This window comes from Dasypus novemcinctus, chromosome 7, assembly GCF_030445035.2.
Source record: "Dasypus novemcinctus isolate mDasNov1 chromosome 7, mDasNov1.1.hap2, whole genome shotgun sequence".
Taxonomy (NCBI): Eukaryota; Metazoa; Chordata; class Mammalia; order Cingulata; family Dasypodidae; genus Dasypus; species Dasypus novemcinctus.
Window position 1 is genome coordinate 1,969,598 of NC_080679.1, and position 121,896 is coordinate 2,091,493.

Genomic DNA, 121,896 nt, shown 5'->3' on the forward strand with positions numbered 1-121,896 from the left:
AGGAAGGACGCCTGGAGGAGGGCCCTACAGGGGCAGGGCCGAGGGGCTCAGCTGGGCTCAGCAAGCTGGAGGTGGGCAGTGGGGGGCATGCTGGGAGCGGGAATGGAGCTCGGGGTGCCCAGGGCCCCCCGCCCGCACCAGCTGGTCAAGCCTCCATCCTCCCCGTGCGCAGGTGCGGACCGACGCCCAGCAACGGGGAGCAGGAGGAGCCGGCAGAGGCCGAGGACGACCCGGACACCCAAGCCCCTTCCTCAGGGGCCCAGGAGAGCACCCCGCAGTCAGAGCCTGCCTCCACCCCCCACGGAGGGCCCCCGGGGAAGCCCCCAGCTGACCCGCTTGAGCAGCTCAGCATGTGTGGGCAGAGCAGTGACCAGCACTCGCCCCTGGCTGGCCTGACCCTGAAGGACACGTAAGTGACCGCGGCCCTGCACAGAATCCTGGCCATGGCAGCTGTGGGCTCAGTCCGGCGCCCCCCTGGGCATTGCTGTCCACCATTTCCTCATCCGCTCTGGGCTGAGGCCTGCGCTTCGGGCCTCGGGAGGAGCTGGGCCTGGGGCTGGAGCCCCTGGAGCCCACAGTACGGTCCAGGTGCGGCCGGAGCAGAAGGAGGGGACAGGGGGAGGGCTGGGGGACCCCAGGCTGTCAGGGCGGGGCTGACTAGACACAGGGAGGGCTGGACACGGGGAGGGGGCTGGACATGGGGAGGGGGCTGGACATGGGGAGGGGGCTGACAGGCGTGGGTGCTGAGCTGCCCGTCCTCTCTGGGCTCAGGCCGGGGGTCGAGGCCGATGTGGGGCACCCGGTGGGGGCTGGAGCCGAGGACCCAGATGCAGACGGGCTGGAGGAGACGCGGGGCGCGCGGCCAGCGCCTGAGCCTGTGCAGGGCCCTGCTCAGCTGCTCGGCGCCCGAGGACCCTGCCCTGCCCTGCCCAGCTCTGGGCCAGGGGCACCCCACGAGGCCTGGTAAGTGTCCGGGCCCTGTGCTCCTCAGCGGGGTCCCCCAGAGGCCCCCGCTCCTCGTCCTCCTCGCCCCAGTACGTCCCGGCCCTGCATCGTGGCCCCTCTGTTGAGAAATAAAAAGCATAACCTTGCAGAAAATTTTCTAACAAGTCACTCCTGCCCCTTGCTTCTATAAACCAGCCCATGTGCACATCACCTTGCAGGAGACTATCAAACGAACCTCTCCTGCCCCCCACTTCTGTAATCTAAGGGACCCACCTACCCCCTCTTCTGTAATCTAAGGGACCACTCCTGCCCCCCGCTTCTGTAATCTAAGGGACCTGCCTGCCCCTGCTTCTGTGAATCAGCCTGCCCTCGAGCGCATGTCCTTGCACCTGCCTGCTGCTTCTGTAACCCCACTTGCAAAACGTCACCTAGCAACGCTGTAGCCAGTGAGCGAGAGCCACGCTAGTCCTGCATAAAGTCCTGTGTAAACCTATGAGAACTGAGAAACGGGGCTCAGGATTTGGAGACAGACTCTCCTCCAGGCCTGCGTGTAATAAATCTGTTCCTCCTCCTCTCCGAGCCTGTTTGGGGTTCTCTGCCATTCAGATCCCCTGGCTTGGCTGCAACACGTCCACTGCAGGGGACCCCACCAGGGACAGGCCTGTCCTGCCCCGTGCGGCTTCACCTTTGGGGGGCTCTCTGCTGGACAGGACCAGGACGGGATCCTATGAAGACCACCGTCCTGCAGGCTGGGGCGCGCATGGCCCTGGTCTCTCCCACACTCAGAGCCCAGCAGCAGGCGCCCGCAGCAGCCCTGGCCGGTGCCCTCTGTGGGTCTGCTCTGCTCCCCCCTCATCGCTGGTACCCTGGGAAGTCATCTGTCCGCAGCCTGTGTCCTTGGCCCGGGGGCCTCCCTTGAACCGGGTGGGCACCCTGGCACGTGCTGAGCTGCTCTGGCCCCCGCCTCTGAAGCGAGGCCCTCGTCCTCCACCCAGGGCGAGAGGTGCCGGCTCCACGCTCAGCTCCCCCAGACCGCAGGGCTCGGGCCGGCCCGGGCAGGGCTTCTCCTGGGCTCAGCTGCTCCTTCCAGAGCAGTGACACTGACCCTCCCTCCAGGGCTCCGGCTCTCAAAGGAAGCAGCGGCCCCACCCTGCAGCCGAGGCCCAACAGGGAAGCCCCCAGCCTGAGCCGGCCCCTCCCCGGGCAGCACCTGCTCCAGCTGCAGGCACCAGGGCCTCCTGAGCACCCGAGGGCGTCCTGGCCCTGCCTGCACGGCCCTTCCCCTGTGGTCCCCGAAGCCCTGCCCCACAGGCCCACCTCCCCCTCAGTCTTGCTCTCCTGCGCAGCCCACCCCCCACAGCGTCACCCCCGACAGCCCCTCCCCCTCCTACGCTGTCACCCCTACCCTGGCCGCATGGCACCGCCACCTCCAGGCCACCACTGCACCCCGTTGTCCCCTTCAGGGCTCCTCATGAATCCCCTCCTGGCCTCCCCACTGTCCAGTGCAGGGGAGCAGGCCCACGAGGGCCGGGGCCCAGGGCTCCACGCGGCCACTGACCTGCTGGCCACAGGGTCATGCAGTCACCCCACGGGCACCAGGGCAGAATGGAAACTGGCACAAGCAGAGGGACAACATCAGCTGGGAGACAGAGCCAAAGGCTTGGGCTCTGGGGCTCAGGAGGTCTAGGGACCCCGCTACAGCCGAGTCACGGGGGGAGGACAGCGCCAGCAGGCCCGGATGGAGGAGAGTGGACAGAAACGCCCTCGGGGACCTGCCCACCTGCACAGGGGCAGCGCCTGCAGAGCACACCTGGGGCAGGACTGGGAATGTCCATGTATGGAGAGCTGACCTGCAGGTCCGCCGTCCCCAAGTGTCCCCTCCCTCTGGGACCCTTGCTGGCCATGCGGCCACCTTCACTCTGCCCTGTGGACATTCACTGGTGTCCTCCTCACTGTTATCTCTTCAGCCCAAAGGTGAACCCAAGAGCCGACGCCCCCTGGGCTGGAGCACCCAGGGGAACCCCAGCCGGGCTCAGCGAGGGATGGGAGCAGCTGGAGCCCCGCCCGGCCAGCACCCCACCTGCACCTGCACAGGGAGGCACCTGGGTGTAGGGGACAGAGGACGGAACCTACCGGCCCCCAGGGAAGGCTGATCAGCCCCACTCCCACCCGGGAAGCTCCTGCTCAATGTCCGGGATTCTTTGGGACACTTACAGACAACCGTTATGAAATGTGAAAGTACAGCCTTACAATTCCACAAAGCACGTCAGACACCAGGTGGACGTGCTCCGCACTTGCCCCCTCAGTGGCCCCTGCCTCTCCCTGTGGCCTCTGCTCGGGGGTGACGGCGCTCCCGCGTCCACCTGCTGGAAGTGCCTCCCTGCCCGTCTCTTCCCAGTGCCGTATTCCGGGCATGAAGTCGGAAGCTGGGAATCCCAACAGGCTCCTGTGAGACCTTGCTTTATTGCTTTGTTCGTTGTCTATAGTTCAGGGAGTGATGGAGAAAAGCTAATACGGCAGAATAAAAATAAAAATGTATCATGAGCTTTTGGTTAACTTGGTTATTTAAGTGTAAATGCTGTGCCTTGGGTGGGCTTGAAGGGTGGAAGCTTAAACAGCTCGCAGATCTGTGGCAAGAGGAAGTCCAGCCCGAGTGTTGTGAAGGCAGCGCCTGCTCCCGGAGCACCTGCCTGAGCTGGCGGCCGGCGCTCCTTGGCCTGGGCCCCTGTGTCACGGGCAGGGCACGTGGCGGCCTCCTGGCCTTGCCTGCTCAGGGGCCCTTGACCTCCAGTTTCTTCTTCCTGTGGCTTCTCTCCACACCAGTGTTTTCTTCTGCTAGTAAAGGACCCAATAGCAAAGAAAAAATAATAAATGAATAAAAGAGCAAACCGAAAAAGGCAAAAAATAAAATAAATAAAACAAAGGGCTCCTGTACTAGAGAAGACCTGCTCTGATGGACGAGGGCCACACCTCACTGAAGTGGACTCACCCAACTGCCCACAGGGGGTCCCTCCCATGGGATGGAGTGAGTGGGAGCACCTGCCCTCCAGGGCGCAAACAGCTCCAAACCCCGCACAGGTGCGCGGCTCTTACAGTGTGAACAGGACCAGAGGAACTGAGGAAATAGGCTCCCAGTCTCCACAACTGTCATCTAATTCGGGAAGTGGCTCAGGCAACTGACTTCCTTCTTTGTTCCCCCCTCCCATGCCCAGTGGGGCCAACTGGTCTACCCTGACTTTAGCCCACCAGAGACAGAGGCTGAGCTCCCAACCCTCACACCAACAGCGGCACATAATCCCCTTCCCTTAGGCCACCAGAGTAAAGTCCACACACTGAAAAGGGCCCTGTGGTCTACCCTTCCAACAGGCCAACAAGAAAAGGCCCAGGGTCACACCTGCATTCTGACTGGGGTCATTAGCACTCGCCTTCCCTTAGGCCGCAAGAGACCATGGCCATGCCAACCGGGGCCATCTGGTCTACCTTTCCATTAGGCTGCCAGACACAAGTTCCACACTTGCCCCCCACGCCCACTGGGGCCATCCTGTCTGCACATCCACTCGGCTGCGAGAGGCAGAGTCTGTGCTCCTCCCCCACACTGACTGGTGCCATCTGGGTCAAGTTCAGAAAAACAACCTTAGTGAAAAGAAAGCCAGCCACGGAACCACAGTCGTTCCTCCAGGACGGAGCCACCGCTCTGCGGAGCCAGCTCTTCTCCTCGCCTTCTCTGGGGTCTGATGTTGACCTGCAGCTGGGGTTGCCTACGGATTCCAGAGCTGGGAAAGAAGCACGGATTCTACGAGAATCAACAGGTTATTGGGAATTCCCAATGAAGGGTATTGTATGGATTATTACAGTTGGTAAAATGTGCTACCCATCCTTTTGTCAGTACATTTATGATACACTTAGGTGCTTAAATATATATAAATATGCATTTCTGTATACATGTACTTGTTTGGTCATTTTAAGAACTCTCAGTTAACTGTGACCCGGCGCCCAGCGCTGCCCCTGGCCTTGGGTTTGCTTGATTCCCTCTCCAGACGCTTCCCCTGGGCTGACTGGAGGCAGGAGCGCTGCCACCTGCCCCTGGGCGCTCCACTGTGCCAGGCAGGAGGCCCAGCCCCAGGCCCTGCCCGGCCCCTCCTGCCTGGAGATGCGCGTCTGTGGCCCAGGAGGCCCTGCAGGACCCCCAGCCTCAGTGCCAGCCAGGCCACCCTGGACAGAGCGACCCGACGTTCCCCAGGGCCGTGTGTCAAGACCACCTCCTCTTCACCCCAGCACTGCACGAGGACCCCACCCCACCCAGCACGAGCTGCTTGAACAGGAGACCCCGGCCCTGGGAGGACTGATGGGCAGCAGGTCATGCCCACAGGCACTGGGGGAGGGGGCGCTGCAGCCTCGGGCCCCCGGCTGCCTGAGCAGGGGGAGCCAGTAGCGGCGTGGGGGGCAGGCTCTACCAGAGCCCTGCAGACCAGTTTCAGTTTTGTTTCTTTTGTGGGACTTTTCCAAGAACTCCCTGCCTGCAGGGCCGTGTGCGAGGACCTGGGTGGTAGGGGGAGTCCAAGGAGGGGCCTCAGCCTGATGGACAAGCCCAGAGCTGGGCGTCGTGGACGGTGGGAGGGAGCCCACCAGGCCATGGGCGGCAGCAACTGAAACACAGAAAACACAAAGCAAAACCTCTCAGGAAGGAAAGACCGGTAGAAGCTTCTGGCTTACTGGCTGCAGCGCCCACGTCCAGGATCCACCCGCGGGGGGGTCGCAGCCTGAGGAACGCCCCCTCCCCCAGGAGAAGAGCCGCTCAGGACCGCTGTCCCCACCAGCGGGGTCCGCGTCACCCCGACCCTGACCCACTTGACAAGGGGGGAGGCGGAAGGTCCGGGCCGCGGGCCGTTGCCAGGTCAGCGGCAGCGGGAGGGGGAGGGAACCGAGGACCCTGCTGGGGACCCCTGCAGAGCCGGCGGGGGCTGGAGGGAGCCGGGCGGGACCCCAGCTCCACCACGCGGGCTCAGCTTGGCCACGGGGCAGGGGAGAGAGGGCCAAGGTGGGGTGTGGGGCCAGGACGCGCCAGGACGGCAGAGGAAGGCAGGGGTGTGGGGTGTACCTAATCCCCAGGTCCTCTGAGCGGGGCGGCGCCCCATATCAACAGAGCAGGGCTGAGTGGGAGCGGGGCCTCGGGGACAGGGCGGAACCCCTGCCTGCCCCCTCAGCTCCCCATCACTGTCCCCTGCAGGAAAGGAGCCCTGAGGCCAGGGAGCCGGCGCCCCACAATGAGCCTCTCTAAGGGGGAGGAGGCCGAGCCCCCGCTCAAGTTCGTGAAGAGCAAAGACGAGATAACAGGTAGCACCTGGCCGGGGCGGGGAGGGGACAGGTGGGGCTCTTTGGAGCCAGGTCCTGGCGCCCCAGGACGTCCAAGCCCCTCCAGTCACAGGAGGGTTCCGTGGGGAGGGACAGGCTGCTGAGAGCTCCCGGGGGTCACTGCAGACTTTCCAGAACTTGACCAGAGCAGACCAAGGGGAGGCGGAGCTGGGGTGGGGTGGAAGGTGGGGTCCCCAAGGTGGGGGCTGGAGGGACGGCCCTAGAGAGCCCCCCGTGTTTCTATCCGCATGTGGGGAGGGCCCCTCCAGGAGAGCCTGGTGCCCCCTGGGGGCTGATGACAACCTGGGGGACCCACCTTGGCAGTGCCCCCTGCCGCCCACCTGCAGCTCAGAGCAGGGTGTCCGCGCCTGAGCCCTGCCCCCGCTACCCCCACCTGCTCCTGCTCTGGAGGGTCCAGACATGGCAGAGGCCCCCTCCTTCCCCAAACCCAGCTGTGGAGCCGGAGCCCCCCTGGCCGGAGCCGACACCTGTGACTGTGCCACCAACACCCAGGGCTCAGCTCGGCCCCCAGGGCCCGTCCTGCTGCCGCTCCTGTCCCCGCCCCTTTGTCCCCCTCCAGACCCCGGAGCAGCTGCCCCACCCTGCCCTGCCTCTGACCTGCCCCCAGGTCAGGAGGGTCCCCGATCCCTTGCAGGCACCCCTGAGCTGACCTCCTGGGCCCAGTCGCTCCCCCTCACACGTTGTACCCCAGGAACACGGCCCCAGGACCCGCCGGAGCGCTGCGCCCCTCCCAGCCTCAGCTCAGGCCCTGGCGCCCCCCCGCGCCCCTGACCAGGCCTGGTGAGGCCCTGCCTGGAACCCCAGCCCGCGGCCCTGGCTCGGTCCACCCTCGACCTTATAGGACAGTGATGGGGGTCCGGGGTCAAGGACCCTGGAAACAAGCACAAGACTCGTCCTGTGCCCAGGACTTAACCAGGCAGGGTCCCGGCAGGTTGTGCCAAGGAGGGAGGGGCAGGAGGGGCAGAGGGCACCGGGGCAGCCCCCCGGGCATGGCCTCAGGAGGGGCTGCTTCACTCGTGGAGCCTGCTGCGGTGTCCCCAGTGGGCAAGGACAGATTTTTGCGTGTCCTGGGGGTGACAGCCGCAGCTGGAGGCCTCCGGCATGTCCCACAGGGACTCCTGAGGCTGGGGGAAAGAGGCGGGTGTGGCCTCTGTGCCCAGCTCGCCCCCAAAGCCGCGTGTCCTGTGGGAGCCCCCAGACCCAGCCCGGCCGTGGGCACCAGATCCTGCCCCACTCTGAGCCCCCTCGTCCTACAGGGGACGAGTATGACGGGACCCAGAGGGTGCAGATGAGCTGTGGGCACGCTGTGGACCCCGGGAGCCTGACGGCCTGGTGCCGCAGCCTCATCGGCCAGGTAGGGGGGGCACTGCCAAAGCGGGGGGGAGGCACCAGGAGTCCAGGCTGCAAGGGTTGCGGCCAGTCCTGGCCTCAGATCTGGACAGAGCCCACGATGTGCCCGCCTTGCCCCCTTCAGGGCTGCTTGAGTCTCTACTGCCCTGCTGACGTCAACGGGGCCAAGTGCGGGGCCGAGTGGCCCTACCCCGAGGTGCGCTGCAGCGCCGCACTAGGGGAGGCAGAGCAGCGGGACTTTGAGCGGAAACTCGCCCTGTCTGCGGCGAGACGCTACTGTGACTATAAAGAGGTGGGTGTGGGCCCTGCCCGGGGGGCCTCGGCTTCAGTGCCCAGGACGCAGGCCAGGGGCGGTGCCCAGTGCCTGGACGTCAGTGCCAGGGCCCCAGTGCAGATCCTAGTCCCCTCATGGGGTCCCCCGTGCCTGCCCCTCCCCGCTGCCCCTGGCCCTGCCTGCTCTGAGCCCCCGCCCTTCCCCAGTGCCCGAGGTGCAGGAGCCTGGTGGAGAGGAAGGAGCTGACCCACCTGCGGGTGCTGTGCACCATCTGCTCCTCCTCGCTGGGGGGCCCCTACGAGTTCTGCTGGCAGTGCCTGTGGGCCTGGAAGGGGCAGGGGATGTCCTCGGACCACTGTGCCAACGAGGGCTGCCGGGACCCCAGCCTGCACGTCCTGGCCACCTGCGGCACCAAGGACCTCCCTCGCAGCAAGATCCGAGGCTGCCCCTCCATCCGGGCCTGCCCCACGTGCGGGCTGCTCATCGAGCACAAGGACAAGTGCAAGTACGTGCTGTGCTCCCGCTGCCACGTGGAGTTCTGCTTCGCCTGCCTGGACACGGCGCAGGCCTGCCGGGCTGCCAAGTTTGGGGCCTGGTTGCGGTCATGCGCCAAACCCGTGGCCCCGCGGCAGACGTGCGTCCCTGTGTGGAGCCGACAAAGAGAGGGACAGCCACCCCCAGAGGACCAGTGGTCCGGCCGGCTGTTGTGAGGGGCCTGCACCTGCCCCTTCCCAGCCCCAGTGCTCCTCCCTCCTGGTCCCAGTGACCCTTTGGAAACAGCTGTGAGACCGTTTCTTTCCTTTCCTGACGCCAACCACTCGCGCTCTCCTGACACCCCTCCTGGGAGCCGGGCCTGGGGGCGGGCGGGAGGGCACAGTCGTGGTTGTGGGGTGAACAGGGTCCCGGGGCTGCTCGCTCAGTGGACGGCAGTGCAGAGGCGCAGACTCTCCTGGCTGCAGGTGGAAGATGCTGCCGGGGGCTGGACAGGGGACGTCGAGGGACAGAGGGACCAATGGGCGGGTGGGAGGCCGGGTGGGCACACGGGCTCCTACATGGGTGGTGGGTGGTGATGAGACGATAGGGAGATGGGTTCATGGACACACAGATAAGTGGACAGATGGACACGTTGGCAGGTCTCGGCACACGTTTGTACAGATTTGCCTGGGGCAGGACAGACGTGCAGACGCAGGTCCGGGTTTTAACCCCCCAGAGGGTCGTGGGCTGGGCCGGGGCCATCTCCTCCGAAGTGGGGAGGGGCAGGTCGGGGTCCCTGCTCAGGGCCACTGTGGCCTCTGGCACCTGGTCCTGGCTCCTGACCCCTGGGGCAGCTCAGGTGGGAACCAGGGCCCTGCGGGTGCAGGGCGGGGCCTGGGAGGGGAAGGGGCGGAGCCAGAGCTGGGAGGAGCAGGCCCACCCTCCCCAGGGACTGCAGGGGTGCAGGTGGAGGGGCAGGTCCTGGCCAGCCCCCCTCGCCTCCAGCCTCCCTGCGCCCCTTGTCCTGCCAGCGCCCATCAGAATGGCCCCTGGGCAGGTGCACAGCTTCTTGTATGGGCCCTGTCCTGCCCCAGCTGTTCATTTCCATCTTTCTGTCTCCTTAGTTTCAGGCTTTCTCTTTTTTCCTAAATATCAATAGAGTTAGATAATGCTTTGCTTTCCAATCTGAAAATGGTGTTTTTAAGCAGGTAAATCAAGCCCATTTACATTTGTTGTCATGAATGATGTTTGGCCTCAGCTCTGCATGTTACATAATATTTACTGAGTTTATTTCGTTAATGGTCTTTGAGTTCTTGTTGAAATTTTGGGCAACTTATATTATTTTCAGGCCCTTCATTACTTTGCACCAAGAACATGGCCGTAACGTCCTTGGGCAGCCTTTTCTTAGTCCTTCATGGAAACGATTTTCTCTCACTGTCACCTGTGGCAGCAGTGGCTGAATCCACTTCACCCTTTTCTCTCTTCTTTCTCTTCCAGTCTTTGAACCTTGTCATTTCTCCTCTGTCAGAACACAAACCATTTCCTTCCTGCCCTCCCAAGTTTATACCCACACTTCTTACAGTCTTGCATCTGCAGCGAATACTGTCCTGTGCTCAAGATCCATCCTTTCGGTAGTTTTTTCAGTCTCATCCCGTGCGTGGACCATCTGGAGTTCCTGCATGTTTCATGTCCTTTTTTCCGTAGCCTTGTCTGTTGTCTATACATAAATTCTGGGTGCGTGACTTCTTCATAAATTTTCCTGAAAATGTCAATTCCCTTTTGTCTTGCTTTTGTATTGTGATAATAAAGTCTGGAGACTGCCTGATGTTCTTTCCTTCCCAAGTGCCTTGATGTTTTGCCTGGAGGCCTGAGGGTTGTGTCTTTATCTTTGCTTACTGGTTTCACCAGGACATGTTTTCTGTGTACCTGCTCCAGCATGTGCTCAGGGCAGCTCAGGGTCCAGAAGGGGCAGGAGGACAAGGCCCTCTGCAGAAACACTTCTGAGTCCCTCAGAGGAGCCTCCCGTTTGCTCCTGTCCTGTTCAAAATCAGCTGCAAATCTTTCATCAAATACTCTAAATGGAGTACCAAGACCTGCAGCTTTCGAGACTTTCAGGCCCTGGCTGGTGCCCCCTGTGGGTCAGTTCTGCCCCTCATCACTGGCACCCTGGGGGGGTCAGCTGTCCACAGTCTGTGTCCTTGGCCCGGGGGCCTCCCTTGAACCGGGTGGGCACCCTGGCACGTGCTGAGCTGCTCTGGCCCCCGCCTCTGAAGCGAGGCCCCCGTCCTCCACCCAGGGCGAGAGGTGCCGGCTCCACGCTCAGCTCCCCCAGACTGCAGGGCTCAGGCTGGCCCGGGCAGGGCTTCTCCTGGGCTCAGCTGCTCCTTCCAGAGCAGTGACACTGACCCTCCCTCCAGGGCTCCGGCTCTCAAAGGAAGCAGCGCCCCGCCCTGCAGCCAAGGCCCAGCAGGGAAGCCCCCAGCCTGAGCCGGCCCCTCCCCTGGCAGCACCTGCTCCAGCGGTGGCACCAGTGCCTCCTGAGCACCCGAGGGCGTCCTGGCCCTGCCTGTACGGCCCTTCTCCTGCGGTCAACTGAGCCCTGCCCCACAGGGCCACCTCCCCCTCAGTCTTGCTCCCCTGCGCTGCCCATCCCCCACAGCATCACCCCCGACAGCCCCTCTCCCTCCTACGCTGTCACCCCCTCCCTGGCCGCATGGCATGGCCACCTCCAGGCCACCACTGCACCCCGTTGTCCCCTTCAGGGCTCCTCATGAATCCCCTCCTGGCCTCCCCCCCCATCCAGTGCAGGGGAGCAGGCCCACGAGGGCCGGGGCCCAGGGCTCCATGCGGCCACTGACCTGCTGGCCACAGGGTCGTGCAGTCACCCCACGGGCACCAGGGCAGAATGGAAACTGGCACAAGCAGAGGGACAACATCAGCTGGGAGACAGAGCCAAAGGCTTGGGCTCTGGGGCTCAGGAGGTCTAGGGACCCCGCTACAGCCAATCACGGGGGGAGGACAGCGCCAGCAGGCCCGGATGGAGGAGAGTGGACACAAACGCCCTCGGGGACCTGCCCACCTACACAGGGGCAGCGCCTGCAGAGCACGCCTGGGGCAGGACTGGGAATGTCCATGTATGGAGAGCTGACCTGAAGGTCCGCCGTCCCCGTGTCCCCTCCCTCTGGGATCCTTGCTGGCCATGCGGCCACCTTCACTCTGCCCTGTGGACATTCACTGGTATCCTCCTCACTGTATCTCTTCACCCAAAGGTGAACCCAAGAGCCGACGCCCCCTGGGCTGGAGCACCCAGGGGAACCCCAGCCGGGCTCAGCGAGGGATGGGAGCAGCTGGAGCCCCACCTGGCCAGCACCCCACCTGCACCTGCACAGGTGGGCACTGAGTGTAGGGGACAGAGGACAGAACCTACCGGCCCCCAGGGAAGGCTGATCAGCCCCACACCCACCTGGGAAGCTCCTGCTCAATGTCCGGGATTCTTTGGGACACTTACAGACAACCGTTATGAAATGTGAAAGTACAGCCTTACAATTCCACAAAGCACGTCAGACACCAGGTGGACGTGCTCCGCACTCGTCCCTTCTCAGTGGTTTCCTGCCTCTCCCTGCAGCGTCTGCTCTGGGGGCGCCAACGTTCTCGCTTCTGCTCCTGCCCGTCTCTACTCAGTGCCGTATTCCAGGCATCATGTTGGAAGCTGGGAATCCCAACAGGGTCCTATGAGAACTTTCTTTATTGCTTTTTTCCTTGTCTAGAGGTCAGGGAGTGATGGAGAAAAGCTAATAAAGTGGAATGAACTTAAAAACGTATTATGAGATTTTGGGTACCTTGGTTACTTAATACTATGCAATGGGTGGGTTTAAAGGGTGGGAGTTTGGAAAGATTGCAGTTCTGTGACTACGAGCAAGTCCAGCCCAGGCGTTGTCAGTGTGAGGAAAGGGTCAAGTTCAGCTTTCGCCTGAAGGGAAACCTGAAGCCGGCTCTGCAGGCAGGAGGGAGGGACAGGGGATCTGGCGGCTGTGGCACCAAATTTTGAAAGTGGCGCCAAAGTGAAGGTGGCACCAAGTGTGGGCAGCGCCAGATTCAAAAGTGCTGCTGGAGTTGAAAGTGGCACCAAACCCCCAACATATAAGGAACAGAGGTGGCAACTGAGAGCAGGAACCCCATAAGTAGTGAGACCCTTTGGATAGGCTGTATCCCCTGAAGAAACCAATCAGTGGGACCAGCAGAGGGACCTGCCTGTTAGGTTTAGGGGATAAATGTCAGCGCTTCTTGTTGTTTGGAGCACCAGCCATTTCATCCAGGCTGTGCGCCCATTCTTGCAAGATCATTAAAAAAATTCTTATCTCCTCCACAATCGGGTGAACTTTTGTTCTCTTACAAGTACAGCTTTCTTTCTAATAGTCCATGGGGTGGGGGCTCGCCTAGGACCTGAAGCTTGGAGGGAGACCCCCTGGGTGGACAAAGGGAAGGTGCGCCCTGCTGACTGAGTGGTATTGGACTCCGTTGTGGCCTGCTGGAAAGACATGAGATCAGACATTTAGATCTGCTGATTTTGGACGAGGAAAGGGGAAGGGAAAATTGCCCCCCATTGACCAGGCAGCTGTGTGCATGGACCAAGGTAAGAAAAGAGACTATTAAGTGTTGCCTTGGTGGTGGCCAAGCTCTGATGAGTCTGGGGCTGATTGTGTGCAGGAGACATGAGACAAACTGTGCCAGTGAGTGTGGAGTCCCAATTTGCATTTCCCTTCTCGAGAAAGGGCTAGAGATGGAAGAAGCTAAAAGATTTCAGAGAAATTAACCCAGACAAGACTGAAAATGGGGAACAGGGCAGTCAGTTGGACAGGAAAAGAGGAAAGGGTGTATCTGTAGGGTCCCCTGGGGACATTCCTCCAGATAGTCCATTAGGGAGGGTGTTGAAACATTGGACCAATAATGATCACACTAAAGAAAGGACAAGGAGAAAATGATTAAATATTGCTGTTACATTTGGGTCAAGAAAAGCATTTTACCACCCGATGTATTTTGGCTAAAATACGGGGCAGATGAGGATTGGCTCTTGTACTTATGTTGAGGAAGAGAAACCCTTTTCCAAGGAGGAATCTGACTCTGCCACGTGCTGGTTGAAGGGGAGGGAGACCATACTGTATCCCGTGCAAACCAAGTCTCCAGACTCAGAAACTGAGTCTGTAAAAGCTGAAACCTGGGACCCCCATTGAGCCTTCTTCCCCTCTTTGTTTCTCCTCCCTCCCAGGGTAGAGACTAGTGGATTCAAAATGTCCAAAAGGACCCACCCAAACCCCCTAGGAGCCAGAGGGCCTATCAGTGCCCACCGTGCTACTGGATATGACTCATCAGCGTGAAGGAAGGAATTGGAACAATGTAGAAAGAATATATAGAACTTTCCCTTCTCCAAGGGGCTCGAAGAAAAGAGGATGAGGGACCATACCCCAATGACCCTCTTTACCCCTTGAGAGAAACACCAATTGGTCCAGGGAGATCAGTTATATAAATGCCACATTGGCAAGTCCAGAAGTCAGAACCTAAGAAGGAGATGAAGTCATTAATGCAAGATCCAGCGGGGCTGGTTGAGCAAGTGGATCAATTCCTAGGCCTGAGTCTATACACGTGGTCTGAACTTATGTCGATACTGTGTATCTCCTTTATGGAGGAAGAAAGTGGAATGGTGAGGAGGGCAGCTATGAAGGAGTGGAAAAGGCAGCACCCACCAGGACATGGGGTGATGGCAGTGGAGCAAAAGTTCCCTAATAGAGCCCCTCACTGTAATAATACTGGTCAGGATGATAGAGCACGAATGAAGGATCTTGGAAACCTCATTATACAGGGGATAAAATTGGCTGTGCCTAAATCTCAAAATTTAAATATGGCATTTGAGGTCAATCAAGGAAAAGATGATCCGGTTCTCCCAGCGACCCCGCCGCTGTCCCAGCAGCTCAGGCGGCGGGAGAAGCGGTAGCGGCCAACAGCCCGGCTTCGTGAAGGCCCTCGGCACGCCGAGTCCTGCAGCACCGCCAAGATGCCCAAGAGGAAGGTCAGCTCGGCCGAAGTGGCGGGGAAGGAGGAGCCCAAGAGGAGGTCGGCGAGGCTCTCCGCCAAACCCGCTCCTGTGAAAGTGGAAGCAAAGTCAGAAAAGGCAGTGGGAAAGGATAAACCTTCAGACAAAAAAGTGCAACCAAAAGGAAAAAGGGGAGCAAAGGGAAAACAAGCTGAAGTGGCTAACCAAGAAACTAAAGAAGGTTTACCTGCAGAAAATGGAGAAACTAAAAATGAGGAGAGTCCAGCCTCTGATGATGCAGGAGAGAAAGAAGCCAAGTCTGGTTAATACCACACACCATGGCTTATCGCTGGTCCCTGGTTCTCCCTTCTTGTACAATCCAGAGGAATATTTTTATCAGCTATTTTGTAAATGCAAGTTTTTTAGTAGATCTAAAAGAAACATTTTTAAGAAGGCGATTGGAATCCCACCTCGTCCCATTTTTTTTAGTGTAAATGCTTTTTTTAAGAGGGGAAATCATCTGCTCGTTGTTTATTTTTTGGTACAACCAGAAAATAGTGGGATATTGAATTATGGGAGGCTCTGACTGTCTCGGGCATCAACATTCCCCTGGGGGTGGCAGTTTTTATACCCTTTCATACAACACGTACTAAATGGTGATTTAGAAGCAAAGTTACGCATTTAACATGTGTTGAACATTTTAAATTACTTCTATTCCCATGTTTTTTAGTAGACATGTTTCTTAAAACCACTCCCTGATCTTGGCTCTCCCTGTCAGAACTCTGTAACATCCTTGGTCTTGGTCGTCCAGTATTTCTAATAACTTTGTTAATGTGTTGTAAAAGATTGGAAATGTGAGTATGTAGCGTGTATGGTATTGTGAATTTGTGGGACTTAAAGATGTAACATTATATCAAATTTGAAAATATTGGTACTTGATATTCTCTTAAGGAAAACTTGCCTCCAAATTTTAAGCTGGAAAGTCACTGGAATAACTTTAGAAAAGCAACTACATGGCTTTTTAGGATTTTGGTATGTACATTAAGAATTGTGTACAAATTGTTCATAATATCTGTGCTGATCTTCAAAACAACCAATAAAATCTCAATTATGAAAGAAAAAGAAAAAGAAAAAGATGAGACTCCCTCTGCTTACCTGCGAAGGTTGAGGGACCAGGTGAGGAAATACTAGGAATGGACCCTGATGACCCTGTGGCCCAGGGAATGCCAAAGGTCAGCGACATAAAGGGGTCTTGGCCTGACATACAGAAAAAGATCCAGAAAATGGATGGATGGATGGATGGATGGATGGATAAACCACTGGAAGAGTTGAGAGTCTTAGAAAGTGTTTGTGAGAAGGGAGGGGGTAAACAGCAGAAGAAAGCCAAGGTCATGATGAGCACAGTTGACCACAAGGTCCAGAAAAGATTAGAGGTGAGGCAGGGAGAAGGAAGGCAGAGACAAAATAGGGCAGCAGGCTGGGTAGCTTGGATAAAGGGGCTAAGAGAGTGCAGGAATCCACTGTGGGAAACCTGGTCATTTTAAGAGGATGTATTAGCCAAAGGGATGCTGATGCAAAATACCAGAAATCTGTTGGTTTTTATAAGGCGTATTTATTTGGGATAGAAGCTTACAGTTACCAGGCCATAAAGCATAAGTTACTTCCCTCACCCAAGTCTATGGCCATGTGTTGGGGCAAGATGGCTGCTGATGTCTGCCAAGAGTTCAGGCTTCTTGGGTTCCTGTCTTCCCAGGGCTGCATTTCTCTCCAGGCTCAGCTGCTGTGCTCACTGCACAAGGCCACCTGTAGGGTATCAGGCAAATAGGTCTGTCTCTCTCCACAGGGCTTCTGCCATGTGTAAGGAGCTATGTCTATTCCTTGTGTTCTTCTCCTGTGTGTTCGCTTCCTGGGCTCAGCTCAAAACTGCATATTCAAAAAGCTCCAACTCTGGGAAGCAGATGTGGATCAACTGATAGAGCGTCCACCTACCATATCGGAGGTCCAGGTTCAATCCCAGGGACTCCTGGCCCGTATGGAGAGCTGACCCACGTGCAGTGCTGCCATGGGCAAGGAGTACCATGACAAGCAGGGATACCCTCTGAAGGGGGAGCCCCACATGCAAGAAGTGCGCCCCACAAGGAGAGCCACCCCATGCAGAAAGCTCAGCCCACCCAGAGAGCTGACGCAGCAAGATGACCCAACGAAAAGAGATTCAGATTCCTGGTGCCATTAAGAATGCAAGTGGGGAAGTAGATTTGGCTCAATGGATATAGAGCATTTGCCTACCACATGGGAGGTCCAGGATTCAAACCCAGGGCCTCCTGAGGGGTGAGCTGGACCATGGACACTGCTGCCATGCGCAAGGAGTGCCCTGCCCTATAGAGCTATCCCCCACGTAGGGAAGCCCCATGCACAAGGAGGGCACCCCATAAGGAGAGATGCCCTGCATGAAAAAAGTGCAGCCTGCCCAGGAGTGGCACTGAACACTCGGAGAGCAGACGCAGCAAGATGACACAACAAAAAGAGACACAGATTCCTGGTGCCGCTGACAAGAATATCAGGGGACACAGAGGAACACACAGCGAATGATCACAGAGCACAGAAAACCGGAGGGGGGGTGGAGGGGAGAGAAACAAATAAAAAATCTTTAAAAAAAAGAATGCAAATGGACACAGAAGAACACACAGCGAATGGACACAAGAGAGCAGACAACGCGGGAAGAGGGGAAGGGGGGAGAAATATGTAAAATAAATCTTAAAAAAAAAAAAACTCCAACTCTGTCCATTGCCATGCCTTTTATCTGTGCGCCCCCACCCACCAAGGGGGGGAAGACTCAATGCCCTGCTGATGTGGCCCGATCAGAGCCCTAATCATAATTTAATCATGCCCAGGTGCAGACCAGTTCACAAACATAATCCAATATCTGTTTTTAGAGTTCATAACTAATCAAACTGCTACAGAGGGAGTGCCCAAATTTAAAGAAAGAAGTTCAGGTCATGCACCTGATGAATTTTGAGGAGTAGGGGAGTCAGAGGCTCCTAATCTCAAGAGCTCACCTGGAGCCTCCAGTAAATCTAAAGGTGGGCCCATATCAAGAAGAAATGACATTTTTGGTGAGAACCACCTCCCGATGGGGACGAAAGCCTTTGGTAGTTCCTTCACAGTCACGAGGGCAAAAGGGTAGGGATTTAAATTTCCCGTTCTTGAGCCTGCTGATATTCATTGGGAGGGTAGCCAACTTATAAGCTCTGTGTTATACATCCCAGAAGCTGGGAATAATTTCTTGGGAAGGGGCCTGATAATACCCCTGCAGCTGGAGTTGGAAGTAAGATAGATGTTTTATCCCTGTTCACCGAAGAAGACGGAAAGGACATCAAGGAGGAAGTATGGGTGAAGGAAGGGAATGGGGTGTGGGGGGGTTGCGGCTTCCCCCCTGTTAAAATCCAATTGAAGGAGGAAGGGGAAGTTGTTTGTCAGAAAGAATATCCCATTCCCTTAAAGGGGAGGCAGGGACGCCAACCCATCACTGAGGGTCTTAGTCGAGATGGACTCTTAGAAACCTGTATGTCCCCCTTTAATTCTCCTATTTTACCCATCAAAACATCGGATGGTAGTTGGAGGATGGTGCAGGACGTGAGAGCCATCAACCAAATTGTCCTGGTTCGGCACCCTGTAGTCCCTAACCCTTCAGCCTTACAGTAAGATCCCCATCATCATAACTGGCTTAGTGTGATAGAGCTGAAGGATGCCTTTGGGCCTGTCCCCTTGACCCAGAGAGTAGAGACTTGTTCATGTTTGAGTGGTTGCATCCCTTCACTGGAAGGAGGCAGCAGGACAGATGAACATTCCTACCCCAGGGCTTCACGGAATCCCCCAACCTGTTTGGGCAAGAACTAGAGAAAGAATTGGAGAAACTTTCAATTCCTTCTGAAGCAGTCCTTTTACAATAGTTGATGATCTGCTAGTACCAGGTGAAGAAAGGCAGGCAGTGGCCCAAACCACCAAGAACCTATTGAACTTCTTGGCAGATCAAGGGTTAAGGGTGTCAAAAGTCAACTACTACTCCTAGAAAGGGAAGTCAAGTACCTGGGCCATCTCAGCAGTGAGGAAAAGAGGAAGGTAAATCCAGAGAGAGCTCAGGCCGTAATAGAATTACCTCTGTCCTGGACAAAAAGAGAACTAAGGAAATCCTTGTGATTGGTGGGGTTATGGATAGACTCATGCATTCCAATCTAAGGGGATATATAAAAATCTGTTGGAGGAAGAGCCCAACAAGGTAAAATAGAATGATTGGGAATAGACGCCTTAGAGTGGCTCAAACAGACAGTTGCAGGCCCCTGTTCTGGCCCTCCCTTCCCTTGAGAAACCTTTCCACCTGTTTCTTACAGTAGATAAAAGACCAGCTTTGGGGGTTCTGACCCAAGTCTGCAGGGGTCAAAGGAGACCTGTGGCCTTCCTTTCCAAAATCCTGGATCCCGTCACCAGGGGATGGCCCGCATGTGTTCCAGCTGTGGCGGCCACCGCTCTCCTGGTAGAAGAGAGCAGGAAGCTGACCTTCAGGGGAGCCTTGGTCGTTAGCACCCCTCCTCAGGTCAGAACAATTCTGTCTCAGAAAGAGGGAAGGTGGTTCACTGACTCCGATTTCTGAAGTATGAGGCTATCCTAGTGGGAAAAATGACTTTGTATTGACAGTAGAGCACAGCCTGAACCCCGCCTCCTTCCTTTGTAAGGGACCTGACCCAAGGAAGGATCCTGAGCCTGATGGTTTAGATATGACTGAGTATCAGACCCGAGTCTGGTCTGACCTCAGGGACCCTCCCCTGCACTAGGGGAAAAAAATGTGCATAGATGGATCCTCCAGGGTCCTAGAAGGAAGGAGGCACAATGGCTATGCAATTGTGATGGACTAACTTGTGAGGTGAAAGAAACTGGCTGATTGCCCGATGACTGTTCAGCTCAAACTTGCAAATTGTATGCAATAATTCAAGCCCTCCAATTACTAGAGAAGAGGATGGTACAGTCTACACCAACTTTAAGTGTGCCTTTGGGAAAATTTGGGAAGAGAGGGGATTGATTAGCAGCAAAGGAGAAGGACTAGTACGTGGGCAAATAATAAAACAAGTATCTGGCCCAGGGAAATATGAGTGGTACATGTAAACAGACACCAGAAAGTTCATACATTTGAAGCAAAGGGCAGCAGGTTAGCAGATGAGGAGGCTAGGGAAAACTCCTTTATTTCCCCTTCGAAGTTGATGGTCCTGATACACCCCATTCCCAAAGAGCTTGGGGTCCCCACATTCTCTGAAAAGGAGGTGAAAGAGCTGGAGCAGTTAGGAGTGACCCTGGATGATCAAGGAAGGTGGCTAATCCTGGATGACAGGCAAATGTAGAATAAGCGAAAAATGAGAGGCATTCTAGCAGTCTTACACCAAGGGAGTCATTGCAGGGACAGGCCTTGTGTGACCTGGTTCTTAAGTATTTTGGATGGGTGGGTATTTATACCATAGCTAAACAATTAAATGAATGGTGTATAGTTTGCCAAAAGGTCGATAAGAAAGTCTTGAGGAAGCAAGAACAAGGGGGATGGGAGCCAGCCTCAGGCCACTCCAGAGCATTCAGGTTGTTTACACTGAAATGCCCCCAATGATTCCGCTAAAGTATGTTCTGGTTATTGCAGATCATCTGACAGGATGGGTGGAGGCACATTCTCTGGCCTCAGTTACAGCATCAGGACTTCTAAAATTATCCTTGAACAAATAATTAGTCACTATGGTTACGAGTTAGTGGAGAATATAGACTCAGACAGTGGTAGGCAATTTACTGCCCATGTACTCCAGAATATTATGGGAAGCCTGGGTGTCACATGGAGCTTCCATACACCTTGGCACCCGCCATCCTCAGGGAGAGTGGAGAGAATGAATCCAACCTTGAAAAAGCATCTTTCTAAGCTGGTCCTAGAAATGAAGTTACCCTGGATTCAGTGCTTACCCAGAGCCCTGCTGAGGATTGGAACTGCCCCTAGGGAAGAACTGGGAATCTCTCCTTATGAAGTGCTTTCTGCCTTGCCTTTTCCTCGGAGGACTGGAGACCTTCCTTCCTTAGACTGGAAGGATCTCTTCCTTAAGAATTATATACTGGCTTTGTCCTCTACTTTGTCATCCCTCAGGCATCGTGGTTTGCTGGCCCAGACCCTGCCTCTAGAAGTCACTGTCCATCAACACCAACCTGGCAGTTGGGTCCTAATCAAGTCATGGAAGGAGTCCAAACTTCAGCCAGCCTGGGAAGGATGCTACCAAGTTTTGTTGACAAATGAAACTGCAATGTGTATAGCAGAAAGAAGCTGGACCCCTTGCACCTGAATAAAAGGACCAGTGCCCAAACCGGAAGGTAAGTACCCAACAACACCGTCTGAGTCCTGGGAAATAACTCCAATCTCAGACCCCTGGAAAGAATAGTTGGGGGGCATATCAGAAAGAAGGAGGGACCGGTTGGCTCCTGAACCAGTGAGCTTTGCGGGAAGCTATCCCTGCACTTGAACGTACCTTATAGAGGGCAGGCTGTTACCCATAACCACTTCACCTAGTGCCTCAGGAGGCTGACAGATGAAGGGTTTAAAGCTCCATCTGAGAGTGAGAATAATTACACTGACTACGACGTTCCAGGTTTGGGTTACGACAGGCCCGTTTCATTGATAGTAAATGTAACCGAAGGCCTAGAGTCCCAGACTGTGCAGTTGGACACCTGCCAAGTGATAATATGGAGGGATTTAGGACATCAGTGGTGGCTGAGTGGGCAAAATAAATATCTATACCTGGAGTTACTGAGAGCTTATCTCAACCTCCCTCCTTGTGCGGTGGACTACCAAGTGCAAGGGGTGGACCACCAGGAACGGAGGAGGCCACACTCACTGGAAACAGCTGGAGGACAAGACAGCATTTTATAAAGGTAATACCCCACCAAACTGCAAAAACCACCATTGTAACCCAGTAGTAATACCATTAGAAAGGCAGACCAATTCTGCAAAAGCAACTCTTTTATTCTTCCCCTGACAGAGACCATGGCATGTGGGTGGACGTTACAGATGAAGATCCTCTGGGGAGGTTCTGTATTCGAGTCCTTCCTCCCTGTGTAGATATGACATCAACAACACCTGCTCCAGCTCACCCTTCAGAAGAACCAAGGGAAAACCCACCAAAGGCCAGTTCCCCGATGCAGAAGGATCCCAAAGCAGTCAGGATACTTAAGGCAGGGGATTCAAACCAGAAATAGAGACAAGATATGGAGATGCAAATACCTGGGTAGAATGGGTCAAACATATAGTCGAGAGTCTGAACAAAAGCAACTGTTATGCTTGTGCCACAGGTTGGTCCACTGCTCCATATCGTGCCTGTTCCATTAGCTAGGCAAGAGCATGAATGGGATCTTAAGGCATGGTGCTCCTCTTCCAGAATGCCACTCCTAGCGAGAATTATGTTACATTGCCCGCTCTCTTCCCTCCTGTAAAAAGGGAAAGAACAAAGCTGTGCCGGCTTCCCACCTTGGTCCAGGAAGTTGCTCTGCCTGTCTCTCTAGATGGGGAAAGGGGCTCCAGGACCTTCGGACCATGGCCTTGTGTACACAATATGGAATGTGAGTGACTATAGTGCTGGCCATTTCTCCAGTTTGGCCATTACCCGAGCAGCCCGTCGGTGGTCTTGTGGAAAGGGTACCCTCTGACCAGTGTTACCTGAGAAGTGGAGAGGATCCTGTGCTCTGGTTCAACTGGCCATCCCATTTACCCTGGCATTTGAAAAAGAAGAAGAAACACAAAGCCAGGGAAGGAGAAAGGAAAGGAGTTTTCCTGGTTCCTTTGATGAATGAATTTGTCTAGATAGTCTAGGAGTTCCTGGGGGAGCCGTAGTTGAGTGTAAAGCTAGAAATCAGGTACCTGAGGGATTTGAGTCCTTGTTCATTGGGTCACCATTAACAAAAATGTGGGTTGGATTAACTATATATATTATCATCAACACAGATTTATCAATTACACTAGGGATGCAGTTAAGAGAGTAGCAGAACAGTTGGATGCTCCTAGTCAAATGGCCTGGGAAAATAGGACAGCCCTAGACATGACGCTAGGAGAAAAATGAGGCATCTGTATCATGATTGGAGGTAGTTGCTGTAACTTCATCCCCAATAATACAGTCCCAGACAGGACTATCGCCAAAGCCTTGTAAGGCTTAACAGCCTTATCTGAAGAGTTAGCAGAAAATTCTGGCATTGACAACCCACTCATGGGATGGTTAGAGGTGATTTGGAGAATGGAAAGGAGTGGCACTGTCTGTCCTGATGTCCCTTATCATCAAGGCTGAGGTACTCACCGCAGTTGGATGTTGCATCATCCCATGTGCCCAAGCTTTAGCTCAAAAACTCTTTGAAATGGCCCTAACCAGACAGATGCCCATACAGTAGAAGCAAAACAACTTATACCCCCTTAAAGAGGAAGACCTGTATGATAAAGAATGTGCGGAAGTTCTTATCAGATTTGAGAAACTAAATTGTGAAAACTAAAAAGAGTCTGAAAGAAAGAGGGGAGATCTGTAAGGAAAGGGTGAAGTTTGGCTTTCACATGAAGGTAAACCTGAAGCTGTCTCTGCCATTGAAGCAGGGGGGAAAGGGGCTCTTGTGGCTTTGGCACCAAAGTTTGAAAGTGGCACCAAAATGAAGATGGCACCAAATGTAGGCAGTGCCAAATTCAAAAGCGGAGCCAGGTTTGAAAGTGGTGCCAAGCTGCCATAATGTATGGAATGGGAGCGGCGGCTCAGAGAGGGAACCCCGTAGTTTAGCTAGACCTCTCAGATCGGCTGTAACCCCTGAAGAACCCAATCAATGGGGAAGTGGGGAGGCACCTTGTGCTAGGTTTAGGGGATAAATGTTGTTTCTTGTTTGGCACACCGGCCATTTTACCCAGCTTACACATCCATTCTTGCAAGGTAATTTGTGGAAAACAAAGGCATGCTGTTTCCATGGTAGCAAGTTACTTTCTGACCACTGCGTCATGCTGTCCCTGGAGATGTACGTGCAGGTGGCTAATCTCTCTGGGAAACATAACTTTCCAGCAGAACCCAGACTTGATATCTCAAGTAACCTGGGCAACAAGATTTATGAGTATACTTGTTTCAATAACATAATAGAACATCTTGGGCTTTAGTTACTCTCTTATCCACTGTGCACTGTGCTTTCATTAATGAAGTTATGGGAATAGTTAGCTAGGATAGTTGCTGGTTCCCACGATTGCTTGGGGTATATAAAGAAGCCCCTAACATTAATAAACTTGTCTGATGAGCTTGAGGCTTCAATGCTCGCAGATCCCCTGTTCCCAATCTCTCTTTGTATTTCATTCCCGATACCTTTTGGGTCCGCGACTCCAACAGTAATTAATAAAATGCTTTTCTCCTCCACAATTGGGTGAGCTTTTCTTCTCTTACAGGTGCAGCTTTCTTTCTAATAATCAGGGCACGCACTGCCTGTTTCCAGGCTACCTGCTCTGGGCTGGCAGCCGGCTCTCCTTGGCCTGGGTCCCTGTGTCACGAGCAGGGCACGTGGCAGCCTCCTGGCCTTGCCTGCTTAGGTGCCGTTGACCTCCAGTTTTTTGCTTCCCGTGGCTTCTCTCCACACCAGTGTTGTCTTCTGCTACTAAAGGGCTCCTGTGCTAGAGAAGACCTGCTCTGATGAACGTCAGCCACACCTCACTGAAGTGGACTCATCCAACTACCCACAGGGGGTCCCTCCCACGGGATGGAGTGAGGGGGAGCACCTGCCCCTCCAGGGCACAAATAGCTCTGAACCCCCGCACAGGTGCGCAGCTCTTACAGTGTGAACAGGACCAGGGAAACCGAGGAAACAGGCTCCCAGTCTTCACAACTGTCATCTAATCCAGGAAGTGGCTCAGGGAACTGACTTCCTTCATGAGTGGGTCAAGTTCAGAGCAACCACCTTAGTGAAAAGAAAGCCAGCCACGGAACCACAGTCGTTCCTCCAGGACGGAGCCACCGCTCTGCGGAGCCAGCTCTTCTCCTCGCCTTCTCTGTGGTCTGATGTTGACCTGCATGTCAGGTTGCCTACAGACTCCATAGCCGGGAAAGAAACAAGGATTCTGTGAGAATCAATTGGTTATTGGGAATTCCCAATGAAGGGTATTTTATGTTTTATTATAGTTGGTAAAATGTGCTACCCATCCTTTTATCAGTAGAAATTATGTATAATTGTATATGCTTATATATGTATAAATGTGTGTTTATGTAATATATATATGTTTCTTTTTTCAAGAACTCTCAGTTAACCGTGACCCAGCACGCACAGCTGCCCTTGGCCTTGGGTTTGCTTGATTCCCTCTCCAGACGCTGCCCCTGGGCTGACTGGAGGCAGGAGCGCTGCCACCTGCCCCTGGGCGCTCCACTGTGCCAGCCAGGAGGCCCAGCCCCAGGACCTGCCCGGCCCCTCCTGCCTGGAGATGTGCGTCTGTGGCCCAGGAGGCCCTGCAGGACCCCCAGCCTCAGTGCCAGCCAGGCCACCCTGGACAGAGTGACCCGATGTCCCCCAGGGCTGTGTGTCCTGACCTCGTCCTCTTCACCCCAGTGCTGCACGAGGACCCCACCCCACCCAGCACGAGCTGCTTGAACAGGAGACCCCGGCCCTGGGAGGACTGATGGGCAGCAGGTCGTGGCCACTGGCACTGGGGGAGGGGGCACTGCAGGCCTCAGGGGCCCCAGGGCTGCCTGGAAGCAGAGGCAGCCAGCAGGGGCATGGGGGATGCCTAGTGGGAGCAAGGGAGGGAGCAAGGAGGCATGGTTTCCTGGGGGGCACAATGGCCAGGCTCTACTCCCATGGGTGGGCAAGAACATGGAGCCCTGGAGGCTGAGGACAGGTGGGGGCAGCGCCTGCTGAACTCCAGGCTCTAGGCCTCCTTCCTAGGGGACTGCACCTGGCCAGGTCCCCTGTGTGCAGACTGCACCTCCTGCCCCCATTGGGAACGTGGGCTCAGGGTCTAGATCCTTCCAGGTATGAAGATGGGGTGGGGGTGCGAGATGTGGGGGCAGGAGCCCTGTCCCGGGCACTGCACCCTCCTCGCAGGGGCTCAGAGGCCCAGCATGGGTGGCTCTGCAGGCCCCCAGGCTGTTCTGAGGCTCAACCAGCGCCTGGGCCATGCCCAAAGTCCCCACTCCTAAGTGGGGCGAGGGGCTCTACCAGCACCTTGCTGACGGGTTCAGTTTTGTTTGTTTGGTGGAACATTTCTGAGAACTCGCTGCCTGCAGGGTCATGTGCAGGGACCTGGGTGGGGTGGGGAGTCTGGGAGGAGCACTAGACGGACAGAAGGGAGCACAGCTGGACAAACATGGACAGTGGGAGGGAATCCAGCAGACCACAGCCAGCAGCAATTAAAAAACAGAAAACAAAACAGTAAAAACTCAAGGGAAGGAGGCAGGGCAAGATGGCATTCGAGGGAGTGCACCCTCATCATCTATCCTGCAAAAAACCATTTGAGTGGGGACAGAATCCTGCCTGAGTGAGTAGTTTTGGGAAGAACAGAGCAGTAGGCGTCTGGACGTCAACCTGGAGAGACTGCGACAAAGAGAATTTAGACAACAACAAGGAAATAGAATAAGGAGAACAAAATGCCAAAGAGAAGGCTTAACACAACACAAAAACAACACCTAAATAAACCCGGAGACTAGACGGAAAAGCTAAGCAACTGAATAAACCCATCCAGATAACAGGATGAACAGACAGCATCAAAAACTAAAAACTAAACCAATAATCAGGAAAACATGGACCTATCCAAAGAATAAACTAAAAACCAGGAAAGGAGCAGAACATTGAACAACTAATCAAAGCTCTCAAAACATATATCATAGACCGGTTTAATGAAGTGAAGGAAGAGATTAAGGATATTAAGTAAGCACTTGGAGAGCACACAGAAGAAATTGTAAACATAAACAAAAAGATAACGGATATGATGGTGATGAACAGCACAATCCAAGAAATCAGAAATACATTCTCAGCAAACAACAGTAGATTTGAAGAGGCAGAGGAAAGAAGTAGTGCTGTGGAAGACAGTACATCTGCAATCAACAGATGGTAGAATTGATTGATAAGAAGATAGAAAAAAATCCATCAGGGACTTAGGGACTTGAATGACAATGCAAAATGCACATATACATGCCTTATAGGCATCCCAGAAGGAGAAGAGAAGGGAAAGGGGACAGAAGGGGTGTTGCAGGAAATAATGGCTAAAAAGTTCCCAAACCTATTGAGGGAGATGGATGTACATGTCCAGGAAGCACAACGCACTCCAAACAGCACAAATCCCAACAGGCCGACCCGAAGATATATACTTGTCAAATTATCCAACACTCAAGACAAAGGGAAAATACTGAAAGCAGAAAGAGAAAAGAGAACGGGAGGCTCCATAAGAGTAAGTGCCGATTTCTCATCTGAAACCATGGAGGCAAGAAAGCAGAGGTACGACATAGTCAAAGTACAAAAGAAAAAATTTCCAACCAAGAGTACTTGATCCAGCAAAGCTAGCATTGAAAAATGATGGAGAGTTCAAAATACGTACAGATAAACAGGAACTAAGAGCATATGCGAACAAGAAACATGGCCTTCAAGAAATACTAAATGGAGTTCTGCAGGAGGAAAGAAAATAACAGGAAAGACAAACTGTAAGAACTGGAGGAGCGTGTAAGAACAACTAAAAAGACAAAAAGAGAGAGGAAAAAAATATGACAAACACAAATCCAAAGAAAATATGGCTAATGTAAGTAATTCCTTGAAAGTAATATCACTGAATGTCAATGGATTAAACTCACCTGTCAAGAGACACAGATTGGGGAATGGATAAGGAAATATGACCCATCTATATGCTGTCTACAAGAAACCCATCTTAGATTCGGGGATTCAAGGAGGTTGAAAATGAACAGCTGGAAAACAATCTTACAGGCAAACAATAAGGAAAAAAGGGCAGAAGTAGCCATATTAATATCAGACAAAAACTTAAATTGCAAAACTATTGTGAGAGATGAAGATGGACACTACATATCAGTAAAAGGGGTAATCTTTCAAGAAGAAAGAACAATCATAAACATTTATGCCCCTAACAAGGGTACCTTCAAATACGTGAAGCAAATACTGGAAAAACTAAGTGAGGAATAGATGCCTCTACAACTATAGTGGGGGACCTTAGCATACCACTATCACCATTGGACAGAACATCTCAACAGAGAATCAATTATGAAACAAATACTTTGAGCAATATATTTGAGAAGCTGGACTTATTAGACATATACAGAATGTTACACCTCAATACAGCAGGATATACCTTCTTCTCAAGGGCACATGAATCGTTCTCCAAGATAGACCACATGATAGGCCACAGAGAAAGTCTCAAAGAAATCAGAAAGTTTGAAATCATACAAAATAATTTCTCTGACCACACAGTGGAATGAAGCTGGAAATCTGCAAAGGCCAGAGACCCAGATTTGGCACCAAGATATGGACAACCACACACTCTTAGACAAACAGTGGGTTAAGGAGAAAATCTCAAAAGAAATCAATAACTACCTTGAAACTAATGAAATTGATAACACAACATATCCAAACTTATGGGATGCAGCAAAAGCAGTACTGAGAGGAAAATTTATAGCAATAAATTCATACATCAAAAAAGAAGAAAGAGCTAAAATTGAACAACTAACTGCACACTTGGAGGAATTAGTAAAAAAACAACAAACTAAACCCAAAGGAAGAAGAAAGAAAGAAACAACAAAGATCAGAGCAGAACTAAATGAAATAGAAAATAAGAAAGCACTTGAAAAAATAAACAAAACCAAGAGCTGGTTCTTTGAGAAGATCAATTAAATTGACAAACCCTTAGCTACACTAACAAAGAAAAAAGAGGGAAGATGCAAATCCACAAAATAAGAAATGAGAAAGGCGATATCACCACTGACCCCACAGAAATAAAGACTATCCTAAGAGGATACTTTGAAAAACTATATTCTAACAAAAACAACAATTTAGAGGAAATGGACAAATTCCTAGAAACTCATAAGCAACCTACATTGACAAATGAAGAAATTGGCTATCTCAAAAAACCAATCACAAGTAAAGAGAGAATCAGTCATTAAAAACCTAACAACTAAGAAGAGCCCTGGGCCAGATGGCTTCACAGGTGAATTCTACCAAACATTCCAGAAAGAACTAATGCCAACCTTGCTGAAACTCTTCCAAAAAAATCAAAGTGAAAAGAACATTGCCTAACTCATTCTATGAGGTCAACATTACCCTAATACCAAAGCCAAACAAAGACACCAGAAAAAAGGAAAAGTATAGACCACTCTCTCTAATGAACCTGGACATGAAAATCCTCAACAAAATACTTGCTAATCATGTTCAACAACATATTAAACAAATTATCCACAATGACCAAGTGGGTTTAATTACTGGTATGCAAGGATGGTTCAACATAAGAAAATCAATTAATAAATTACATCACATAACTAGAGAAGGAAAAAAATCACATGATCATATCTATAGATGCAGAAAAAGCATTTGACAAAATACTGCACCCTTTTTTGATAAAAACACTGCAAAAGATAAGAAAAGATGGAAACTTTCCTAACATGATAAAGGTATACATGAAAAGCCCACAGCTAACATCATTTACAATGGTGAAAACCTGAAATCTTTCCCTCTAAGATCAGGAGGAACAAGACAAGGATGCCCACTATCATCCCTTCTATTTGACATTGTCTTGAGCACTGAGGCCACAACCAGATATAAAAGGCATCCAAGTTAGAAAGGAAGAAGTCAAAAGTTCACTGTTTGCAGATGACATGATCCTATATGTAGAAAGCCCTGAGAAGTCTACAACAAAGCTTCTAGAACTTATATATAAGCTCAGTAACATCACAGATAATAAGATCAATGCACAAAAATCAGTAGCATTTCTGTATACCAATAATGAGCACTCAGAGGAGGAAACCAAGAAACAAATACCATTTATAATAGTAAATAAAAAATCTAATACCTAGGAATAAATTTAACTAATGATGTAAAAGACTTATACACAGAAAACTACACAACACTGTTCAAGGAACTCAAAGAAGACCTAAATAAATGGAAGAATATTCCCTGTTCATGGATAGGAAGACTACATATCATTAAGATGTTCATCCTACCAAAAATGATCTACAAATTCAATGCAATCCCAATAAAAATCAACACCAAATTTTTTTTTAATGAGCTAGAAAAACTAGCTATGAAATTTATTAGGAAAAGAAAGAGGCCCTGAAAAACCAAAGACATACTGAAAAAGGAAAATGAAATTGGTGGAATCACACTACCTGACTTCAAAACATACAGTAAAGCTATAGTAGTGAAAACAGCATGGTATTGGCACAAGGATAAACACACTGACAAATGCAACCAATCTGAGAGTTCTGATACAGATCCTCATATATACACTCATCAAAAACTGACAAGCCCATCAAGCCCACTCAACTGAGAGAGAATGGCCTCTCCAACAAATAGTGTCTGGAGAATTGGATATCCATATGCGAAAGAATGAGAGAGGATTACCATCTCGCACCTTATAGAAAAATAAACTCAAGACGGATAAAAGACCTAAATATAGGAGCCAAGACCTTAAAGACCTTGGGAAACAGTGTAGGGAAGCATCAACAGGACCTTGTAATAGGAAACGGCTTCAAGAAATTCACATCCAAAGCATGAGCAGCAAAAGCACATATACATAAATGGGACCTCCTCAAAATTAAAGCCTTTTGCACCTCAAAGAAGTTTGTCAAGAAAGTGAAAAGACAGCCTACCCAATGGGAGAAAATATTTGGTAACCATGTAAAAGATAGGAGACAAATATCCTGCATATACAAAGAAATCCTGTATCTCAAAAATAAAAAGACAAACAACCCATTAAGAAAAGATCAAGAGATTTGAACAGACACTTCTCCAAAGAAGAAATACAAATGGCTATAAAGCAGATGAAAAGATGTTTCAAATTTCTAGCTATTAGGGAAATGCAAATCAAAATCATGAGATGCTATCTTACTCCCTTAAGAGTGGCAGCTATCAAATAAACAGAAGACAACAAGCGCTGGAGAGGATGCGGAGGAATGGGAACACTCATCCACCACTGGTGGGAATGCAGAAGGATCCAGTCACTCTGGAGGACGTTTTGGTGGTTTCTCAAAAAACTAGCTATAGATTTGCCTTATGACCCAGCAATTCCACTGCTAAGTATATACCCAGAAGAACTGAAAACAAGGACACAAACCGATATATACACACCAATGTTCATAGCGGCATTATTCACTATTGCCAAAAGCTGGAATCAACCCAAATGCCCATCAACACATGAATGGATAAAGAAAATGTGGTATACTCATACAATGGCATATTAATCAGCTGAAAGAAGCAGTACAGTACAAACATTTGGGATAACATGGATGAATCTTGAGGACCTTATGTTGAGGAAAGCAAGCCAGACATTGAAGGACAAATACTACATGACCTCTCTGATACCAAATAAGCAAACCCGTCTGTCTTAGAGAGCTAGAGACTGGATAATAGACTTACAAGAACTTGGAGGGGGGAGAGAAAGGTTGTGAGCTGATGGCTATGTGGGTGAAATCTATGGTAAAGTGGAGGTAAGTATTTGTACAGGGAAGGGATAAGATGTGGGCATAGGGATAACTTTGTGTGGGGCTTTGCAGGCTTGAGGGGGGCTAGGGTTGGGAGGATTGGTCAGATGGCTCAAGGAACTGGGGGATGGCTGGGGGAACATTTGAACATGGGAGATTGTCATAGATGTGGTTGAAACTGTAATGCTGAGAAAATTCTCTAGAAAATATTATAAGGAAGGATTACCTGTTCAAGGTGCTTAAGGGGAGGCATATGGCACAGGGGCAGGCTTCTAGGGAGTGTGTGAGGGCTCATCTTGTCATAGTGTGTTATATCATTGGGTGTAGACCCATACAATGAGTGGGAAGGTGTACCCACATCCTGGGGAGGCCTGGTGTTCTGAAATAGAGGGAACTGTGTCTCTCAAGAGAATAGGTGGCTTCCAATGAGAGCGGACGGCTGTTATGTCAAGCCCTCAGCATTGTTGCAAGTATCTGTGAATCTGGACCTTCAAGCAGGGAAGCTTGGTTGTCACTGTGGGTTCTGAGGGGAGGAGGAGAGAGGAATAGAATAGATGGAAGCAGGGTAACTGGGGGGGCAATGGAAGTGCTCCACAAGATCATGCAATGATGGATATAGGACATGTTAAATTACACCAAAAATGTATATAAGTCTAAAGGCCAAAATATAAACCATAATGTAAAACATAAGATAAATGAAAATTTAGAAAATTGTACATCTAAACTATAAAGCATAAGGTAAACCCAAATGGAACCATATTTGATAGCTACATGTCAATATCTGTTCATCAGCTGTAGCAAACAGACCACGAACATGTAAAAAAATCATAGCTGGGAAAGTGGGGAAAGGGTTTGATGTTGGATGTATGGAAGTCCCTATATTGTATATGTGACTTTGCTGTGATCTAAAACTTTTCTGAAGACAAAATTTTAAATTAGAAATAAAAGAAAGGATGTAGACACTGAGAAAGAAATGAAAGAAATTGCCTTGCCACTACACATATATATCACCTATTACAGTGATGAAATGCAAAACGTCAAAAACAACGTTTTATGATATTTTTCACTTTTTTAAAAAAGATTTATTTAAAAATACCGAATGCTTCACGAATTTGCGTGTCATCCTTGCGCAGGGGCCATACTAATCTTCTCTGTATCGTTCCAATTTTAGTATATGTGCTGCCAAAGCGAGCATAATATTTTTCATTTTTTAAAACCCCAATTTATTTTTACTTTGTGTTAGTTTTTCTAAATTAGTATGTATTCTATTTCTAATCTTTAAACCTATCACTACTATTTCATTTTCCTATTAATTGAATTTGGCAATATATTAGGCTTCATTTTTGAGGAAGTTTTGGACCACAAAGGGGTTCAACTATGGCAGGGGAGGAATGCTTGTGTGGGGTGTTATTGATGGGGGACACAGGGTTGGGAGGGAGTTCTCCAGGGCAAGTATATAGTGTACAAAAAAATGTCCAGGTATATGTTGAGTATTTTCATACCATTTACCATTACAATCGACAACTGAGGGCATGCTGAGTTCCTAGCCAGGGGAGCTCTGTCACATTCCCCAATGGAACAGCAATAATCCACTAAGAATAAGAGCAAAGACAAGTGAAGAAGGATGCTCTAGTGATGAGCCCTTGACATTATGACTATGCTCATGAGCCTGTGTGCCTGAAATTTCAACTAGGCCTAGAGCTCCAGGGTGCCTAAGAGTTACCTCCTGAGATCCTCCAGCCCCTCTCTAAACCAAATTCAGCATTTAAGCACATGGGACTTGACTCCCGGGAATGAGCCTCTCTGGCACTGAGGGATTACTACCAATAATTAACTGGTGATGCAACTAGAAAAAGACCTTGCGTAAAAGGGGGAAATGATAAAGACAAATGAGTATATATGGTTAAGGGTCTTCAAAAACAAGTCAAGAGGTCATCAGAGGGGTTGCGCTTACACACACCTTAGTAGGACCCCAGAGACAGCCAAAGTAGATATAACCCCAGGTACTGATGCTCCTGAGGGCTTTGGAGACACACAGGATCTACAGTCATGGCAGTTGGCTCTGGGGTTCAGTGCCTTGTCAGTGGGCCCTACTTTGGAGTTTGTGTTCCTGAGTGTGATGGAGTTGGACTCAGATGTGACCTTTCTACACATGACTCTTCGGTCACTTTTACTGAATCTGTGGTTGGCACTGGGGTTGGTGTATATACAGGAGACTTCAACCTCTGCACTGGCCATGTGCCAGCTGGGCCCTGAGCCTCAGCAGAGTTGCAGCTCCTACTCTCTGATTTGTTGAAGTTGTACAGGTCGGCTAACAGGGAGGTCAACCACCATACTAGGGAACCAAGAGTGCCTACAACTCCAAGCAGGAAAATCACATCCATCAACCATGTGAGATCTAAGCCCCCCTGATATAGAGGTGGAGTGGACATCATCATCCCAGGGTCCACAGGATGGAGGAATTAAATATGGAATAGAATAAACTTACTGGTATTCTACTATAGAACTATTGTGACTAGTAATGGAATCAACTGTAGCACTGATGTGGAGAAAGTGGTCATGGTAGCTGCTGAGGGCAGGGAGAGGGAAGAAGAGATGTGATGTGGGGGCATTTTCAGGACTTGGAGTTTTCCTAAATGATATTGCAGGGACAGATGCTGGACAGTATGTATCTTGCCATAACCCACTAAATGGACCGGGAGAGAGTGTAAACTGCAATATAAACCATTATCCATGTGGTGCAGCCGTTCTCCAAAATGTAGTCACCAAATTCACTGAATGTGCCACAATGATGAAAGGCTGTTGATGTGGAGGAGTGGGGGTGTGGGGTGTGGGGTATGTTTTAGTGTAACATTTTTTGTGATCTATGTATTTTTTTTAAAAAAGACAATTGAAAAAAAAAACTCTCGGGAAGTAAAGAAAAACTTGGCACTTACTGGCTGCAGCGCCCAAGTCCAGGATCCACCCACTTAGGATCATGCGGCCTGACGGTCACCCCGTCTCCCAGGAAAGGGGCAGCCCAGGGTTCCAAGTCCCCGTCAGCTGGGCCCGTCATCACCCTGACCTTGACCCATTTTACAAGGGGGGAGACGGAAGCTCTGGGACTTGGGCCGTTGCCAAGTCAGCAGCAGCAAGAGAGGGAGGGAATCGAGGACCTTGCTGGGAATCCCCCGCAGAGCTGGCAGGGGCTGGAGGGAGCCGGGCTGGGGGGCCTCTGGGGGTCTCTGGCAGCTGGTCCTGGGGCTCTTGGCCCCTCAGGCAGCTCAGGTGGGAACCAGGGCCCTGAGGGTGCAGGGCGGGGTCTGGGGGAGAGGAAGGGGCAGAGCCCAGAGCTGGGAGGGGCAGGCCCACCCCTGCCCACATGCTCAAGGGGTGCAGGTTGAGGGGCAGGGTCCCAAGACCCCTCGCCTCCAGCCTCCCTGAGCCCCTTGTCCTGCCAGCACCCATCAGAATGGCACCAGGGGCACGTGCACAGCTCCCGGGCTGGGAGTGAGGACTGGAGCTGGGCAGAGGGCGACGGCCTGCCCGTGGGGCCAGAGGAGCGTCCCCCAGGCCTGTCCTGACCACCGCCTGCCGGTCAGCTCCGGAGCAGCCAAGGGGGTTCCAGGAGGATCCCGCTGTGCCCCACCCCACCAGCTCCCCGACATCTCGGGCGCTGCAGGGCGCTGAGGAGGGACCAGCCCCACGCTCGGGTCCTGCCCTCATGAGAGCCGTTGCTCTGCCTGTACGTGGTGCCCACGTGCATGCGAGTGTGAGAGGGCACCGTGTGCAGGGGCGTGCGCAGGTGTGCATGCCCGTGTGCACTGGTGCGTGCGTGGGAACCTGCATGGCCTCTGTGTATTTATGTGCCTGTGCAGGAGGGGTGCACACCTGCGTGCTGTGCTCACACGCCCCACGCATGCCCAGCCATGCGTGTCCATGCACATTGAGGCGTGTGTGTATGTGCAGGTGCTTGGTTATGTGTGTGTGTTTACGTGTCGTGTGTGTTGTGGACCTGAGTGTGTGCGAGCCTGTCTGCACATCTACTGTGTGTGCCTGTGCATGCCTGTGCACGCGTGTGTGTGCGTGCGTACGTCTGGCATGTGAGGAGTGTAGGGGAAGGCACACGAGGTTTTGGATTCCCTGAAAGCAGACCTCGTGCCGTCTTCTCGGGCCAGGTGTCCCCTCAGAAGGGCACCCCAGGGAGGAGGGTGCAGGGGGGGGACCAGGGCGTCTACGCGGGGCGAAGGATGAGGGGACCGTCCATGAAGGGGTGGGGCGCGCATTGGGGGACCCTGAGACCCCAGGACTGGGTGCGACCTGGTTCTCTCTGTGCTCTGGCCCACGGCTGAGGGTCCGGGGTGTGGCTCGTGGCCTTGGGGCTGATGGCAGTGGTGGCAGCAGGCCCCGAGTCGAGGCTGAGCTCACGGGGAACCCTCCTCGAGGCCGTGGCCAGAGGCAGAGACGGCCTGCCCGGGAGTGGACAGGGCCCCGAGGCGCCTGCCCGGCGGGGAGGTTTGGGGGCGGGGCTGGCCCGGAGCCCAGGCTGGGCGAGGGGAGCACCACGGAGGCCGGCAGGAGGAAGGGGCTTCCCCCGCGTCCACTCCACCCTGCGGCCTCGGCCGGCCACACGGGCAGGTGCAGGCAGGTGGCGCCGTCCTCCTGTGCCCGAGCACGGCCCTGCCCTCCAGGCGGCTCCCACTGGGGGTGTGGAGTAAGGCCAGAGGGCAGCAGGGACACGGGCAGGACCACGGCCGTGGAGGACCCGCCGGACACGCACCCCAGGGCACACACAAGGACACACACAGATGGAGGAGCACACGCTCACAAGACCACAGCAGAGGCAGAAAGCAAACGAGCAAGGACACAACAGACACACAGTCACACAAGCGCGCACACACACACACACACGGTCACACGACACAGCGACACAACCCGCAGTCCCCTTGCTCTTCCGGGAGCGGGGAGGAGCTTGGCCTCCGGGGCAGGGCTGGGACCCGGAGCTGCCCAGGAAAGGAAAGTGAAAGTGGAAGGGCCGCCAGGACCAGCCCTGCCCAGCCTCCCCCGCCCGGGCGCTGCCTGCTCCGCTCCCAGGGCCAGCGGCAGCTCCTGCCCCAGCGCAGCCTCGCCGCCCGGAGCGCCTGTGTGACTGTCCGTCTGTCCAGCTTCGGAGGGGGAAGATGTTGTACCAGGTGCTGGTGCACGGCCTGAAGGAGAGGGACATGTTGGTGGACGTGGCCACGTCTGCGGAGGGGTTCGAGCTGACGACAGTGAGGCAGTTGACGGGGTTGGTGGCCCAGCAAGTGCTCAAGTCAGGTGATCAGGGGGGTGGGGTGGGGCTGGGGGGGCATCCAGGGGCTGGGGGCAGGGTGCGCCCTGGGTCAGCTTCCAGGCTGTGGGTGGCCCGAGGCTCCGTGGGTGCTGGGCGGCCTCCTTCCTGGGTGCCTGGAGCTGGGCCGATGGCCAGGTGGGCTGGTCGCCCTCGGCAGAGGCCCCTCCCTGACGTGACGGCGTCCAGAGCTGCTGTCGCCCCTTCCTCCAGCCTCCCCTCCTGCTGGTCTCCTCCCTGCCCCCAAAGCCAGGTGGGCGTGGGTGTGGCCTCCTGCTGGGCCAGGTGCAGGCTGCAGGGGCGCTCAGCTCTCACCTGGGACAGGCTCCAGGGGGCTGGGCGCCCGGACCCTCACGGTCTTGGGAAGATGATCTGTCCTCTGCTGCCTCCTCCACCAGAAGCCCCCACCCCGTGTCCTGGGGACGGCAGCCAGGTGACCCCAACTCCACTCTGAGATCCGGCGACCCAGGCCCAGGCTAACCCCACCCCAAGGCCTAGGACCCAGCCTAGGCTGACACCCCACCCACGACTTGCGTGGACGCAGGCCCAGGCTGACCCTTGACCCTGACATCCTGGTCCTGAGGCCTAGCTGACCCTCCCACCTGTCCGCAGAGTCTTCAGAGTTCACACTGATGTTTGCCAACCAACGTCTGGAGTCGGAGAAGACCCTGAAGTACTATCAGATCAGGAACAAGTCCACCCTCCTCATGGTGGTCAAGCTTCTCGGTGGGGCTTGAGACCACAGCGACGGCTCCGGAGCCTTGATGGGACCCACGGGTGCCTCCCCCGGACGGGTCAGCTGCCTTCAGGACAACGGATGAGCGACCTCCTGGGTTTTCTCCAACGGGGAAGAGAGGGGGATTGGGGCAATAAATACTCCTCAAGTCCCAGCCTTGGCTATGCCTTTTTGTCTTGCAGATGGGGGAGCACTGACAAATGTGGGGGGAAGCTGCCCTGGTGTGGGCGTCCCCTTTGGGGGTCAATTACCCTGTCCCACAGACCCACTGTGCAGGCGGTTCGGGACCCCTCCTGCCCCCAGGGCAGCTCCTTGCCAGGGTGCTGGGCCTCATTTCCCACATGAAGGAACCACCTTCAGACACACAGCTCAGCAGGTGGGGGCCACCTACGCTCCGGGACCGCGGGGGGGTGGCAGGACCTAAGCTGACCCGTGGGGCCCTGGGCTGGAGGTGAGGTGGGTTCTCCTGCACCGTGAGGGGCCAGAGCAGGGAGGGCCTCCTGGGGGACAGGCCCCGAAGGGCAGAGGGGGCACAGGGACCCTCTCCCGGCCCAGCTCCCTAAGGGCGTTGCCATGCAGGGCGGACCCCCAGGCTGCCTCTGCCTGACCCGTCCGTCCTGACCTTGGCAGACAGTCCCTTAAAGAGGTCCCTGGACGTGGCTCAGCCTCCTTGGGACTTGCTCTCCCGCCACCCCCTTGGCTGCACCCTAACTTGGTCCTGGGTGGTTTCCTCTCTGTGGGGCTGGTCACTTCCTAGAAGACCCACTCCTGCCCTGAACCTCTGACCTCGGGGGTGGCGAGCAGCCTCCGGGTGTGAGCAGTAGAGGTGCAGAGGAGCCCCTGACACCCCACGGGCCCCAGGGAGGCCCGGCTGGGGCACTGGCCATAGCCACCTGCAGGCCCTTGGGGGGCGCTGACCTGCAGCTCCAGGAAGCCATGGGAGACCCAGGGCCCCCATCTGTCACGGGGTGGGGGGGAGGGGGTGCGTGGAGGGTTCTAGGGGGAGGGGGGTGCTCAGGAGGGTGGGTGGGGACAGTGGGGGGCCGGGGGAGTGCTACGCAGAGGGTCCTTAGAGCCGTGGGGGGCGCATGTGGGGGCTGCGGGCGGCTGTGCCTGGCTGAGCAGGGCCTGCGGGGCTGTGTGGGGGCTGCAGGGTTGTGTGTGAGGGGTCACCATGGAGCTTGGGACAGCAATGGAGCTGCCCCCCTGGACCAGGACGACCGGCAGGCTCCTGCTCCCCGGGGCTCCCCCCAGCTCTCCAGTGCCCCAGCCCCCAGCTGCTCCCTGCTATTCCTGGATTTGGGTGGGGGGCACCAACAGCCTGCCTTGGTTATTCTTTCTTCGTAGACTGAAAGGAACTGTGATCCAGGGACAGCCTTAGGGGACTTCCTAACAGACTGGGAGGCTTCCTTGGTCTCTGGTGGGCGGGGACTGAGGCTGCCCTGAGCTGCAGAGCTGGGACTTGCTCTCGCCCCCTCCCGGACCCCACACCCCGCTCCACCTGCAAGCTGTCCTCACTGCCTCAAGGGGCAGGGGTGTCCCCGCCTGGGCAGCCGAAGCTGGCCTCCCCATCGCCCGAGTGTCCTCCTGACCGCAGACTTGGTGCCACGACCCAGAGGGCAGCTCTGAGGCCTCACGCTGTGCCCGGCAGGAGGGCCTGGGCTGGTCACTCGGCTCTTGGTGGCCCCTCCTGTCCCGTGTCCAGGCAAGGTGGTCCAAGCCCCCTGCCCCTGCCCCCGGTGTGCCGCTGGAGGCCTTGCACGCCCTCACCCCTTCCTTCCTTCTCCTGGAAGCGTGCGAGGAGCCAGGCCTATGGGGGGGCCCGCACCCCTGGGACTCCCGCGAGGCCAGGTGCCTGGGCGCTGTCCCTGAGCCTCCACGAGTGCTGGGGGTCAGGGAGCCTCCCGCGTGGACCCGGGTCGCGGTGAGCAGGCCCCGAGCTCTGGGGCCTTGGGGAGCCTCCTGCTGTGCAGGCCTCGGTTTCCCCAACTCTGCAATGAGACTCAGGGTGCCTGGGGCTCTCACAGCACCCATGCAGGGGCTGGATCTGGCCAAGGTTTAGGGAGACTTGGTTATTTTGTTTGTATTTTTTTACATTTTTACTTTTTTATTATCACTTTGGTTTAATAGGGAGCTAAGTATTTTTCACAAAGACCTATGACCTCATTAGAATAAGTTTACAAACCACATGAATAATTTCGATATTCTGTCTGCCAAATCAAATCTTAAGTTATGACTCTTTTTTTTTTTTTGAGAGTTGGTTTATTTCATTTTTTTATTTTGTTTTTAGAAGGTAACAGGGATTGAATCCAGGACCTCATATATGGGAAGCAGGAAACCAACCACTTGAGCTACATCTAATCCCTCATTGATTTTTTTCTAACTTTTTTTTTCAAATTCTACTCAATTTATTCATTTTTTAAAAAATATTACATTCAAAAAATATGAGGTCCCCATATACCCCCCACGCCCCTCACCCCACTCCTCCCCCCATAACAACAACCTCCTCCATCATCATGAGACATTCAATGCACTAGGTGAATACATCTCTGAGCACCAGTGCACCTCATGGTCAATGGTCCACACCATAGCCAACACTCTGCCACAGTCCACCCAGTGGGCCATGGGAAGACATACAATGTCCATAACTGTCCCTGCAGCACCACCCAGGACAACGCCACCCCCGAAAATGCCCCACATCACATCTCTTCCTCCCACTCCCTACCCCCAGCAGCCACCACAGCCACTTTCTCCACAGCAATGCCACATTTTCTTCAATTACTAATCACAATAATTCATGAATAGAATATCAGTAAGTCCACTCTAATCCATACTCTATTCCTTCATCCTATGGACCTTAGAATGCTTGTGTCCACTCCACATCTATATCAAGAGGGGGCTGAGATTCCACATGGATGCTGGATGCAGTTCGCCTGCTTTCAGTTGTAGGCACTCTTGGTTCCCTGGTGTGGTGGTTGACCTTCTTCACCTCCATGTTAGCTGAGTGGGATAAGTCCAATAAACCAGAGTGTAAGAGTTGCAAGTCTGCTGAGGTTCAGGGCCTGGCTATCACATGGTCAGTCCAGAGATTCAGATTCCCTGGGTATACATTAAACCCCAGCACCAACTACAGTTCTGATAAAAGTAACAGGAGAGGCTTGTGGACAAAGATCACATCTGAGTCCAGCTCCATCACACAGAAACACAAACTCCAAAGTAGGGCCAACAACATGGCACTGAACTCCATCTGCCATGACCATAGAACCTTTGTTTTTTGTAGCCCTCAGAAGAACTGATACCTGGGGTTGTATCTACTTTATCTGTCTCTGGGACTCTGCTGAGGTGTGCATAAGGGCAACCCCTCTGATAACCTCCTGGCTTTTTTTGGAGACTCATAGCCATATAAACTCATTTGTCCTTTCCATTTTCCCCTTTTATTCAGGTCAAAAGGCATTTTTAACTCCTGGTATTAAGTGTAGACTGAGATATTCTGCTGGTCCAAGATGACCCTTTTATTCAAGGTCATTTTCTATTTACATCATTAGCTGGTACTTTGTAGTAATCCCTTGGCACCAGGGAGGCTCATCCCTGGGAGTCATATCCCACCCTGGGGGGAAAGCAATGCATTTACATGCTGAGTTTGGCTTAGAGACTGGTCACATTTGAGCAATACAGGGGCTCTCAGGAGGTAACTCTTAGGCACCCTGCAACTCTAGGCCTTGTTCTTATTTCAGGTGCCCAGGCTTACAAGCATAGTCATTAATATCAAGGGCTCATTGTTGGATCTTCCTTCTTTTTTTGTCTTTGCCATTGCACTTGGGGGATTGTTGCTGTGCCTTTACGGACTGTGATAGAGCTCCCCTGGCTAAGAACTCAGCACTCCCTCAGTTGTTGTTTTTAATTGTAACCACTATGAAAATATCCAAACATTTTTATGTACCCTGGATATATGCCCTGGAGAACTCCCTGCCAACCATATGTCCCCTGTCAATAACATCCCACACCAGTATTCCTCCCTGCCATTGTTGAACCTCTCTTGAACCAAAACTTCTTCAAAAATGAAGCCCAGTATATTGCCAGGTTCCACTAAAAATAAAATGGAATACAGTGATGAGTTTATAGGTTAGATATAGAATACATATTAATTTAGAAAAATTAAGGTTAAAATTAATTGGGGTATCAAAACATTTAAAAATGCAAAAGTTTTGCTTTTGATATTTTGCCTTCCATCACTGCAATAAGTGTTGCCCTATATGCAAATTGGCAAGGCAATTTCTTCTGTCTTTTCCACAGTGTCTATGTCCTTTTTTTTCTTTTTCTTTTCCTAATTATTAAGCTTATCTTCACAAAAGTTTTGGATCACAGTAATTCATATATACAATATACAGTACTCCCACATATCCAACATGAAACCCTTTTCCCTTCCACAGCAATAACCTTTTAAATATTCATACTATATTTACTGAAACTGATTTACTGAAACTGAAACAGCTTTCAAACAAGGTAACATTTGGGCTTACATTGTGGTTTATATTTTAGACTATATAATTTTCTAAATTTTTAGTTATCTTATGTTTTACATTATGATTTACGTTTTAACCTATCAGCCCCTATGTATTTTCAGTGTAATTTAACATGTCTTATATCCATCCTTGCGTAATCTTATGGAACGCTTCTATTGTCCACATAGTTACATTGATTCCATGTATTCAATACCTCTTTTCTCCTCCCCTTAGGGCCCACAGTGACAGTCAGTCTTCATTGCTTGAAGGGCCATGTTCAGAGATACTTGCAACAGTGTTGAGGGTTTGTATATGTATTAAATCTTTAATGAATTTGGCTAGTAAGATAGGGAATCAATAGATGGATCTGGAATCTGGCAAGAAGTCCACATGGACATCAATAACCCCAAGATGGCTGCTGTATGACCCCCCCCCCCCCAAGAGTCTGCCACTCATAAAAAGACTTCCTCCAGAAGCCAGGAGAAGCCCCAGATATTCCCCAAGGACTTGATCATTGGGCCCTCCTGGGAGACTGATGGGAGAAATAAGCAATCAAATGGTAAACAGCTGGAACTCCTCCCCTGGCATTAGCAAAGAGGTGGAATAACCAACAGTTCAAAAAGCGGGCATGAGGCCTAAGCTCTCTCTATTGTCTCTGGACCCTGACTCTGATTTCCTTCTCCCCCACTTGGATCACTACACAAATAAACCTTGGGATCTACAACCTATAATGTGGAATTGTCTGTAAATCCGCCCTCTTGGAAACCGCGGTCGCTGTAGTAGCCGTCTTTCGGCTCCCCGGTCCTCCTGACTCACCGCTGTTCACTCTCGCCGAGGAACAAGTCAGTCAGGAAGCCACGCTGCAGCCATAGCTTTTAAGGACACCGGAAAGACCCCCGTGGAACCAGAGGTGGCTATTCACCGTATTAGAATCACCCTGACCAGCCGCAACGTGAAGTCTCCGGAGAAGGTGTGTGCTGACTTGATTAGAGGCGCTAAGGAAAAGAACCTCAAAGTGAAGGGACCGGTTCGGATGCCTACCAAGACTCTAAGAATCACTACAAGGAAAACTCCTTGTGGTGAAGGTTCTAAGACTTGGGATCGTTTCCAGATGAGGATCCACAAGCGACTCATTGACCTGCACAGTCCTTCTGAGATTGTTAAGCAGATTACTTCCATCAGTATTGAGCCAGGAGTAGAGGTTGAAGTCACCATTGCAGATGCTTAAGTCAGTTATTTTAATAAATATTGTCAGTTACTAAAAAAAAAAAAAAAAATCCGCCCTCTTGATCACTTTCAGCCCCTTCCTCTCTGCCTGGGACCCCTGATCTGTCATTTTCTCCCATTTCTTGTCCCTCCCTCCCTGAATAAATTACTGGCCTAACTCACCTGGCGTGCTCTTGAAATTCATTTCTGCAGCATAGTCAAGACTGAAACAAATGTGGTAACATAGTTGGTGAGCCAGCAGGAGCTTGTTGGTGAGTGAAACTTGGCCTACAACCTGTTTAATGCCTTCCTTTGGTTCTCCATTTTAAACAGGTTCACCTGTGAGCCCCCATAGGATGTAATCCTGGGAAGAAAGAGGCTGGGGCATGGGAATTCTCTGCATCTGGGCTGTGCATCCAGGCTTTTATATCTGAGCCCAGTAAGGAGGACTAGGGCACAGGACAGGGGCTCACTGAAACACTCTTTCAATGCCTTTTTTTTTTCACTTTCACACATTCATTTTGATGTTTTCACTTGTTTTTAGAGGTACTACAAAATCACATGACCCCCACCACACCACCTAAGAGCTAATACTTCTAATAACTGTTTTTTTAAATTAAACTCTATTTTTTAAAATACATAAAACATAAAAAATGTTACATTAAAAACTGTAAGAGGTTCCCACACACCAACTAGTACTCACCTATGGTTTTTTTTGTTTTTTTTTTGTTTTTTTATATTCTTCCATATTTGTTTCTTTTTTTTATTGACTTTGTAATAATATTACATTAAAAATATATATGTGAGGTCCCATTCAACCCCACCCCCCCACCCCCCCCTCTCCCCCCTCAACAACACTCGTTCCCATCATCATGACACATCCATTGGATTTGGTAAGTACATCTTTGGGCACCTCTGCACCTCATAGACAATGGTCCATAGCACTCACCTTTGAATCCCTTTTAGCAGCCGTTGTCTCTTCCTTCAGGGCTAGCAACCATGGCCTTCACCTATACTCTCCCGTAGGGGGTGCATGGCAGTGACGAAGAGCGAGGGCTGGGTCACGGGTCCATGCCTTTGCAGGCCGGCTTTTCTAAGAAGGGGTGGGCAGAGCCAAAATGGATGCCATGGAATTTCCCTTCCCCAGGGGGATCACAGGCCAGGATACCATTGCATAAGTAACCTTTACCCATATTTTACCTTCCTACTTCTTGCTACTGAAGTTCTCTTTACAGGTGTGTATTAGAATGCTTTGGGATGTCTTAAAAACTGTGAAACTGGGAAAATGCTTTTGCGAGCAAGGAAGCTATTGCCTCAGGACCCCAAGGATTGTTAGCTGGAACAATTAATCTCTAATCACTTAATGGCCTTTTGATGGTTGATCTAACTGGGAAACTATCAGACAGTAAAGTCATAAAACTAGAACTGCATCTAAGACTTCTAGAAGGATGGGAGGAAGAAGCTTTCTGGCCCTTCTCCAAGGAGGGAGCAGTATTCAGCTTGCAGAGCATCTGATCTATTTAATTAGTCTTCCAAGTTCAGGACAGCCCCAGAAGTGCCCAGCAGCAGGGTCTCTGATTCCTGGGATGGTGAGAACCAGAGAAGTAACTCTGAATGTTCCCCAAGACTTTTGTAGCCTTGGGTGCTTCGATTCAGAGAGCAGTCAAATGTTTCCTGAGATTTAACTCAGGAACTTCTGCTTGGGTAACAGTGCAGTCAGTCTCACACCCTGGAATGTAGGGATGCCAAGGACCAGAGCAGTAATTTGAACCACCCCCATTCCTTGGGCCCATCCATTCAGAGGGCAGCCAAATATCCTGACACAGACATCTCAGGCACTTTGATTTGGGGTAACTGCTCAGTCTCCCACCAACTCAGCTTGGGCACATAGATCTAATATCTGGAGTCAGATACCCCCCAAGACCTAGGTCATCCACAAGGGTGCTTGTGAGCTAGGCGGGCTCTGAAAATTCAAATTCTCAGGATGCAGGGAACAGAGCTTCAGCTCCAAATAATGTGGAGCAGTGAACATTTTAGTCAGACTAGGATTCTGGGACACCAGAATGGTCGACTAAACGGTGCTTCTTCATTCTTCCTTGAGTAATAGGTGCAGCCTCTATCTTTCCAGAAAAACGGGTGCAACCTCTAGCATAACAGCAAACTCACCATAGGAGTCTCTTCAGGAATCAGGAAATTCTGCCTACTGCTGGTCCATGTGACCACAGTATAGCCAAGAGCTGCCTCTGTGTAGGACCCTGAATCCCAGTTCAACAAGTATAAGAAAAAAGAACAGGTAGATCTGAGGTCCAGAAACCTTGTGTTGTGTCTCCTTAAAGAAATGAGGAAATAAACCTCAAACTTGTCAGTTTAAACTCGGTTGGGCCTATAAAAAGTATGAACAGAGATCAAGATCCAGACTCATTACCAAACCTCTGCTGGAAAATGAAAAACCTCATGTGCCATCCATTAAAATCAAAGTGTTCCTAGAAATGCTAAAGGTACAAAATTCTCTCTTCTGTTTTAATCTGTACTTAGCTTTGTGTTGAACTTCAAAATCCATGTTTCTCTTTGTCAGTTTTCTTATGCCTAGGAAATCAGATTTGGGATTCACCTGTTACAAATTGGATAACAGTGAATGGTATCCTAAAAATGAGTCTTTAAATGTCAATACAGGCTTGCTAGTGGATTTAATGCATAAATCACAAGTGGAATTAATTCAACTGCTAGAAAAGCAGAGAAACTTCACAAAGCTATTACTAATAAAATTCTTGTGACTTAGTTAATAAAGGTGCCAATTCACCTTAAAGTAAAAACTTACTAGAAACTGTAACTAAGAGTTAAGATCATTTATAGATGCCTTTATATAGTGAAGCAGAAGGATAATAACTGAAATTATGTTTGGGTAGATTTAGCCTAAACCTACTTTTGCCAAGTGTAAATTCTAAGCTGACCTCACCTTCATTTATGGTCACTTCAAGCCTAGCCTCACTCTTGCCTTTGCTTAACAGCATCTGCCCTTCTGGCTCAGGGGAAAGCAAACTTGGGACTTCCCTGTCTCCTGTTCTACTTTTATTAGTGACCCTGCTTTCTCTCATGGCTCCAAGTGTATCCTAAATTGCTGCCTGGTGGATTTCTCAACCTCAGGGTTGAACGTCCACTCTTCCAGTCCAGCAGCCACCAGAGTCCTGTTATCTCTGAGGACTGGGAAGTGAAGGAGGCCTCCTGCCTTGATTGTCAAGGTTCCTAAAAGTGGCAATTCATGAGAGAAACCATTTTCCCTGAGGCTTTGATAGCCTCCGTGAATATACATAGAATTATTCTTGCTCATTCAAGGTCTGCTAAAGTCAAAGCAAAAAATAAAGTTCTGAAGCAAAGAAAAATTGTCTTTAGGCACTGGAGACATTTTGGTTATAAGCCATTAATTAAGAAACAAAAGTCTTGTGCAAAACTGCATGGTCACAGCACAAATGAGAGTAATTTAAAAGAGCCTTCAAAAATGTCTTTTAAATGTTATCTAACAGTTAAACTTATTTTGTAACAGAATGAAAATTATAACACTGAGTCCTGTGTTTCTATGTGTCAAACTCTATTCATTTCTGTCTGTTTGCTCAGTATATAACTTCAGACATCAGGGTGATAACACCAAAATAACAAATGAAAATTCTATGTCATATCTACTGAAATTAAGTTAAAGAAACATAGATCTGACCTCTTTTAAATTCATAAAGTAAATTCCATTAGTTGCTAATTATAATCTAAGGTAAATTAACCAGTCAATTACAAAGAGTTTGCAAATGCATCTTCCAAACTGAAGCATTTAAATACCTGGTTCGATGAAGCCATTATTAACTAGAAACCTAAATTGATATTAATGGCAAAAAGTAGCTTCATAAAAATGAAACCTGTCTGGAAGTCACCTCAAGGTGCATATTCAAGTGGTAATAATGAAAAGTTACCTTGATTCCATTCAGTTTTCATTTTTTAAAAAATGAAAGAAGTAGTTTTTCCTGTAGTGCTAAAATGAGATACCTGCTAATTAACGTCTTCATGGTAAAAGTGTAAAAGTAAGAAGCATAGTGCTAAAATGTTCATTTGATACATAACATAGTGCATTGGAAGTATTTAAAAAGCATATAAAAATCAAGAGATAGACTTCAGCATTGTCAAACTCTCTTATGCATTCAAACCAGGCTTTCAATACACTGCAAGTTGGTCACTGGAGTGTATTGGCTAGGTTTGTCACCGACCCCTAAAACAATAAATGTATCTACTACATCTTTGGTTGTGCTCCTGAAGTCAATGGAAACTATGTTGCGGTTTCAAACTCCTGCAGCAGCCAACAATGACTTGGTGCAGCCAAATGTACAACGGATATGGCTTCCAAACTGGCACTTGTTTCATAGTGCCGAAGAGCACCAGGTGGAATACTGGAGCCTGCCATTCTAGCATCTCTCTAGGGTCAATGGTGCTGCAGCATGCTGGCTGTGTGAAGGACATACCAGGAGGAACAATAATTACCAGAGTACTATGAGTAGAACTTAAACACAATTGGCATTATGGCCTTCTCCTGTGAAGAGATAACATGTAAAATATTGTAAACCTGGAACTTGAATCTGTTAGCTGCAGCTCAAGGAGAAAGTTATGCATTGGGTAGGACATTAATTAGTATTAAGTACTTTATGCATATCCTATTCTAGATATATGCCTGATGATTATGGTGATATCTTTTCTATTCTAGACTGTAGCAGTTTGATATTATCGATGAATTCCAAGAAGAAATATTGGATGATGTTTGTAAACTGGTCTTTTCCTCTGGGCATATGAGATTATATTGGAATCAGAGGTTAAGTAAGCAAGTAAACCCCTTGTGTCAGTAGGGCATTGAGTACCTGCCACTCGGTGGGTGGGGACTCACAAATAAAAGGCATAGCAAAGAACAGAGTTGAGGGTTTTTGGAGTTGGAGTTTTGATGTTGGAGTTTGATGCTGAAGCCTTGAGCTGGAGCCCCAGGAAGTAAGCACACAGAGGAAAGAGAAGCAAGCCCCAGGAAGGGAGGAACCCAGGAAGCCTGAAACCTCACAGATGTCAGCAGCCATCTTGCTCCAATGCATGGAAATAGACTTTGGTGAGGGAAGTAACTTATGCTTTATGGCCTGGTATCTGTACTCTCCTACCCACAAAAAATACCCTTTATAAAAACCAACCAGTTTCTGGTATTTTGCTTCAGCACCTCTTCTGCTGACTAATACAGAATTTGGTACTGAGGAGTGGGGAAGTGCTTTTGCAATTACTGAAAAGCTGGAACCGTTTTATAAATGGATAAGGGGTATTTTTTGAAGAGACTGTTGGTAGCAATATGGATGCTCAAGAGTCTTCTTATGATGACTTCAAAGTAAATGATGAAACTATTATTGGAAACTGGAGGAAAGGCAATTCTTGTTTAAAAGTTGCAGAGAACTTAGCAAGATTAACTCCTGGTGTTGTATGGAAGGCAGAATTTTAAAATGGTGAGCCTGGACATTTAGCTGAAGAAATTTCCAAAGTAAACCTGGAGAATGTGGCTTGGCTTCTGCTTGCAGCTTATAGCAAAATGCTAGATGAGAGTGATAGGCTGAGGACTGAACTGTCGGACACAAGGAAAACAGAAACTGATTCTGGAAATGCCAAGCCTCTGGAGATCAAGCTCCCAGATGAAAGTGCCCCATTAGAGGACTTAACTAAACTTGGAACTGGTAAATCAAGATTGAAAATGCAGTTATCTAGGAGAGACTTGTGCAAATCTTACTGTCTGATGACTTAGACCCTTGCTTCCTGCATGCTAAACCAACAAGGTTCTTGAGAGAGCTGTATGAACAAACCCACTGTCATGGACATGGAAAGGAGAAATTGAAGGAGAATCAGCTGTAAGAGGAAAACCATGGAAGCTGAGGTCTAGAATTAGGACATCACCTTGGGCCAAGAGAGGAACCCCACCCATATGTACAGAGAGGATGAGTTTCCCCCAGCAGTGGAAGAGGGTGGATGTTTCTGTCCAATGTTTAGGGAGAGTTTCGCCACCCCAGGGTGCACAGAGGGTGGGGCACATTCCCCAAGGATTAGGGCAGTTAAGGTTAGCACCCCACAGGTCTGAGAGGGGTAAACCTGTCCCCTGTGGATTAGGGAAAGCCAGGTGGTCAACTTGTTGCTCCAAGAGGGTTGAGCCTGTATACCAAACATTACGGGGAATATTGTCTTCATGTCACTGTGCTAGGGGGGTTGAGACTCTAACCCAAAGATAGGGTAAGGTGTGGCAATCACCCCAATCACTCTTGGAGTGTGAGGTCTGCATCTTGGTTGACACACAGATTCTTGATGAGGGTGAAACCAAGAAAATGGCCATTGGGTAAGCCTGTGGAAAGGGTGAGGAGCCATATGGCCCAAGGAGAAGAAACCACCATCTTAAGAATGACTCTGAGACTGAAATCAAATGGAGGATTCCCTGCAGGTTTACTGAACTGTAGAGGATGCATGACTCATGTTTCCCTCCCAATTTCTCCTTATTGTAATGAAAATGTTTATCCTCTTTCTATCCGTTTGTGTATTGAAAGCAGATGAATTGTTCTGTAAGTTTCAGAGGTCTATAGCAGATGTTGCTTTGCCCCAAGACAAACTGTATTTCTTTAAATTGACTGTGATATGATTTGGTACTTGCATTGTAACTGATTTAAGGTTTCTTTGAATATTGTAATGTCTTTATAGAATTCAGAGGGTGGAGTGTAGCAGTTTGATATTACTGATGAATTCCAAAAGGAAATATTGGATTATGTTTGTAACCTGATCTTGTCCTCTGGACACATTATCTTATATTGGATTTACGAGTTTATTTGATTAAGTGATTATGTAAACCTCTTGTGCCAATCGAGTGTTGTGCCCCAACCTGTGGTGGGTGGGTGATCACAGATAAAATTCATAGCAAAGGACAGAGTTAAGGGTTTTTGATGTTGGAGTGTTGATGTTGGAGTTTAATGCTGGAACCCTGGGAAGTAAGTTCACAGAGGGAAGACAAGTAAGCCCTTGGAAGGGAGGAACCCAGGAAGCCTGAACTCTCGCAGACGACGGCAGCCATCTTGCTCCAACACGTGAAAATGGACTTTGGTGAGGAAAGCAATTTATCCTTTATGGTCTGGCATCTGTAAGCTCCTACCCCAAATAAATACCCATCATAGAAACCAAACAATTTCTGGTATTTTGCTTCAGCACCCCTTTGGCTGACTAATACACTGGTTTAAAGATAAAATTCAAAGGCTCCTGTGTGCATTAGCTACAGATGCAAAGTACCAGAAATCTGTTGGCTCTTAAAAGGGTATTTATTTGGGGTAAAAGCTTACAGTCACATGGCCCTAAGGAGCCCACCTCAAGCTTCCCTCTCGCCAAGTCGGCTGCCACGTGGAAGGAAGAGGGTGGCTGGGGGCTGCCTGGCCTTTGCTCCGCTGGCCTCCTCCTCCTGAGCCCCGTGGCCAGTTCTTCCTGACCTCAGCTGCGGTGGCTCAGGGCCTCCCCCCTCAGTCTCCCGCTGCCTCCAAACCTCAGCCCTAAGCTCTCAGGGAAAATGGTTCATCTCTCTGGGGTGTCAGCTATGTGAGCCACCTTCTTTCAGCCACACGGCAGGATAAAAAGCAACAGAGCTCTCTCTTCCTGTGTGTCTGTCTGTTTGTCTGAGTCCGTTTGTATCAGACCCAGAAGGGTTTGAAGGCCCAGCCGGAGTCATGCCCACTGACATGGTCAAATCAAAAGCCTAATCTCACATGTAATCTAATCAAAGTCACTCAGCTGGACTTAATGCAATCAAAGTGTAGCACACCCAGGGGAATTGTTTCGCTGACAAACATAATCTTTCCCATTCTGGGATTCATAAAATAATCTGAAACTGCCACACTGTGTGAGGGCTGTGTTCTTGGTGATCGCATGTCCCTGAAATTCTCAAAAGCTGTAGGTCTTCCTATTCCAATTAGAGTACTTTGGTTAAACATTTCCAGCTAATTTTAAACAGGACAGGGGCATGTCTGAAGCTCCTCTGATGGACTCAGAAGTGTTTCTGCAGAGGGGCTTGTCCTCTTGCCCCTTATGGAAGCCTGAGGGGCCCTGAGCATAAGCTGGGGCAAGAACACAGAGAATATGTCCTGGTGGAACTAGTAAGACAAAGATAAAGACACAATCCTCAGGCCTCCAAAGGAAAACACCAAGGCACTTGGGAAGGAAAGAACATCAGGCAGGCTTCAGACTTTATTGCCACAATATAAAAGCAAGACAAAAGAGGAGTGACATTTTTAAGAAAAATTTATGAAGAAAGCATGAGCCCAGAATTTATGTACAGATAGTAGACAAGGCTATGAAAAACAGGACATTAAACATGCAGGAACTCGGGATGGTCCACGCATGGTATAAGGCTGAACAAAGGGGGTGGTTGTGCAAACTACCAAAAGGATGGATGCTGGAGGCGGGGCAAAATGGTGTCTGAGTGAGTGCACCTCACAGTCTCTCCTGCAAAGAGGAGGCCGAGTGGGGTTGGAGTCTTGCCGGAGCGGGCAATTTTGGGGCTTGCAAGGCAGGAGGTGTGTGGACGTCAATTTGGAGAGACAGTGACAGAGGTAGTGCTTGCTAAAGGTAGCATTGCAGGTTGCAAGTATGGAGGTCCGAGGCTGTGGGACATGGTACCCTTCCACCTAGGGCTGGCTGCCATGGTGTTCCTGAGAACTGTCAGTTGTGCAGTGGCAGTCCTGGGCCCTGTAATCTCCAGAGATGGAGTCCCGAGGTCCATGTCCCCTAAGCCCCCGTAGCCCACGTTCCACAGACATACATACCCTGAGTCTGCAGTGTCTCAGACTTTCATTTCCCAAGTCCAGTGCTCCCGGAGTTCTGGGATTGCCCTAGCCCTCCGGGTTTGGACTAACTCCATGAGTGGGAGGGATTCAGTGGGGGGTGCACCAGAGGGGTCGGGTGAGTGTGGGTTCAATTTTCTGACCCCCTCCCTTTTTTTTTTTTTTTTTTTCGCCCTTTGAGGAGCATACAGGCTGGCTTGGGGAGAGCCTGGGAAGAGAGGTGTGGTGAATCTGCTGAGAAAGCCCAATTCACCTAAACACCCTGGCATAGGAAACTTGGTCTGGGAGAAGGTGGAGTCAGAAAATCAACTAGCTGTCTCATAGCACACCTAAAGGAAAGGGACTGTAGGAGGTGCTTTCCAAGCTTCCAATAGCATACTTGGGGTTCCTGGTGAGGTGTGGGTGCTCTCTCTCTGGAAATTAAGAGTCTTTGTTTTCTGTGTGGAGCTGGTTCAACAAGGACCCACTTGAATCTCCTACCAAACCTCTCAGGCAGCTTTCCTGCTGCCTGGGACAGAGGGGAGTGAGGAAGAGAGAAAAGGGGGATATCAGATCCCTAAGCATTTTATTTAACTGCAAAGAGGGTTCCTTGCTTGAAACTTTGTCTAGTATTTTGTTGGTTTGTCTTCTTGTCCTTTCTTCCTCTTTATCCCCTGAAGGCCCTTTATTCTTTCTTTTTTCTTTTTTTCTCTTTTTCTTTTTCTTGCTTGCTTCACCAGTCCCTTTTATCTCCCCTCCCCCCCTTTTTTCTTTCTTTCTCTTCTTTTTTATTCCTTTTACATTAGGGGCTGCAGGGAGCACTACACATTTGCTGTATTTCCTCATCAGCCATTTCCTCTTTTCTGTGTGTATTGATTTTGGCCACCAACACTATCCCCTTTCCTCTACATCTTTCTATCCTCCATCATTTATCATTTCTCTTACATTACACCTCCCTTTGTTTGCCCCCCTATTTTTCTGACTTTTTATTTCAAATAGCTTTGTTCTGTTTTTTGTCTTATATTCACTTTTTACATTATTGTCCTTTCTTTTCTCTTTCCCTCTTTCCTGAACACACTGGCCTTTTAATTCACACTATATTCCTCTCTATATTCAGTTTACTGTCTCATTCCACGTGTTAGGCCTCAAGCAAGGCCTTTATGGATAACCAGAGATGGCATGAAGAAAACTTCAACACGAGAGTTAGGCAAATTTACATTTATTACGTCTGCAGAGGTGAGGAGCCAAGGCCGGTCCAGAGTGACTCAGACCTGACTCCTTGTGCTGCGGTTTCACTCTTACTTAAATATCCAAGTTACCACTTAGCATTTGCTTTGATTATGCATTAGTTTTTATACATATGGATGAACACACATAACTGGTTATATAATTGTATGATTAACATGTTCAGGAAATCATGCTTGCACATACATTGCATGATCAAGAAAGGGGCAGATAACTCCACCCCTGGGTGGGAATTTTACTTTGTTAATTAAGCAAGTTGACGTGAGGACAGCAAGGGGCTGCTTCTGCGCAGGTCTGGCCAAATGGTTAAAGCTGGTTTTCATATTTCATTGCTTCAACAGGATATTCTTGACCACCAAAAGCAGAACTTGGCCCAAAGAGAGGGTTGCATCTCATTACCTTCTGATTTACATACAATTCTTTTCTTTGTATCCTAGCAACAGGGAGAGAAACAAGTTACTTTCAGGTATTCAGTCATCCTACATCCATCACACGTACTGTACTTTTCTTACTGTTATAACTCTACATACCTTACATGAGTTTAACATCCATTCTCCTAGTTCTCACATGGTTCCTCTGTTAATATTTCCTGTCAATACTACTATTATTCATTTCTTTTTCTTATTTCCTTTTGCTTTATCTGATCCTAGTATTTTTTTTTTAAGATTTATTTATTTATTTAATTTCCCCCCCTCCCCTGGTTGTCTGTTCTTGATGTCTATTTGCTGCGTCTTGTTTCTTTGTCCGCTTCTGTTGTCGTCAGTGGCACGGGAAGTGTGGGCGGCACCATTCCTGGGCAGGCTGCTCTTTCTTTTCACGCTGGGCGGCTTTCCTCACGAGCGCACTCCTTGTGCGTGGGGCTCCCCCACGCTGGGGACACCTTGTGTGGCACAGCACTCCTTGCGCGCATCAGTGCTGCGCATGGCCAGCTCCACACGGGTCAAGGAGGCCCGGGGTTTGAACCGCAGACCTCCCATGTGGTAGACGGACGCCCTAACCACTGGGCCAAAGTCCGTTCCCCTGATCCTAGTATTTTCCTTCAAGTGCACTTAGCCAACAACAAGGAAATAGAATAAGAAGAACAAAGTGACAAAGAGAGGACATAACATGCATGCAAAAACAACAACTAATTAAACCCCAAACTAGCCAAAGAAGCTAAACAACTGATTCAACCTGTCAAGATAAATTGATGGCCAGACAACAACAACAAACTGCAAACAAAACCAATAATCAGGAAAACATGCCACAATACAATGAACAAACTAAAAACCAGGAAGAGGAGCAGAACATTGAACAAGTAATTAAAGATCTCAAAACAAATATTAGGGATCAAGTTGATGAAGTGAAGGAAGCGATTAAGAATATGAAGAAAACACTTGGAGAGAATACAGAAGAAATTACAATCATACACAAAAAGATAATGGACTTGATGGTGATGAACAGCACAATCCAAGAAATCAAAAATACACATTCAGCAAATAACAGCAGACTTGAAGATGCAGAGGAAAGAATTAGTGATGTGGAAGACAGTACATCTGAACTCAAACAGATAGTAGAACTGATTGATAAAAAGGTAGAAAAAATCCGGTAAGGACTTAGGGACTTGAAAGACAATGCAAAACGCACAAACAATGCATTATAGGCATCCCAGAAGTAGAAGAGAAGTGAAAGGGGACAGAAGGGTGTTGGAGGAAATAATGGCTGAAAATTTCCCAGACCTATTCAGGGAGATGAATGTACATGTCCACTAAGCACAATGCACCCAAAACAGCATAAATCCCAACAGGCCTACCTCAAGACATATACTTGTCAAATTACCCAATGCACGAGACAAAGAGAAAATACTAAAAGCAGCAAGAAAAAAGAGAACCATCACATACAAAGGAGGCTCCATAAGATTAAGTATTGATTTCTCATCTGAAACCATGGAGGCAAGAAGGCAGTGGTATAACATAGTCAAGGTACTAAAAAAAAAAAAATTCCCCCCAGGAACACTCTATCTAGCAAAGTTAGCATTCAGAAATGATGGACAGTTCAAAATATTCACAGATAAACAGAAACTAAGAGAGTATGTCAACAAGAATACTGCCCTTCAAGAAATACTAAAGGGAGTTCTGCAGAAAGAAAGAAAACAACAAGAGAGACAGAGTTGGAGGAGAGTGTAAGAGAAGTAAAAAGACAAAAACAGAAAATGAAAATCAAACAAAATATGACAAACACAAATCCAAAGAAAATATGGCTAATGTATGTAATTCCTTGAAAGTAATAACACTGAATGTCAGTGGATTAAATTTACCTGTCAAGAGACTCAGATGGGAAGATTGGATAAGGAAATATGACCCATCTATATGCTGTCTACAAGAAACACATCTTAGACCCAGGGATTCAAGGAGGTTGAGAGTGCCTGGCTGGAAAACAATCTTACAAGCAAACAATAACCAAAACAGGGCAGGAATAGCTATATAAATATCAGACAAAATAGACTGTAAATGCAAAACAATTGTGAGAGACAAAGATGGACACTACATACTAGTGAAAGAGATAATCTTTCAAGAAGAAAGAAAATCATAAACATTTGTCGGAGTCTTGTTCGGCAACCCGAGGTATCGGGAATGAAAGAAAAAGAAAGATTGGGTTCAGGGGATTTGAGAGCATTGATTTCTCAAGCTCATCAGACAAGTTTATTGAGTTGGGGGGCTAGTATATATACCCCTAACCTACGTGATATTCAGCACAAAATCAAGTTACCTATTACCCTTACCTCATGCTATATTAACTAGTGATTGATGAAAACCCAACAAACCTTACTGGAACTATTATTATAAAAATCAGTAACTATACTCATAAATCCTGTTACCCAGGTTGTTTTGTTCTATAGGTATTGTTCTGCCTGCAGGTGTGCTGACCCAGCCAAGATTGTGCTCCGCACCGATAATCATAAGGGACAGCTTGACTCAGTGGTCAAGGAAGTAACTTGCTTCCATGGAAACAACATGCCTTTGTTTCCCACATTTCCCCCTTTTTGTTTTAGTCAGGGTGACTGTGTCTGTCTTAGGTCGAGGCTACGCGCAATCAGCCTTACCCGTCCTGGGGAAGCGTGGCAGCGAAAGGCCACGTCCCTGCCTTAGGTTGACTGAAAGGCTAGCCAAGTTGCCCGTCACTGACTACCAGCCAAGCGCACTGACTTCGGGGTACTATTGTAGAGTTTTAGCAAGTACTATGTTGTTTGCTTGTCCCATGGTGTCCACACGGTGCAATCTCTGGCAAACACCTTTTCCCAGGCAAGCGACAACCATGAGCACCAGGATTAACACACATACCCCTATTCCTAAGGCAGATAAGAAATGCTGAGACTTCCACCGATCAACAGGATTAAACTTATTCAAATGTGAAATCAAATCATTAAAGATGTCCTTATCACTATCTACGTATATCTGATTATGTGACATTTCTAAAATCTTTTTCTGCAATTCCTCAATTTCTAATGACATATTTCCTTTGTGTCCTAACAAATGATTTCTGATCTTATTCCATTGAAACATAGACACGTTATAATCCAAAGGAGTAATACAAAAATTACTTTCATTCCAATCACATTTCAATCCTCTTAACAAATTCAAATTATACACTTGATCTCCTAAGTGTAAAACAGCAGATTCCAAATCACTAACTCTGTTATTAAGTCCTTCATCAATGTGCTCTTGACTATGCCATAAGTCACTTGCATTCTTGTGCCAATCATGCACGTATTGCTGTGTCTGCACCGTCTCATGCAATGCAACAGCAGCAGTGGCAGCAGCAGTGATGACACCAATGAGGCCAAGAATGCCAGCTATGAGAAGTCCCAAAAATCTCTTAGATCGTTTCAACAGTCCTTGAGCCAGGTGGAAAAGAAGATGACTTTCAGGTGATGACTGCCACATCCGATTCATTTTCACCGGGATCCACACTCCTCGTCTTCGGCGAGCCATGGTGATAATATTTCCATTCTGTAAAATATTCTCAGACAAGCAGGTATACAAAGCGCCATCCTTATAGAACAAAGCATTTTCAGTAATGGTAGCCTTCCCTACCACAAACACATGTGGATCTCTGACACATGATTGAAAATGATGAATTTGATCTAATTGTAAATATTGTCCTTCCATACTTTTATTACCTTTCCATACAGAAGTAGATGCCACTCCTAAGAAGACTTTCCATATTTGTTTTTGATCATGGATTCCAGTGCTATTGCACCATGGAAAAGGAACCCATTTCCCTATATTTTTCCAATCACTATTATTTTTGGTAAAGATTATTTTTTCATCCATATCAAGAGAATCATGAAAAGGATACTGCATATTACTAATTTGTTGTCCCAAGCTATTTATTCCATACCAAATAAATCTGCCCTTATATTTGTTGGGATTCCCCATAGGGGCACTTTCCCAAACTATTCCATAGGAATCATTAAAAATGACAGATCCTCTTCCCATATGGCATTCATACCATCTTTGCATATCATCAGCATTCCTCTTAGGACAACTATAACTCGGATACTTATATTCTTGGTATTGATAAGATGGGAATAAAGTTACTAAAGATTTAGTGTTATTATGGCTAAAATTAATCATCGTTCTATTTTTCACAGCCATACATGGTGGGCGATTGCCAATGCAAAGAGGTCGGAAATCAAATGGAAGAAGGAGATTAGAAATCTTTTGTCCTTCTTCTCGTGGCTTAAGTGGTAACCTATCATCCACGGGTCCAGGAAATATAATAGTTTTATTCAAATAAACAGGAAAAGAAGGATCTTTCCAAGTTAACACTCGAAGTAATGGGGGATTAGGGATATATGCCCAATATGTGTAATTACCATTACCATTGCCGGTTTCACTCACTGTCAGTAGGATCCACATGTGTAGAAGACTCCACTTCTTCAGTCCTAGGTTTAATCCTTTTTGCCGGAAGCCAGATTTCTTCTCCATTTTCTGAAATGATAAGAGCATAACCTCGCCCCCATACTTTAACCCTGCCTTTCTTCCATTCATTACTTAAAACATCTTTCCAAAATACTGGTTGATTCTCAGAGTCTGCAATTTCTGTGGATTTTTGAGAATGTCTAAAATGACATTCAGCCGGTGTCATAGAATCATAAATGTTAAGATAATTTAAGGTAAATAAAGCTTTAGCCAATTGATCTTTAGGTGAAATTATACCATCATCTTAAATAAAGCTTTAGCCAATTGATCTTTAGGTGAAATTATACCATCATCTCCCCCTTTTTGTTTTAAAAGCATAGTCTTGAGAGTATGATGGCATCTTTCAACAATAGCTTGACCTGTAGGGTTATAGGGAATGCCGGTAACATGTTCAATAGCATATTTTTTACAAAAGGAAGCAAAGGATTTACTAATGTAAGAGGGTCCATTATCAGTTTTAATCTTTAGAGGGCATCCCATCACAGCAAAAGCAGACCAGAGATGTGAACGAATATGATGAAACCGTTCCCCACTTTGAGCAGTAGCCCAAACGAAGTGAGAATAAGTGTCAATACAAACATGAACATATTGTAGTTTACCAAAGGATGGAATGTGAGTAACATCCATCTGCCATAACTGATTAGGAGTCAGGCCTCTGGGATTAGTTCCAGCCTGAAAAGGCACTGCTGTCAGTGGTCCGCAGGTTGGACAAGTACGAATAATTTCCTGCGCTTGTAGTTTAGTAAGCTTTTGATATTTATTTCGCAGGCCTTTAGCGTTAATGTGAGTTAAAGCATGGTAATCACGAGCACTTTGTAAACACCCCACTAATAAATCAGCTCGAGCATTACTTGCTGTCATAGGACCAGGCAAAGATGTATGAGAACGTATATGTGTAATGTAAATAGGATGCTGTCTCAATCTAATGAGATGTTGTAAATCAGCAAAAAGTTGAGATAATTCATCAGTAATAAAGATATGAGCCGTTTCAATATGCTTAACAGTAAGACATACATATTCAGAATCAGAAACAATATTCAAAGGTTCCTTAAATATTGTTAACACCTTAATGATGGCAGCAAGTTCAGTACGCTGAGCAGACGTGAATGGAGTCTGCCAAGCCTGTTCCTTTCCTTTGGTAACAAATGCTGCTTTCCCGTTACTACTGCCATCAGTAAACACTGTACATGCATTTTCTAAAGGTAGAGATTTTATAATTTTAGGTAATATCCAAGTAGTTTTTCATAAAAAAGTAAGGAATTTTGAAGTAGGAAAATGATTATCAATAACACCTTGAAAGTCACTGATAGCTACCTGCCATTGAGGGTTGGTTATATATAGATGATGAATTTCTTCCTGTGATAATTCACAAATAATGCGATCAGGGTCAGACCCTTTAAGTTGTATTAAGCGCACACGTCCTTTTGCCAATATATTGATGATTTTTTGTAAATAAGTTTGTAATCTCTTTTGTTTATTATTAGGTAGGAAAATCCACTCCAAAACTCCCTCCTGCCACAGTAAAGCTGTGGGAGATTGCACAGTGGAAAATATAATTAAATCTACAATTTTACTAGGGTCAATTTGTGTCAACTGTCCTTGTGAAATTCTTTCCTCTATTAAATTTAATTCTCGTTCAGCTTCCACAGATAAAGAACGTGCACTAGTAAGGTCTGAATCCCCCTGCAGAGTTTGGAATAAATGAGTTAACATATAATTTGGAATTCCTAACATAGGCCTAATCCAATTGATGTCTCCTAAAAGTTTTTGAAAATCATTAAGTGTGTTTAATTTATCTCTACGAATTTGCACCTTTTGAGGTGTAATACACCCTTCAGACAATTTCATACCTAAGTAAGAGAATGGAGCTTCTTTTTGAATTTTTTCAGGGGCTATTTGTAACCCATATTCCGGTAAAATTTTTTCTGCCATAACAAATAATTGTTGTAATTTTTCATCAGAAGCATGAGCAAATAATATATCATCCATGTAATGAATAATCATTGCTTCAGGAAATTGATCACGTAACTTTTGAAGAGGTTGGTGCACAAATAATTGACACATAGTTGGACTATTCATCATACCTTGAGGTAAAACACACCATTGATATCTTTGCATAGGTGCCTGATTATTAAATGAAGGCACAGAGAAAGCAAACTTTGCTTTATCAGCAGGATGTAAAGGAATAGTGAAAAAACAATCTTTTAAATCAATTATAATAAGAGACCAATCTTTTGGAATCATAGATGGTTGTGGAACTCCCGGTTGTAGTGCTCCCATAGGACTCATAACTTTATTTATGGCTCTTAAATCTGTCAGGAGTCTCCATTTTCCAGATTTCTTTTTAATAACAAATACTGGAGAGTTCCAAGGACTATTAGAAGGTTCTATATGTTTTTGCTCCAACTGTTCTTTAACTAAACTATGTAGGGCATTTAATTTTTCTACTGTTAGGGGCCATTGATCTATCCATACCGGGGCTTCAGTAAGCCAAGTAAGTGGTATGGGACTGCCCTTCCTTTCAATGGCCCCTAAGATAAATTTTCTTGTTCAGGACCTGATGAACTGGAAGAAAATCCAATTCCCCTCCTATCTCCTTTCCTTCTAGTATTATATTGCATATCCATGTATAATGTTTTAGCCTGCTCCGATAAGGTAGGAATATGGATGAAAGCTCCCCATTGGCTTAACAAATCGCGGCCCCACAGATTAATTCCCACATCAGCCACATAGGGTTGTAAAGTAGATTTTTGTCCATCAGGGCCTAAAACATCAAAAATATTAGTGCTTTGATAAACATCAGTCATTGTACCAACTCCAGTAAGAACTGTCGGTACTTTTTGCAAAGTCCAGGATTGAGGCCAATAACGTTTAGCTATAATAGATACATCTGCTCCTGTATCTATTAAGCCAAGGAACACTTTTCCATTAATTGTAATTGTAGTTTCAGGTCTATCATCATTTACAAAAGTTTGCCAATACATATTTTTTCCAGTTGATCCAAATCCCCCTTTCCTTTTAAAAGGAAGAGTAGCTGATTTGTTATAGGGAAGCAGTAATAATTGAGCAATGCGTTGTCCTTTTTGTATTTGAATAGAATTAACAGCTTGAACCATTATTTTTATTTCCTCTGTAAAATCACTATCTATAATTCCTACTTGCACCAACAATCCCTGCATAGTTAAACTACTTCTTCCAATTACAATGCCTACTGTATTATTAGGTAAAGGCCCTTTTACTCCTGTAGAAATTGTTTGAATGCCTCCTTCTGAAGTTATCAATTTAGTCTCAGTAGATGGAAGATCAACAGCAGCACTACCTTGAGTAGCTGCTCTTAGTTCTGAGACTGGGATGAATGATATTGACCGTTGCTGACAGGAAATAGGTCGGCCAGGCTCATATTGTTTGTCTGAGGGCCCTGAGCTAGGCCCGCAAAGCGGTTTCCCGATTTTATAGGTGTGCCTTTCCTTGATCTACATTCATTAGCCCAATGATATCCTTTATGGCACACTGGACAAATTTTTGATGGAGTACGAGGTCCTCTACCTGCTTGATTGACATAGGACCAACAATTTTTTTGAAAATGTCCAAATTTTCCACACTTAAAACAATTCCCTTTCTTTTTTGGGTTATTTCCTCCTCTCATAGCTGAAGCTAACACTGCCATCTGGTGGGTTGTTGAACCAATGTCCTGACAAGCTTTTATATAATCAAGGACAGACCCACCTGCGGCCTTAATAGGCCGGATAGCTTTCTTACACTCATTGTTAGCTTGATTAAAAGCGAGCGTTAACAGGATTAACTCTCTAGCTTCAGGAATTTCAATAGTCTTAGTAAGCATATCAGTCAGTCTGGCAATAAATTCCACATAAGGTTCATTAACACCTTGAATCACTTTAGCAAAAGACTGCGTAGGCTTTCCTGGAGCTGTAATCCTTCTCCATGCAGCCAAGCATGACTGCCTCACTTGAGTAACAGCTTGATCATCATAATGAAGCTGCCTCTCAATACCTGTCCAAGCTCCAGAGCCTAGCAATTGTTCAGCAGTAATATTAACAGGTGGATCTTGAGCCCTGTTTCGTCGTTCTCTCATAGCAGCTTCATCTGTCCACCAAGTCTTAAATTGTAAGAACTCAGCAGCAGTCAATACTGTTTTAGTCAGCGTGTCCCAATCCCAAGGTATTAACCTGTAGGTATTTGCAAGTCCTTCCACCAGTCCAATAGTATAATGACTCTGAGTGCCATATTGAGTACATGCCTGTTTGATGTCCTTCAATACTTTAAAAGAAAGAGGCTCATGATGAGCATAAATTCCCCCTTGTGGGTTTTGAGCATCAGGAGGAATTTGTTGAATAGTTACAGGAAAAGCTGCTACAGCTTGCATAGCCAGAGGCTCACCTTGACTAGATCCCAGTAAAAGACATCTCATTAATGGAGTAACAGGCACAGGATTTGGCTTAAAGCTGCTACGAACATAAGGCATGTCCGTAGAGAAAAGTCCACTAGATACTTTTCCAGGTTCTGGAGGTGCAGAAGGAACCTCATGAGTCAAATTAGGATATATGTTCACTTTAGAAATATTTAGCTCCGACATAGATTTAGTTAAGAATGGATTTGTGTCTCTAACTTCAAATAACTCCTCTTCTTCCTGTTCCTCCTCTGAATTCCTATCTTTACCTGTATCATTCATAGCCGTTTCCTCCCTTGAGAAAAGAACAATCTCTTCCTCTTCGTCAGACTGCAAAGGATCTAATGCAGCAGCAATATGCTGTCCTAAGGCCCAAACTGATACAGGTATATTCTCTCCTTTCTGATATGCTCTCCTCAATTCTTTCATTACTTGCCTCCACTGCTTAACATTCATCAAATTCTTTCCTTGCGGTTGGAACCAATAACAATGCTTTTGAACCAAAGCAAACAATTCTAACAAATCTGCAGTCTTAACTGTGACGCCTACACTATGCAACAGTGTTTTCAAAACCTGTGAATATTCTTCCAAGCGTCCTGGTTGATTACCCATACCCTGATGCTAGCGGAAAGCAAAACTTAATAATATGAAGCAGCTATTTACCCGGGTTAACTAATTTCGACGCTCCTTACCTTCAAAAAGGCTTTTCAGCTTTCCGCGTTCCCGATCCAGAGGTGGAAGAACCTACGCTGCCGTACTTTGATGAATCCTCTGCCTCGAGCCCCTCGTCTGGGCGCCACCTGTCGGAGTCTTGTTCGGCGACCCGAGGTATCGGGAATGAAAGAAAAAGAAAGATTGGGTTCAGGGGATTTGAGAGCATTGATTTCTCAAGCTCATCAGACAAGTTTATTGAGTTGGGGGGCTAGTATATATACCCCTAACCTACGTGATATTCAGCACAAAATCAAGTTACCTATTACCCTTACCTCATGCTATATTAACTAGTGATTGATGAAAACCCAACAAACCTTACTGGAACTATTATTATAAAAATCAGTAACTATACTCATAAATCCTGTTACCCAGGTTGTTTTGTTCTATAGGTATTGTTCTGCCTGCAGGTGTGCTGACCCAGCCAAGATTGTGCTCCGCACCGATAATCATAAGGGACAGCTTGACTCAGTGGCCAAGGAAGTAACTTGCTTCCATGGAAACAACATGCCTTTGTTTCCCACAAACATTTATTTGCCTAACAAGGGTGCTTCCAAATACGTGAGGCAAACACTGGAAAACTTAAGGAATAGATGCCTCTACAATTATAGTGGGAGACTTTAATACACCACTATCAACTTTGGACAGAATATCTCAAAAGAAAATCAATAAAGAAAGACTTTGAACAATATATTTGAGAAGCTGGACCTAATAGACGTATACAGAACATTACACCCCAATACAGCAGGACATACATTCTTCTCAAGTGCACATGGATCATTCTCTGAGATAGACCACATGGTAGGCCACAGAAAAAGTCTCAATGAATTCAGAAAGATTGAAATCATACAAAATAATTTCTCTGACCACAATGGAATGAAGCTGGAAATCTGCAGGGGCCAGAGACCCAGATTTGGCACCAAGATTTGGAAGCTAAACAACACACTCTTAGAAAAACAGAGGGTCAAGGAGGAAATCTCAAAAGAAATTAATAACTACCTTGAAACTAATGAACATGATAACGCAACACATCCAAACTTATGGGATGCAGCAAAAGCAGTACTGAGAGGGAAATTTGTAGCATAAATTCATACATCAAAAAAAGAAGAAAGAGCTAAGATTGAAAAACTAACTGCACACTTGGAGGAATTAGTAAAAAAACAACAAACTAAACCCAAAGGAAGAAGACAGACAGAAAGAAAGAAAGAAAGAAAGAAGGAAAGAAAGAAAGAAAGAAAGAAAGAAAGAAAGAAAGAAAGAAAGAAAGAAAGAAAGAAAGAAAGAAAGAAAGAAAGAAAGAACAAAGATCATAGCAGAACTACATGAAATAGAAAATAAGAAAGCACTTGAAAAAATAAACGAAACCAAGAGCTGGTTCTTTGAGAGGATCAGTTAAATTGACAAACCCTTAGCTACACTAACAATGAAAAAAAAAAGAGAGACGATGCAAATACACAAAATAAGAAAGGAGAAAGAAGATATCATCACTGACCCCACAGAAATAAAGACTATCGTAAGAGGATACTTTGAAAAACTATATTCTAACAAAAACAAAAATTTAGAGGAAATGGACAAATTCCTACAAACACATAAGCAACCTACATTGACAAATGAAGAAATTGATGATCTCAAAAAAGCAATCAAAAGTAAAGAGATAGAATCAGTCATTAAAAACCTCACAACTAAGAAGAGCCCTGGGCCAGACAGCTTCACAGGTGAATTCTACCGAACATTCCAGAAAGAACTAAAGCCAATCTTGCTGAAACTCTTCCAAAAAATCAAAACAGAAGGGACATTGCCTAATTCATTCTATGATGCCAACATTACTCTAGTACCAAAGTCAAACAAAGACACCATAAGAAAGGAAATTTACAGACCAATCTCTCTAATGAACCTAGACACAAAAATTCTCAACAAAATACTTGCTAATCATATTCAACAACACATTAAACGAATTATACACCGTGACCAAGTGGCATTCATTCCTGGTATGCAAGGATGGTTCAACATAAGAAAATCAATGTAGTACACTATATAAACAGATTGAAGGGAAAAAATGACATGATCATATCTATCGATGCAGAAAAAGCATTTGGCAAAATACAGCATTCTTTCTTGATAAAAACACTGCAAAAGATCAGAATAGAAGGAAACTTTCCAAACACGATAAAGAGTATATAAGAAAAACCCACAGCTAACATCATTTACAATGGTGAAATCCTAAAATCTTTCCCTCTAAGATCAGGAACAAAACAAGGATGCCCACTATCACCTGCCCCCCCCCTATTTAACATAGCCTTAGAAGTACTTGCTCGAGCACTGAGGCAAGAACCAGACATAAAAGGCATCCAAATGGGAAAGGAAGAAGTCAAAATTTCACGATTGGCAGATGATGATTCTATACATAGAAAAACCTGAGAAGTCTACAACAAAGCTTCTAGAACTCATAAATGAGTTCAGTAAATTCACAGGTTACAAGATCAATGTGCAAAAATCAGTAGCATTTCTGTACAATAATGAGCAATCTCAGGAGGAAATCAGGAATCAAATACCATTCACAATAGTAAATAAAAAATCAAATACCTAGGAATAAATTTAACTAAAGATATAAAAGACTTATACACAGAAACTACACAACACTGTTCAAGGAAATCAAAGAACTAAATAAATGGAACAACATTCCCTTTTCATGGATAGGAAGACTAAATATTATAAATATATCTACTCTACCAAAACTGATCTACAGATTCAATGCAATCCCAATAAAAGTCAACACAGCATTCTTTAATGAACTAGAGAAACTAACTATGAAATTTAATTGAAAAGGAGTGAGGCCCTGAATAGCCAAAGAGATAATGAAAAAGAAAAATGAAATTGGAGGAATCACACTACCTGACTTCAAAACATACAACAAAGCTACAGTACTGAAAACAGCATGGTATTGGCACAAGGATAGACACACTGACCAATGGAACCGAATTGAGAGTTCTGATATAGATCCTCACATATACAGCCATATGGTATTCAACAAGGCCACCAAGCCTTCTCAACGGGAGAGAATGGTCTCTTCAACACATGGTGCCTGGAGAACTGGATATCCATATGCAAAAGAATGAAAGAGGATTACCAACTCACACCTTATACAAAAATCAACTCAAGATGGATCAAAGAACTAAATATAAGAGCCAAGACCTTAAAGACCTTGGAAAGCAATGAACAGAAGCATCTACAGGACATTGTAATAGGAAATGGCTTCATGAACTTCACACCAAAAGCACGAGCAGCAAAAGAACTAATAGATATATGGTACTTCCTCAAAATTAAAACATTCTGCACCTCAAAGGAGTTTGTCGAAAAAGTGAAAAGAGAACCTATACAATGGGAGAAAATACTTGGTAACCACATATCTGATAGGAGACTTATATCTTGCATATATAAAGAACTCCTATATCTTGAAAATAAAAGAACAAACAGTCCATTTAAAAAATTGGAAAAAGATTTGAACAGACACCTCTCCAAAGAAGATATACAAATGGATAAAAAACATATGAAAAAATGCTCAATATCACTAGCTATTAGGGAAAGATAAATCAAAACAACAATGAAATAACATCTCACTCCCATAAGACTGGCAGCTATCAAAAAATCAGAAGACTACAATTGTTGGAGAGGATGTGGAGGAATGGGAACACTCACCCACTGTTGGTGGAAATTCAGAAGGATCCAGCCATTCTGGAGGACAGTTTGGCAGTTTCTCAAAAAACTAGCTATAGCTTTGCCATGTGCCCCAGCAATTCCACTGCTGGGTATATACCCAGGAGAACTGAAAACAAGGACACAAACTGATATATGCCCATCAATGTTCATAGCAGCACTATTCACTTTTGCCAAAAGTTGGAATCAACCTAAATGACCATCAACAGTTGAATGGATGAATAAAATGTGGTGTATACATACAATGGAATACTACTCAGCTCTAAAAACAAATACAGTACAAACACATGTGATAACATGGGTGAATCTTGAGAACATTATGTTGAGTGAAGCAAGCCAGGCATTGAAGGACAAATACTACATGACCTCTCTGATATGAAATAAGTAAACCAAGCTGTCTCAGAGAGCTAGAGACTGGATGATAAACTTAAAGGAAGTTGGGAGGTAGAGGACGGTTGTGAGCTGACACCTACATGGGTGAAATCTGTGATAAGTTGGAGGTAAGTATTTGTACTGGGAAGGGATAAAATGGGGGTATAGGGAAACCTTTGGGTGGGGCTCTGTGGGCTTGAGGAGGACTAGGGATGGGAGGATGGGTCAGATGGTCCAACACATTGGGGGAGGGTGGGGAGACATTTGAACATACGAGATTGTCAGGTATATGGTTGAAATTATAATGTAGAGAAAACTCTTTAGAAAATATAATATGGAAGGTGACCTGTTTAAGATGCTTAAGGTGGGGCATCTGACACAGGGCGAGCTTCTAGGGAGTGTGTGGGTGCTCATTTTGTCATAGTGGGTTATATCATTGGGTGGAGACCCGTGCAATGAGAGTGAAGGTATACCCACATCCTGGGGAGGACTGATGTTCTCAAACAGAGGGAATTGTATCTCTCGAGAGAATTGGTGGCTTCCAGTGGGTTATGGCAGTCAAGTAAATCAAGCCTTCAACATTGTTGCAAGTATCTCTGAATATGGTCCTTCAAGTAATAAAGATTGATTGTCATGGGGGGCCCTGAGGGGATGGGGAAAGAGGTTTCGAATACATGGAACCAGTGTAACTGGGGGACAATGGAAGTGTTCCACAAGAGCATACAATGATGGATATAGGACATGTTAAATTACACCAAAAATGTATAAAAGTTTGTAGGCTAAAATGTAAACCATGATGTAAAACATAAGATAACTAAAAATTTAGAAAATTGTATAGTCTAAAATATAAACCATAATGTAAACCCAAGTGGAACCATGTTTGAAAGCTATTGTTTCAATATCTGTACATCAGCTGCAGCAAATGTAATATGAACATGTTAAAAGATCATTGCTGGTGAAGGGACAAAGGGTTTGATGTTGGATATGTGGGAGTACCATCTACTGTATATGTGAATTACTGTGATCTAAAACTTATGTGAAGACAAACTTAATAATTAGGGGGGAAAAAAGGCAGGATCTAGACACTGAGGAAGTAATGGAAGAAATTGCCTTGCCACTGTACATACAGAGAAGCACCTATAGCAATGATGAAAGGCAAAATGTGAAAAACAAAGCTTTTTCATTTTTCCATTTTTTGATACCCCAATTTATTTTTTCCTTTATTTAATTTTTCTAAATTACTATATATTCTCCATCTAATCTTTAAACCCATCACTATATTCCATTTTAATATTAATGGAAACTGGCAATATACTGGGCTTCCTTTTTGAAGAAGTTTTGGACTACAGAGAGGTTCAACTATGGTGGGGGAGGAGCACTTGTGTGGGGTGTTATTGGTTGGGGCACACAGTTGGGAGGGAGCTCTCCAGGGAATGTATACAGGGTACATAGAAAGGTTTGGATATTTTCATAGTGGTTTCAGTTGGAAACGACAGGTGAGAGAGTGCTGAATTCCTGCCCAGGGGAGCTCTATTACATTCCCCAATGGAACAACAACAATCCCCCAAGTGCAATGGCAAAGATCAACAAAGAAGGATGATCCAACAATGAACCCTTGATACTGATGGCTCCAATTATGAGCCTGTGTGCCTGAAATATGAACTAGGCCTAGAGCTGCGGGGTGCCTAAGAGTGACCTCCTGAGAGCCTCCATGTTGCTCAAATGTGGCCACTCTCTAAGCCAAGTTCAGCATGTAGATGCATGCTTTCCCCCAGCGTGGGACATGACTCTTGGGGATGAGCCTCCCTGGTGCCAAGGGATTACTACCATGCACCAGCTGATGATGTAACTAGAAAAAGACCTTGAATAAAGGGTCAGTTCAGACCAGCAGAATATCTCAGCATGCATATAATATGAGGTGTTAAAAACTGCTTTTTGGCTTTGGATAAAAGGGAGAAATGGGAAGGACAAGTGAGTTTATATGGCTATGAGTCTCCAAAAAAGAGTTGGAAGGTCATCAGAGGGGTAATGCTTATGAATGCCTTAGCAGGGTACCAGAGACAGCCAAGGTAGATGGAAACCCAGGTGCTGGTTCTCCTGAGGGCTGCAGAGACCCACAGGTTCTATGGTCATGGCAGATGGCTCTGGAGTTCAGGGACATGTCAATTGGCCCTACTTTGGAGTTTGTGTTCCTGAGTGTCATGGAGTTGGACTCAGATATGACCTTTCTACACATGCCTCTTCTGTTACTTTTACCAGACCTGTGGTTGGCATTTGGGTTGGTGTATACTCAGGAGACCTGAATCTCTGGACTGTCCATGTGATGGCCAGGCCCTGACACTCAGAAAATTTGTAGCTCCTACCTTCTGGTTTGTTGGACTTACCCTCGCCAGCTGACAGGGAGGTGAAGAGGGTCAACCACCACACCAGGGAGCCAAGAGTGCCTATAGCTGCAAGCAGGAGAATTGCATCCATCATCCTGGTGGAATCTAAGCCCCCTCTTAATGTAGAGGGGGACTGGACATAACCATCCTAGGTTCCACAGGATGGAGGAATAGAGTATGGATTAGAGTGAACGTACTGGTGTTCTGCTGGGGAACTATTGTGATTAGTAAGGGAAGAAATTGTAGTAGTGATGTGGAGAGGGTGGCCACGGTGGCTGCTGATGGTATGGAGATGGAAGAAGAGCTATGGTGTGGGGGTATTTTCAGGATTTGGAGTTGTCCTGGGTGGTGCTGCAGGAAAGGATGCTGGATTGTGTGTTCTCCTATGGCCCACTGTGTGGCCTGGGGGAGAGTGTGGACTACAATGTGGACTACCTCCCATGTGGTGCAGCGGTGCTCCAGAATGTATTCGCCAGGTCCAGTGGATGTGCCATGATGATGGGAGTGTTGTTTATGTGGGAGGGGTGAGGTGGGTGGGGTCGGAGGTATATGGGGACCTCATATTTTTACAATGTAACATTTAAAAGAAAATAAAGAAGGACTAAAAGAACGATGTTGAGCACAAGACATTATTAGTTGTAGATGCAAGGCTATAAGAAGTGAGAGGAGGGAAGTGGATGTGGCTCAACTGATACAGTGTCCGCCTAGTATATGGGAGGTCCAGGGTTTAAACATAGGGCCTCCTGGCCCTCGTGGTGAGCTGGCCCATGCACAGTGCTGATGAGCACAAGGAGTGTTGTGCCACGCAGTGATGTTCCCCACATAGGGCAGCCTCACGCGCAAGGAGTGTGCTCTGCAAAGAGAGCTTCTCTGCACGATAAAAGCATAGCCCACCCAGGAGTGGTGCCACACACACAGAGAGCTGATGCAGCAAGATGATGCAACAAAAAAGAGACACAGATTCCCGGTGCCGCAGAGAATGCAAGCGGACACAGAAGAACACACAGTGAGTGGACACAAGAGAGCAGACAATTGGCTGGGGGAGAGGGGAGAGAAATAAATAAAGTAAATTTCTAAAAAAAAAAAAAAAAAAGAAGTGAGGGGAGCACTGCAGCCTCCATACTTCTCCAGAAGAGGGGATGGAGCCAGTGTGGAGCGACCCCCCACCCCCCATGCACCAGATGCAAAGCAGGACAAGGAAACTTGCTCCCACAGAGCCTTATTCCATAACCACTGTTTACTCTGACTGGCCCAGGGGAAAGGAAAGGAAACCACTCACTCTGTAAGGAAATCCCCTAAGATTGTCCCTGGAGAACATTTCTTTCTACAAAGAAAGAATAACCAAGGCAGCCTGTTTGTTCCCCGCCCCCCACCCAAATCCAGGAAGACCAGGGAGGGCCTGGGGGCGGGGGGCACTGGAGAGCTGGGGTGAGACCCGGGGAGCAGGAGGGAGGATGCCTGCCAGTCGTCCTGGTCCCAGGGGGGCAGCTCCATTGCTGCCCGAAGCCCCATGTTGGCCCCTCAGGGCCCCACAGCCCCCACACAGCCCCACAAGCCCTGCTCAGCCAGACACAGCTGCCCACAGCCCCCACATGGGCCCCCCAAGGCTCTAAGGACCCTCTACATAGCACTCCCCATGGCCCTGCACAGGCCCCAATCCCTCCCACTGTCCCTACCCACCCTTCTGAGTGCCCCTCTCCCCCTGGAACCCTCCATGCACCCCCTCCCACCCACTCGGTGAAGGATGGGGGCCCTGGGTCTTGTGGCTTCCCAGAGTGAAGGTCAGTGCCCTCCAAGGGCCTGCAGATGGCCATGGCCAGTGCCCCAGCTGGGCCTCCCTGGGGCATGTGGAGTGTCAGGGGCTCCCCTGCCTGAGGCCAGTGATGGGAGCCTGGCCAGCAGGGCAGGTGTCCCTTATGTGGACCTCACCACCTGCCCCCAGCTCCGCCCTCCCCTGAGGTCCCGCCCCCATCTGGAACCCCAGCAGGCTGTCCTAGGCAGGGTCTCACCTCCACTGCTCACACCCGGAGGCTGCTCACCACCCCAAGGTCAGAGACTCAGGGCAGGACTGGGTCTTCTATAAAGTGACCAGCCCCACAGAGAAGAAACCATCTGGAGACGAGTTAGGGTGCAGGGAGGGATGGGTGGGAGAGCAGGTCCAAGGGGGCTGAGCCACATCCAGGGACCTCTTTAAGGGACTGTCTGCCAAGGTTAGGATGGACAGGTCAGGCAGAGGCAGCCCTGGGGGTCTGCCCTGCATGGCAATGCCCTTAGGGAGCTGGGCCAGGGGAGGGTCCCTGTGACCCCTCCACCCACCCCTCAGGCCTGGTCCCCAGGAGGCCCTCGCTGCACTGACCACTAAAGGTGCAGGAGAACCCACCTGACCTCCAGCCCAGGGCCCCCCAAGTCAGCTTAGGTCTTGCCACCACCCAAAGGTTACGGAGTGTAGGTGGCCCCCACCTGCCAAGCTGTTGTGCTCGAAGGTGGTGCCTTCATCTGGGGAACGAGGTCCAGCACCCTGGAAAAGAGCTGCCCTGGGGGCAGGAGGAGTCCCAAATTGCCTGCACAGTGGTTCTGTGGGACAGTGTAATCGACCCCCAAAGTTGACACCCACACCAGGGCAGCTTCCTCCACATCATGACAGAGCTCCCCAATCAGCCAGACAAAGAGGCATGTCCAATGCTGCAACTTGAGGACTGTTTATTGCCTCAATCCCCATCTCTTCCTTGATGGAGAAAACCCAGGAGGTTGCTCATCAGTTTCTCTGAAGGCGCGTGTCCTGTCCAGGGGGAGGTGTCCTTGGGTCCTGGCAAGGCTCCGGAGCCCTCACTGTGGCATCAGGCCCCACCAGGCAGCTTGATCATCATGAGGAGGGTGGACTTGTTCCTGATCTGGTAGTACTTCAGGGTGTTCTCTGACTCCAGACGTTGGTTGGCAAACATCAGTGTGAACTCTGAAGATTCTGCGGGCAGGTAGGAGGGTCAGCCTGGGCCTGAGCACCTGGATGTCAGGGTCAAGGTCAGCCTAGGCCTATACCACAGAAGTCGTGGGTGGGGTGTCAGCCTAGGCTGGGTCCTGGATCTCAGGGGTTGGGGTATCAGCCTAGGCTGGTTTCCTGGGCCTTGGAGTGGGGTAAGCCTGGGCCTGGATCCCAGGATCTTGGTTTTGTTTATTTTTTTCAAGTGCTTTCTTATTTTCTATTTCATTTAGTTCTGCTCTGATCTTTGTTCTTTCTTTCTTTCTTTCTTCTTCCTTTGGGTTTAGTTTGTTGTTTTTTTACTAATTCCTTCAAGTGTGCAGTGAGTTCTTCAATTTTAGCTCTTTCTTCTTTTTTGATGTATGAATTTATGGCTACAAATTTCCCTCTCAGTATTGCTTTTGCTGCATCCCATAAGTTTGGATATGTTGTGTAATCATGTTCATTAGTTTCAAGGTAGTTATTAATTTCTTTTGAGATTTCCTCCTTGACCCTCTGTTTTTCTAAGAGTGTGTGGATTAGCTTCTAAATCTTAGTGCCAAATCTGGGTCTCTGGCCCTTGCAGATTACCAGCTTCATTCCACTGTGATCAGAGAAATTATTTTGTATGATTTCAATCTTTCTGAATTCAATGAGACTTTCTCTGTGGCCTAGCATGTGGTCTATCTTGGAGAATGATCCATGTGCACTTGAGAAGAATGTATATCCTGCTGTATTGGGGTGTAATGTTCTGCATATGTCAAAGTCCAGCTCCTTGAATGTATTGTTCAAAGTCTGTTTCTTTAGAGATTCTCTGTTAAGATGTTCTGTCCAATGGTGATAGTGGTGTATTAAATTCTCCCAATAAATTGTAGAGACATCTATTCCTTCACTTAATTTTTCCAGTGTTTGCCTCATGTATTTGGAAGCACCGTTGTTAGGGGCAAAATGTTTATGATTGTTCTTACTTCTTGAAGATTATTCCTTTCACTAATGTGTAGTGTCCGTCTTTGTCTCTCACAATAGTTTTGCATTTAAAGTCTATTTTGTCTGATATTAATATAGCTGCTCCTGCCCTTTTTTGGTTATTGTTTGCCTTTAAGATTGTTTTCCAACTGTTCACTTTCAACCTCATTGAATCTCTGGATCTAAGATGTGTTTCTTGTAGACAGCATATAGATGGGTTGCATTTCCTTATCCATTCTCCAATCTGTGTCTCTTGGCAGGTGAGTTTAATCCATTGATATGTAGTGTTATTACAATCAAGGAATCATTTACCTTAGCCATATTTTCTTTGGATTTGTGTTTGTCATATTTTTTTCTCTCTCTCCTTTTGTCTTTTTTGTTGTTCTTACACTTTCCTCCAGTTCTTACTGTTTGTCTCTCCTGTTATTTTCTTTCCTCCTGCAGAACTCCATTAAGTATTTCTTGAGGAAGGCCAGGTTTCTTGTTTGCATACTCTCTTAGTTTCTGTTTATCTGTTAATATTTTGAACTCTTTGTCATTTTTGAATGCAGGCTTTGCTGGATAGAGTATTCTTGGTTGGAAATTTTTTCTTTTGTACCTTGACTATGTAATACTACTGCCTTCCTGCCTCCATGGTTTCAGATGTGAAATCAGCACTTAATCTTATGGAGCCTCCCTTGGAAGGGATGGTTCTCTTTTCTCTTTCTGCTTTCAGTATTTTGTCTTTGTCTTGAGCATTGGATAATTTCATAAGAATATGTCATAGGGTAGGCCTGTTGGGATTTATGCTGTTTGGGGTGCGTTGTGCTTCCTGGACATGTACATACACCTCCCTGAATAGGTTTGGGAACTTTTCAGCCATTATTTCCTTCAAAACCCCTTCTGTCCCCTTTCCCTTCTCTTCTCCTTGTGGGATGCCTATAATGCATATGTTTGTGTGTTTTGCATTGTCATTCAAGTCCCCAAGTCCCTGCTGGATTTTTAAATATCTTTTTATCAATCAATTCCACTATCTCTTTGATTGCAGATGTACTGTCTTCTACAGCATTAATTCTTTCCTCTGCCTCTTCAAATCTTGTTGCTGAGAGTGTATTTTTGATGTTTTGCATTGTGCTGTTTATCGCCATCATATCATTATCATTTTGTGTATGTTTACAATGTCTTCTGTATGCCCTCCATGTTTTCTTTTTTTTTTTTTTTGGTTTTACCAGTCTTCTAGTTTATTTGATAATTTTGTGCTTTTTGCTCAAACATATTGAATTTCCTTTTTTTTTCCCCCTTATTTATTTTTTTAATGTTACATTAAAAAAAATGAGGTCCTCATATATCCCCCACCCTCACCCCACTCCTCCCATATTGACAATCATGGGACATTCATTGCATTTGGTGAATACACTTTTGAGCACTGCTGCACCACATGGATAATGGTTTACATTATAGTTTACACTTTGCCCAGTCCACCCAGTGGGTCACAGCAGGACATACAATGTCCAGCAACTGTCCCTGCAGTACCACCCAGAACAACTCCAAGTCCTGAAAATGCCCCCACATCATAGCCAACATTTTCTTAATATCCTTAATCTCTTCCTTCACTTCATTATATTGGTCTATGATATATGTTTTGAGAGCTTTGATTAGTTGTTTGGGGTTCTGTTCCTCTTCCTGGTTTTTAGTTTATTCTTTGGATAGGTCCATGTTTTCCTGATTGTTGGTATAGTTTTTAGTTTTTGATGCTGTCTGTTCATCCTTTTATCTGGATGGGTTTATTCAGTTGTTTGGCTTTTCCGTCTAGTCTCAAGGTTTACTTAGGTGTTGTTTTTGTGTTGTGTTAAGTCTTCTCTTTGGCATTTTGTTCTTCTTATTCTATTTCCTTGTTGTTGTCTAAATTCTCTTTGTCGCAGTCTCTCCAGGTCAACGTCCAGACGCCTACTGCTCTGTTCTTCCCAAAACTACTCACTCAGGCAGGATTCTGTCCCCACTCAAATGGTGTTTTGCAGGATACATGATGAGGGTGCACTCCCTCGAATGCCATCTTGCCCCGCCTCCTTCCCTTGAGTTTTTACTTTGTTTTGTTTCCTGTTTTTTAATTGCTGCTGGCTGTGGTCTGCTGGGCTCCCTCCCGCTGCCCATGCATGTCCAGCTGTGCTCTCTCTTGTCAGTCTAGTACCACTCCTCGGACTCTCCACTCCACCCAGGTCCCTGCACATGACCCTGCAGGCAGCGAGTTCTCAGAAATGTTCCACCAAACAAAACTGAAACCGTCAGCAAGGTGCTGGTAGAGCCCCTCACCCCACTTAGGAGTGGGGACTTTGGGCATGGCCCAGGCACTGGTTGAGCCTCAGAACAGCCTGGGGGCCTGAAGAGCCACCCAAGCTGGGCCTCTGAGCCCCTGCGAGGAGGGTGCAGTGCCCGGGACAGGGCTCCTGCCCCCACATCTCGCACCCCCACCCCATCTTCATACCCTGGAAGGATCTAGACCCCGAGCCCAGGTTCCCAATGGGGGTGGAAGTGCAGGCAGCACACAGGGGAACTGCCCAGGTGCAATCCCACAGGAAGGAGGTGTAGAGCCTGGGGTCCAGCAGGCACCACCCCCACCTGTCCTCAGGCTTTAGGGCTCCATGTCCCTGTCCACCCATGGGAGTAGAGCTTGGCCATTGTGCCCCCCAGGAAACCATGCCTCCTCCCTCCCTCCCTTGCTCCCACCAGGCATCCACCATGCCCCTGCTGGCTGCCTCTGCTTCCAGGCAGCCTTGGGACCCCTGAGGCTGGCAGTGCCCCCTCCTCCAGTGCCTGTGATGCTCGTGCTGGGTGGGGTGGGGTCCTCAAGCAGCGATGGGGTGGAGAGACATGGTCAGGACACATGGCCCTGGGGGATGTCAGGTTGCCCTGTCCAGGGTGGCCTGCCTGGCACTGAGGCTGGGGGTCCTGCAGGGCCTCCTGGGCCACAGACACACATTTCCGGGCAGGGGGGCCGGGCAGGGCCTGGGGCTGGGCCTCCTGGCTGGCACAGTGGAGTGCCCAGGGGCACGTGGCAGCGCTCCTGCCTCCAATCAGAATGTCTCGAGAGGGAATCAAGCAAACCCAAGGCCAGGGGCAGCGGTGGGCACCAGGTCACAGTTAACTGAGAGTTCTTATAATGACCAAACAAGTACATATATACAGAAATGCATATTTATATATATTTAAGCACCTAAGTGTATCACAAATGTACTGACAAAAGGATGGGTAGCACATTTTACCAACTATAATAATACATACAATACCCTTCACTGGGAATTCCCAATAACCTACTGATTCGCAGAATCCTTGCTTCTTTCCTGGCTCTGGAGTCTGTAGGCAACCCCAGCTTCAGATCCTAGGCGAGCACCCCCCCAAGGATTGTTAGAAAGAAAGCTGTACCTGTAAGAGAACAAAAGCTCACCCGATTGTGGAGAAAAGAATTTTATCAATGATCTTGCAAGAACGGGCACACAACCTGGATGAAATGGCTGGTGCTCCAAACAACAAGAAGCGCTGACATTTATACCCTAAACCTAACAGGCAGGTCCCTCTGCTGGTCGATTGCGTTCTTCAGGGGATACAGCCTATCCAAAGGGTCTCACTAACTTAAGGGGTTCCTGCTCTCAGTTGCCACCCCTGTTCCTTATATTTTGGGGGTTTGGTGCCTCTTTCAACTCTGGCAGCACTTTTGAATCTGGCGCTGCCCACACTTGGTGCCGCGTTCACTTTGGTGCCACTTTCAAAATTTGGTGCCACAGCCGGCAGATCCCCTGTCCCTCCCTCCTGCCTGCAGAGCCGGCTTCAGGTTTCCCTTCAGGCGAAAGCTGAACTTGACCCTTTCCTCACACTGACAACGCCTGGGCTGGACTTGCTCGTAGTCACAGAACTGCAATCTTTCCAAACTCCCACCCTTTAAACCCACCCATTGCATAGTATTAAGTAACCAAGGTACCCAAAATCTCATAATACGTTTTTAAGTTCATTCCACTTTATTAGCTTTTCTCCATCACTCCCTGACCTCTAGACAAGGAAAAAAGCAATAAAGCAAGGTCTCAGAGGAGCCTGTTGGGATTCCCAGCTTCCAACATGATGCCCGGAATACGGCACTGGGAAGAGACGGGCAGGGAGGCACTTCCAGCACGCAGACGCGGGAGCGCCGTCACCCCAGAGCAGAGGCCGCAGGGAGAGGCAGGGACCACCGGGGGGGTGAGCGGGGGGCACGTCCACCTGGTCTCTGATGTGCTGCCTTGGACTGTACGGCTGCGCTTCCTCGTGTAACAGCAGTTGTCTGTACCTGTCCATGGAATTCCTGGGCATTGAGCTGAGCTTCCCGGGTGGGTGTGGGGCCACTCAGCCTTCCCTGGAGGCCGGTAGTTTCCATCCTCTGTCCCCTACACCCAGGTGGCCACCTGAGCAGGTGCAGATGCAGTGCTGGGTGGGCGGTGCTACAGCTGCTCCTGTTCCTGCCCGAGGCCGGCTGGGGGTCCCTGGGTGCTCCAGCCCAGGGGGTATCGACTCCTGAGTTCAAGTTTTGACTGAAGAGATACAGTGAGGAAGACACCAGTGTATGTCCACAGGGCAGAGTGGAGGTGGCCGCATGGCCAGCAAGGGTCCTGGTGGGAGGGGACATTCAGGGGTGTCAGGCCCCGCAGGTCAGCTGTCCACATGAGGACACTCCCAGTCCTGCCCCAGGTGTGCTCTATAGGCACTGCAGGCCGGCAGGTCCCCGAGGGCATTTGTGTCCACTTTCCTCCATCTGGGCCAGCTGGAGCAGGTGCTGCCGGGGGAGGGGTGGGATCAGGCTGGGGGCTTCCCTGCTGGGCCTTCGCTGCAGGGCGGGGCCGCTGCTTTGAGAGCCGGGGCCCTGGAGGGAGGGTCAGTGTCACTGCTCTGGAAGGAGCAGCTGAGCCCAGGAGAAGCCCTGCTCGGGCCAGCCTGAGCCCTGCGGTCTGGGGGAGCTGAGCGTGGAGCCGGCACCTCTCGCCGTGGGTGGAGGACGAGGGCCTCGCTTCAGAGGCAGGGGCCAGAGCAGCTCAGCACGTGCCAGGGTGCCCACCCGGTTCAAGGGAGGCCCTCAGGTCGAGGACACAGGCTGCAGACAGATGACCCTCCCCCAGGGTGCCAGCAATGAGGGGGGAGCAGAGCTGACCAACAGGGGCCACCGGCCAGGGCCGCTGCGGGCGCCTGCTGCTGGGCTCTGAGCGTGGGGGAGAGCAGGGCCACGGGCGCCCCAGCCTGCAGGACGGTGGTCTTCACGGAGCACCTCTGGTTTTCCTGCAGCACCTCTGAGCTCCTCTAACACGCTCTTACACTGAACAGAGGGCTGAGGCCCTTACACCGAGCGTCCAGCTCTGCCCTAAGTGGACGAGGGCTCAGGGGGCGGCGCCCCTGCTCCATCATCTGCAGAGGCCCCGGGGCGCCCGTCCCGGGCAGGAGGAAGCCCTCCCAGGTGCTGGGGACCTCCCCACTGGACCACCGGCCTCCTGGCCTGGGGCCCCCAGGCCGTGTCCTCAGGGTAGGTCTGCCCCTGCCAGGCCTGGTGACAAGTCCTCACTCTCAGGATAGGCGGAAGCCGGGACTTCCCTGAAGGACACAGGATGTGACTGCGCAAGGCGGCCCCTGGCACACCCTCCCGGGTCCACCCGCGTTCCTGGGGTCACCACTGGGTGTTCCTGCACTTAGGAGCTCCAGGGCCTTGTGGAGAGGCCTTGCCTCTGCCTGGGAAGTCCCCGAGCCCTGGAACTGCCAGAGCGGATGAGGAATCAGTGGACAGCAATGCCCGGGAGGGCGCCGGGCTGAACCCACAGTTGCCGTGGCCAAGGTCCTCCGTGCAGGGCCACGGTCACTTACGTGTCCTGCAGGGTCAGGCCAGCCGGGGCGAGTGCTGGTCACTGCTCTGCCCACACATGCTGAGCCGCTCAAGCAGGTCAGCTGGGGGCTTCCCCGGGGGCCCTCCGTGGGGGGTGGAGGCAGGCTCTGACTGCGGGGTGCTCTCCTGGGCCCCTGGGGAAGGGGTTTGGGTGTCCGGGTCGTCCTCGTCCTCTGCTGGCTCCTCCTGCTCCCCGTTGCTGGGCGTCGGTCCCCACCTGCGCACGGGGAGGATGGAGGCTCGACCAGCTGGTGTGGGCGGGGGGCCCTGGGCACCCCGAGCTCCATTTCCGCTCCCAGCACGTCCCCCACTGCCCACCTCCAGCTTGCTGAGCCCAGCTGAGCCCCTCGGCCCTGCCCCTGTAGGGCCCTCCTCCGGGCGTCCTTCCTCTCTCCTGAGGGGACGTCAGGCCTTGCCTTTGGGGCACACGCTCTCGATGGCCTTAGGGTCCCCATGGGGGCACACCCTGCACAAGGCCCGGCTACTCACGCGTCCTTCCGGGCTGACCCAGGCAGGAGGCTGGGCTGGGCCATGCTCCGTCCACAGCTGCTGAGCCGCTCACGAGGGAGAAGAGGGGGGCTCTCCATGGGCCATCCTTGGGGGACAGTGGCCAGTGCTCCCAATGTGCCACACTCTGGGGCAGACACCCCAAGGTCCTGGGTGGCCTGGGCCCCTACTGTCCTCTCCTGGGTGCCTGCTTCAGGGCTGCACGGGAACCTGCATGCCAGGGGAGGGTCCACAGTGAGCAGCCAGCTCCACCACCTCACCAGCCCACCCTGCCTGGAACTGGGCCCCCTGTCACCCAGGAGTGGGGTGAGGCCACGGCAGGGGATTTCTCCAGGCCCAGGCCCCCCACCCACCTCGGGAGTGCCCATCGACTCTGTCCACTGTGGCTCATGGGGTACTGGCTGACCCCTCTCTCGGGCCAGGGACCCTGCGTTAAGGGTCGTGGCTATGGTGCTGGGAGGATGGACGATGTGGCGAGTGACCAGGAGCTGGCCCCAGGGACCTGCCCTGCTCTCAGGACCTCGGGTCATCTGGTCACTTACGTGGTCATCATGGGTGGGGCTGGAACAGCGCTGGGCAGGGCAGCGTCCAGTGAGCAGCTGCTGAGCATCTCCATCCCTGGAGGAGGGCGGCGCTCCTGGGGGTGGCCCTGGGGGGCAGCACGGCCGGCTTCCAGGGCCTTCCTGCCCCCCTCTGGGGGGTGTCCAGGCTCTCTGACGTCCTCACCCTCTGCCGTCCCCACCTGTGTCCCGGGGCCAGGTTCAGCTTCCTGCCTGTGATACAAGGGTGTCCTGAGCCCCAAGGACTGGGGTCCACGGGACAAGGTGGACCCGTGCCCCGCGCCTGGCTAAGGGAAGCTAGGGGCCCTGCCAGGCTGGCGCGTGGTCAGCAGCTCCATCCACCCGCGCAGGCCGCAGGGGACCCCGCAGGATGCAGCGCCTCTGTGACTTGGACGGTCTGGCGGGTCGGGCAGAGCCTGAAGGCCGAGCCCACACTGTCCCCCAAAAAGACATGTCAGACCAAAAAGTAGTTCGAGGACCAGCTAGAACGACTGGAAAACGATCTCGGGTTTACAACACGGGGAAGCAGGACACCACCCAGGAGAGAGGGACAAAGGAGAGGAATCACGACGGCAAAGCTGGGAGCTGAAACCAGCGGTGGGCGCTGCCAGCACCCTCCCCACACCAAGACACTTCAAAATTCTCAGGCGCCTGTGACTACAGATAAAGGGACCTCCAGGGATCCACACCCCAGGAAGGGGGAGAGAGACACAGCCTAAGGCTACTCGGCTTCCGACCATCGAGCATCTGAGATGCTACGTCCTGATTGGATGCTAGACATCAGCAAAAAAGGATGAGCCATAACAATAAAATGGAAGACATGGGCCAGGAAAAGGAATATGTCAAAGCTCAAAAGAGATGCAGGATAGAAGAAAACTAATTCTTGAGATGCACACAAATTTCAAAAATCAATTTAATGAGTTGAAAGACAGTATAGCTAAAGAGATCAATGACATCAAGAAGATATTGAGTGAGCACAAAGAAATTGAAATCCTGAAGAGGAGAGTAACAGAGCTCATGGGAATGAAAGACACAATAGGGGAGATCAGACACACATCAGAGGCATCCAACAGCTGACTCGAGTTGACAGAAGAAAGAGTAAGTGATACCGAAGACAGAATGGCTGAAAGTGAAGAGAATTGAGACAGAAAAGAATGAAAAAAATGGAGCAGGGGCTCAGGGATTTGAAAGACAACATGAAACGCAACAATATATGTGTCATGGGAGTTCCAGAAGGAGACGAGAAGGGAAAGGGGGTAGAAAGAGAAGTTGAGGAAATAATAGCTAAAAATTTCACAACTCTCACTAAAGAAATGAACTTACACGTCCAAAAAGCGTACCATAAACCCATCAGGATAAATCTGAAAAGACCTACTCCAAGATACATACTAGTCAGGATGGCAAATGTGAAAGATAAAAAGACAATTCTGAGAACAGTAAAACAGAAGCCAACAATCACATACAAAGGACACCCAATAAGACTTACTATGGATTTCTCATCAGAAACCAAGGAGATGAGAAGAGAGTCTATGTTACAATTAACATATTGAAAGAGAACACCTACCAGCTGAGGATTCTTTATCCAGCAAAACTGTGCTTCAAATATGAAGGTGTGTTTAAAATATTCACAAACAGAATTAAGAGAGTTAGAAATAAACAATCTACCTTTGCAGATTGAAGCCTTCGAGTCTGAAAGAAAAAAGCAGGAGAGAGAGGTTTATAGGAGAGTATATAAGAAAGAATAGCAGAAAGGATAACCAAAAGAGTAAAAAGACAATAATATGATATGACATAAGAAAACCAAACAATAAAATGCTGGAAGTAAATAATGCATATTTAACGCATAATGTGTAATAATTAATCTATTGAATGTGAATTGAAAAAACTCACCAATCAAAAGAGGTAGACTGACAGAATGGATTAAAAAACATGAGCCATCTATATGCTGCTTACAAGAGACTTACCTTAGACCCAGGCATACAAACCAGCTGAAACTGAAAGGTTAGAAAAAGATATTCCATGCAAACAGTAACCAAAGAAGAACAGAGGTAGCTATATTAATATCAGACAATACAAACTTTAAAGGCACAAAAGGTATGAGATAAAGAAGGCCTTCCTAAATTAATAAAAGGGACAATCCACCAGGAAGATATAACGGTCGTAAATATCGATGCACCTAACCAGGGTGCCTCGAAATACATGAGACACACTCTGGAAAAACTGAAGGGAGAAACAGATGTCTCTACAGTTAATAGTTGAAGACTTCAACATCCCACTCCCATCATTAGATCGAGCAACTAGACAGAAGATCACAAAAGAAACAGAGAACTTGAGCAATATGATAAACAAGTTAGACCTAAGAGACATATACAGGACACTGCATCCAATCTGAGCGGGTTGTACATTCTTCTCAAGTGCCCATGGATCTTTCTCCAGGATAGACCACATATTACAGCACAATGCAGTTCTCAACAAATATAAAAAGATTGAAATTATACAAAGCACCTTCTCAGATATTAATGGAAAGAAACTGGAAAACAATAATACATTGGAAAGAGGTGAATTTGTAGATGAGTGGAGGCTAAACAATACTCTCCTAAATAATCAGTAGGTCAAAGAAGAAATTGCAAGTAAAATCAGTAAATACATTGCAACAAATGAAAAGGAGAACACAACCTGTCAAGACTTATAGGATACTGCGAAGGCAGTCTTGAGAGGAAAATTTATAACCCTACATGCCAATATTTTTAAAAATATAGAGGTAAACTCAAAGATTTAACTGAACCACAGAAACCAGAAAAAGAAGAGCAAACCAATCCCAAAGTAAGAAGAGGGAGAGAAAGAATGAAGATTAGAGTGCAAATAAATGAACTTGCAAACAAAAGAAACAATACAGAAAATTAACAAGAGCAAAAGCTGGTTCTTGAAAAAGATCAGTAAAATGGACAAACCCCTAGCCAGAATAACAAAGAAAAAAAGAGAGAAGATGCAAATAAATACAGCCAGAAATGAAAGGGGCAAGTTAGTACTGACACGACAGTAATAGTAATGATGAGAGGATATTATGAGAAACTGTATGCCAACAAACTAAACAACCTAGATGAAATGAACAAATTCCTACAAATGCACAAATGGCCTACACTGAAACCACAAGAATTATAGGAACATAACAAACCAATCACATTTAAAGAGATTGAATCCATCCTCAAAAATCTCCCAACAACAAAAAGTGCAGGACCAGATGGTTTCACAGGTGAATTCTACCAAGCATTTCAAAAAGAATTAGCAACAATCCTGTTTAAACTCTTCCAAAAAAACTGAAGAGGAGGGAAAACTACCCAATATATTTTATGAAGCCAACATCAGGCTAACACCAAAGCCACATAAAAAAAGACTACAAAGAAAAGAAAATTACAGACTATTCTTCCTAATGAACATAGATGCAAAAATTTTCAACAAAGTACTTGCAAATTGAATCCAAAAGCATATCAAAAGACTTAAACATCATGGCCAAGTGGGTTTTATTCCTAGTATGTAAGGCTGGTTCAACATAACAAAATCAATCAATGCACATTAACAAATTGAAGGAAAAAACACACAATCATCTCAATTGATGCAGAAAAGGCATTCAACAAAATCTGGCATCCTTTCTTGATAAAAACACTTCAAAAGAAAAGAATAGAAGGAAAATTCCTCAATATGATAAAAGGCATATATGAAAAACCCACAGCCAACAGCATACTCGATGGAGAAAGGTTGAAAGCCTTCCCTCTAAGATCAGAAACAAGCAAGGTTGCCAATTGTCACCAAAGTTATTGAATATCGTACTAGAAATTCTAGCTACAGCAATAAGACAAGAAAACAAAATTAAAGATATCCAAAAAGGAAAAGAGGAATTAACACTTTCACTATTTGTGAATAACATGATCCTGTATTTAGAAAATTCTAAAGTATCCACGATAAAGCTACTTGAGCTAATAAATGAGTTTAACAAAGGGGCAGGATACAAGACTGACATGCAAAAATCAGTAATGTTGTTGTACACTACTATTGAACCATCTGAGGAGGAAATCAGGGGGGAGAATCCATTTACAATAGCAACGAAAAAGGTTTAAATGCCTAGGAATCAATTTAATCCAAGAAGTACAGGGCCTATATGAAGAAAACTACCAAACAATGCTAAAAGAAATCAATGAAGACCTAAACAAATGGAAAGACATTCCATGTTCATGGATTCAAAGACTAAATATCATGAAGGTGTCAATCCTACCTAAACTGATTTATAGATTCAATATTGTGACGGCTTGCTCGGTCGGTAGAGGTGGGGTCTGGCTGCAGACGAGGGGTTGGTCCAGCTCTGGACGAGGGGTCGGTCCCGCTTGGGACGAGGGGTCGGTCCCACTTGGGACGAGGGATCGGTCTCACAAGGGGTTGCGCGGTTCGGCTGACGGGGTCGCCCGGCGAAGCCGGCGATGAAGGGGTCGCCCGGAGAAGCAGGCGACGAAGGGGTCGCCCGGAGAAGCAGGCGACGAACTGGGGACAAGGGAGGCCAGGCCCTTGTCGGGGGCTCTCAGGACTGGAGGGCGCACGGCAGAAGAACTACCGCGGGGACAAGGTAAACACGCAAGTCCCCTTTACTGAGGGAGAGGCAACAGTTTTATAGGGGCTGGGGAAGGCTGATTGGTCGAAGCCACGCCCTGTTCTGATTGGTTGCCGGCGAAAGGTCAGTGGGCGGTACTGGACGGGGGAGGGGTGGTGGTTAGGGATTGGCTGTCGCTGTTGCTGGGGGAAGGGGCAGGGTTTAGGGATTGGTGGCTGCTGTTGCTGGGGTGGAGGGCAGACTTGAGTTTCCCGCCCACGCCTGGCTGTTGCTGCTGTCGGGGGAAGGGAAAAGGGCGGGCTGGATTTTTCTGCCCTGCGCCTTCGCAGGGAGAAGGAAGAAGGGTGCCGCCCCACAAGGCATCGGGTGGCGCCATCTGGGAGGAGGGGCGGCCGCGGAAGCATGGCTGCCGAGAAGGGGAGACCCGAGGGCACTCTGCGCCCATGCCGAGCTTCCTTCAGGGGTGGCGGTGGGCCCGACCAACCACCCTATTATGGGGGCAGCGGCTTGGCCTGCCACGGCTGCTCCCCCGCCAGGCCAGCAAACCACACTTCAGCCGAGGGGTGACCGCATTTCCCCCTTCTTTTCAAATAAGGACCAGGATGGCAGCAGCAACAAGTAGCCGAGGCCCAAGAGGCAGTAAGCAATGAGGGAAGCGGGGCTGAAGAGGGAGGTGAGTATGACGGGGATATAAATGTACAATTTAGGGGGCGGTATCTTGCCGTTGCAAGCAAGGTGGCCAATGTCCAATTCTCATTTATCTTGGTGGCTATAAGGTCCATGTACTGTTAAAAGTCCAGATGATAGCGCGTTACAGGTGGTTGATCTCTTCTTGGTGGCGAAGAGTGGCAGAGGCAGACTGTGTGATGGTCTGGAGGATCGCGGCGGTGAGGACAAGTTGCATCAGGGCACCAGCGATGGTGGTGGCGGCAGCGTCGGGAGTGGTGGAGACGTAGGCGAGGACAACAAGAAGGCCAAAGTCTTCACGGGCGCGAGAGAGGCCGATGTTAATGGGGCGGGCCGACATGGGGCGGCCCAATCTGCAACGCAGTGGGGGTTCAGGCAAAAAAAAGGAGGGGGGCAGGGGACGAGAAAGGACACTTTGGATGGCTGAGAAGAGGAGTGAGGTCGAGACAGGAGGAAGCTCCGCAGAAGTATGGGGAGCTGTTAAAAGCAGAAACGTTATTGGATGCTAGAAAGCAGGCCGTGGGCCGGGGAAAGCAGGTTGCGGGCCGTTTCGCGGGGCTGGAGCTGCTTGAGAGCGATGGCGGCATGGGGGGCCGTGGTTACAATCTTCTGGGGTGTTAGTGGCTTAGACAGATGGCGGAAAATATTATCAAGAAAGCAAAGGTTATGAGGAAGAAATAGAGTATTAAAGGCTGTGGGGGAAGTGAGAAGATCATTTAGAGGATAGGGTTGAGAATGGTATGTTTAAGACAGAAGCTTTGTGGTTTGTAGGAGACTGCTTTATAAACGAAGGAGAATGAGGGCAGTAAATATAGTAACGATAGATAGGAAGATGACAGTGAGGAGGAGTCTTTGTTTAAGGTTCCAATCGTCCGGCGCAACAGTGGCTAGGCTGATAGCGAGGGGTGTTGCTAAATAGACAATGGCTGCAAAGACAAAATCATCTTCTGTTTCCTCAAAAATAACTTTTCTTTAAATACTTAGTAGCATGCAATATTAGAAACCGTTTCCTAAAAGCAAGTTGGTAGGGGAGCTTGGTTGCTGTTAATCTTTCCTGTTATAAAATTACCTTTTATTATTATTATCATCAATTCAGTTTTATATATATATATTTAAGAATGACCTTTTGGAATTAGCCATTTAATACCTTAATGTAAGCTATTGAAGATAAATTTTATCTTTACAGAACACATTCCCTTACATAAAGTTATCACAATACCTTTTACACTTGCCGCATGCAAATTAAATTTCAAGAGTTTATGAAAAATTAGCCATCTTACTTTAGGACAAAATACGTCTTTTTGCAAAACTTATTTCATTTCCGTTAGCATTTTTACAAACTTTTAACCTTTTTAATATTCATATAAGTTTTACATTCTTTATATTATCCTGTGAAGAAAAATAAGTTATTCATTTTAATCTAGGCAAGAACAACTCTTTATGAAGACGTACAGTTAATTTTGTTAATTAAGACTTACAATTTTTTTTTTAAATTGTAGATATCTTATTAACATTTAAACTTATGTATTAATATAATAAACTTAAGTATTAATATAAGCGCTTATTTAATTTTTGGCCATTTGAATAGAGCTCTTTTAAAGATTTCTAGTAATTTATATTTACCATCCGGAGGTATCACAATATACGTTGACATTGAACGAACAGACAGACAAACACAGAACAATTACAACACATTAACAGAAATATATAATTTATTTACAGTTGACTCATAATTCTTACTTTCTTGGTATAGCTGCTTTTAAATCTTTTTTTATATAGCATATCATAGATTATACCCTTCAAGATTTCTTGTGGACTTCATGTTGCCTGTAATAAGCCAGGAGGGAATCTTTTACCTTCCTGCTCCACAGCAAAAGTGACCCTATCTATAAGGCGAGTATAGGTGTCCGGGTCCCAAAGCTGACACGTGGTAAGCCACGGATTAAAGGGGAGAAGAAGGTCCCAATATACTTGAAGCTGTTTGAAAGAGATCTTACACCGGTGAGTGTCTAGGAGACCGGTGAGGGCCCGAACTTGTGGGGCTTGCTTAGCAGATAGGATGTTACCCATTGCTAATGGCCTTTTGGAGCTGATAAGAAAAGGGGCCCTTACCTTGAGAGCGCGGCGATGGGAGCCGAGGTGCACGGTGAGACGAGGGGTCGGAGCCGGTGGGGCTCCGACGGTGGTCGTGGGCCAAGAGAAGGCCCCGACGAGGGGAGGGCGGGACGACGAGCAGTGGAGCAAGGCAAAGGGGAGTAAGCACGGAGGGGAGGAGGCAGAGGTGAAGGCAGGGGTGGAGGTGCTCAGGCACGTGCTCCTGAGAGTTTTATTGGCGCCTCTTAATCATAGCGGGTCGGTATAAGCCCCCGACATGGAAGGAGAAAGCCATCCAGTGATTCTCCCAGACCGCCGTGGATCATATGAGGTCACCAAGGTTCAGGAGCAGCAATGCAGAGCGAAAAGATAGGGGTGAGAAGAGAGGAGGGTGTAGGGCTGTGGTAGGGTTACTTCAGACGTGCAAGCGCGTGCTCCCGAGAAATCCAAGGCTCCTCTTAATCATAGCGGGTCGGTATAAGCCCCCGACATGGAAGGAGAAAGCCATCCAGCGATTCTCCCAGACCGCCGTGGATCATATGAGGTAGCCAAGGCTCAGGTAGCAGCAATGTTGCACGAGAGAAGTCCCAAGGTGAGAAGAGAGGAGGGGGTAGGGCTGCCAGGTAATGGAGTGAGGCTGTGGTGGGGTTGCCTTGCCCCACGTTGGGCGCCAGCTGCGACGGCTTGCTCGGTCGGTAGAGGTGGGGTCTGGCTGCGGACGAGGGGTTGGTCCAGCTCTGGACGAGGGGTCGGTCCCGCTTGGGACGAGGGGTCGGTCCCACTTGGGACGAGGGATCGGTCTCACAAGGGGTTGCGCGGTTTGGCTGACGGGGTCGCCCGGCGAAGCCGGCGATGAAGGGGTCGCCCAGAGAAGCAGGCGACGAAGGGGTCGCCCGGAGAAGCAGGCGACGAAGGGGTCGCCCGGAGAAGCAGGCGACGAACTGGGGACAAGGGAGGCCAGGCCCTTGTCGGGGGCTCTCAGGACTGGAGGGCGCACGGCAGAAGAACTACCGCGGGGACAAGGTAAACACGCAAGTCCCCTTTACTGAGGGAGAGGCAACAGTTTTATAGGGGCTGGGGAAGGCTGATTGGTCGAAGCCACGCCCTGTTCTGATTGGTTGCCGGCGAAAGGTCAGTGGGCGGTACTGGACGGGGGAGGGGTGGTGGTTAGGGATTGGCTGTCGCTGTTGCTGGGGGAAGGGGCAGGGTTTAGGGATTGGTGGCTGCTGTTGCTGGGGTGGAGGGCAGACTTGAGTTTCCCGCCCACGCCTGGCTGTTGCTGCTGTCGGGGGAAGGGAAAAGGGCGGGCTGGATTTTTCTGCCCTGCGCCTTCGCAGGGAGAAGGAAGAAGGGTGCCGCCCCACAAGGCATCGGGTGGCGCCATCTGGGAGGAGGGGCGGCCGCGGAAGCATGGCTGCCGAGAAGGGGAGACCCGAGGGCACTATGCGCCCATGCCGAGCTTCCTTCAGGGGTGGCGGTGGGCCCGACCAACCACCCTATTATGGGGGCAGCGGCTTGGCCTGCCACGGCTGCTCCCCCGCCAGGCCAGCAAACCACACTTCAGCCGAGGGGTGACCGCAAATATAATACCAATCAAAATTCGAATAGCTGACTTCACAGAAATAGAGAAGACAATTAAGGAATTCATTTGGAAGGGAAAGTGTACCAAAAGAGCCAAAAGCCTTCCAAAAAAGAACAGCGACATGGGAGGAATTTCACTGCTTGCCCTTGAAACATATTAGAAAGCTACAGTGGTCAAAACAGCACGGTACTGGCATCACTTGCCCTTGAAACATATTAGAAAGCTACAGTGGTCAAAACAGCATGGTACTGGCATCAAGACAGACACATCGATCAGTGGAGCAGTAAAAGAGTCCAGAATAAACCCTCACCTCTATGGTAAACTGGTTTTTCACACCTACCAAGCCCATGTTAACAGGACCAGTCTGTTCAACAAATGGTGCTGGGAGAAGTGGATATCTGCAGCCAAAAGAATGAAAGAGGACCCCTATCACACTCCCTATAGGAGAACCAACTCAGCATGGATCAAATACTTAAAAATAAAAGCCAGGGCCATAAAACTACTAGAAGAAAATGTACGGAAACATCGTAAAGACCTTAATGTCTCCTCAGACACCCAAATGATCTGCAACAAAAAAAAAATAGATAAATAGACCTCCTCAAATATAAGCCCTATTCCCTGTATGCCATCGGCGTGAGTCCATCCACGTGTGTTTTAATTTCATGGACTGAGCTCTGGCAACCCCCAGCCCACCCTCCCGCCAAGCTCCAGGCTGCCGCAGCGGCCTCCAGGCCTTCAGCACGTGGCGGGTGTGGGAGTTCACATGTACCTGAGCAATGGCTAAGACAAAGGTTCCAGGGGGCTCCCCCATTCTCGGCAGCAAGAGGCCAGGTCACTCACTTGTCCTGGAGAGCGCCAGGCCCCAGGTGTCCCTCCTGGGGGCTGGGGGCAGAGCCCGGATCGAGGAGCTGGCCCCACCCGTCGCGGGGTGAGGCCTGTTGCTCTGGGGCAGCCACATGCTGTGTCGTCGTCCCTGCTCCCCCTCCAAGCTGGGGCTCCAGCCTGCAGCACAAAGGACGAACCTAGGCTAAGGGCAGCCGCTTCCCCAGTGCCCGCCCCAGCGCCACCTCCCAGCAGCCTGCCGGGCTCTCGGCTCGTCACCTCTGCAGAGTCTGACCTTGCCAGGACAGAGGCCCCAGGCCAGGGGGCAGGGCTCGATGAGGATGGAGGCCCTCGGATGTCCCTGGGCACGTGGGGTCCCGCACCAACCCCAGGGTCTTGCTTTCCCCCGACCCAGTCCCGCTCAGCATGGCGGGAAGCCCCCTCCCCATCCCACTCCATTTCAGCTCAGGGTCAAGAGCCGATTCCACCTTGAGGCTGTGCCCAGGGCCACACTGGCAGGACAGGTCCTTCCCTGGGTAGGGTCCCCTGCTGGGGAGGGGGCAGGACGTGAGGCTGGGACACGCTGGGGTGAGGAGGACAAGGAGCAGGGCCTCCTGGGGACCCCGCTCAGGAACACGGGGCCCAGGCACTTACCAGGACTTTTGGGGCGCCCCCGGCTCAGCACTGGGCAGGGCAGGGCAGGGTCTTTGGGCGCCGAGCAGCTGAGCAGGGCCCTGCACAGGCTCAGGTGCTGGCCGTGCGCCGGGCATCTCCTCCAGCCCGTCTGCATCTCGGTCCTTGGCTCCTGCTCCAGCCCCCGTAGGGCGCCCCACGTCAGCCTCAACCCCTGGCCTGAGCCAGAAGAGGACGAGCAGCTCAGCACCCATGCCGGCCAGATCCCTCCCTGTGTCCAACCCCCTCCCTGTGTCCAGCCCTCCCCGTGACCAGCCCCCTCCCCGTGTCCAGCCTCTCCCCGTTTCCAGCCAGCCCTGTCCCAACAACCTGGGGTCCCCCGGCCTCCCCTGCCCCCTACTTTCCACCCAGCCGTGCCTGGACTGTCCTGTGGGCTCCAGGGCCTCCAGCCACGGGCCCAGCTCCTCCCGAGGCCCGAAGCGCAGGCCTGGGCCCCTGCCCTCCCCCCAGGGGCCAGCTGCAGTCTGGGTCCCGTGGCTGCACCTGCTCTGGGTGCTCTCCGCCCTGGGTGGGGCTCTACATCTTGGGAGCTCAGGGCTGCCTCTAAAGGCGGCTCCTCCCATCCTGCTCCATCCAGAGCGAGCAGCGGTTCCTGGCCCTGGGCTCCCCTCTGCACCCTTCTACCCCCGACCTGCTCCTGGCCCTCTGCGCACACCTGCTGTGCCTGTGGCCCGGCTCCTCTTGGGTCCTGCAGAAGGAAGGCGCCCTGAGAGCCTGCCCGGCCGCGCCACACCCCTGCGCCTGTTCCTCTGGACTCTTGGACTGAAGGCGCTGCCTAGGGCGTTCCGGGGACGTGGGTTAAATCACGGCGGCCCAGGACCCGGCATCCACGGCACAGGGACTGGACGATCATCATGGCCCTACCCCAGGGGACGTGCCCTGAGGCAGGTGAGACCCACGTCCTCAGGACACCCAGGGCGCACCTTGTGAGAGTGGGGCTGGCCGGGTCGCTGTCCTCGGGGAAAGCAGCTTCACTGCTCTTGGGGTGCTCGCCCAGGCCCTTGTGAGGCAGTCCCTTCGTCTCGGGGACAGGTGCAGCCTCCACCCCCTTCCCTGGGACCCTGTCTTCAGGCTCGTCTTCCTGCCTGCAGCAAGAGGGCAGGTCACCTCCCAGTGATGACTGCCCTCTGTCACCAAGCGCACCCGCGGGCCAGCCCCTGGCCCCCGCTCTGTCCAGGTGTTGCGTCATCTTGGCCCCCACCCTCCTGCCGTCGCCAGGCCTGGCCACTGTCTATGGGGCCAGCACTGCCCCTCCCTGGCTTGGCTGCCCTCCAGGGACCCTCAGGCCATCTGCCGCCAGCCCTCATGGGCCCCAGGGGCACCCTCCCCGTCCCCGCAGTCCCTGCAGCCGTGCCCTGGAGGGATGGGAGCCAAGGCCACTGTGACGGTCATGTGTGGGCTCCGGGTCCAGCCAGCACCACCTGCCCCCTGCCCCCTGCCCCCAAACACGACCCCCAGGGCCCAGACCTGGCACGCACCTGCCGCGGCTGTCCTGACAGCGGTACATCAGCAGGTACGGGAGCCCGGACCTGTGGGCAGGACGTCAGCCTGGCACCCCCGCCCGCCCCACCGCCCCTTCACCTTCCAGGGTCCCCCAGCCTCCCGGGAGGGCCCCGCCCCCTGCCCAGGGGTCCTGCAGCCGTACCTGTGTGTGAACTGCTGCGGGAAAGACCCCACCTAGGAAGAGAGGGGCGGGGCAGTGAGGACACGGCCTTCAGGCCACTCGCCCACCTGCCACCTGCCCTGCACGTGGCCCCTGCACCTTCTGCCTCCTTCAGGGGCTCCCCTGCCAGGCAGTACCGGGCCTGACCTCTGACCTTTTCCCTGGACCTGGGCGCTGACTTCTGTCCTCTCCCCTGGGCCTGGCCCTGACTGTGACCTGCCCTGACCCTTGGTGCCTGCCGTCCCCTCCCACAGCTGTCCTCTCCCACTGCCCGGGGTCGCGAGGTGGGGGCACTCACATGGTCCACCCGCTGGTCGTCGAAGTGATACCACTGCTCCTGGCCGGGGGGCTGGACGAGGGCCGTGTAGTGGCCCCCGCTGTAGTCCCCCTGGTGGCTGCACATGGCATAGAGATGGTAGCGCTTCCGCTCCTGTGGGGAGACGGGGTGCGGGGGCTCGTGGGTGCCTCCACGTTCCAGGACAACGGGGGCCCTGCGGGCTGTGGCCATGGTGGGCATCAGCCAGCACCACCGTCCTGCCCCTGCCAGCGTCACGACAGTAGGAGGAGGATGGACACAAGCGAGCCCCAGCGGTGCCACCCCCGGCTCCTGCGCTCAGGCCCGGCGGCCGCCTGTGTCCCCCCAAGGCCCAGCGTCCAGGGCTCCAGGCGCCTGGCAGATGTCCCTGGAGTCCCCGTCCATGGTGTCCACCTGCCGATGGCCACGTGGGTGCCTGGCTCTGGATCGGCCTGGGGGGCAGTTCCCAGCTGAGTCCACTGCAGGAGCACAAAGTCCCCCTCACGCCCCGCCTGGGCTGGGATCTGGGATCGAGTTCCAGGGGTGAGGGGAGGACAGGGGGCTCTGTGGGGACACAGGCCACCTGCGGAGGGGTCCTGCCAGGCCCCTGGCCACCTCTAATACCACTTTAGCTGTGGGGTCTCCAGGAGCCAGGACTGTGCCTACCCCCCGAGGCCCCACCTGTCCTGGGGGCCTGCACCCCCCTGTAACCCCCATCCTGTGGGGCCTGCGCCCCCCGCCCCCTCTCTCTGGGCCTGCGCTGGCTCGCCCTGGTCGGCAGCTGTTCACTGAAGGAAAGGCGGTGGAGGGCGCACTGCCTGAAACACTGTCCTTGTGGCCAAAGAAGGTGTGTCCTGGGCTCCCCCCTCTAGCGCTGACACTCACTGGGGCTGGGGTGACTGTGGCTCCCCTAGAACCTGAAGAGTGGGGCGCAGCAGGCGCCCAGGGCGTGGTTTGCAGTTCCAGCACTTGGGAGACGTTGGCGGTTGCCTGGGCTTTGTGGAACTTTCCCTTTTTGAAGGTGAACTCGCTGACTTGCAGCACCAGGATCTTGGGGAGCCGCAGGAAGCGCTGCTCCTAGAGCGGGCGAGGCGGGTCAGGGGGGCACCCCACGGGCCAGGGCCCAGGCCAGCGGCTCAGGACCCTCCTCCGTCCACCCGCCTGGCCGCCTGCCCTGTCCGGGCCAACGAAGAGGCTGGGGGTCGGGGTTCTGCCCCTGCGATGGACCCTCTGGCCGCCCTCCAGCTGGGACCAAGGCCAACGCCACCACCAGGAGCACGTTCACCCGAGGACCGAGAAGCACCGCCTTCGGGGCAGACCAGCCAGCCCCAGGGAGGCAGAGGTGCTCTGCAAGAGCAGTAAATAGTCCAGGTGGAGCAGAGCAGGGAGAGAGCAGCCAGGACGAGCCCGAGCAGAGAATGGAAGTGAGCGCCGGTTACAGAAAAGAAACAGCCTCCAACACTGAGGATAAAGAGAAGAACAAGACCCACGGCAAGTATTTGTACAAAGAAGGGATAAAATGGGGGCATAGGGTTACCTTTGGGTGGGGCTTTGTGGGCTTGAGGGGGGCTAGGGATGGAAGGATGGGTAATATTGCCCAAGAAATTGGGGGGAGGGTGGGGCACCATACGAACTTAGGAGATTGTCAGGTATTTGGCTGAGAGTATGATGCTGAGAAAACTTTTTCAAAAATATAATAAGGAAGGTTACCTGTTTAAGATGCTTAAAGGGGATAATGTGACGCAGGACAGCCTCCTGGAGTATATGTGAATGCTCATTTTGTCATAGTGGGTTAGATCATTGGATAGAGAACCATACAATGAGAGTGAAGGTATACCCACATCCTGGGGAGGACTGATGCCCTCAAATAGAGGGAAGTGTATCTCTCAAGATAAATGGTGGCTCCCAGGGCATTAGGGCAGTTGAGCAAGTCAAGCCCTCAACACTGTTGCAAGTATCTCTGAACATGGCCCTTCAAGCAATGAAGATTGACTGTCCTTGTGGGCCCTAAGGGGAGGGGGAAAGAGGTATTGAATAGACGGAACGAATGTAACTGTGTGGGCAATAGAAGCATTCCATAAGATTATGCAAGGATGGATATAAGACATGTAAAATTACACCAAAAATATATAGGGGCTGATAGGCTAAAATGTAAATCATAATGTAAAACACAAGATACCTAAAAATTTAGAAAATTGTATAGTCTAAAATATAAATCACAATGTAAACACAAATGTTACCTTGTTTGAAAGCTATTGTCTCAATATCTGTACATCAGTTTCATACATATGGTATGAATATGTTGAAAGTTTATTGCTGTGGAAGGGAAAAGGTTTTATGTTGGATATGTGGGAGTACTGTATATTGTATATATGAATTACTGTGATCTAAAACTCTTGCGAAGATAAGCTTAATAATTAGAAAAAAGAAAGAAAAAGATAGGATGTAGAATTTTTCCAAATTAATATGTATTCTATATCTAACCTTTAAGCTCATTGCTAGATTCCATTTTACTATTAAGGGAACCTGGCAATGTACTGGGCTTCACTTTTCAGGAAGTTTTAGATCACAGAGAGGTTCAACAATGGCAGCGGAGGAACACTGGTGTGGGATGTTATTGACAGGGGACACATGGTTAGCAGGGAGTCCTACAGGGCATATATTCAGGGTACATAAAAATGTTTGGATATTTTCATAGTGGTTACAATTAAAAACAACAACTGAGGGAGTACTGAGTTCCTAGCCAGGGGAGCTCTATCACTGTCCCTAAAGGAAGAGCAACAATCTCCCAAGTGCAATGGCAAAGACCAAAAAAGAAGGAAGGTCCAACAATGAGCCCTTGATACTAATGACTATGCTTGTGAGCCTGTGCACCTGAAATAAGAACAAGGCCTAGAGCTGCAGTGTGCCTCAGAACTCCTTCCTGAAAGCCTCCATGTTGCTGAAATGTGACCAGTCTCGAAACCAAACTCAGCATGTAAATGCATTGCCTTCCCCCCAGCGTGGACATGATTCCCAGGGATGAGCCTCCCTGGCGCCGAAGGATTACTACCAAGTACCAGTTGATGTTGTAACTAGAAAAGTACTTTGAATAAAAGGGTCAACTCGGACCAGCAGAATGTCTCAATCTACATATAATACCAGGAGTTAAAAATGCCTTTTGACCTGAATCAAGAGGGAAATGGAAAGGACAAATGAGTTTATATGGCTATGAGTTTCCAAAAAGAGCCAGGAAGTTATCAGAGGGGTTGCCCTTATGCACAACTCAGCAGAGTCCCAGAGACAGATAAAGTAGATACAACCCCGGGTATTGGTTTTTCTGAGGGCTACAGAGACCCACAGGTTCTATGGTCATGGCAGATGGAGTTCAGTGCCATGTCAGTTGGCCCTACTTTGGAGTTTGTGCTTCTGTGTGATGGAGCTGGACTCAGATGTGAACTTTGCTCACAAGCCTCTCCTGTTACATTTACCGGAACTGTCATTGGTGCTGGAGTTTAATATATACCCAGGGGACCTGAATCTCTGGACTGACCATGTCATAGCCAGGCCCTGAGCCTCAACAGACTTCAGCTCCTACACTCTGGTTTATTGGACTTACCCCACTCAGCTAACATGGAGTTGAAGAAGGTCAACCACCACACCAGGGAGCCAAGAGTGCCTACAACTGAAAGCAGGAGGATTGCATCCAGCATCCATGTGGAATCTAAGCCCCTCTTGTTGCAGATGTGGAGTGGACACAACTATTCTAAGGTCCACAGGATGGAGGAATAGAGTATGGATTAGAGTGGACTTATTGATATTCTATTCATGAACTATTGTGATTATTAATCAAAGAAAATGTGGGTTTGGTGTGGAGAAAGTGGCCATGGTGGCTGCTGGGGGTAGGGAATGGGAGGAAGAGATGAGATGTGGAGGCGTTTTCGGGACTTGGAGTTGTCCTGGGTGATGCTGTAGGGACAGTTACCGGACACTGTATGTCCTCCCATGGCCCACTGGGTGGAACGTGGTAGAGTGTGGACTATGATGTGGACCATTGACCATGAGGTGCAGCAGTGCTCAGAGATGTATTTACCAAATGCAATGAATGTCTCATGATGATGGAGGAGATTGTTGTTATGGGGGGAGGAGTGGGGTGAGGCGGGTGAGGGGTATATGGGGACCTCGTGTTTTTTTTTAATGTAATATTAAAAAAATAAATAAAGACAAAAAAAAAAAAGACCCACGGGCGAGGGACCCTGGCCAGGGCTGTGGCCGTCAGCTCCCCAGCTATTGTGGAGGAACAGGTGCCTCAGACCAGGACTTGGGGCAGCATGGCACAAAGCCACAGGCCAGGGCACTGGACAGGCCACAGCCAGGAGCAGAGCCCTTCTCGGACCAAAGAGGCCAAGGCAGGAGCGAGACGTGTGGGAGTCGGCAGGGCGAGGAGAGAGCCCCTCAGCGAGGTGGCCCCAGGGGCCCCCGTGTCGGGGACAAGAGCGAGGCTGGAGTCCAAGGCAGGGGAGATGCCCTTTGTGCCGAGGGCAGGGGCAGGGGAAGGTGGACAGGCCATGGGCACAAGGGGACAGGCGGGCACACCCTGCCCCGCCCTCCCAGCTCAGGGACCCTGAGGCCACTCGACCCCTGGCTCCTCTCAGGCCCCCCGAGGGTCTGGTCCAGCTCAGGGGCTACCCCAGGGCCGGGGAGGAGCAGCCGGGCCCCAGGCCCTACCTCGGAGGCTGGGGTCTTGGCATCACAGTGCTCACAGAAGAACAGGTTGTCGTCCTCGTCGAAATGCTGGATGTGGGGGACGCTCAGGGCACCTGTGTCCTGCAGGAGACCAAGGAGAGAGGCTGGGGTTCCGGAGGGCTGTGCTGTACCCCTTCCCCACCCCGTGCCCCCGCCCCCTTTACCATAGGACAGATGGGGCCGACAGCCAAGGAAAGGACACTGGGCGGGGGGGCAAGCCTCCTTCCGGCATCTCCCCCCTCCCTGCCATAGCTGCCCGTCCAGGCTGCCTCTGGGCACAGCCACGGGCACCTCCCCAGACCGCTGCCCCCAGCCTGGACCGACCACCCCGTCAGCACCCTATAGCAGCCAAGCGAGGATATTCCTCGAGCTTTTTATTTCATGAAGGTCAAGTCTGCAGCGAAGTTGAAGGACGGTGCAGTGGGCACCCTGCAGCTTCCCCGGGTCTCCCCGGATCACCCCCACCCTCGCCCCCACCCCAATGCCCAGCGTGTCCACACACGTCCTTGGTGACCAAGAAGAAACCGAGGGGACACTTGGAGGTCAGCCCGGACACTGCTCCCAAAGCCTTGCCCCCTGGAGCTGGCACCCATTCCCTGCTAGGATGCAGCATCTACAAGGACCCCCGTGCTGACCCGGTCCCCGACCTGCTGTCCCTCCCGGCTCAGATGCCCTGTCCTGGACGGAGGCGGCACTGCGCTTGTAGAGGAAGGAGCGGGGACCTCAACTCACGATGCTCAGATCTTAGAGCTCTGTGATGCTCCAAGTGCCCAAGGGCTGTCCATTTCCCACGGCCGCCAGGGCCCTCCCACGCCCCATTTCCTTGCTTTTGGACACAGGAAGCTCCAGGTCCCTTGTCCCTTCCCTGCCCCAGACCCGGAATCGGCCGTCCCTTTAGGGGCTCGCGCTGTGTGAGGGGCCGCGGGCAGAGCAGCCCTGCGGTTCCCGCCACCCCTGCAGGCGCTGCCGGGGCTCAGGTGGACGTCAGGGTCTCGATGGACGCAGGAGGCCCTGCTGGCCGTGCCCCCGCCTCTGTGCTCTGCAGCCCTCCAGGGCTCCTGCCCCCACAGGCCCCTCGAGGCTTCCGCTGATGGGCACAAGGTTTGCCCTAAAAGGCCCTTTAGGCTGCAAGGCCCAGCCCCCACCCCACCCCATGAAACCCGCTGTCCATGGGCACCCACCGCCTCCAAAGCACTGCGGGGCGCTCCCCTAGCACAGCTGCTCTCTATCCCCATGTACCAAGCCACCTGGGGAGGGCCCCCACCTGCCTGCCACCCATTGCTCCTGAGTGCCCAAGGTAGGGGCACGATTGGGCATCTCTGCCCAGCGCAGCCCCCAGCACAGACGGGGCTTGGACTGGTGGTGACAAGAGGGACCACTCCCTGGGCCTCCCCCCGCAGGCCACCTGGAAAGGGCCCGGTACCTGGTTGCGTCCAGCCGGCTCTCGGGGCAGTTCTTGGGGTGCCTGCCCGTCCCTGTCCAGGCCACAGAACCAGGAGAGGGAGGCCAGGGGGAGCAGCAGCGTCCTGCCCCCGGGCGGGATGTGGTCCTCACTGCCACACCTGTCGCACTTGACCACCTTCTCCACTACACTCTGAAACAGCTGACAGGAGGCGGTCACTCCCCAGTCCCCAGGCCCGGGCACGTTCCCAGGTGGGCCCCGGGCAGCACCACCGGTGTGGACAGTCCCAGCCCTCCACCTGGGTCAACGCTGCTCGGCACCCTGCGAGCCCCTCGATCCACGGGGTGCACTGCCCACCCTCCAGGAGACGCCAAGGCCTCTGGACTTCAGCCACAGGGGCACCCCCACCCAGGACCGAGGCCCCGATCCTGCCCCTTTGGGGCCCTGGTTGACCCAGGCCCCGTGGCCCCCTACCTCCTGCAGGTCACCCCGGCCCAGCTTGTCCAGCAGCAGCAGGAACACCTCGCCCACGTCCTGCTGGCCGTCTGCAGGGCACGGGGGGCGGGGGCCAGCTCAGCTGGCGGAGCCCCCTCTGCCCCCGGCCCTCGGTCCTGCCTCCCCCACTCCAGATCAGGCAGGACACCGTGACGCGGCCCCTCCAGCAGCCTCCCTGCTCCAGCCCTCCTCCGGGTCCCTGGCCTGCCTAGCGTCCCTGACTCCTCCCCGCAGCATCCCCCTGCTCTGACTGTCCTGGGACCCCCACCCCCAGAGCCGCAGCCATGGACACTGCCCCTGCTCCATGGGGTCCATGCTGACTGCATGCCCTCCCGCTCTGGTGACCCCTCTGCCCAGGACCCGCCCCGGCCTCCTGGGCCCTTGCAGGAGCACCAGGTCCACTCACAGCCCAGGCCCAGGCAGGCGGTCAGGGCCCGCGTCTCCACGGGGCAGCACCGCGCCTCCAGGCCCCTGAAGATCTGCTTCATCGCCTGCTGCAGTTGCAAGGACCGGAGCGCCTCCAGCCCCCCGAAGATCTGCTCCAGCTCCTGCTGCTGCCGCCAGGACCTGGGCGCGTCCTGGACCCTGCGGCCACAGGGCAGACTGGCTTCCACCTCACACAGGACCAGAGCTCCCCCCCCAGTCCCTCCCGGGGCCGCCGGGCGCTCACCTGTCCCGGAATTCCGGGGTCACGAAGAGGCACTGCAGCAGGGCGTTGAGGTAGCAGGTCAGCCCATGATTGACGAGACCCACAAAGGGGGGGCGTCCCCGGAATGGGCCTGGGGGAGGTAGAGCTTCTGAAAGGCTGGGCGGTGCTCAGGAGGGAAAGCCCCACCCCCGGGGCACCCCCACCCCTCTTTCTGCACCAGACCTGGGCTGAGCCCACAGACCCCTGAGGGGCCCCAGGGGCTGGGCCTCCGTCCCTGCCTCCTGTCCCTCTGCACACCTGCGCCAGACCCCACCCTCCCCAGGTCTCTCAGAGGGCGCCCCCCACCCCGTACCTGCCCAGGTGGGCACCTGCTTCCCCTGCAGCCATCTCGGGGTGCACACTGCTCCCCTGCCCCAGCCCAGGACTGGGAGGGGCTCTCCTCAAGCAGGGGTGGCCAATTCCTCCCCCAAAGCTCAGAGAGACACGGTCCCTTCCAGGTGACCGGGTGCCTCAAGGGAGCTCTGAGCTCGGGTCTTCCTGGCCCCACGTGCCCCCAGGCCAGGTGGAGGGTGGGCCTGCCCCCCTCCCCGCGTTCTCACCCAGGCAGGAAGCAGGCTCAGCTCAGGGGCTACGGGACCCTGGGCGGGGTGCAGGTGGGGGCGGGGTGCCGACCCCGTCCTGCGCCCCACCCCCTCCGCCCCCCCTCCCCCCCCCCTTCCTCACCGCCTGGGGGTGCAGCTCCCGGCAGAAGGAGCTCGAACTCATCCACGGGGGGCCCGACGTGCAGCCAGAGGGCAGAGGGGTCTAGCGCCCAGCGCAGAGTCTCCTCTAGGTCACGTCTGCTGACTTTCCACCAGCCCCGGGACCGGCGGGCAGCGTCCGGGGGGCGAGCACCGGCGCCCCCGTCCTGGGACCCGCGCAGGCGCTCCATCGCGGCAGCCCCGCGGCGTGGACCTCGCGGGGAGGGAAGCGAGCGAAGGGGCCTAGGCCCACCCGACCTGGGCGCCACGCCCCGCAGACGGGAGGGAAACTGAGGCTCAGACGGCGGGAACGGCTCTCCACGGGCGCGCGGGGCTGGGGGCTCCAGGCGAGCGTCCCCCTGCGCCCGGGTCCCCGCGGACCGACACCCGGCTCTGGGGCCCCGCAGCCCCGGCCCCTCGGAGCCTCCGGCAGCGCCTGGGGTGGGGGCGGGGCGCCGGCGGCTCCGCCCCGCGGGGGGGCGAGGTCGGGGTTGGCGGGGGAGGGGCGGCCCTGTGCGCTCCACTTTCACTTTTGATTCTCTGCTGGGGAACTTTCCAGAGAACTCCCGCCCGCGGCGTCGTGTGCAAGGACGGGGTGGGGTGGGGGCGGCCGGGAGGAAGGGGCTGCTCAAGACCCCCTGCTGGGGTGGCCAGACGCCCCCCCAAGCCCCTGGCCTGAAAAGGGAAACCTGAGTTTTGATCCCTGGAAGTGCCCTGGCCCTGAGCAGAGCCCCCGCAGCCCTCACTGCCCCCTGCCCGCCCGCATCTCCCTCCCGCTCCCCGGGCAGCGCTGACCTGCTCAGGACGGGGCTGCCTGGCCACCCCTGCCGCGGCCGCTGCTTTCTGCCCTGCACGCCCCCCTCCCTGCCCCCCCGGGCCTCCTGTCCCCCTCCCAGCTCAGGAGCCGGTTCACCTGCCGGAGGGCTGCCCGATTTCACCGGATGAACCCAACCACACCCAATTATATTAGAGACCCCCACCACACCCCGCTCTCCAGCACCCGGGGCCTGCCCCCCCCCAGGGCGCCCCATGCTGGCTCCACTCCGGGCGCCTGAGGAAGTCACCAGGTTAAGACCAGAACAATCCAAAAACCTTCCTGGGTGAAGAGGCAGCGAAAAGCCCTGATCTTAGGGCTCCAGAGCGCCCAACCCCGCCACGTCCTGGGGAGGCCATGACCGGGGACGCCCAATGCCCGGCATCGGAGCAGCCCAGTGGCGCGCTGGACCCCAGCCTGGCACCCCAAAGGCTGCGCCCATAGTGGGGTCCGCGTCACCCTGACCCAGACCCATTTTACAAGGGGGGAGACAGAAGCTCCGGGCCCCAGGCCATTGCCAGGTCAGCAGCAGTGGGAGGGGGAGGGAATCAAGGACCCTGCTGGGGACCCCCGCAGAGCCTGAGGGGGCTGGAGGGAGCCGGACGGGACCGCAGCTCCACCACGCGGGCTCTCGGCCTCAGCTTGCCCACGGGGCAGGGGAGAGAGGGCCAAGGTGGGGTGTGGGGCCAGGAAGCACCAGGACGGCAGAGGAAGGCAGGGGTGTGGGGTGTACCTAATCTCCAGGTCCTCTGAGCGGGGCGGCGCCCCATATCAACAGAGCAGGGCTGAGTGGGGGCTAGGCCTCAGGGACAGGGCGGAACCCCTGCCTGCCCCCTCACCTCCCCATCACCTGCCCCAGCGCAGCCTCGCCGCCCGGAGCTCCAGTGTGGCTGTCCGTCTGTCCAGCTTTCGGAGGAGGAGGATGTACCAGGTGGTGGTGCACGGGCCAGGGGCTGGAACGTGGAGGTGGACGTGGCCAAATCTGAGGAGGAATTCAAGCAAATGACAGTGAGGCAGTTGACGGGGTTGGTGGCCCAGCAAGTGCTCAAGACAGGTGATCGGGGGGGAGCGGGGGGGGGGGGGCTAGGGGGGCGTCCAGGGGCTTGGGGCAGGGTGCGCCCTGGGTCAGCTTCCAGGCTGTGGGTGGCCCGAGGCTCCGTGGGTGCTGGGCGGCCTCCTTCCTGGGCGCCTGGAGCTAGGCCGATGGCCAGGTGGGCTGGTCGCCCTCGGCAGAGACCCCTCCCTGACATGACGGCGTCCAGAGCTGCTGTCGCCCCTTCCTCCACCTACCCTCCTGCTGGCCTCCTCCTGCCCCCAAAGCCAGGTAGGCGTGGGTGTGGCCTCCTGCTGGGCCAGGTGCAGGCTGCAGGGGCGCTCAGCTCTCACCTGGGACAGGCTCCAGGGGGGCTGGGCGCCCGGACCCTCATGGTCTTGGGAAGATGATCTCTCCTCTGCCACCTCCTCCACCAGAAGCCCCCACCCCGTGTCCTGGGGACGGCAGCCAGGTGACCCCAAATCCACTCTGAGATCTGAGGACCCAGGCCCAGGCTAACCCCACCCCAAGGCCCAGGGACACCCCACCCACAACTTCTGTGGTATAGGCCTAGGTTGACCCTTGACCCTGACATCCGGGTCCTCAGGCCTAGGCTGACCCTTGACCCTGACATCTGGGTGCTCAGGCCCAGGCTGACCCTCCCACCTGCCCGCAGAGTCTTCGGAGTTCACACTCATGTTTGCCAACCAACATCTGGAGCCAGAGAAGACCCTGAAGTACTATCAGATCAGGAACAAGTCCACCCTCCTCATGGTGGTCAAGCTGCCCAGTGGGGCCTGAGACCACAGCAAGGGCTCCGGAGCCTTGACGGGACCCACGGGTGCCTCCCCCGGACGGGTCAGCTGCCTTCAGGGCAACAGATGAGCAACCTCCTGGGTTTTCTCCAACAGGGAAGAGGGGGGAATTGGGGCAATAAATACTCCTCAAGTCTCAGCCTTGGCTACGCCTTTTTGTCTTGCAGATGGGGGAGCACTATCCTGGAATGGGGGAGCATTACTCTGGGGTGGGGAGAACACTGCAGTGTATTGAGAGCCTGCCCAGGTGTTGGGGGGCCCCAGCAAAGTAGGCCCCCCTAGTGGTCAACAGGCCTCGGGAGCTCAGGCTCACACAGGAAGCCCTGGCTGCGCCTCTCCCAAGCCCCAGGCCTGTGTGGGGTTCACTGCTGGGGGCCCAGTGCCCTGTCCCACAGAACCACTGGGCAGGTGGATCGGGACCCCCACCCCCCAGGGCATCTCCTTCCCAGGGTGCTGGGCCTCCTTCCCCAGCTGAGGGCAGAGAGCAACACCTGCAGGTGTCCAGGGCCCCAGGCCCCTTCCCTGGGCTGGCACCTGCACCCAGAGCTCCCCCTCAGGCATGGGGGCACAAGGCTCAACCTTGGGGGGTGGCAGGACCTAAGCTGAGCTGTGGGCCCTGGGCTGCAGGTGATGTGGGTTCTCCTGCACCGTGAGGGGCCAGCACAGGGAGGGCCTCCTGGGGGCCAGGCCCTGAAGGGTGGGTGGAGGGGCACAGGGACCCTCTCCTGGCACAGGGACCCTCCTCTGGCCCAGCTCCCTGAGGGATTGTCGTGCAGGGCGGACCCCCAGGGCTGCCTCCGCCTGACCCGTCCACCCCGACCTTGGCAGACAGTCCCTTAAAGAGGTCCCTGGACGTGGCTCGGCCTCCTTGGACCTGCTCTCCCGCCACCCCCTTGGCTGCACCCTAACTTGGTCCCGGGTGGTTTCCTCTCTGTGGGGCTGGTCACTTCCTAGAAGACCCACTCCTGCCCTGAGCCTCTGACCTCGGGGTGGCGAGCAGCCTCCGGGTGTGAGCAGTGGAGGTGAGACCCTGCCCAGGACAGCCTGCTGGGGTCCCAGATGGGGGTGGGACCTCAGGGTTGGGCAGAGCTGGGGGCAGGTGGTGAGGTCCACATAAGGGACACCTGCCCTGCCCGCCAGTCTCCCATCACTGGCCTCAGGCAGGGGAGCCCCTGACACCCCACAGGCCCCAGGGAGGCCCGGCTGGGGCACTGGCCATGGCCACCTGCAGGCCCTTGGGGGGCGCTGACCTCCAGCTCCTGGAAGCCACGGGAGACCCAGGGCCCCCATCCTTCATGGGGTGGGTGGGAGGGGGTGCATGGAGGGTTCCAGGGGAGAGAGACACTCAGGAGGGTGGGTGGGGACAGTGGGGGGCCGGGGGAGTGCTACACAGAGGGTCCTTAGAGCCATGGGGTGCAAGTGGGGGCTGTGGGTGGCTGTGCCTGGCTGAGCAGGGCCTGCGGGGCCCCGAGGGGCCACCACAGGGCTTGGGACAGCAATGGAGCTGCCCCCCTGAGACCAGGACGACCGGCAGGCTCCTGCTCCCCGGGGCTCCCCCCAGCTCTCCCCCCTAGTGCCCCAGCCCCCAGCTGCTCCCTGCTATTCCTGGATTTGGGTGGGGGGCACCAACAGCCTGCCTTGGTTACTCTTTCTTTGTAGGCTGAAAGGAACTGTGATCCAGGGACAGCCTCAGGGGACTTCCTAACGGACTGGGAGGCTTCCTTGGTCTCTGGTGGGCGGGGCCTGAGGCTGCCCTGAGCTGCAGAGCTGGGACTTGCTCTCGCCCCCTCCCGGACCCCAACCCCGCTCCACCTGTGAGCTGTCCTCACTGCATCAAGGGGCAGGGGTGTCCCCGCCTGGGCAGCCGAAGCTGGCCCTCCCCGTCGCCCGAGTGTCCTCCTGACCCCAGACTTGGTGCCACGGCCCAGAGGGCAGCTCTGAGGCCTCACGCTGTGCCCGGCAGGAGGGCCTGGCTGGTCACTCGGCTCTTGATGGCCCCTCCTGTCCCGTGTCCAGGCAAGGTGGTCCAAGCCCCCTGCCCCTGGTGTGCCGCTGAAGTCCTTGCACGCCCTCGCCCTTCCTTCCTTCTCCTGGAAGCCTGCGAGGAGCCAGGCTGTGGTGGGGGGAGGGGTGGGTGTTCAGGGAGCCTCTCGCATGGGCCCGGGTCGCAGTGAGCAGGCTCCAGCTCTGGGGCCTTGGGGAGCTCTTGCTGTGCAGGCCTCAGTTTCCCCAACTCTGAAATGAGGCCAGAGAGCGTGGGGTTCTCACAGCACCCCATAAAGGGAGCTGCCGTGGGGAGGCGCCTCTGGAGCTGAGCAGGGGGTGCTGGGCCCTGGCAGCCCCTCTCCATACCCCACAAATGTCCCTCCACCACGACCCTGGCCCTGAAGTGGAGGTGCCAGCGGACCTGCGGCTTGGCATGGCCAGGCGGGGCAGGTGCACTTGGTGGCCACGTCCAGCCGGGCCATAGCTCGCAGCCCACGACAGGCGCCAGGCTGTGGCTCAGTGGCACCAGCTTGGGGTTGCGCACGGCGCCAGACCCCCCGGCCTTCCTGTGCGAGAGGCAGGTGCGAGACAGCTGTGCCCGTCCCCGAAGCGCCGCCACATCCCGCCCCAGGCCCGCGGGGCCCAGGGCACGCAGCCGGGCGCACAGGGTGCGGGGAAGTGCGTGCGCAGCGCCCGGTCCAGTGCGTTCCAGGCGCGCGCCCTGCGCTCCATGCGCCCCTGGAGGAGGGGGTGGTGATGCCCCAGGGGGGCAGGTTAGCTGGGGAAAGGGGGCTGGGCCTGAGGACAGGGCTGCGAGGCCCTGCCTGGACCCCCTGCTGTTAAGAAGGTGGGAAAGACGCCGCCCACACGCTGGCCGCAGGGTCCTGGTTGGAACTCTTTCCAGGGTCATCGGGAAGCCCCCCATACCTCTAAACAACAGCCTCGCTGTCAGCCCCGAGAGCTAACGGCTGGGACCCCTCCCAACATTAGGAAAGGAGACTGACCTGGGACCCAGGGTGCCTCAGCCCGTAGCATGCCCACATCTGTCTCCGACTGGGGACGCACCTCTTTCTTGTTTCTCAGTAAACTCTTTACTCAGTTGCCTGCCCTATGGCCTGTGACTAAATTCTTTCATGCAAATAAGCCAAGAACCTGGAAGCCCAGATCCCAGAGCATTCCACGGTGCCAGGGGCCGGACACCTGCGCAGCCAGGCCGGCCCCTGACCTCGCCCGGCCTGACAGGCCTGTGCCCAGCCCTCCTGAGGGGCCACCTGGTGTCCGCGGCGGCTGGGGAGGGCTCTGTGCTGACTGGAGGACACGGCACGCCTTGTCCTGTTTGCCGCTAGTCCAGGGTAGGGAGAAGCAGAGTTAGTTCTAGAAGCAAGTTCTGGGTCCCCGCCCACTCCTCTCTGCACCCCTCCCCCAACCCTGCATGGACCCCCCACCCTCCCCGCAGCTGAGGGGAAGGACCCGCTGGGCTGGAGGACAGGCCTCCTGGCTCCAGCCAGGATGTCACTGACCTAAGGATAGAATTCAAGGGCTCCTGTGCACATCAGCTGCCAATGCAAAGAACCTGAAATTTGATGGCTCTTAAAAGGGTATTTATTTGGGGTAAAAGCTCACAGTCACACGGCCCTAAGGAGCCCACCTCAAGCTTCCCTCTCGCCAAGTCGGCTGCCACGTGGAAGGAAGAGGGTGGTGGGGGCTGCCTGGCCTCTGCTCCGCTGGCCTCCTCCTGAGCCCCGTGGCCAGCTCTTCCTGACCTCAGCCGCGGTGGCTCAGGGCCTCCCCCCTCAGGCTCCCGCTGCCTCCAAACCTCAGCCCTAAGCTCTCAGGCAAAATGGTTCATCTCTCCCGGGCGTCAGCTGTGCCAGCCGCCTTCTTTCAGCCACACGGCAGGATAAAAAGCGACAGAGCTCTCTCTTCCTGTGTGTCTGTCTGTCTGCGTCCATTTGTATCAGACCCAGAAGGGCTTGAAGGCCCAGCCTGAGTAAGCCACTGACAGTCAAATCAAAGCCTAATCTCACATGTAATCTAATCAAAGTCACTCAGCCGGACTTAATACAATCAAAGGGTAACACGCCCCGGGGAATTGTTTAGTTGACAAACGTACTCTTTCCCTTTCTGAGATTCGAAAAATAATCTCAAACTGCGACACTGTGTGAGGGCTGTGTTCCTGGTGATCCCACATCCGTGCCAGACCGAGTCCTGCCATCTGGAGGAGCTGAGCGTGGAGCCGGCACCTCTCGCCCTGGGTGGAGGACGAGGGCCTCGCTTCAGAGGCCGCGGCCAGAGCAGCTCAGCACGTGCCAGGGTGCCCACCCGGTTCAAGGGAGGCCCTCAGGCCGAGGACACAGGCTGCAGACAGCTGACCCCCCAGGGTGCCAGCGATGAGGGGCAGAACTGACCCACAGGGGGCACCAGCCAGGGCCTGAAAGTCTCGAAAGCTGCAGGTCTTGGTACTCCATTTAGAGGACTTTGATGAAAGATTTGCAGCTGATTTTGAACAGGACAGGAGCAAACGGGAGGCTCCTCTGAGGGACTCAGAAGTGTTTCTGCAGAGGACCTTGTCCTCCTGCCCCTTCTGGACCCTGAGCTGCCCTGAGCACAAGCTGGGGCAAGTACACAGAAAATATGTCCTGGTGAAACCAGTAAGACAAAGATAAAGACACAATCCTCAGGCCTCCAGGCAAAACACCAAGGCACTTGGGAAGGAAAGAACATCAGGCAGGCTTCAGACTTTATTATCGCAAGACAAAAGGGAAGTGACATTTTTCAGGAAAATTTATGAAGAAGCCATGCACCCAGAATTTATGTATAGACAACAGACAAGGCTACTGAAAAAAGGACATGAAACGTGCAGGAACTCGGGATGGTCCACGCACGGGATGAGACTGAAAAAGCAGGTGCCTCGCAAACTAACAAAAGTATGGATCTTGAGCACAGGACAGTATTCGCTGTAGATGCAAGACTGTAAGAAGTGTGGGTATAAACTCGGGAGGGCAGGAAGGGAATGGTTTGTGTTCTGACAGAGGAGAAATGACAAGGTTCAAAGACTGGAGGAGAAAGAAGAGAAGAAAGGGTGAAGTGGATTCAGCCACTGCTGCCACAGGTGACAGTGAGAGAAAATCGTTTCCATGAAGGACTAAGAAAAGGCTGCCCAAGGACGTTACGGCCATGTTCTTGGTGTAAAGTAATGAAGGGCCCAAAAATTATATAAGTTGTCCAAAATTTCAACAAGAATTCAAAGACCATTAACAAAATAAACTCAGTAAATATTATGTAACATGCAGAGCTGAGACCAAACACATTCATGACAACAAGTGTAAATGGGCTTGATTTACCTGCTTAGAAACACCATTTTCAGATTGGAAAGCAAAACATTATCTAACTCTATTGATATTTAGGAAAAAAGAGAAAGCCTGAAACTAAGGAGGCAGAAATATGGAAATGAACTCTGGGGCAGGACAGGGCCCAAACTAGAAGCTGTGCACCTGCCCAGGGGCCATTCTGATGGGCGCTGGCAGGACAAGGGGCTCAGGGAGGCTGGAGGCGAGGGGGGCTGGCCAGGACCTGCCCCTCCTCCTGCACCCCTGCAGCCCCTGGGGAGGGTGGGCCTGCCCCTCCCAGCTCTGGCTCCGCCCCTTCCCCTCCCAGGCCCCGCCCTGCACCCGCAGGGCCCTGGTTCCCACCTGAGCTGCCCCAGGGGTCAGGAGCCGGACCAGCTGCCAGAGGCCACAGTGGCCCTGAGCAGGGACCCCGACCTGCCCCTCCCCGCCTCGGAGGAGATGGCCCCGGCCCAGCCCACGACCCTCTGGGGGTTAAAACCCGGACCTGCGTCTGCACGTCTGTCCTGCCCCAGGCAAATCTGCACAAACGTGTGCCGAGACCTGCCAACGTGTCCATCTGTCCGCTTATCTGTGTGTCCGTGAACCCATCTCCCTATCGTCATCACCACCACCCACCACTCATGTACGAGCCCGTGTGCCCACCCGGCCTCCCATCCGCCCATTGGTCCCTCTGTCCCTCGACGTCCCCTGTCCAGCCCCCAGCAGCATCTTCCTCCTGCAGCCAGGAGAGTCTGCGCCTCTGCACTGCCGTCCACTGAGCGAGCAGCCCCGGGACCCTGTTCACCCGACAACCACGACTGTGCCCTCCCGCCCACACCCAGGCCCGGCTCCCAGGAGGGGTGTCAGGAGAGCGCCAGTGGTTGGCGTCAGGAAAGGAAAGAAGCGGTCTCACAGCTGTTTCCAAAGGGTCACTGGGACCGGGAGGGAGGAGCACTGGGGCTGGGAAGGGGCAGGTGCAGGCCCCTCACAACAGCCGGCAGGACCGCCTGTCCTGTGGGGGTGACTGCCGGTCCTCTGGGGGTGACTGTCCCTCTCCTGGTCGGCTCCACACGGGGACGCGGGTCTGCCACGGGGCCAGGGGCTTGGCGCACAACTGAAACCAGGCCCCGCCCTTGGCGGCCTGGCAGGCCTGCGCCGTGTCCAGGCAGGCGAAGCAGAACTCCACGTGGCAGCGGGAGCACAGCACGTACTTGCACTTGTCCTTGTGCTCGATGAGCAGCCCGCACGTCGGGCAGGCCCAGGTGGAGGGGCAGCCTCGGATCTCGCTGTCAGGGAGGTCCTTGGTGCCACAGGTGGCCAGGACGTGCAGGGCTGGGGTTCCAGCAGCCCTCATTGGCGCAGTGGTCCGAGGGCGTCCCCTGCCCCTTCCAGGCCCGCAGGCACTGCCAGCAGAACTCATAGGGGTCCCCCAGCGAGGATGAGCAGATGGTGCACAGCACCCGCAGGTGGGTCAGCTCCGTCCTCTCCACCAGGCTCCTGCACCTCGGGCACTGGGGGAGGGCGGGGGCTCAGAGCAGGCAGGGCCAGGGGCAGCGGGGAGGGGCAGGCACGGGGGTCCCCACGAGGGGACTAGGATCTGCACTGGGGCCCTGGCACTGACGTCCAGGCACTGGGCACCGCCCCCTGGCCTGCATCCTGGGCACTGAAGCCGAGGCCCCCCGGGCAGGGCCCACACCCACCTCTTTAAAGTCACAGTAGCGTCTCGCCGCAGACAGGGCGAGTTTCCGCTCAAAGTCCCACTGCTCTGCCTCCCCTAGAGCGGCGCTGCGGCGCACCTCGGGGTAGGGCCACTCGGCCCCGCACTTGGCCCCGTTGGCGTCAGCAGGGCAGCAGAGGCTGAAGCGGCCCTGAAGGGGCAAGACACGGGCGGGTTGTGGGCTCTGTCCAGCACCGAGGCCGGGACTGGCCACTACCCCCCGGCGCCTGGTCACCTGGTCCCCCCTGTCTAGAGATGCCCCCCTACCTGGTCGATGAGGCCGCGGCACCAGGCTGTCAGGCTCCCGGAGTCCACAGCGTGCCCACAGCTCATCTGCACCCTCTGGGTCCCGTCATACTCATCCCCTGTAGGATGAGGGGGCTCAGAGTGGGGCAGGATCAGGTGCCCACGGCCGGGCTGGGTCTGGGGGCTCCCACAGGACATGCGGCCTTTATGGAGAAAACTGTCCTCGCCCACTGGGGTCACCGCAGTAGGTTCCGCGTGTGAACGAAGCCCCTCCTGAGGCCATGCCCGGGGGGCTGCCCTGGTGCCCTCTGCCCCTCCTGCCCCTCCCTCCTTGTCACCACCTCCCGGGACCCTGCCTGGTCAAGCCCTGGGCACAGGATGAGTCTTGTGCTTGTTTCCAGGGTCCCTGACCCCAGACCCCCGTCAGTGTCCTATAAGGTCAAGGGGTGGACCGAGCCAGGGCCGCGGGCTGGGGCCCAGGCAGGGCCTCACCAGGCCTGGTCAGGGGCGCCGGGGGGGCGCCAGGGCCTGAGCTGAGGCTGGGAGGGGCGCAGAGCTCAGGCGGGTCCTGGGGCCGCATTCCTGGGGTACAACCTGTGAGGGGGAGCGGCTGGGCCCAGGTGGTCAGCTCAGGGGCACCTGCAGGGAGTCGGGGGACCCTCCTGGCCTGGGGGCAGGGCAGAGGCAGGGCAGGGTGGGGCAGCTGCTCCGGGGTCTGGAGGGGGACAAAGGGGCGGGGACAGGAGGGGCAGCAGGACAGGCCCTGGGGGCCGAGCTGAGCCCTGGGTGTTGGTGGCACAGTCACAGGTGTCGGCTCCGGCCAGGGGGGCTCCGGCTCCACAGCTGGGTTTGGGGAAGGAGGTGGTCTCTGCCATGTCTGGACCCTCCAGAGCAGGAGCAGGTGGGGGAAGCGGGGGCAGGGCTCAGGTGCAGACACCCTTCTCTGAGCTTCAGGTGGGTGGCAGGGGGCACTGCCAAGGTGGGGACCCCAGGTTGTCATCAGCCCCCAGAGGACACCAGGCTCCCCTGGAGGGACCCTCTCCACATGCGGATGGAACACAGGGGGCTCTCTAGGGGCGTCCCTCCAGCCCCCACCTCGGGGACCCCACCTTCCACCCCACCCCAGCTCTGCCTGCCCCTTGGCCTGCTCTGGTCAAGTTCTGGAAAGTCTGCTGTGACCACCAGGAGCTCTCAGCAGCCCGTCCCTCCCCACGGGAACCTCCTGTGACTGGAGGGGCTTGGACATCCTGGGGCGCCAGGACCTGGCTCCAAAGAGCCCCACCTGTCTCCTCCCCGCCCCGGCCAGGTGCTACCTGTTATCTCGTCTTTGCTCTTCACAAACTTGAGTGGGGGCTCAGCCTCCTCCCCCTTAGAGAGGCTCATTGTGGGGCTCCAGCTCCCTGGCCTCAGGGCTCCTGTCCTGCAGGGGACAGTGAAGGGGAGCTGAGGGGGGCAGGCAGGGGTCCCGGCCAGGGCCGTTGTGGGCGCCTGCTGCTGGGCTCTGAGCGTGGGGGAGACCAGGGCCACGGGCGCCCCAGCCTGCAGGACGGTGGTCTTCATAGGACCCCGTCCTGGTCCTGTTCAGCAGAGAACCCCCCCAAAGGTGAAGCCGCACGGGGCAGGACAGGCCTGTCCCTGGTGGGGTCCCCTGCGGTGGACGTGTTGCAGCCAAGCCAGGGGATCTGAGTGGCAGAGAAACCCAAAGGGGCTTGGAGAGGCGGAGGAACAGATTTATTACACACAGGCCTGGAGGAGAGTCTGTCTCCAAATCCTGAGCCCCGTTTCTCAGTTCTCATAGGTTTACACAGGATTCTATGCAGGACTAGCGTGGCTCTCGCTCACTGGCTAGAGCGTTGCTAGGTGACGTTTTGCAAGTGGGGTTACAGAAGCAGAAGGCAGGTGCAAGGACATGCGCTCGCGGGCAGGCTGATTCACAGTACGGGGGGCAGGCAGGTCCCTTAGATTACAGAAGCGGGGGGCAGGAGTGGTCCCTTACATTACAGAAGAGGGGGCAGGAGTGGTCACTTAGATTACAGAAGCGGGGGCAGGCAGGTCCCTTATATTACACAAGTGGGGGGCAGTAGTGGCTTGTTAAGAAAATTTTCTGCAAGGCTATGCTTTTCATTTCTCAACAGAGGGGCCACGATGCAGGGCGCTGGGGTGAGGAGGACGAGGAGCGGGGGTCTCTGGGGGACCGCGCTGAGGAGCATGGGGCCCGGGCACTTACCAGGCCTCGTGGGGAGCCCCCGGCCCAGAGCTGGGCAGGGCAGGGCAGGGCAGGGTCCTTGGGCGCCGAGCAGCTGAGCGGGACCCTGCACAGGCTCAGTTGCTGGCCGCGTGCCCGGCATCAACTCCAGCCTGTCTGCATCTGGGTCCTCGGCTCCATTCCCCGTCGGACGCTCCATGTCGGCCTCGTCCCCACACCTGAGCCCATAGAGGACGAGCAGCTCAGGACCCACACTGGCCAGCCCCCTCCCGTGTCCAGCCCCTCCCCGTGTCCAACCTTCCCCTGGGCCCAGGTGGCCCTGCCCCCTCCTGCAGGGCAGCGACTGCGGGGCCAGCCTCCCGGGGCCACCCAGGGAATGGACAGGCCTTCTCTGCCCCTCCCACCTCACCCTGCAGGGCCCAGGCCCACTCCTCACTCGGGTGCCCATGCAGCAGGGGGGGCTTTAGTAAAGCAGGTGAGGGGAGAGGACCGGCTGCTCGAGTCCACCCCTCCATCCCCCGCTTTAGAGCATTCTAGAAACCACAGCCCAGGGGTGTGTGGCCAGGTGGGGGCCTCCTGGGTCCCCCTCATCCCCAGGCCCACGGCCCGGACCTGTGGGACAGCACTGCCCCTCCCCAGCCTGGCTGCCGTCCAGGGACCCGCAGGCCACTTGCCGCCAGCCCTCATGGGCCCCAGGGGCACCCTCCCCCTTCCCGCGGCCCCTGCAGCCGTGCCCTGGAGGGACGGGAGCCAAGGCCACTGTGACAGTCACGTGTGGGCTCCGGGTCCAGCCAGCGTCCCCTGCCCCCTGCCCCCTGCCCCCTGCCCCCTGCCCCCAAACACAGGCCCCAGGGCCCAGACCCGGCACGCACCTGTCGCTGCTGTCCTGACAGCGGTACATCAGCAGGTAGGGGAGCCTGGACCTGTGGGCAGGACGTCAGCCTGGCGCCCCTGCCCGCCCCGCCGCCCCTTCAACCTCCAGGGCCCCCCAGCCTCCCGGAGGGCCCCGTCCCCTGCCCAGGGCTCCTGCAGCCGTACCTGTGTGTGAACTGCTGCGGGAAAGACCCCACCTAGGAAGAGAGGGGCGGTGAGGACACGGCCTTCAGGCCACTCGCCCACCTGCCACCTGCCCTGCACGTGGCCCCTGCGCCTTCTGCCTCCTTCAGGGGCTCCCCCGCCAGGCGGTGCCGGGCCTGACCTCTGACCTTTTCCCTGGACCTGGGCCCTGACCTCTGTCCTCTCCCCTGTGCCTGGCCCTGACTGTGACCTGCCCTGACCCCGGGCACCTGCTGTCCCCTCCCACAGCTATCCTCTCCCACAGCCCGGGGCCGCGTGGCGGGGGCACTCACACGGTCCACGCGCTGGTCGTCGAAGTGATACCACTGCTCCTGGCCGGGGGGCTGGACGAAGGCCGTGTAGTGGACCCCGCTGTAGTCCCCCCAGTGGCTGCACATGGCATAGAGATGGTAGCGTTTCCGCTCCTGCGGGGAGACGGGGTGCGGGGGCTCGTGGGTGCCTCCACGTTCCAGGACAACGGGGGCCCTGCGGGCTGTGGCCGTGGTGGGCATCAGCCAGCACCACCGTCCTGCCCCCCGCCAGCGTCACGACAGTAGGAGGAGGATGGACACAAGCGAGCCCCAGTGGTGCCACCCCCGGCTCCTGCGCTCAGGCCCGGCGGCCGCCTGTGTCCCCCCCAAGGCCCAGCGTCCAGGGCTCCAGGCGCCCGGCAGATGTCCCTGGTGTCCCCGTCCATGGCGTCCACCCGCCAATGGCCACGTGGGTGCCTGGCCCTGGGCCGCCCTGCGGGGCAGTTCCCAGCTGAGTCCACTGCAGGAGCACAAAGTCCCCCTCATGCCCCTCCTGGGGCAGGATCTGGAATCGAGTTCCAGGGGTGAGGGGAGGACAGGGGTCTCTGTGGGGACACAGGCCACCTGAGGAGGGGTCCTGCCAGGCCCCTGGCCACCTCTAATCCCACTTTAGCTGTGGGGTCTCCAGGAGCCAGGACTGTGCCTGCGCCCGACCCCCGCCTGTCCTGGGGGCCTGTGCCCCCCCATGTCCCCCACCTGTCCTGGGGGTCTGCGCCCCCCCTGTAACCCCCATCCTGTGGGGCCTACGCCCCCCGCCCCCCCTCTCTGGGCCTGCGCTGGCTTGGCCCTGGTCAGCAGCTGTTCACTGAAGGAAAGGTGGTGGGGGGTGATGCTTGAAACACTGTCCTTGTGGCCAAAGAAGGTGTGTCCTGGGCTCCCCCCTCTAGCGCTGACACTCACCGGGGCTGGGGTGACCGTGGCTCCCCTAGAACCTGAAGAGTGGGGCGCAGCAGGCGCCCGGGGCGCGGTCTGCAGTTCCAGCACGTGGGAGACGTTGGCGGTCGCCTGGGCTTTGTGGAACTTTCCCTTTTTGAAGGTGAACTCGCTGACTTGCAGCACCAGGATCTTGGGGAGCCGCAGGAAGCGCTGCTCCTAGAGCGGGCGAGGCGGGTCAGGGGGGCACCCCACGGGCCAGGGCCCAGGCCGGCGGCTCGGGACCCTCCTCCGCTCCACCCGCCCGGCCGCCTGCCCTGTCCGGGCCAACGAAGAGGCTGGGGGTCGGGGTTCTGCCCCTGCGATGGGACCCTCTGGCCGCCCTCCAGCTGGGCCCAAGGCCAACGCCACCACCAGGAGCGCGTTCTCCCGAGGACCGAGAGGCACCGCCTTCGGGGAAGACCAGCCAGCCCCGGGGAGGCAGAGGTGCTCTGCAAGAGCAGTAAACAGTCCAGGTGGAGCAGAGCAGGGAGAGAGCAGCCAGGACGGAGCCCGAGCAGAGAATGGAAGTGAGCGCCGGTTACAGAAAAGAAACAGCCTCCAGCACTGAGGAGAAAGAGAAGAACAAGACCCACGGGCGAGGGACCCTGGCCAGGGCTGTGGCCGCCAGCGCCCCAGCTACCGTGGAGGAACAGGTGCCTCAGACAGGACTCGGGGCAGCATGGCACAAAGCCACAGGCCAGGGCACTGGACAGGCCACAGCCAGGAGCAGAACCCTTCTCGGACCAAAGAGGCCAGGGCAGGAGCGAGACACGTGGGAGTCGGCAGGGCGAGGGAGAGAGCCCCTCAGCGAGGTGGCCCCAGGGGCCCCGTGTCGGGGGACAAGAGCGAGGCTGGAGTCCAAGGCAGGGGAGATGCCCTTTGTGCCCAGGGCAGGGGCGGGGGGAGGTGGACAGTCCATGGGCACAAGGAGACAGGCGGGCACACCCTGCCCCACCCTCCCAGTGCAGGGACCCTGAGGCCACTCGGCCGCTGGCACCTCTCAGGCCCCCCGCCCCAGGGTCTAGTCCAGCTCAGGGGCTACCCCAGGGCCGGGGAGAAGCAGCCTCGGCCCAGGCCCTACCTCGGAGGCGGGGGTCTTGGCATCGCAGCGCTCACAGAACAGGTTGTCGTCCTCGTCGAAATGCTGGATGTGGGGGCCGCTCAGGGCACCTGTGTCCTGCAGGAGACCAAGGAGAGAGGCTGGGGGCTCCAGGGGGCTGTACATACCCCTTCCCCACCCCGTGCCCCCGCCTCTGTGCTCTGCAGCCCTCCAGGGCCCCTGCCTCCCTTAGTTCCCTCAAGGCTTCCAACGGGCACAGGGTTTGCCCTAAAAGGCCCTTTAGGGTGCAAAGCCCAGCCCCCCACCCCACCCCACCCCCTGAACCCCACTGTCCGTGGGCACCCACTGCCTCTAAGGCTCTGTGCGATGCTCCCCAAGCACACCTGTTCTGGATCCCCAACACCTCATGACCCAAGCCACCAAGGAGGGCCCCCCACTGCCTGCCCCCCACTGCTCCTGAGTGCCCGAGGTAGGGGCACGATCGGGCATCTCTGCCCAGCGCAGCCCCCAGCACAGACGGGGCTGGACTGGCGGTGACTAGAGGGAAGCGGGACCCGGGGCTGGAGAACACCCGCTCCCTGGGCCTCCCCCCGCAGGCCACCTGGGAAGGGTCTGGTACCTGGGCACGTCCAGCAGGCTCTCGGGGTGGCTCTCGGGGCGCCTGCCTGAACCCGTGCAGACCATGATGCTGGGAGAGGGAGGCCAGGGGGAGCAGCAGCGTCCTGCCCCCGGGCGGGATGTGGTCCTCACTGCCACACCTGGCGCAACTGACCACTGTCTCCACTTCACTCTGAAACAGCTGCACAGGAGGCGGTCACTCCCCAGGCCCCAGGCCCGGCCCGTTCCCAGGTGGGCCCCGGGCAGCACCGCCGGTGTGGACAGTCCCAGCCTCCACCTGGGCCAACACTGCTCAGCGCCCTGTGAGCCCCAATCCACAGGACACGGGGTGCACTGCCCACCCTCCAGGAGATGGCAAGGCCTCTGGACTTCAGCCACAGGGGCGCCCCCACCCAGGACCGAGGCCCCGATCCTGCCCCTTTGGGGCCCTGGTTGACCCAGGCCCCGTGCCCCCTACCTCCTGCAGGTTGCCCCGGCCCAGCTTGTCCAGCAGCAGCAGGAACACCTCGCCCACGTCCTGCTGGCCGTCTGCATGGCACGGGGTGCGGGGGCCAGCTTAGCCGGCAGAGCCCCTCTGCCCCCGGCCCTCAGTCCCGCCTCCCCCACTCCAGAGCAGGCAGGACACCGCGACGCGACCCTCCAGCAGCCTCCCCCCTCCAGCCCTCCTCCGGGTCCCCGGGCTGCCTAGCGTCCCCACCTCCTCCCTGCAGCCTCCCCCTGCTCTGACTGTCCAGGGACCCCCACCCCCAGAGCCGCAGCCATGGACACCACCCCTGCTCCACGGGGTCCATGCTGACCGCGTGCCCTCCCGCTCTGGTGACCCCTCTGCCCAGGACCCGGCCCGGCCTCCTGGGTCCTGGCAGGAGCACCAGGTCCACTCACAGCCCAGGCCCAGGCAGGTGGTCAGGGCCCGCGTCTCCACCGGGCTGCGCCGCGCCTCCAGGCCCCCGAAGATCTGCTCCAGCGCCTGCTGCTGCCGCGAGGACCTGGGCGCCTCCTGGACCCTGCGGCCACAGGGCAGCCCGGCTTCCACCTCACACAGGACCAGAGCTCCCCGCCCAGTCCCTCCCGGGGCCGCCAGGCGCTCACCTGTCCCGGAATTCCGGGGTCACGAAGAGGCACTGCAGCAGGGCGTTGAGGTAGCAGGTCAGCCCGTGATTGACGAGACCCACAAAGAGGGGGCGTCCCCGGGATGGGCCTGGGGGAGGTAGAGCTTCTGAAAGGCTGGGCGGTGCTCAGGAGGGAGAGCCCCATCCCCGGGGCACCCCCACCCCTCTTTCTGCACCAGACCTGGGCTGGGCCCAGAGACCCTGAGGGGCCCCAGGGGCTGGGCCTCCGTCCCTGCCTCCCGTCCCTCTGCACACCTGTGCCAGACCCCACCCTCCCCAGGTCTCTAAGAGGGCGCCCCCCACCCTGTACCTGCCCAGGTGGGCACCTGCTTCCCCTGCAGCCACCTCTGGGCACACACTGCTCCCCTGCCTGAGCCCAGGAGTGGGCTGGGCTCTCCTCAAGCAGGGGGGGCCAATTGCTCCCCCAAAGCTCAGGGAGGCAGAGTCCCAGGTGACCCAGCACCTCAAGGGGCTCTGAGCCCAGGTCTGCCTGGCCCCACGTGCCCCCAGGCCAGGTGGAGGGTGGACCTGCCCCCCCCCAGCCCAGCGTGTTAGGGGCTGTGCCTGGGGTGGGAGACGCATTCTCACCGAGCAGGTGTTGCCCGGGTGCACCTGGAGCTCATCTTTGCCTCAGAGAGACCCCCAAGGTGGGAAACAGGACCCCAGACTAGGAGGCGGCCCTGCACGTTCTCTCCCAGCGCCCACCCGACTTCCCCCAGGGGAGAAAAGGCAGGAAAGTACTGCAGGAATAGAGTCCCTAAGGCTGGAGGGACCCTGGCCAGCGCCCTCAGGCTTCTGGAAGATTCCTGCCCGAACCCCTGGACATCTCGTGGGCGTCCAGGAGGCAGGCTCAGCTCAGCGGCTCCGGGACTGGGCGGGGTGCAGGTGAGGGTGGGGTGCTGTCCCCTTCCCGCGCCCCAGGAGGGTCCCGACGTGCAGCGGGCAGAGGGGACTAGCCCCAGCCGCGCCAGGCGCAGAGTCTCGCCTAGTTGACGTCTGCTGACTGTCCACCAGCCCCGGGACCCGCGGGCAGCGTCCGGGGGGCGAGCACCGGCGCCCCCGTCCTGGGACCCGCGCGGGCGCCCCATCGCGGCAGCCCCGCGGCGTGGACCTCGCGGGGAGGGAAGCCAGCGAAGGGGCCTAGGCCCACCCGACCTGGGCGCCACGCCCCGCAGACGGGCGGGAAACTGAGGCTCAGGGGGCGGGAACGGCTCTCCACGGGCGCGCGGGGCTGGGGGCTCCAGGCGAGCGTCCCCCTGCGCCCGGGTCCCCGCGGACCGACACCCGGCTCTGGGTCCCCGCAGCCGCGGCCCCTCGGAGCCTCCCGCAGCGCCTGGGGTGGGGGCGGGGCGCCGGCGGCTCCGCCCCGCGGGGGGGCGAGGTCGGGGTTGGCGGGGGAGGGGCGGCCCTGTGCGCTCCACTTTCACTTTTGATTCTCTGCTGGGGAACATTCCAGAGAACTCCCGCCCGCGGGGTCGTGTGCAAGGACGGGGTGGGGTGGGGGCGGCCGGGAGGAAGGGGCTGCTCAAGACCCCCTGCTGGGGTGGCCGGACGCCCCCCCAAGCCCCTGCCCTGAAAAGGGAAACCTGAGTTTTGATCCCTGGAAGTGCCCTGGCCCTGAGCAGAGCCCCCGCAGCCCTCACTGCCCCCCTGCCCGCCCGCATCTCCCTCCCGCTCCCCGGGCAGCGCTGACCTGCTCAGGACGGGGCTGCCTGGCCACCCCTGCCGCGGCCGCTGCTTTCTGCCCTGCACGCCCCCCTCCCTGCCCCCCGGGCCTCCTGTCCCCCTCCCAGCTCAGGAGCCGGTTCACCTGCCAGAGGGCTGCCCGATTTCACCCAATTATCCCAACCACACCCAATTATATTAGACCCCCACCACACCCCGCTCTCCCACACCCGGGGCCTGCCCCCCCCCAGGGCGCCCCATGCTGGCTCCACTCAGGGCGCCTGAGGAAGTCACCAGGTTAAGACCAGAACAATCCAAAAACCTTCCTGGGTAAAGAGGCAGCCCAAAGATTTAAGTCACTTGAACATACGCCTATCAACTCTAGTACTAACTATAGGTTCAAATAGAAGAGGCAGAAGAGCCACATGTCAGGAAACCACCACAGAGTCCAACTCTGTCACACTGGGGAGCATGAATTCCAAAGCAGGGCCCCCTGGCAGGGTGCCAACTCCTGAGCTGGCTGCCCTGCCTGTGGTGTCTAGATGTCTCCAAGGCCCTCAGGAGCCATGCTATTTGAGGCAATGTTTACTCTGGCAGTTAATGAGATCTTGCTGAGACGTGCATAAGCGTAACCTCTGGGATGACCTTCTGACTCACTTTGAATCTCCTAGCCATAGAAACGCATTTGTCTTTACGCTTTCCCTTTTGGTCAAGGTCTTCTTCCAGTTGCATTGCTAGTTGGTGCTTGATAGTAATTCCTTGGTGCCAGGAGGACTCATCTGGTAATGCATTTACATGCTGAGTTTGGCTTAGAGTAAGGCCACATTTGAGCAACAAGGAGACTCTCAGGAGGTAGCACTTAGACACCCTGTATACCAGGCTGAGTTCCAATTTCAAAAGCGAAGCCTCATAAGTACAGTCATCACTACCAAGGGCCCATCAGTGTCCATTGTCTTTCACTGGTCACTGCCCCTGAACTCAGGGGATTCTTGTTGTCCCATTAGAGAATGTGGCAGGGCTCCCCTGGGTGGGAATTTGCTGTGTCTTTGGTTATTGTGTGGGTCTCCACCCACAGTGACGGTGCCCCATGATCACCTGAACATTCATACGCCTTATAGGTGTGCCCCAGGTGAACCTCCTCCCATGCATCCCCCTCTCTGACACCCCACACCAGTGATCCTCCCTGCCACAGCTGGAAGCCTTCTGTGATCCAAAACTTCTTAAAAATGAAGCCAACAAAATAACTGAATACAATTAATAGGAAAATGATATAATAATGATTATTAAAAAAATAAATAAGAGAGAGGCAGGGCAAGATGGTGTCTGAGTGAGTGCACCTTATAGTCTCTCCTGCAAAGAAGCGATGGGGCAGCGTTGGAAATTCTTCAGGACCAGGGTGTTTCAGGATTTTGCAGGGCAGGAGGTGTCTGGACATCGATTTGGTGGGACGGTGACAGAGAAGATTCATGTAAAAGATAGAATTGAGGCTTTCTTTCATGGAGATAGGGGCTGCACGCAGGATACTCCCTCCTGGGGTGGGCGCCATGGCAGCAGCGATTCCTAGAGGCTCTGCGGTGCTGGGGAATTCATAAGCCCTGAGCGGACTACTCAGGGGGTTGCAGGCCAGGAGGTCTTTGGAAACTGATTTGGTGAGACAGAGATGGAGTTTTTTGCTAGGTGTGGAATTTTGGGTTTCTGACATGGTGATCAGTGCTTCCGGCTAGAGCCCCACCCCCTAGGCCTGGCTGCCGATCTGCAGCATCCTTAAATTGGTTGCAATATAGAGACGCCCCCAGCAGGCTGTTTCAGGGGCTTGCAGGGCAGGAGGTGTCCTGAGGTCGAATTGGTGAGACAGCAACAGAAGAAACTCTTGTGAGAGGGGGAATTTTGGGTTTCTGACACAGAGGTCAGAGTTTGCAGATGTGACCCCCCCATAGGGCTGGCACCCAGCTGTGGGGATCCCTGAAGGCTGTATTGCATTGTGGTGCTCCCAGGCTCCCTGTTAACTGGATTAGAGGTTACCAGGTCTGTGTCCCCTAAACCCTGGTGGCCCACACCCCAGAGACTCACACCTCTTGAGTCTGCAATATCACAGACTTCCCATCCCTGAATCCACCACGCCCTGAGGTTCATCTGAGGTCCTTGATTGTCCTAGCCCTCACGTTTGCATTTCTTTTTTTTTC

The 121,896-nt window shown here is 52.7% G+C and overlaps 3 protein-coding genes, 3 long non-coding RNA genes and 1 other non-coding gene across 24 annotated transcripts in view; 3 read left to right on the top strand and 4 right to left on the bottom strand.

Moving 5' to 3' along the window:
- Positions 1-3,489, top strand: part of LOC101429708 (collagen alpha-1(I) chain-like) — a 17,251-nt gene extending 13,762 nt beyond the window's left edge. For 3 of the 4 annotated variants that reach the window (XM_058299750.1, XM_071216025.1, XM_058299751.1), the window contains 3 exons: positions 173-409; positions 772-963; positions 2,913-3,489. In XM_058299750.1, the coding sequence (XP_058155733.1) occupies positions 173-409; positions 772-963; positions 2,913-3,057 (574 nt within the window). In that variant the 3' untranslated portion in view covers positions 3,058-3,489. Of the gene's footprint in view, positions 1-172; positions 410-771; positions 964-1,276; positions 2,892-2,912 lie in introns of those variants that run through there. The other variant, XM_071216024.1, reaches the window with a different exon arrangement.
- Positions 3,490-5,467: 1,978 nt separating this feature from the next.
- LOC101426789 (E3 ubiquitin-protein ligase RNF144B-like) lies at positions 5,468-10,253 on the top strand. The gene is made up of 5 exons (XM_004484381.5): positions 5,468-5,839; positions 6,173-6,279; positions 7,575-7,672; positions 7,793-7,960; positions 8,149-10,253. The coding sequence occupies exons 2-5, from the start codon at positions 6,210-6,212 to the stop codon at positions 8,650-8,652; spliced, it is 840 nt and encodes a 279-aa protein (XP_004484438.2). The 5' UTR covers positions 5,468-5,839; positions 6,173-6,209; the 3' UTR covers positions 8,653-10,253.
- A 9,991-nt stretch (positions 10,254-20,244) lies between these two features.
- LOC131279092 (uncharacterized) lies at positions 20,245-28,287 on the top strand. Its single transcript, XR_011649176.1, has 2 exons — positions 20,245-21,389; positions 21,497-28,287. It is a non-coding gene; the product is annotated as an uncharacterized lncRNA (long non-coding RNA).
- Positions 28,288-32,229: 3,942 nt separating this feature from the next.
- LOC111766800 (U6 spliceosomal RNA) lies at positions 32,230-32,336 on the bottom strand. The gene has a single exon (XR_002798766.1). It is a non-coding gene; the product is annotated as a U6 spliceosomal RNA (small nuclear RNA).
- Positions 32,337-52,933: 20,597 nt separating this feature from the next.
- On the bottom strand, positions 52,934-63,032 carry LOC131279089 (uncharacterized). Its single transcript, XR_011649171.1, has 2 exons — positions 58,539-63,032; positions 52,934-57,948 (listed from the first exon to the last, which is right to left on the bottom strand). It is a non-coding gene; the product is annotated as an uncharacterized lncRNA (long non-coding RNA).
- Positions 63,033-76,875: 13,843 nt separating this feature from the next.
- Positions 76,876-101,297, bottom strand: LOC101412723 (uncharacterized). 14 transcript variants are annotated; one of them, XM_058299754.2, is made up of 19 exons: positions 100,817-101,295; positions 100,115-100,223; positions 99,851-100,029; positions 99,424-99,494; positions 98,971-99,150; positions 97,530-97,628; positions 93,708-93,899; positions 92,826-92,957; positions 92,510-92,541; positions 92,343-92,393; positions 91,788-91,949; positions 91,520-91,639; positions 90,826-91,023; positions 90,190-90,351; positions 82,052-82,075; positions 80,369-80,599; positions 79,809-80,036; positions 79,301-79,536; positions 76,876-78,227 (listed from the first exon to the last, which is right to left on the bottom strand). In XM_058299754.2, exons 1-18 carry the CDS (start codon positions 101,022-101,024, stop codon positions 79,314-79,316), a joined length of 2,601 nt encoding a protein of 866 aa, XP_058155737.1. In that variant the 5' UTR covers positions 101,025-101,295; the 3' UTR covers positions 76,876-78,227; positions 79,301-79,313. The 14 variants fall into 14 exon arrangements, with proteins under 14 accessions (XP_058155737.1, XP_058155736.1, XP_058155739.1 ...); XM_058299753.2 differs by having other exon boundaries at positions 76,876-78,314; XM_058299756.2 differs by having other exon boundaries at positions 76,876-79,536; positions 91,520-91,552.
- Positions 101,298-117,109: 15,812 nt separating this feature from the next.
- Positions 117,110-119,367, bottom strand: LOC101410829 (uncharacterized). 2 transcript variants are annotated; one of them, XR_011649174.1, is made up of 4 exons: positions 118,637-119,367; positions 118,029-118,137; positions 117,397-117,467; positions 117,110-117,120 (listed from the first exon to the last, which is right to left on the bottom strand). It is a non-coding gene; the product is annotated as an uncharacterized lncRNA (long non-coding RNA). The 2 variants fall into 2 exon arrangements; XR_011649175.1 differs by lacking the exon at positions 118,637-119,367 and adding an exon at positions 118,359-118,626.
- Between the last annotated feature and the right edge of the window lie 2,529 nt (positions 119,368-121,896).

Bases quoted from the DNA above. Each gene is read 5' to 3' on its own strand.
- LOC101426789 (XM_004484381.5), top strand. From the start codon at position 6,210: ATGAGCCTCTCTAAGGGGGAGGAGGCCGAGCCCCCGCTCAAGTTCGTG. The intron at 6,280-7,574 runs GTAGCACCTGGC...CTCGTCCTACAG, and splicing joins GAGCAAAGACGAGATAACAG to GGGACGAGTATGACGGGACC. The intron at 7,673-7,792 runs GTAGGGGGGGCA...TGCCCCCTTCAG, and splicing joins GCCGCAGCCTCATCGGCCAG to GGCTGCTTGAGTCTCTACTG.
- LOC101412723 (XM_058299754.2), bottom strand. From the start codon at position 101,024: ATGGAGCGCCTGCGCGGGTCCCAGGACGGGGGCGCCGGTGCTCGCCCC. The intron at 90,352-90,825 runs GTAAGTGCCTGG...TTTGTGCTGCAG, and splicing joins GGGGCGCCCCAAAAGTCCTG to GCTGGAGCCCCAGCTTGGAG. The intron at 79,537-79,808 runs GTGAGTAGCCGG...CCCCGTGCGCAG, and splicing joins GGGTCAGCCCGGAAGGACGC to GTGGGGACCGACGCCCAGCA.